At 48.1% G+C, this 130,843-nt stretch overlaps 2 protein-coding genes across 2 annotated transcripts; one reads left to right on the forward strand and one right to left on the reverse strand.

Annotated features, from left to right (window-relative positions):
* Nucleotides 1–19,973: 19,973 nt before the first annotated feature.
* Nucleotides 19,974–68,788, reverse strand: LOC311514003 (zinc finger protein 184-like). Its single transcript, XM_084616259.1, has 6 exons — nucleotides 68,625–68,788; nucleotides 66,114–66,278; nucleotides 35,655–35,706; nucleotides 32,811–32,937; nucleotides 23,472–23,585; nucleotides 19,974–23,103 (listed from the first exon to the last, which is right to left on the reverse strand). The coding sequence occupies exons 3-6, from the start codon at nucleotides 35,676–35,678 to the stop codon at nucleotides 22,316–22,318; spliced, it is 1,053 nt and encodes a 350-aa protein (XP_084472385.1). The 5' UTR covers nucleotides 35,679–35,706; nucleotides 66,114–66,278; nucleotides 68,625–68,788; the 3' UTR covers nucleotides 19,974–22,315.
* A 434-nt stretch (nucleotides 68,789–69,222) lies between these two features.
* On the forward strand, nucleotides 69,223–102,850 carry LOC311514005 (uncharacterized protein). Its single transcript, XM_084616261.1, has 6 exons — nucleotides 69,223–69,337; nucleotides 77,638–77,724; nucleotides 78,408–78,530; nucleotides 97,513–97,639; nucleotides 100,692–100,779; nucleotides 101,472–102,850. The coding sequence occupies exons 2-6, from the start codon at nucleotides 77,701–77,703 to the stop codon at nucleotides 101,479–101,481; spliced, it is 372 nt and encodes a 123-aa protein (XP_084472387.1). The 5' UTR covers nucleotides 69,223–69,337; nucleotides 77,638–77,700; the 3' UTR covers nucleotides 101,482–102,850.
* The last annotated feature ends 27,993 nt before the right edge of the window (nucleotides 102,851–130,843 follow it).

The following is a 130,843-nucleotide window of genomic DNA, read 5'->3' on the forward strand; positions in this document are numbered from 1 at the left end:
AGTAGGCCAACGTCCAAGGGCAGAGGAGGCCAAGTCAAAAGGCTCCAAAAGGTGACTAGCCTAGATCCTGCAGCTTTCCCCAGTTGATGCTAGGCGCTTATCTCAGCTCATTTCACCACCCTCTGTCATGCAGGTTGGGTTTATCCCAGGGACAGAAGAGTGGCAGAAGGAGGAATGCCTTGCTGGACTGCAAAGGGAGCTGGGAAAAGTAAGCCATCATGTTCCTGCATGGTCTCAAACCTGGGGCCTCTTGTGTGTTGGGAAAACATGATAACCACTACACTACAGAAGGTTTGTAGCAGGGCTCCACCTCACCTTTCAAATTCCATCCACTTGGCTGGCCCTTGTCCTGGCACACACCAATGGGCAAACCTGGAGAAAGTGGTGGCAGTCCTTCAGTAGGTCAGCTGGTAGAGCAAAGGACTGGAGCCGGCACTCAGGAAGTCATCCTTACGTCGCCCTTGTCACTCCAGCTTAAAGGAGAGCTTCTTTTTCTTCCCCTTGCTGAGAAAGAGCAAGAGAAGAAAGAAAGCTTTCCTGACACAGGGAAGAAAGGTAAGCAGCAGGATACGGACCCTGGACTTCAGGAAAGCAGACTTCGACTCCCTTTTTTTGCCTCTGTCTTCACGAACAAGGTCAGCTCCCAGATTGCTGCGCTGGGCATCACAACATGGAGAATAGATGGCCAGCCCTCTGTGGAGAAAGAGGTGGTTAGGGACTATTTAGAAAAGCTGGACATGCACAAGTCCATGGGGCCGGATGAGTAAAGGAATTGGCGGCTGTGATTGCAGAGCCATTGGCCATTATCTTTGAAAACTCGTGGCGAATGGGGGAAGTCCCGGATAACTGGAAAAAGGCTAATGTAGTGCCAATCTTTAAAAAAGGGAAGAAGGAGGATCCTGGGAACTACAGGCCAGTCAGCCTCACCTCAGTCCCCGGAAAAATCATGGAGCAGGTCCTCAAAGAATCAATCCTGAAGCACTTGCATGAGAGGAAAGTGATCAGGAACAGTCAGCATGGATTCACCAAGGGAAGGTCATGCCTGACTAATCTAATCGCCTTCTATGATGAGATTACTGGTTCTGTGGATGAAGGGAAAGCAGTGGATGTATTGTTTCTTGACTTCAGCAAAGCTTTTGACACGGTCTCCCACAGTATTCTTGTCAGCAAGTGAAAGGAGTATGGGCTGGATGAATGCATTATAAGGTGGGTAGAAAGTTGGCTAGATTGTCGGGCTCAACGGGTAGTGATCAATGGCTCCATGTCCAGTTGGCAGCCGGTGTCAAGTGGAGTGCCCCAGGGGTCGGTCCTGGGGCCGGTTTTGTTCAATATCTTCATAAATGATCTGGAGGATAGTGTGGATTGCACTCTCAGCAAATTTGCGGATGATACTAAACTGGGAGGAGTGGTAGATACGCTGGAGGGCAGGGATAGGATACAGAGGGACCTAGACAAATTGGAGGATTGGGCCAAAAGAAATCTGATGAGGTTCAATAAGGATAAGTGCAGGGTCCTGCACTTAGGACGGAAGAACCCAATGCACAGCTACAGACTAGGGACCGAATGGCTAGGCAGCAGTTCTGCGGAAAAGGACCTAGGGGTGACAGTGGACGAGAAGCTGGATATGAGTCAACAGTGTGCCCTTGTTGCCAAGAAGGCCAATGGCATTTTGGGATGTATAAGTAGGGGCATAGCGAGCAGATCGAGGGACGTGATCGTCCCCCTCTACTCGACATTGGTGAGGCCTCATCTGGAGTACTGTGTCCAGTTTTGGGCCCCACACTACAAGAAGGATGTGGATAAATTGGAGAGAGTCCAGCGAAGGGCAACAAAAATGATTAGGGGTCTGGAACACATGAGTTATGAGGAGAGGCTGAGGGAACTGGGATTGTTTAGTCTGCAGAAGAGAAGAATGAGGGGGGATTTGATAGCTGCTTTCAACTACCTGAGAGGTGGTTCCAGAGAGGATGGTTCTAGACTATTCTCAGTGGTAGAAGAGGACAGGACAAGGAGTAATGGTCTCAAGTTGCAGTGGGGGAGGTTTAGGTTGGATATTAGGAAAAAGTTTTTCACTAGGAGGGTGGTGAAACACTGGAATGCGTTTCCTAGGGAGGTGGTAGAATCTCCTTCATTAGAAGTTTTTAAGGTGAGGCTTGACAAAGCCCTGGCTGGGATGATTTAATTGGGGATTGGTCCTGCTCTGGGCAGGGGGTTGTACTAGATGACCTCCTGAGGTCCCTTCCAACCCTGATATTCTATGATTCTATGAAAGCTCAGGTTGGCCAACTTGGTGCACAAGTCTCCCCTGTCTTTTCCCGCTGGGGAGCCTGAAATGAGGGACTTGTGGCAGGTAAAGGCACCGCTGCACTTCCAGAAAACAGCCCACCCCTGCACACAAAGGGACCAAAGAGCATGCCAAAGCCTGGGATTGAACCAGGGACCTCTAGATCTTCAGTCTAATGCTCTCCTGGCTGAACGACTTTGGTACCTACAGGGCACCTTTTTGGCCTGCTGTTTCTCTGTCAGGATGTTTTTGTCAGCCATGGCACACAGAAAGAACATCATTGGGAGTGGCCCACGAAGGCAAGTTGAATTTTTGCCTGCCTTGCTCAGCTTGACTTGCTTCCTCACCCCATTCCTGCCTTAGTTCCTTGGCTGAAGGCGACTGGGGCCCAGTGGCACAGGGAGGAAGTTGGGCAGCTAGACTCCGGCAACAAGAGTCCTGCCGACACTTGCCACCCCACCCTGTTCTCCCAGCTTCACCTACTGGTTGCCAGGGAATTGGGGCCCACTAGCGTAGAGGACGGAGATAGACAGACCCACCTGCGCCTTGATGCTCAGGCTCATTAAAACATATCTTTCATCTACAATGGCGAAGGAGAGACCGACATCGCTTGCTATTTTATCACTTGCAAATGCCATTGGCCAGTATTTCGATCTCTCTAATACTGAGCTTAAGTTCATGAGGGCAAAGGTGAGAAAAATGACCTTTGAACTAAAGCACTAGGATTAACAGTCAAACGCTGTCTCTTACTGTAACTCTAGTTAAGACTGGTCCACCCTGTGTTGGTGGCCGTTCAGTTTCTAGATGTTTGCACATTTCAGTTACTGTTTAAATTTAAAAGTTTCTATATGCTTAGTTGAAATGATTTTTTTATTTGCTCACATGGAATGAAAAATACAGATTTACAGATCCTAGCATGCAAATGTATCATTTTATATGACAGAGAAAATCATGCATACAAATTGTGCATGAAAATCATAAAATGAGCTACACGTGCAGTAAAAAATAACGTATTCAAAATTTTAACATATGGGTGTGGGGGGCAGCGAAGAAGCTTCTTGCTTGGGGTGCCATTTAGTCTAGGGGAGGCCCTGTCAGGGAGAGCAGGAGTTAGTTTCACATGTCTATTTTCAGGCTGTAATCTGTGGGCACCCTGCTCTGTGGGAGGGATCGGAGGAGCCCACACTCAGGGCTGGAACAGGCCCCTGATTTAGGGGGTGGCTGCATGGTTTACAGCGCTCTGATGTCTCAGACAATCTGTCTCTCCCAAAGCCTCAGATCTGCGTCCCCAGAAGGCTCCTGCACCGCCTCCTCTCCCTTCACATTCTATAGAAAGGAGCAGCATGAAGGGTTAGGGATGAGCCATAGGGCACTAGCTGGGTGGCAGAGGCTTCAGGAGCCCAGGGTGTTTGCTTGTCTGGAGCATTTTGGCTGAGAGCTCAGGGACACATTGTGAGGCAGAATCCCAGGAATATATATGAAAGGAGCATAAGGATGTTAGAATGGCCATACTGGTTCAGACTGAAGGTCCTGGGATGGGGTGAGTCACAGAAAACCCCTTGGGCTGCAACCTGATGTGATGGGACTACCTCTGAGCCTGTTTTCCCTGCCAGCTTGGGACTTCACTACCCTGCCTTGTTGAGCCAGACACGCCAGCCTGCTGCAACCCAGACCCAGGTCTGGTCCATGTCCCCCAAAGCTGAAAGCTTAACTGAAAACAGCTTAAGAAGTGCTCCTGTCTCCAACACCCAGATATCCAGTTCCCAATGGGGTTCAAACTGCAAATAAATCCCTTTTACTCTGTATAAAGCTTAGCCAGAGTAAACTCATAAATTGTTCCCCCTTCTATAACACTGATAGAGAGGTATGAACAGCTGTTTGCTCCCCCAGGTATTAATTGCTTGCTCTGGGTTAATTAATAAGTAAAAAGTAATTTTATTCAATATATAAAAAGTAAGATTTAAATGGTTCAAGTAGTAACAGACAGAACAAAGTAAATTACCAAGCAAAATAAAACAAAAACACACCCTTTAAGTACCAAGATCTGGGGTTGGGCACAGTGGGCTTTGAAGCCTTTTATGGCTCTACTATTGTGGAGAGGAGTTAGAGGAGAGGAAAGTGATCAGGAACAGTCAGCATGGATTCATCAAGGGCAAGTCATGCCTGACTAATCTAATTGCCTTCTATGACGAGATAACTGGTTCTGGGGATGAGGGGAAAGCAGTGGACGTGTTGTTTCTTGACTTTAGCAAAGCTTTTGACACTGTCTCCCACAGTATTCTTGCCAGCAAGTTAAAGAAGTATGGGCTGGATGAATGGACTATAAGGTGGATAGAAAGTTGGCTAGATTGTCGGGCTCAACGGGTAGTGATCAATGGCTCCATGTCCAGTTGGCAGCCAGTATCAAGTGGAGTGCCCCAAGGGTCATTCCTAGGGCCAGTTTTGTTCAATATCTTCATAAATGATCTGGAGGATGGTGTGGATTGTACCCTCAGCAAGTTTGCAGATGACACTAAACTGGGAGGAGAGGTAGATACGCTGGAGGGTAGGGATAGGATACAGAGGGACCTAGACAAATTGGAGAATTGGGCCAAAAGAAATCTGAGGAGGTTCAACAAGGACAAGTGTAGAGTCCTGCACTTAGGACGGAAGAATCCCATGCACCGCTAGAGACTAGGGACAGAATGGCTCGGCAGCAGTTCTGCAGAGAACGACCTAGGGGTTACAGTGGATGAGAAGCTGGATATGAGTCTACAGTGTGCCCTTGTTGCCAAGAAGGCCAATGGCATTTTGGGATGTATAAGTAGGGGCATAGCCAGCAGATCGAGGAACGTGCTCGTTCCCCTCTATTCGACATTGGTGAGGCCTCATCTGGAGTACTGTGTCCAGTTTTGGGCCCTGTCATAAATATAAAGGGAAGGGTAAACCCCTTTGAAATCCCTCCTGGCCAGGGGAAAGCTCCTTTCACCTGTAAAGGGTTAAGAAGCTAAAGGTAACCTCGCTGGCACCTGACCAAAATGACCAATGAGGAGACAAGATACTTTCAAAAGCTGGGAGGAGGGAGAGAAACAAAGGGTCTGTGTCTGTCTGTATGCTGCTCTTGCCAGGGACAGAACAGGAATGGAGTCTTAGAAGTTTTAGTAAGTAATCTAGCTAGGTATGTGTTAGATTATGATTTCTTTAAATGGCTGAGAAAAGAATTGTGCTGAATAGAATAACTATTTCTGTCTGTGTATCTTTTTTGTAACTTAAGATTTTGCCTAGAGGGGTTCTCTATGCTTTTGAATCTAATTACCCTGTAAGATATCTACCACCCTGATTTTTCAGGGGGGATTTCTTTATTTCTATTTACTTCTATTTTTTATTAAAAGTCTTCTTGTAAAAAACTGAATGCTTTTTCATTGTTCTCAGATCCAAGGGTTTGGGTCTGTGGTCACCTATGCAAATTGGTGAGGCTTTTTATCCAACATTTCCCAGGAAAGGGGGGGTGCAAGTGTTGGGAGGATTGTTCATTGTTCTTAAGATCCAAGGGTCTGGGTCTGTAGTCACCTAGGCAAATTGGTGAGGCTTTTTACCAAACCTTGTCCAGGAAGTGGGGTGCAAGGTTTTGGGAAGTATTTTGGGGGGAAGGACACGTCCAAACAGCTCTTCCCCAGTAACCAGTATTAGTTTGGTGGTGGTAGCGGCCAGTCCAAGGACAATGGGTGTAATATTTTGTACCTTGGGGAAGTTTTGACCTAAGCTGGTAAAGATAAGCTTAGGAGGTTTTTCATGCAGGTCCCCACATCTGTACCCTAGAGTTCGGAGTGGGGGAGGAACCTTGACAGGCCCCACACTACAAGAAGGATTTAAAAAATTGAAAAGAATTGGGGGGAGGGATAGCTCAGTGGTTTCAGCGTTGGCCTGCTAAACCTAAGGTTGTGAATTCAATCCTTGAGGGGGCCATTTAGGGATCTGGGGCAAAAATTGGGGATTGGTCCTGCTTTGAGCAGGGGGTTGGACTTGATGACCTCCTGAGGTCCCTTCCAACTCTGATATTCTCTGATTCTGTGAAGGCATCCAACAGAGGGCAACAAAAATTATTAGGGGACTGGAACACATGACTTATGTGGAGAGGCTGAGGGAACTGGGATTGTTTAGTCTGTGGAAGAGAAGAATGAGGGGGGATTTGATAGCTGCTTTCAACTACCTGAAAGGTGGATCTGAAGAGGATGGCTCTAGACTGTTCTCAGTGGTAGCAGATGACAGAACAAGGAGTAATGGTCTCAAGTTGCAGTGGGGGAGGTTTAGGTTGGATATTAGGAAAAACTTTTTCCCTAGGAGAGTGGTGAAGAACTGGAATGCGTTACCTAGGGAGGTGGTGGAATCTCCTTCCTTTGAGGTTTTTAAGGTCAGGCTTGACAAAGCCCTGGCTGGGATGATTTAGTTGGGGATTGGTGTTAGGATATAGATATTCAGGCCTGTCTGTAAAGGCCTAGACTCTAAGAATTTAGGTGTAGTCTTATCAATTAGCTAGCTTTAGAGGTATAAAAGAGAGAATCAAAATCACTGTCTGCCGGTGTAAGGTCCTTCTCTTACTGTGACAGTCTGAAGCCCTGTGCTTAGGCTAAGATCTTTGGCTAAGTAACAGAGGCAGCCATAAGCTGGGAAGTGACTGGTCACCTCCTCACATTCCAAACTAGTCACGTTGAAGTAAGGTACTATTGGGCTGTTAGGAATACAATCCTGTCCTGATAATGCCTATCGCCTCCAGAGAAAGGGAAGTGCCTAGAAGATGTAAAAGGAAACTTAGTTTGATAGCATCCTGTCTGGCAAGAACTCATTTATCAATAGCTGGAATGTGAAATCCTCATTTCTGTCTTTGTTCTATCACTGTAATCCCCATTTCCCTATTGTTTGTCTGTATCATCTCTGTCTAGTTCTGTGATTGTTCCTGTCTACTGTATAATTAATTTTGCTGGGTGTAAACTAATGAAGGTGGTGGGATATAATTGGTTACATAATCATGTTACAATATGTTAGGATGGGTTAGTTAAATTTCAGGAAAATGATTGGTTAAGGTATAGCTAAGCAGAACTCAAGTTTTACTATACAGTCAGCAGTCAATCAGGAAGTGAGTGGGTGGGTGTGTGGGGTGGAAATGGGAACAGGGAATGGGGTGGGGAAATTGGAATCATGTTTGGCTAAGGGCAGGAATGGGAACAGGGACACAGCTGTAAGGCTCTGTGGTGTCAGAGCTGGGAAGGGGGACACTAAGGAAGGAAACTGGAATCATGCTTGCTGGAAGTTCACCCCAATAAACATTGAATTGTTTGCACCTTTGGACTTGGGGTATTGTTGCTCTCTGTTCATGTGAGAAGGACCAGGGAAGGAAGTGGGTGAAGGAATAAGCCCCCTAACAATTGGTCCTGCTTTGAGCAGGAGGTTGGACTAGATGACCTCCTGAGGTCCCTTCCAACCCTGATATTCTATGATTCTATAACATTAGCAGGTCCTCTCAGCGCAGGATTGGCCCAGATATCATAATATGATGGGGATTGCATTTTCCTTTTTTCTTTTTGTTTTTCCAATGGCATTTCTGTCTGTGATTTCGTTTTGCTTTGTATAACCGTGTTTTCTCCTGGATCCGATATTTAACTGAAAGAAGAAGAAGGTCTCAGGGCACTGGATGGAAGAGGAGGCTGGGGCTAGGGCTGCTAAGAGAGTGAGAGTAGCAAGTTTTCTGTATTGTTTCCTGCCTTCTTTTTCTAGACTAGTTTCTCTTCTGCGCCAAACTTGCCCTTTTCCTATGTGAGCCTGGTTAGCTCAGTTAGTAGTGCACCAAACTTTTAATCTGAGGGACCAGAGTTCAAGTCCCTGATCAGGGAGAAAAGGGATCCTTTTCCCCTGTAGTATACCTCAGGAGGTGTCTCTTCAGTACCCTCCTTGGTGTTACTTTTTTTTTCTTTTCAGGACTTGGCCTTTCCTAGGAAGGTCCATTTCGTGCCAGGGACTGAAGGGGCAACTTTCTCACATGCCCACTGGCCTCACAGTCTGGAGGAAGAAAGGCCTATGGGTCTACAGCAAACCACTGCATGCTGACTTGTTGAGCAAATACAGGGCTGGACAGAGGCCATTGAGGCCTTGAGCAAAGAAGGGAAAAACTGTCCACCCAGCCCCTTCCACACCAGAAGTCAGCAGAACACAAGCTGTTCCCCATTTATCCCATGGAGTAAGGGCTGGCCCCCGGCTTTTGAATCCTACAATCCGAGTTCAAGTCTCAGTTGGACTTTGGGATAGTTATTTCAGCACTTAATGCTACTGGGTGTCCCAAGGCTTTGTCTTGCTCTCTCAAATCACATGGGAGCCTGTCCTTTGCCCACTAGCTGTTGTGACTTGAGCACAAGAGAGGTCATTTGATCCAGAAGGCTGGCCGTGCCTGGAGCCCTGAAGGTAGGGATACGAGCTCCATTTCCTCTGAGTCCTGAAGCTGGGTTGCAGCCTGGCCTAGGAGGCAGCCCTGTTGGTTGACCTACTGTCAACCTAAGTCACTTGGGTGGCATTGGTGTTCCCCAGGAATGCTGAAGGGCTGGCCTAAGGGAGGGAGGCTTAATACTCCTCCCTGTCAGTCAGGGCGGAAGAGGAGGACTGCAAGAGTGGGCAGGTTGATGAGCTGGGCCTTCTAGCATTCGGTCGGTGACGAGGTGGGGAATGTGAACTGGGAGAGGCAGCTGCTGGCCTGTGAGGAATGGCTTGGCCAGTGGAGTAAGTGGACCTTGTCATTAGCCCAGAACATTGCCATGCTAAAGAACTATCTTTTGGCCACAGGAAATTTCCTCAGCCATGTATTTCCCCCAGCTCCACCAATATATTTGTTATATACCATCCCCAACATGGATAGATACAGTTGTCATCCATGTTTTAGTGTTTGAGTCCCTAATCAGTCTCTATGTCTGCATAAAGTCTCATACCAATAAAAAATTTGTCCTCTCCACTGTTCTGAGTCCTTGAACTGGCCTCCCTTTCTTGTAATCCATTCTCAAAATAGTTTTGCACCTTCTAATTGTTTACTTTTTAAAAAGTTCTTTTTATCAAGTAACCAAAAGTTATTTGAGACTTCAGAACGATCTTGACAAACTGGAGAAAAAGGTTTGAAGTAAATAGGATGAAATTCAATAATGACAAATGCAAAGTACTCCACTTAGGAAGGAGTAATCAACTGCACAAATACGCAATGGGAAATGACTGTTGAACAAGGAATACTGCAGAAAGGGATCTGGGGTCATAGAGAATCACAAACTAAATGTGGGTCAACAATGTAACACTGTTGCCAAAAAAGCAAACCTCATTCTGGGATGGGTCAGCAGGGGAGTTGTAAGCAAAACAGAAGAAGTAATTCTTCCTCTCTACTCAGCACGGATAAGGCCTCAACTGGTGCAACCCCAGCCCCGTCTCTTACATTATGACAGCAATATTTATGAGTTCATGACTGCGATATCCACAAAGGTGTGAAGTCACATTCCGATAGGCTGCAAGACAGATGTTTTCAGGTGACTTACAGGCCCGCAATGTTGTGTCTCTACACGTATGCAGAGGGCAGGGTTATTGGTGCAGAAACACACAGAAGCAGGCATAGGCACAGACTCCGTGGGGCAGACTCCGTGGGGCTCTGGGTCTGGAGCACCCATGGGAAAAATATGGTGGGTGCTCTGCACCCACCAGCAGCTCCCCGACCCTCCCGCATCATCTCACCTCTGCCTCCACTCTGCCTCTGCGTCCTCCCCTGAGTGTGCCGTGTGTTAGGGGGCTTATTCCTTCACCCACTTCCTTCCCTGGTCCTTCTCACATGAACAGAGAGCAACAATACCCCAAATCCAAAGGTGCAAACAATTCGATGTTTATTGGGGTGAACTTCCAGCAAGCATGATTCCAGTTTCCTTCCTTAGTGTCCCCCATCCCAGCTCGGACACCACAGAGCCTTACACCTGTGTCCCTGTTCCCATTCCTGCCCTTAGCCAAACATGATTCCAGTTTCCCCACCCCCATTCCCTGTTCCCATTTCCAACCCACACACTCACCCACTTCCTGATTGACTGCAGACTATATAGTAAACTTGAGTTCTGCTTAGCTATACCTTAACCAATCATTTTCCTGAAATTTAACTAACCCATCCTAACATATTGTAACATGATTATGTAACCAATTATATCCTACCATCTTAATTAGTTTACACCCAGCAAAATTAATTATACAGCAGACAGGAACAATCACAGAACCAGACAGAGATGATACAGAACAACAATAGCAAAGTGACAGGTTTCAGAGTAACAGCCGTGTTAGTCTATATTCGGAAAAAGAAAAGGAGGACTTGTGGCACCTTAGAGACTAAGCAATTTATTTGAGCATGAGCTTTCGTGAGGTACAGCTCACTTCATCGGATGCATACTGTGGAAAGTGTAGATCTTTTTATACACACAAAGCATGAAAAAATACCTCCCCCCACCCCACTCTTCTGCTGGTAATAGCTTATCTAAAGTGACCACTCTCCTTACAATGTGTATGATAATCAAGGTGGGCCATTTCCAGCACAAATCCAGGGTTTAACAAGAACGTCTGGGGGGTGGGGGGGTTGGAAAAACAAGGGGAAATTGGTTAGTCTCTAAGGTGCCACAAGTCCTCCTTTTCTTTTTGCGAATACAGACTAACACGGCTGTTACTCTGAAACCTATAAGGAGAGTGATCACTTAAGATGAGCTATTACCAGCAGGAGGGGGGGGGGGGCGGAGAAAACCATTTGTAGTGATAATCAAGGTGGGCCATTTCCAGCAGTTAACAAGAACATCTGAGGAATAGCGGGGGGGGGGGAAATAAACAAGGGGAAATACTTTTACTTTGTGTAATGACTCAACCACTCCCAGTCTCTATTCAAGCCTAAGTTAATTGTATCCAATTTGCAAATTAATTCCAATTCAGCAGTCTCTCACTGGTGTCTGTTTTCGAAGTTTTTTTGTTGAACCCCTCAGACAGTGACAAACGCCTACAGGATCTCTATCAAGCATTCTTACAACTACAATACCCACCTGCTGAAGTGAAGAAACAGATTGACAGAGCCAGAAGGGTACCCAGAAGTCACCTACTACAGGACAGGCCCAACAAAGAAAATAACAGAACGCCACTAGCCATCACCTTCAGCCCCCAACTAAAACCTCTCCAGCGCATCATCAAGGATCTACAACCTATCCTGAAGGACGACCCATCACTCTCACAGAGACAGACTCTTGGGAGACAGGCCAGTCCTTGCCTACAGACAGCCCCCCAACCTGAAGCAAATACTCACCAGCAACCACACACCACACAACAGAACCACTAACCCGGGAACCTATCCTTGCAATAAAGCCCGTTGCCAACTGTGCCCGCATATCTATTCAGGGGACACCATCATAGGGCCTAATTGCATCAGCCACACTATCAGGGGCTCGTTCACCTGCACATCTTCCAATGTGATATATGCCATCATGTGCCAGCAATGCCCCTCTGCCGTGTACATTGGGCAAACAGGACAGTCTCTACGTAAAAGAATAAATGGACACAAATCAGACGTCAAGAATTATAACATTCATAAACCAGTCGGAGAACACTTCAATCTCTCTGGTCACTCGATTTCTGACCTAAAAGTGGCAATTCTTCAACAAAAAGACTTCAAAAACAGACTCCAATGAGAGACTGCTGAATTGGAATTAATTTGCAAATTGGATACAATTAACTTAGGCTTGAATAGAGACTGGGAGTGGTTGAGTCATTACACAGAGTAAAAGTATTTCCCCTTGTTTATTCCCCCTCCCCCGCACTGTTCCTCAGACATTCTTGTTAACTGCTGGAAATGGCCCACCTTGATTATCACTACAAAGGGTTTTACTCCCCCCCCCCACTCTCCTGCTGGTAATAGCTCATCTTAAGTGATCACTCTCCTTACAGTGTGCATGATAAATACCCATTTTTCTTGTTCTGTGTGTATATAAATCTCCTCACTGTATTTTCCACTGAATGCATCTGATGAAGTGAGCTGTAGCTCACAAAAGCTTATGCTCAAATGAATTGGTTAGTCTTTAAGGTGCCACAAGTCCTCCTTTTCTAATAGCAAAGTGGGAACTATAATGACAAAACAATACAGAAGTGAGGATTTCACATCCCAGCTATTGATAAGTGAGTTCTTGCCAGACAGGATGCTATTAAACTAAGTTTCCTTTTACATTTTCTAGACACTTCCCTTTCTCTGGAGGCAATAGGCATTATCAGGACAGGATTGTATTCCTAACAGCCCAATAGCACCTTACTTCAATGTGACTAGTTTGGAATGTGAGGATGTGACCGGTCGCTTCCCAGCTTATGGCTGCCTCTGTTGCTTAGCCCTAAGAACAGGGCCTCAGACTGTCATAGTAAGAGAAGGCCCTTACACTGGCAGATCGTGATTTTGATTCTTTCTTTTATACCTCTAACTAGCCAAGTGATAAAAATATACCTAAATTCTTAAGAGTATAGGCCTTTACAGACAGGCCTGAATATTTATATCCTAACACCGTGTGCCCTCTTTTTCCCCCTGGCTCCCAGCGCTTGCCGCCGCAAAACAGCTGTTTCACGTGGCAAGCACTGAGAGGGAGCGAGGAGGTGGGGGAATGTGGCATGCTCGGGGGGGTGGCAGGGCCAGGGCAGGGATTTGGGGGGGTCCAATAGGGCTGGTTGGGGGTGGAGTTGGGAGGGGACTTTGGGGAAGGGGTTGGAAGTGGGGCAGGGAAGAGGTGGGGCGGGGTGGGGCCAGGCGTGGGAGGGCACGAGCACTCACTGGCGCTGGGGAAAGTTGGTGCCTATGGAAGCAGGGGGCAGCAGTTACTAGACATGCTCTGTGTGTGATTCTGATGCTGTTTAGGCATTAACCATTGGGGGTAATTTACCCAGCAGGCCACTTCCTGTTTACTCACTTGATGTCTAAGCCAATCAGGTGGGGGAAGGACTGTTAATATGAGTGGTCACCAACTCTTGCTGGCACTGACAATTTCCCCCAAAATACTTAATTAACTTTAGGAAAAATAAATATGCAGATAGTCATGTCCAAATCATTGTAATTTATTTATGTGGGATTTTTTCTTTTTTGGCATAATAAAAATGATGTACAGTTGTTGCGATTCTTTACTGGACGTAAATAGAATAGAAACAAAACTAAGGGTGCTTTGCATGTTCTTGTCTTTTCTCTTGTTTCTTTTGCTTTTGTTGTTGTTGTTTTTTAAAGACTTGATAGCTATTAAATCTGCCATGAAAAGTGATATTAAGAAACAGACAAATATCACTTTTAACAGCAGCAGATTTATTCAGCCCTGGCAAGCCCGGGGACAAATTAAGTCCTGGATGGGGGAGGTGGATATGGAGGCAGCAGAGGCCAGGGGCGATGGGGCCCTGGGGGAGGCAGCAGAGGCCCTGGGAGTTGTAGGGTGAGCTCTGGGCCAGAGCCCACCACTGCACAGCCTTGGAAAGGAGCCTGAAGCCCCATGGCTGGAGCTGGCCACTGGCCATCCCAGAGCTGAAGCCCGATTTCACCGCCCCCAGGAAGGTGGGGAACTCACTGGCTGCCTTCTCTTCCAACTTGTGTGTCTCCAGAGGGAGGCAGGGCCCAACCACTGTTGGTGGCCCTGGGGGAGGTGCTGCTGTCCCCCTCATCACTGCCTAGGAGGATGTGGCTGCAGGAAAAGCCCCTGGTGGGATACGGGTGAGTGATTCCCGCAGAGACCCCTAGAAGGCAGGTGTGAATGCGGACTGGCTGCCTGGGTACAGAGCATGGCCGATACTCTGTGGGTGTGAGGACATTTGGGGGCATATCGAGGGTATGGGAGGAGGGGTATGGGGGCACAGAGAGTCAGGGAAAATAGAGCTGTGAGGGGGATTATGGAAGCCAAGGGGGATTTGGGGCAAAGAGGGTTATTAGGTGGATTACTGGAGAAATGGGTGGTAAATGGGGTGTCCATGGAGCAGTTCACACAGCAGCTGGGCACCATCCCTCTCCACCAGGCTCCTCACCCCAGCATTAGGGCTGCGTGAGATACAAGCTGCTCCCTCCCTATTCCCCATCAAGGAGCTCCCTGATCCCAGTAATGGGGTTAGGGGGGATTACAGGCTGCTCTTCATCCCCCAGTGAGGATGCCCCTGATCCCAGCCGGCAGAAGGTCGAGGGCACAGAGACATTTATCTGCTGGGGTGAGGATTAGGGTTTGGATGTAGTTTCACCGACTCAATCCGTTCAAAAATCATAAATCGGTCCTCTCCTCCTCTGCCCCCAAATGAGATTTTAATCCCATGGAGTTTGGAGTCCGTTTGTTTCCTGCACAGTGACAGCAGCACCAGCTCGCTGCCCCTCCGGAGCCAGGTCATACTCAGCTCCCCAGGGAAATGCTCTGCTATGCTTAGATCGGGGGTGACCCCCTGCCTTCTGTCACTGACCTGGATTGGGAGATTTCTGACACCTCTGGGTGCAGAGGGAGACCTGAGGCATGAAACACCTAGAGATAATTCCTGGCTCAGTAAGGGGGATGTAGGCCCCTTGTGGGAGCTGCTATGGCCTCACTTCAGGCAGGAGAGAGAGCTAACCCCCTTCGTGGGGCCATTGCCCCAGTCACGCCACGTGTGACTCTGTTAAACCCCAATGGATCAGCATCGGCACCTGGAGAGCGGGAGGAAGAATATTAGCTCCCAAAGCTTGATCGTTCTGCAGTGATCCTGTGGAGAGGGGAGGACAGGACAAGCAATTCCTCCTTATCCCCTGTCTGATCCTCTGATCCTAGGGGAGACCCTCTCATTTATGTCACCGGCAGGACTGGATTAACCTTTTGTGGGCTCCGGTGCCCGGACCATGACCCTCTCACCCCTTAGGGTGTCCAGGTGCCTGGTTTTCAGCCAGAAAATCTGGTCAAAAATGGGATCTGGCAGTGTTCAGTCAGATCAACACCCAAAGTCTGGTTACTGTGGGCGGAAGAAGCAGGGAGGTGCTGGGTCATCACCTGCACCAGCCCCTACTCGGCCAGGGCCGCCTCCTACCTGCTTCAGGCGGATGCAGCTGCCAGCCCGAGCTCCACAGACAAGACCCTCCTGGCTCGAGCATGAGAGGTGGGAGGGGAAAATCAGCAAGTGATGGGGAGAAGGGGCGGGAGAGGAGTGAATGGGGGGCAGAGCCTTGGGGGGAAGAGGTGGGGCAGGGGAGGTTCTGGCACTCCTGCTGGAACGGCCGGTTTTTAAATATGACGAAGTTGGCAACCCTACCCCAGCTCCGTCTGCTCTGCCCCAAGGCCCTGCTCTCATGTTCCACCCCGAAGCCCTGCCCTCTCTCGGTGTCTTTACGCACCCCCAACTGCTTGCATGTGGAGGGGGGGGGGCGGAGAGGAATGAGCAGTGGACAGGTGCGGGGGAGAGGGCAGAGAGGAGTGAGCAGCGGGTGTCAGGAGGGGGCTGAGAGAATCAAAGAGTGGGAAGAGGGGCGAGGCAGAGAGGGGGCAGAGAGGTGAGGAGGGGGAAGAGAGGAGCGAGCTGGGACAGGGCCTCAGGGTGGAGCACAGGAGGAGTAGGGGCGGGGGGCGAGGGCCCCAGTCCGGTGCCATGATACCTTCTGAATGTGGGCCTGGCACCATGGCACCATTGTAAATGCAGCATTGGTCACTGGCTCTGATCTGTCTGGATGGGAAGCAGGTACCATGGGCTGGGGGAGGCTGTGCCTCCCCAAACAGGCAGGCCTGGCCCTGCCCACCCCCAGGCTCCCCCCTTCCCGCCCGCACGGCATGCGGCACTGCGGCTCAGGCTGGGGCAGTGCCCCTGTCTTCCTCCCCGACCCTCTGGGGCAGAGGAGGCTGGGGCCATGCTGCCTGCCCTCCCAATGCTCCGGGGCTGGGGGGTCTAGCCTGGAGCAGGGGCTGGTAATTGCACTGGGGGGTGCTCTGTGCTGTGGTAAACAACCTGTATATCTCCTGAGAAATACCTTGGAACTGTCCCCACACAGTGCCGGTCTGTGTAATTGAAACCGTCCCACCCCCGACTCCCCGCCAGCCCTGACCTACGCCCGACAAGTTTAGCTTGTGTTTGGATTCGATCAAGCCGAGCAGTGAGATCCAGCAAGCACTTTTGACTTCTTGCAAGGGTTTTCTTGAAAAGTGTGTGTGTGTGTGAGAGAGAGAGAGAGAGGGGATGTTTGTTTGGCCACTAAAAACAAAAGAGACAGAAAGTTTCCTAGTCAGCAGCGTTTCCACCTGTGTGGGGACACCCCCAGTGAATTTCTGATCCATCGCATTAAGCACTCAGCCAAAATTACCTCACATCCAGCTTCTTCACGACCCTTCAGTTGAGTTCTCTATAGGAGGGAGCTTCTAGGAATTGGTATTCCTGGCTGCAGGTTGGGTCTGGCTTCCCCCAGCCTTTGGATCCATGTAATACATGATCCCAAGGGGAGGCATCTCCTAGAGCTTCCCCATGTCCCGTGGAACTCAGGACAGTGAGAAACTTGTAAGTCATCTGTAAGGTGACAATGTATGTAAAACATGACAACATTTCTCCTTTATTTGCTGTAGAGGGAAGCCTCATAGCTCCTATAAGGCCAAATATTGATGCTTCTATGGATGTCTGCTTATACACGGAAATTGACAGCTGATATTGATATCAGCAATTTCTGGGTGTCATTTATATGAAGGTTTCAGAGTAGCAGCCGTGTTAGTCTGTATTCGCAAAAAGAAAAGGAGGACTTGTGGCACCTTAGAGACTAACCAATTTATTTGAGCATAAGCTTTCATGAGCTACAGCTCACTTCATTGGATGCATACTGTGGAAAGTGTAGAAGATCTTTTTATTTACACACAAAGCATGAAAAAATACCTCCTCCCACCCCACTCTCCTGCTGGTAATAGCTTATCTAAGCTATAAACATATAAGTAATAAACAACAGGGGCAGCAGGTTTGTAGAAATTTTGGTGGTGCCTAGAACGCCCAGAGCTTGCCCCCCGCAAACTCCACCCCCCACTGTCTAAGGCTCTGGGAGGAACTTTGGGTGGGGGGAGGTGGTCTGGGGTGCAGGCCCTGGGCTGGGGCAGGGGATTGGGGTGCAGGCACTGGGAGGGAGTTTGGGTGCAGAAGGGGTGAGAGGGTGGGCTCTGGGAGGGAGTTTGAGTGGGGGAGGGGGTCTGGGGTGCAGGCTCTGGGATGGAGTTTGGGTGCTGGGTGCAGGCTCTGGGCTGGGACAGGGGGTGGGGATACAGGACGGGGCAAGGGGTGCAGACTCTAAGAGGGAGTGTGGGTGCAGTCTGTGCTGGGGGTGCAGTCTCTGGGAGGGTGTTTGGGGGCTGGAGGAAGTGTGGGGGAAGGGGGTGAGGGTGCAAGCTCTGGGATAGAGTTTGGGTGCTGGGTGCAGGCTCCAGACTGGGGCAGGGGGTGGGGGTGCAGGAGAGGGTGAGGGGTATTGGTTTTGGGACAGAGTTTGGGTGAAGGCTCTGGGCTGGGGCAAGTGGTGTGGGTGTAGGAAGGGGTGCTGGGTGCAGGCTCTGGGATGTAATTTGGGTGCTGGGTGCAGGCTCTGGGCTGGGACAGGGGCTGGGGGGGGGGGGTCAGGAGGGATGAGGAGCATGCATTCAGTCATTTCATAGGGCAGAGTTTTCAGGCTATTAAGATTTGGGGAACTATTCTTCCTAACATCTTCCCTTTGTAGATTTCAGAGGTGTTCACACACTCACCTCCACTGAGCCGCACGGTTACACCCCAATCTAATAGAAGGCTGAGAGGTCTCCAAGTTCATAAAAAGAAACAGACAAAAAATAGAAAAAGGAACAAAACCTTTCTAAGGTTATAAGGGGTTGGATCTCTGCACCTCTCGGCCTTTGGATTCCCCTGGAGCAGGAACTGTACCTGCAGTTGAGGAACCAGGTGCTGGCGTAGATGGTCCAGCACGTTGGGCTAGCAGGGTTTACAGGTGCAGGAGACGAGTGAAGGCTGCATAGCCTGTCGCCATTGTGCTTCATTCCCCAGAGGGGATCAGTCCTGGGATCCTGGCAGCCTGTCTCTCTGAGGCTCTGTCTACACTGGCAGAGTTACAGCACCAGGAGTCACAGTGCTGCTCAGAGAGTGCTGAAGGGAAACTGCTGTTGTGTGTTCACACTGTCAGCTGCCTGCACAATAGTGTGTTCACACTTGCGGCACTTGCTGCGGTATTCGGAGCGGTGCACTCTGGGCAGCTGTCCCACTGAGCATCTCTTCCTCTTCTGCCGCTAAGAGTTGTGGGAAGGTGGAGGGGGTCACGGGGCATCCCAGGACCTGTCCCAATGCCCTGTGATGCCTTGCTTCACATCCCAGCAATCCCTGTGCTTCTGTCCGCATTTGGCGCCATCTTTCAATGGTTGGTGTACTGCGCGCTCTGCCTCTTCGGGCAGCAGGAATGGATCCCACGCTGTTGACCAATATGCTGCTCCCTCCTACTGACACATCACGAGTGGCAGTGGAGTTACTCCTTCAACTACAAAGGCAAGAGGAGTTCGACATTGATCTCACCCCACGTACTAGCTGTGACACGAGACTGCTTGTGGCATTCACAGAGGTGCTGACCACAGTGGAACGCCGCTTTTGGGCTCAGGAAACAAGCACTGACTGGTGGGATCACATCATCATGCAAATCTGGGATGACGAGCAGTGGCTGCTTTTGGATGGGGAAAGCCACATTCATGGGACTCTGTGAGGAGCTCACCCCAACCCTGCAGCACAAGGACACGCGAATGAGAGCTGCCCTGTTATTGGAGAAGTGCGTGGCAATTGCTCTCCGACTGCTACCAATCGGTTGCTGATCAGTTTGAGGTGGGAAAGTCGACCGTTGGACATGTGTTGACAAAAGTGTGCAGGGCTATTAATTGCATCCTGCTCCAAAAGACTGTGACTCTGGGCAACGTGCGCGACATTGTGGATGGCTTCACACAAATGGGCTTCCCTAACTGCGGAGGGGGATAGATGACACACCTATTCCAATTCTGGCACCGGACCACCTAGTCATGGAGTACATTTACCAGAAGGGGTACTTCTCTATGGTTCTCCAGGCATTTGTGGATCACCGTGGGCATTTCACAGCCATTAATGCAGGCTGACCCGGTAAGGTGCATGACGCATTCATCTTTCGGAACACTGGCCTGTTCAGGAAGCTGGAAGCAGAGACTTTCTTCCTGGAGCAGAAGATCACCGTAGGGAAGTCAAAATGTCCACTGTGATTCTAAGAGACCCTGTCTACCCCTTAATGCCGTGGCTTATGAAGCCATACGTGGGGCACCTTGACAGCAGCAAGGAGCGGTTCTACAACAGGTTGAGCAAGTGCAGAATGATTGTTGAGTGTGCTTTTGGCCATTTATTTGTGAAGGGAAGGGTGAAAGCTTCACTCAGGGCTGGACCACTGAGGCTCAGCACCTGGAGGGTGAATTTGAAGAGCCAGAGACCAGGGCTATTAGAGGAGCGGAGCGCAGGGCCATAAGGATCAGGGATACCTTGAAGCAGCAATTTGAAGCTGAAAGCCACGAATATTTTTTGCTATGCACAGGAGTGCAGTGCTTGTAATGGTGGGGGGGATTGTGATTTATGGAGACGATGCACTGTGACGGTTTAAGAAAATCGCCTATTGCTTTGCAGGGTTCTGTTTGCTTTCAGTTAATGGAACGAAGATAGCTTTCAAACCAAAACCATTCTTTTATTAAAAAATCAACCACCGGAGGAGAGACAAACAAACAAACAAAAACACATCAGCACTGCAGGGGATGGGTAAAAGGTTACACATCTTGTTTCAAGTAATTTTCCTCTTAACAGCAGATTTATTTTAAAATTTATCAAAATGAATTCCATTTGAAATAGAAATAATTACAGTCCAGACTGGGTCTCTATCCTCATACATGCTATTTCTCTCACATATTCCCCCACTCTGATTCCTTTGGAGTGAGGTTTTAATTTCAGGATTAGCCACCATTTCCAATACAGTAGGAGTGGGCAGGGAGAGAATGAGAAGAAAATGTGAATCATATTGTAACACTGAAAAGTTTACACTAATTACACTAACTTCATGTTTAATTTCATTGTCGTAGGTAACAACTTATTCAAAGATTACAAAATATAAACCTTTTGGGCGGTTTTCTCTTAATTCCCATTTCCACCCAGTGAGCTTTGTGTGAAGTCACATTCTACAATAACCTAGGAGCCTTCCATTTCTGTGAGTTCATGTCTCCCAGGGTTGTCTCCCAGAAGTGTGGGTGGAAGGGGTCTCTCACTACGTGGGAAGGTTGCATCATGAGAAAAATCACCTGTGCTCTATTTTCACACTTTCTAATATTCCACAGTAGCAGGAGGTGGAGAAGTGATACAAATGTGTTAGACTCAAGAGCAAAACTAGGAGACCAAACCAGAGAGTCAGGACTCAGCGTTCATGTATCCTGCAGTCTGAACTTGGAATCTGATATTCTCCCTCATTGGCTACCATCATTTTCTCAGCATGGAAGTGCTTCTTGTCCAAAAAGGAAGCCAAATTGGGACCCATAGGCATGGAACGGCTCTGAAGGAATCAGGTGAAAAAGACAGTTGTTCCCAGTTTAATCACGGCATCCTTTAGGAGTGTGATCAATGCCACTTAACTAGGGAGCAGCGTTCTAAAAACAGTTTACCTGGGCCACAGGTCACCATAGCGTCCATCACTGGGGTGAAAATCAACCACTCGTACCTGCAATTTCTATCTGAGTTCTTGTCTACTCCAAGTAAGGTCAAAGATTTATTTTACACTTCTCTGATGTAGAATCCTTCACCAACAGTATAACATACCAGTAGCGATAGTGAGGTATAACTCCCCCCAAAATGCACATTTATTTCTTTAATCTGGTGGCACAGGTTTAAATTAGGGACTAAATTCAGGTGTGTCTTAGAATCCCTGTAAGACACCAAAAGTCAGGTAGCTATTAACAATAGGTATCTTTCTGCAGCTCTATCACATTCAACATGGATTTCACTTTCTACACATTTTCAGCATCTCCCAGGGGTGAGCTGAACAGAAATGTCCATTTTTCTCATTCCTACCTAGCTAGGGATTGCATTTCCCAAATAACAGGCAACATGTACCTGATTAGGAAGGAGCTATCTTCAGGAGCCATCTCCTGCAGGGCCTGGGTCACAACTGCTTTGGGAGCCAGATGCATGGGTATTTTGCTTAGTTCCAAGTCATTTACCAGGGAATCCTCTTCCCAGCCCTTTAGAAAAAATATTGACCTAACCAACTGAACAACAGGGGGATTGGGATGGTGATGGGGAATAAGGGAATCCCTCTGACTTATCCTATCTTCTTCTGCTGTTACAGAGGGTGAGATGACATTTTTCTCTATCCTTGCCCTGTTCCTACTCTTTGTTATAGTTCAATATATTTTAAGTGAGGAAAATGGTGGTAAAAATATCTGCTCTCCAGCACAACCTGAAGCAACATCAGAGCAACTGCGAATGAAACAATTTGTTCCCAAAGGGGGAACCTGATGACTAACAATTGCGTTGAAGTGGGGGAACAGTATAACTGGGATGCTCAGGGTTTGTTTAGACGAGGAAAAGTGATGGAGTTCAGGTCAGGCCAAGGGGAAAGCTAATGCCAACCACTGCACCTGGGCTGTATCTGCTCTACAACAATAATTGTCTTTTTACACCAAGATCACTAACTTGAGCTGCCAACGCTATGTACAGTCCTAGTGGATGGAGGGCACGGGTAGTTTTTGCCTCAGTGTAGCTTGTTGGGATCAAACCTCTCTCCCCCACTTGGAGCTGATGAAGATTCCTGGCTGGAGGGACACACACTCCTTCAACTCAAAAAGAAAGGAGTTGATAGAAAAGATCACAGGACTGACCCCAAAGAAGGGTGAGCTGCAAAGGCAGAAGCAGGCAACTCCTCTGGGGGAGCTGAGAGACCACGGTGAAGATGGTGCAAAGATCACTCTGTGGGAATTAGCAAATATGATTTTTTTTTTAAAGAAAAATCTTTGGCCAGCCCTAGTCAAGGCATTTATTATAGTTCTCTCTCATGTGGATTTTATGATGTCTAAGAAGGATTGAACTCTGATTGAAGCTTTTCCTGCACACAGAGCACATGTAGGGCCTCTCGCCTGTGTGGATCCTACGATGCGTGATCAAGTCAGAGCTCTGATTGAAGCTTCTCCCACACTCAGAGCAGGCATAGGGCATCTCTCCTGTGTGGATTTTCTGATGTGAGATGAGGGCTGAAGTATGAATGAAGCATTTCCCACATTCAGAGCATTCATAAGGTTTCTCACCTGTGTGAATTTTCTGATGTCTGATAAGGTTTGAGCTCTGATTGAAGCTTTTCCCACACTCAGGGCACGTGTAGGGTTTCTCTCCAGTGTGGGTTCTCCAATGTCTGATTAGGGTATAGCTCTGACTGAAGCTTTTCCCGCAGTCAGAACACATGTAGGGTCTCTCTCTTCTGTGGATTATCTGATGTGTGAAAAGGTCTGAGCTCCCACTGAAGCTTTTCCCACACTCATGGCATGTGTAGGATGTCTCTTCCAAATTGATTCTGTCGCATGTAATAAGGTCTGAGTGGCTACTGAAGTTTTCCTCTGGCATCTGCTGAGTCTCAAAGGCTTTTGCTTTTTCTGCGAGTGCACAACTCCCGGAAACATTCCCTTTGGATCTTCCTGATAACATTCCATGGGATTCTAGTGGCTCAGCATCTTCCTGCTGGGGTTTCTCCTCCTCATTCTCACTCACTATCCCATCACCTGATGGGAGATGGGAAGAATCCAGGCATAGGTCACTCTCTGTGCCGGAGAGAAAGGAAATCTCAGAGACAGGAATAGAGAAAGGCATGAACAAACCAAAATATGTGCAGGAGAGATCAAACCTATAAGGAGCTGATTTTCCCCAAACCTCTCCCCAGAGGAGAGAGGAAGGGATCAGTTTTGGTCAGCATCTCACCAGAACACTCAGGGGAAAGCGAGATCGGGGAGGGACCTGCTGCCAGTTTTCAGTCAGGATAGGTGGGAAGCCATGAGTGACATCTGCCTAATGATTCCACATCTTCAGGGAACACTCCTGAACTTGGAGAGCTCACAAGGTGTTTGTAGGGCATCCCAAATGTTTCCTGTATTCACAGACAGTTTTTGAGTTGGTTTAACCAATTCCCTACCTGTGCAGGCAGCTCTTGGGAGCACTTCTTTCTCAGAGCAGTGGGGGCCTGGGACCCACGGCTCTTCCCCTCGTTCCAGCTGCGAGATCACATCAGGTTTGGAAACTGGAAACCCTACTCCAGGCAAAGAAAACAAGGGAGGTCAGTGGAATTTGTGGGATACTTGTCACAAGGAATATTCCATGGTTTTAACCCCAGCTTATTTTTAAGCAGTAACATCCCAAGACCAGCTGCCTTGACTCAAAGTGGCAGATTTATTATTATAGGTTTCAGAGTAGCAGCCGTGTTAGTCTGTATCCGCAAAAAGAAAAGGAGGAGTTGTGGCACCTTAGAGACTCAAATTTATTTGAGCATAAGCTTTTGTGAGCTACAGCTCACTTCATCAGATGCATTATTATTATAAATTATATTTGTGACAAAGTGGGACCGTTCTTAATGTTTCCTCTGAATACTGTAGGGGTGCCTCCGTTTCCCCTATGCATTTTGTAAGTCTCTAGGTGGTGGGATAAGGCAGTGTAATTGTTGCAGAGCAAGGGGCCAGTGTACATAAATGGCCGACACTCTGTCTCCTATCAATCGATGGTCTGGGCCCTTCCCCCTCTGCAAGGTGATAGCTAAAGGGTTGGAGAATAAAGGAATCAGGTGACCCCCTGTCCCGGGAAAGGGACAAATCCCAGAGGAGGAGGGGCTGGAGGGTGAGTCAGTTTGGGCTGGCTGGGGATGAGGAATGAAGTGCAGACATGGTTGTTTGGCTCACTGCCCCCCAAAATGGACCCGGCTGAGGGGTCCTGTTCTCTGTACCTACAAGCTCTGTTTTAGACCGTGTTCCTGACATCTAATAAACCTCTGTTTTACAGGTGGCTAAGAGTCATGTCTGACTGCAAAGTTGGGGTGCAGGACCCTCTGGCTTCCCCAGGACCCCGCCTGGGCGGACTCGCTGTGGGAAGCACACGGAGGGGCAGAGGATGCTGAATGCTCCGAGGTCAGACACAGGAAGGTGGAAGCTGTGTGAGCTTCTTGCCCTGAAGACAGTCTGCTCACAGAGAGGAGACTTCACCAGAGTCCTGATTGGCTTCATAGGGAGCAGTTCCAGAGCATCACCCAGGGACTCCGTGACAATATTCATTACCTTAGTGCCTAAGGACCAACTAAAAGTGAGTCCCCATTGTGCTAGGCAAAGTACGAACACAGAATAGTAGATGGTCCATGCCCTGAAAAATTTACAATCTAAATAGACAAGACAGACACAGAATGAGGGAAGGAGTAGAACCCACTATTATTCAGTCCTGCCTGTAAGTATACTTGTAAGTATAAGCCTATACTTTAAGAACTGAGGTGTATTTTTATCACTTAGCTAGTTACAGGGGGTATAAAAACAAAGAATCAAAATTACAGTCTGCCTGTGTATGGGCCTTCTCTCATTAAGATAGTCTGAGGGCTTGTTCTTAGGCTAAGGACTTTGGCTAAGCAGCAGGGGCAGCCATAAGCTGGGAAGCGTACAGTCACATCACGTTCCAAGTGAGCCTTGAGTGGGCCTGACTGTTATAAAAAGCCAGTCAGCTGCGAACCAGCGGAGCGGCGAACAACAGAGAGACTAACAGAGGGAGTTTGCCTGGGAGTTCGCCCGGGGAGAGCCCACTGAGGCTTACATCTTGCCGGCTTCTCTAAGTAGTTACTGCAAGTCCTGAGGAAGCTCGTAGAAGGAAGGTAATATGGATGGGGAGCGTTCAGCTGTTGTGACCTGCACTGGATGTGGCATGTTTGTCTTTCTTCCAGAGGACAGAAGTGACTTTGTCTGTACTAAGTGCAAGCTGGTCTCCATATTGGAAGAGAAGGTTCAAGGTCTGAAGAAACAAGTATCAACCCTGTGTTGCATAAGAGAAACTGAAGATTTCCTGGACAGACGTCAGGATATTCTTCTATGGACACAACGTTCTGAAGATTCAGAGCAGGCTGCATTGTGGGGACAGGAGGACGGTGAAGAAATTTGGCAGCATGTGACCTCCAGAAGAAGAAAGGGGAGCATCCATGTACCAGCAACGCAGATACAGGTAAGCAACCGTTTCCATGTTCTCTCCACAGGTACTACTGCGAAGAGTGGACTAGATGATACATCTGAGGGAAGGGAACAGAAGGAGACTCCGCTGATTGGAAGGCATGAGATGCACTGTCCTAGGGATGGGGGTTCCACGACCACCACTCCCAAGAGAAGGAGGTGGGTGGTGGTGGTCGGGGACTCTCTCCTCAGGGAGACTGAGTCATCTATCTGCCGCCCCGACCAGAAGCCTGGGAAACAAGCAGGGAGAACTGGAAGTCCTGGCACAGTCAAGGAATTGAGGCGCAAGTGGTGTTCTCGCCATCCTCCCCGTGGAAGGAAAAGGCCTGGATAGAGACCGTCGAATCGTGGAAGTCAACGAATGGCTACGCAGGTGGTGTCGGAGAGAAGGCTTTGGATTCTTTGACCACGGGATGATTTTCCAAGGAGGAGGAGTGCTAGGCAGAGACGGGCTCCACCTAACGAAGAGAGGGAAGAGCATCTTCGCAAGCAGGCTGGCTAACCTAGTGAGGAGGGCTTTAAACTAGGTTCACCGGGGGAAGGAGACCAAAGCCCTGAGGTAAGTGGGGAAGCAGGATACCGGGAGGAAGCAAGAGCAGGAGCGCGCAAGAGGGGAGGGCTCCTACCTCATACTGAGAACGAGGGGCGATCAGCGGGTTATCTCAAGTGCCTATATACAAATGCACGAAGCCTGGGAAACAAGCAGGGAGAACTGGAAGGCCTGGCACAGTCAAGGAATTTTGATGTGATTGGAATAACAGAGACTTGGTGGGATAACTCACATGACTGGAGTACTGTCATGGATGGATATAAGCTGTTCAGGAAGGACAGGTAGGGCAGAAAAGGTGGGGGAGTTGCACTGTATGTAAGAGATCAGTATGACTGCTCAGAGCTCAAGTATGAAACTGCAGAAAAACCTGATTGTCTGGATTAAGTTTAGAAGCGTGTGTGAGCAACAAGGGTGATGTCATGGTGGGAGTCTGCTATAACCACAGGGATGAGGTGGACGAGGCTTTCTTCCAGCAACTAACGGAAGTTACTAGATCACAGGCCCTGGTTCTTATGGGAGACTTCAATCACCCTGATATCTGCTGGGAAAGCAATACAGCAGTGCACAGACAATCCAGGAAGTTTTTGGAAAGCGTAGGGGACAATTTCCTAGTACAAGTGCTGGAGGAATCAACTAGGGGCAGAGCTCTTCTTGACCTACTGCTCACAAACCGGGAAGAATTAGTAGGGGAAGCAAAAGTGGATGGGAACCTGGGAGGAAGTGACCATGAGATGGTCGAGCTCAGGATCCTGACACAGGGAAGAAAGGAGAGCAGCAGAATACGGACCCTGGACTTCAGAAAAGCAGACTTTGACAACCTCAGGGAACTGATGGGCAGGATCCCCTGGGAGAATAATATGAGGGGGAAAGGAGTCCAGGAGAGCTGGCCGTATTTTAAAGAATCCTTATTGAGGTTACGGGGACAAACCATCCCAACGTGCAGAAATAATAGTAAATATGGCAGGCGAACAGCTTGGCTTAACAGTGAAATCCTTGCTGATCTTAAACATAAAAAAGAGGCTTACAAGAAGTGGAAGATTGGACAAATGACCAGCGAGCAGTATAAAAATATTGCTCGGGCATGCAGGAGTGAAATCAGGAAGGTCAAATCACACCGGGAGTTGCAGCTAGCAAGAGATGTTAAGAGTAACAAGAAGGGTTTCTTCAGGTATGTTAGCAACAAGAAGAAAGTCAAGGAAAGCGTGGGCCCCTTACTGAATGAGGGAGGCAACCTAGTGATGTGGAAAAAGCAAATGCACTCAAGGCTTTTTTTGCCTCTGTCTTCACAAACAAGGTCAGCTCCCAGACTGCTGCACTGGGCAGCACAGCATGGGGAGGACGTGACCAGCCCTCTGTGAAGAAAGAAGTGGTTCGGGACTATTTAGAAAAGCTGGACATGCACAAGTCCATGGGGCCGGATGTGCTGCATCCGAGAGTCCTAAAGGAGTTGGCGGATGTGATTGCAGAGCCATTGGCCATTATCTTTGAAAACTCATGGTGATAGGGGGAAGTCCCGGATGACTGGAAAAAGGCTAATGTAGTGCCCATCTTTAAAAAAGGGAAGGAGGAGGATACTGGAAACTACAGGCCAGTCAGCCTCACCTCAGTCCCTGGAAAAATCATGGAGCAGGTCCTCAAGGAATCAATTCTGAAGCACTTAGAGAGGAAAGTGATCAGAAACAGTCAGCATGGATTCACCAAGGGCAAGTCATGCCTGACTAATCTAATTGCCTTCTATGACGAGATAACGGTTTCTGTGGATGAGGGGAAAGCAGTGGACGTGTTGTTCCTTGACTTTAGCAAAGCTTTTGACACGGCCTCCCACAGTATTCTTGTCAGCAAGTTCAAGAAGTATGGGCTGGATGAATGGACTATAAGAAAGCTGGCTAGATTGTCGGGCTCAACGGGTAGTGATCAATGGCTCCATGTCTAGTTGGCAGCCGGTATCAAGTGGAGTGCCCCCAGGGTCATTCCTGGGGCCAGTTCTGTTCAGTATCTTCATAAATGATCTGGAGGGTGGTGTGGATTGCACCCTCAGCAAGTTTGTAGATGACACTAAACTGGGAGGAGACGTAGATACGCTGGAGGGTAGGGATAGGATACAGAGGGACCTAGACAAATTAGAGGATTGGGCCAAAAGAAATCTGATGAGGTTCAACAAGGACAAGTGCAGAGTCCTGCACTTAGGACGGAAGAATCCCATGCACCGCTAAAGACTAGGGACCGAATGGCTAGACAGCCGTTCTGCAGAAAAGGACCTAGAGGTTACAGTGGACGAGAAGCTGGATATGAGTCAACAGTGTGCCCTTGTTGCCAAGAAGGCCAATGGCATTTTGGGATGTATAAGTGGGGGCATTGCCAGCTGATCGAGGGATGTGATCTTTCCCCTGTATTCGACATTGGTGAGGCCACATCTGGAGTACTGTGTCCAGTTTTGGGCCCCACACTACAAGAAGGATGTGGAAAAATTGGAGAGAGTCCAGCAGAGGGCAACAAAAATGATTAGGGGTCTAGAACACATGACTTATGAGGAGAGGCTGAGGGAACTGGGATTGTTTAGTCTGTGGAAGAGAAGAGTGAGGGGGGATTTGATAGTTGCTTTCAACTACCTGAAAAGGGGTTCCAAAGAGGATGGCTCTAGACTGTTCTCAGTGGCAGCAGAGGACAGAATGAGGAGTAATGGTGTCAAGTTGCTGTGGGGGAGGTTTAGGTTGGATATTAGGAAAAAGTTTTTCACTAGGAGGGTGGTGAAACACTGGAATGCGTTACCTAGGGAGGTGGTGGAATCTCCTTCCTTAGCTATTTTTAAGGTCAGGCTTGACAAAGCCCTGGCTGGGATGATTTAGTTGGGGATTGGTTCTTCTTTGAGCAGGGGGTTGGACTAGATGACCTCCTGAGGTCCCTTCCAACGCCGATATTCTATGATTCTAAACCAGTCACACTGAAATAAGGTGGTATTGGGTTGTTAAGAAGACAATTCTGTCCAGATAGTGCCCATCAGCACCAGATAAAGAAACAGATCATAAGATGGTTCATGAAAACTTAGTTTGATAGCACCCTGTCTGACAAGAAATCACTTATCAATGGTTGTGATTTTGAAACCCTCATTTCTCTGTTTTATCTTTTTGGCCACCACTTTTCTATTGTTAACCTGTCTGGTTCTCTAATTGTTTCTGTCTGCTGTATAATTAATTTTGCTAGGTGTAAGTTAATTAGGGTAGTGGGATAGAATTGGTTAGAGAATTATGTTACAATATGTTAGGATTGGTTAGTTAAAATTCAGTAAAATAACTGGTTAAGGTATACCTGAGAATTTTAAATCGGAGAGGGAAGGGAAATTGGACTCATAGAATATCAGGGTTGGAAGGGACCTCAGGAGGTCATCTAGTCCAACTCCCCTGCTCAAAGCAGGACCAATCCCCAATTTTTGCCCCAGATCCCTAAATGGCCCCCTCAAGGATTGAACTCACAACCCTGGGTTTAGCAGACCAATGCTTGAACCACTGAGCTATCCCTCTCCCCATGTTTGTTATGGGGGGGAAACAGGAACGGGGAACAGGGACACAGGCAAGGCTCTGCGGAGTCAGACCTGGGAAGGGAACACTGGGGAACAGACTCCATCGGAGTAGAGAGATAAACCCAACTGGTGTGAAGGTCTTCAGAATATGCTTGCTTGGAAACTAACCCCAATAAACGTCAAATTATCTGCACTTCGGACTTCTGGTCTTTTGCTGCTTGCTGTCTGTGTGACAAGAACCAGGAAAGTGGGAGGCCCTCTAACAAAACTGACATGACCTGATAACGAAGAGGTAAGCCTTGAAGGAAGGTTTTAATACACTTTGGAACTGATCAGGGATTCCCACAAGGACTGATGAGGGGCGATGGTAAATACGCACTTAGATCCTTTGCTTGTTTTATATCTTTTCCCCACTAGGCACACTGTCATGGATCCATAGTTTCCTTTCACTGTGCCTGTCCATTTGTCTTCACTCCAGCAGAGCTCCCTGCATCTGCGAGCCCAGTTCTTCCTGCTCCCAAAAACATAATGAGTCCATGTATGCTTCACTCAGCCAAGCAGACATTCTCCCCATGGACAATTATTCCCTTGTCTCTGTCGGGTATTCCATTGATCTAGATTGGTCCCAGCCAGTCCTTAATGACCCATTCATATCACCCCATGACAGCTCCATGAGAAAATACCTCATGTCTCCTGCTCTGTCTAATCATAGCAATCCCAATCACAGAGGGAAACTGAAGTGTGTATTGGCATCACAGAATTATCACCAAAATTCCCACCTCTATTTTACACACACACACAAACACTGCTCACTGCCCTTGGAGAGAAAGCAAAGCACAAGAACTGGACATTAGTCCAGTGAACACAGTGGAGGACAAGCTGCAATCCTCAAACCCTGGTCAAAAAGGAGAGGCATGTGGGTCCCTAGCCATAGAGAGGGGCTGGCTAGAGGCCTGATACCTGAGAGGGCATTCCTTGAGCAGAGCATGGAGGCAAGACAAAGGCTTAGCTACCCCAGAACTGTGACATTGCAAAAGCACATTTTGGGGAATGAGGAAATCTAGCGACTCAGGTGAAATGGGAGGGAGAATTAAACTCCCACACTGTGTGGAGAAGGTTGGGGAAATAAACACTAAAATTCAGGAGCAACAGCCTCTAATTCGTCTGGAAAAGGAGAATGTAAGAAACAAGAACTGGGCCACGCAACCTCAGGAGGGACAGGCTCAAAGATCCAAGGAGTCTTGTGGAAAGACAGCTAGTGGCTGATACAGATGGGGAGAAGGGAGACAAGACTCTCTCCAAACTCTCACTCCTGTTGACCCTGACCTGATTTTATGATCTATGTCTTGTGGGCAATTTTATACTCGCTAGAGGTAAAACGTCATTATCAGAGTATTGCTTATTAGCTTGGAACATACATGGGGGGCAAGGAGGTGAACAGAAATAAATGGGTTATTAAGCTTTCTACGGTTAAGGGCCTTATATTAGGTTGAGGCTTTGTGGGAGGAGTTATGCTGAAGTCTGGGATTTACTCCCGGAATAGGTCTAAGGAGAGAGTCCCAAGTTAGATATTTTGCACGCTCATTTTGAGAGACTAATGAGGAACCACAAACAGGTGCAATACACCACAGGATTCTGAAAGAAGGAAGTTTGGGGCGGGCTTTAGCAATTAGATTGCTATGCAGTATCTCAGCAGTTGGACCGCATTCATATATTGGAATTATTAATAAATAAGTGATGTAAATCATGAGTATTAATGCTTGATGCTTAATTATGGACTTCCTAAAGGCCATGTATGGGTTGGGGCAGCTATTGACATTCTTGTAATCTTGTAAAGGAGCAGATATGGTATACAGCCATCCTACTGCCATAAGGAAGCGGATAAAATACCTCTCCTAGTTACCATTTTTTCATTTTGTCGGGTCCCCGAGACAATGTAAACTGAACCTGGGCCTTCATTCTGATGGGCTTCCTTGCCCCTCGATCTTTGTTTCCAGTGGTGTCCATAACTTGTAAGTATGCACAGTGCAAGACCCTCTTTACTATACTTATCTTGTCCAGTTGTTATGTGTATTGATCCTGGCCTATGATTTCAATTATAACTGTCTGTATTAAATCAAGTTTCCGTGTGTTTCACCAAATTTCATCTTCTCAATTAACAGAGTAGCCGTGTACCAGGGCAAGATGTACCCCAATCTTATAGGTGTAAAAATGTAATCTTATAGGTGTAAAAATTGTACAGGTTACACTACCAGCCTGTGACATCATCAAAAAAGTGCCCATTTGTGCCTGGGCAGCGGCCCGGCTATGGGAGGGAGGAATGCAGCAAGGACTCAGGAACGGTGGCCGGGGTCGCTGTGCATAGAGATGGGGAGGTTATATGGGGGAACGGGGTAATGAGTGGGAGAGAGAGGGCAAGAGTTAAAATAGTAATATTTGAGAAAAAAATTTATAATGAATTGAAACTGAACAGAAATAAAACTGGAGTGCAGGCTGTAAAGCAATAAGGCTTGGGTAGGGATTCGGGGTTTAAGATCTAGATCCCCAAACCTCTCCTCCTTCCCACTGACCTACCCAGCCCACTTGCTGGGTGCCCTTCCTCCACACTCCCCTCCCCTTCTTCCCATTACTCTCAGCTGGCACCACCTCCCGGCACCTTGGGAGCTTCTTCTGTTCCCTCCTCATCTCACTACCTCTTCCCTCCCTGCTGCTTTTTAGCTCTACTCCTGCATGCACTCTCCCCATGTCATCGCACCCCAGGATTATCTGCTCCCCCCTTCTCCTACCCTCCCATGGCTCTGTTCTCCCTTCACCTGTGGGGTCCTGAATGGCAACATTATATGCTCTCCTATCAAAAGAGGAGCTCATCTGACTGTCACACAAGCCATGCATGAGTCATACATCTATTTACTTAATTTAGAATTCTAAAGGTGGCATATTTTCCTCTTAAAATGAGAAAAACCATGAAAGCTACAGTTATTAACATAGTTATTAATGTATCCAATAAGGATACATTAAATGCAATTTTAAAACGACTGACAGCATTAAAAAGGTACATGTCCAAAAATTATTCTAGTGGCTGGGAGATAAAGCAAAAAAAGGGGGGCAAGGAAACTTATCAAAACTTTTATGACGAATAAAGGTATAAAGTTATTACTACTCAGGTTCTTTAGAGACTGCACAGCTTCTAATAACAGAGGAGAGAGGACTCCTTACCCAGCAAGACCACCGTCTCATAGTTCTCCTGCATTACATCCCTGTAGAGGGCTCTCTGAAAGGGAGCCAGCAGAGCCCGCTCTTCCCTGGTGAAATGCACAGCCACCTCCTTGAAAGTCACCAGCCCCTGAAAAAGCAAGAGTCCAACACTCAGTACCTGCTGCCCCAGTCACAACCCCACTATTCACGGAACAGCAGTACCAGGTAAATGGAAGCTCCAGGATGCACATGTTAACAGAGTCCCACCCCACCTTACTTAGAGCAGCCAGGAGGCATCAGAGGGTAGAAAGAGAGAAACTTTGTGTCTCCCAGCTGACAGACGGAGGCAGGGTCTTCACATTTATCACATACCTACTAGCCAGAACTTGATAGAGGAGATGGGGCTGTTTCTGGACCCTGCTGGTGGCTCCCTGGTAGGAATCCCAACACTCGCCCAATAAAATATATGGAAGAAAGGGGAAGTCAACAGTAAAGAATATAAGTTAGAAGGTCGGAACTGTAGAAAACTGGTAAGGGAAGCTATCAGAAATCAATGACCAATGAACGAAAATAAGAAGGACGTTTTAAAAAGTATATTAATCCTAACAATGGTAGTAGTAAATTACAAGACAGAAATGGCAGAATTACCAAAAATAATGCAGAAGAGGTAAAAGTCTTCAATAAATATTTCTCTCCTGGATTTGGAGAATTAAAATTAGACATGTTTAAATAAGCGGGTCCAGATAACTTGTATCTAAGAGTTTTAAAAGACCTGGTGGAGGAGTGTGGTGGACTATTAATGTTGATTTTAATTAGGACTTGGAACACTGGCAAATTTCCAGAAGACTGGAATAAAGCTAATTCTGTACCAACATTAAAAAGTGTAAAAGAGATGACCAAGCTAATTACAAGAGAGTCAGTCTGACATCGATACTGGGAAAGATAATGGAGCAACCGATACTGGATTTCGTTAATAAAGAATTAAAGGAGAGTAATATAATTAGTACCCATGAACAAAGGTTTAGGGAAAATAGATTCTATCAAACTATCTGGATATTCTTATTGGATGAGATCAAAAGTTTGGTTGCAGCTAATAATATTGATGTAATATACCTAGACTTCTGTAAGGCATACGACATCGTTCAGCACATTATTTGACTAAAAAACTAGAATGATACAAAATAAACATGGCATACATTAAATAGATTAAAAACTGGGATTGTAAATGTGGAACCATGGTTGAGTGGATTTATTTCTAGTGGGTTCCTGCAAGGATTGGTTCTTGGCCCTGTACTATTTAACATTCTTATCAATGATCTAGAAGAGAATATAAAATTATCACTGATAAAGTTTGCTGTTGCCACAAAGATTGGGGGTGGTGGTGTCTAATGAAATGTCAGTAGATTCAGACAGCAGCACTGGGAGTCTGGGAAGTTTTCCCAGCTCTGGCTGGAGGGTTATTTCCTGTTCCACAAAGAGGGGAAGTTCCATTCCCAACTCCTGTGCCTTGAAATTAGGCCCTATCTGACACTACACCCCATATTCAGCATACTGGTATGTTTATAATAGGACTAGGACATTATGATGCATTTTGTGCAAGATGCATCATGTGCAGTGTCATTGGAAAAGTTATGATTTGCCGAATATGATTATCCTATTTGTGTGTATGGATCATGTTTGTATCTGAAGTTATGGATATTGACTATGTATCTGTATTTCAAATGAGCTTATTCTGGGTAACACCACAACTAGCCTTTCAGGTACAACAATGAAGAAGCCAGACAGTGCTGATGGATCATCAACAAGGACAATACACAATGGACCATGCAAGAGCTTAGCACTCAGCAGGGCATGCTAGGGCATGCCACCAGACCACATGACATTGAACTCCATTTTGGTACCTGTAGTTTTTCACAAACTGGACTGGGAACTGACTTTGGAACAAAGGGTTCTTGCCATATAGAAAAGGTACATAACGTGGGGTGTGAAATCATCTCTTGGCCTCATTCCCCAAACAAGAGAACTCCTGGAAACACCTGAGGAACAAAGCCTGAACTGGGAAAAGTGTTGGTGCCAGGGTAAAGGAATTTTTAGCTTGTGTATGGAAACCAGGTGGATTGCTTGTATGATCAGTCAAGGTGAGAAATTGCTAATTCAAATTCTGTCCATCATTATGTTAATCTTAGTTTGAGTTTTTGGTTATTTGCTAAGTAATCTGCTTTGATCTGTTTGCTATCACTTATAATCACTTAAAACCTATCTTTCTGTAGTTCATAAACTTGTTTGATGCTTTATCTTAACCAGTGTATTTTGAGTGAAGTGTCTGGGGAAAATCTCAGCTTGGTTAGCACAAGCTTGTTGTGCATATCTTTCCCATATCAAGGGGAAGGAGAACTATATTAATGAGCTTACATTATACAGATCCCTGTGCACTATAAGATGGTATAATTGTGGATTTCTACGACAGCAGGTGTGCAAGGTTGAGGACCTGGGAAATTGGCTGTTGTCTTCTAGCTGTCCTTGAGTGGCTTAGGTAAAGCACTCAGGTAGCTTAGTTGGGTGTATGGCGCCACCTGCTGTTTTGCTGGGTGATAACAGGGCCTGGAGATGCTGGCTGAATCTCCAGCAAAGCAGCGTGAGAAGAGCCAGCGCAGCTTGAGGGTTAGAGGGCACAGCGGTTCCCAGAAGCCCACCAGACTGCACCCTGGGGGTGACAACCCATCACACCCTAGATTACACACGTCTCAGCAGGTTTGTCATATCCGGTCCCCTTCCTTTCTCCTCCCTAGATATTTCCTGCCTTCCACCACCTCCAGCAGCTCCCACCAAACAGAACCCACTACCAGCTCCCTGATAATCCCTTACCTGAGCCAGCTCCACAGCAGCCATTTCCTTCCTCCTGGGAGGATGGGATGATCTGGAGCAAAACATGGACATTATTCTGTAGCCTGCCAGGGCAAGAAGGGCAACGTGAGAGAATTCAGATGGGGCTTTTGTCCATTCCACATGCCGATTCCCCCCAGGATTTTTCCCTCCTAATGGACATTCTAGGTTCTGCCACGCTGTGAAGCACAGAGTGACCTTATTCCAGTACAGGCCTAGCCCCCTCCCACCAGGGTGGAACCCTCTGAGACATGGTGAAACCCTCCCAGTAACAGAGTCTCTCTGTTACACTTATCAAGTTTGTAGACTATACCAAGCTGGGAGAGTTGCAAGTGCTTTGGAGGGTAGGATTCAAATTCAAAATAACCTGGACAAACTGGAGAAATGGTCTGAAGTAAAAAGGATGAAATTCAAAAAGGACAAATGCAAAGTACTCCACTTAGGAAGGAACAATCAGTTGCACACATACAAAATGGGAAATGACTGCCTAGGAAGGAGTACTGCGGAAAGGGATCTGGGGATCATAGTGGATCACAAGCTAAATAGGAGTCAACACTGTAACACTGTTGCAAAAAAAGCAAACATCATTCTGGGATGTATTAGCAGGAGTATTGTAAGCAAGACCCAAGGAGTAGTTCTTCTGCTCTACTCTGCGCTGATTAGGCCACAACTGGAGTATTGTGTCCAGTTCTGGGTGCCACATTTCAGGAAAGATGTGGACAACTTGGAGAAAGTCCAAAGAAGGGCAACAAAAATGACTGAAGGTCTAGAAAATGTGATTTATGAGGGAAGATTGAAAAAACTGGGTTTGTTTATTCTGGAGAAGAGAAGACTGAGAGGGCACATGATAACAGTTTTCAAGTACATAAAAGGTTGTTACAAGGAGGAGGGAGAAAAATTGTTCTTTTTAACCTCTAAGGATAGGACAAGAAGCAATGGGCTTAAATTGCAGCAAGAGTAGTTTAGGCTGGAGATTAGGAAAAACATCCTGTCAGAGTGGTTAAGGACTGGAATAAATTGCCTAGGGAGGTTGTGGAATCTCCATCATTGGGGATATTTAAGAGCAAGATGGACAAACACCTGTCAGGGATGGTCTAGATAACACTTAATCCTGCCTTGAGTGCAGGGGACTGGACTAGATGCCCTCTTGAGGTCCCTTCCAGTTCTATGGGTCTATGAACCAAAGGCCAGAGAACAGCAGAATAAAAGGAGTCACCTTGGGGGATTCTCCTTGTCATTGTCCCCAAGGGAGCTGTCTCAGGTTTACAAAGTTGTTTGATGCTTCAGCCTTTTATACAGTCTCTCCTGGGAGTGCCCCCTTTCATGGTCTGGGCCTAGTTTCAGCTTTTGGGAAGAGTGACCCGCTCAGGCGCTCAGACGGGGCATTCTTGCCTCAGCACACCTTGTTTCTTTCTGTAGCTTCCCAGTGAGTCCAAATGAGTAGATATTCCTGACAGAGACTGTGAACATAAGAACAGCCCACTGCGACAGACCAATGGTCCATCTAGCTCAATGGCTAATGCCAGGTGCTTCAGAGGGAATGAACAGAACAGGTCATCATCAAGTTATCCATCCCCTGTCACCCATTCCCAGCTTCTGGCAAACAGAGGCTAGAGACACCATCCCTGCCCATCCTGCCTGTGACATTGGCAGATGAGGTGTTAGCTCTTGCAAAAGCTCCCATGTCTTAATTGAACATGGACAAATGCAGAGCTGGAATCAGTCTGGCTCACCTGTGTTAGTATTGTTAGAACAGGTATGAGAATTATAAAAATGTGTTTAGACTTTATTGAATGCCTGTCAGTCACTGCCTGGGTTAATATCTGACTAGTTGCATCGTGAGCCTCGGTGGCTCTGTAAATCAGCAGAAAGGAGAGAGATTTTACCTATGTGAAGTGCTGATTGTCAATGGAATGCATTACACCCTCCCTGGCAGGAAAGGTCCATCAACACCAGACAGACTATTATGGGATGTTAAAGAAGGCAAAAGACTGTTGTTGTGCTCTTGACTTCCCATTAGCTGAGTTTGTAGCTCAGAGCACATGGCAGGAAGGGGATTAAAAAACCCCATACAGAAGGAACGGATTATCTGTATGCTGCTTGGACTCTGGGGGGCAAAGTTTCTAGGCATAAGCAAGAGATCCCCAGCTGCTTAGCCTGTGTTAGTCCTAAAGGATATGTAGAGCTTCCTTATTATAGAAGCTTCTATTACCTTTTGAAATTTAAGACTAACTCCTCTGCATCTATGATTACCTGCTTTAACTCTGTAAACAACTCTTGTTTCCTTCTAAATAAATCATAATACAGGTTATTACAGGACTGGCTACAAGTGTTGTCTTTGTTGTGAGATCTAAGACTCAATTGACCTAAGTAAGTGCCTGGTCCTTTGGGACTGGCAGTAACCTGAAGATTGCTGTGATTCAAGGTGAAAGGCAGTGGTTCTCAACCAGGGGACTGGGGAACCCTGGGGGGCCATGAGAAGGTTTAAGCGGAGCTGGCAAGGAAGGCCAGCATTAGACTTGCCGAGGCCCAGGGCAGAAAGCTGAAGTCCCAGTGCATGGGGCTGAAGTCTGGGGGCACTGAGCCCTACCACCTGGGGCTGAAGCCAAAGCCTAAGCAATGTATGGGTCATGGGGCCCCAGGCAGTTGCCCTGCTTGCTGTCCCCTACTGCCAGCTCTGACTTTTATATGCAGAAAACCACTTACTGTGGCCCACTTGGGCTGTGGAGTTTTTATAGCATGTTGCGGGGGGTGGAGGGGGGGGCTCAGAAAGAAAAAGGGTGAGAACCCCTGGTGTAAGGGACCATATGTCACAAAGGTGAGCTCACCTGCATGGTGAGATCTATGGGATGACCAAAGGGGCCTGTCTGTGATTCCATGCTAATGCTGTTACAGTGTATGAAGCATTTATACTTCATATTTGGTTGGTGAAATCTACATATCGATCTCACAACCAATTTGGGGTTTGTGCCCTGCTTCTTACCAGTCTGCCTGAGACTGGTGCTCATGCTCTCGAGTCACTGAAGACAACGTTACAGAGACTTACGGGCGCAACGCCACCAGCAGCAATTGGCAGCCATGCAGAGCAGGCTTCACAGTGGCACCGTGTGGGCCAAATGGTCCATGGACTCCACCAAGCCCCAGGTCTCCTCCAGTGCACATCAGCATCCCGGCAACCTTCAAAGAGGGTCAAGGCTGCCACTCCCTCAGTGATGATGGATCTCCAGCATAGCATCACCCACACCTCATGACCCACCTTATCTCCTGAGACACAGGTGAGTGACAGAGGGTGCACAACTAATCCTGGGGGGGTAGGGAAATGGATAACAACACACATTTTCTGGGGGTCACCCCTCAGAAAGTGATGGTGACAGGCATTGTGGTGGTAGTAAAGGGGGAGAGGAGGGAGTGGGAGCAGGAGGATCCAGTACCCTCAAAGGCAATGCTGTCAGTGGGTCACCCCACCACCTCAGGCATGGGGCTGATAGGGGGTCATTCCCTGGGCCTGGGTGCTAGTGAAAGGCTATATAAACCCCACGCTGGCACAGAAGCGGTTAAACTGCTGCTTTAGTCTGGACTGGCCCACCCCCTCCACACGTGCAAACCAGGCCAGGACTGGATCAGGAGTTAACAGAAGAGGCCTACTCTACTCAGAGGGGGGCAAACCTGGAAAGGGAACAGTCTGTGAAGCATCTCCAGCCCAAAAGAGAGGGCTGACAGCATTCGGGGCTCTGACCTTCACTGAGGGAGGGTGGGGATCTCCAGAGCTCAAAGGGGGAGCGGGCTAAAACTTGTGCTGGAGACCCAGTAAACTCTGAAGGCGACTGAGACGCTCCCAGGCCCCCCCAGAAGTAAGAAAGGCCCATATGCTGATGGGATCTGTCCACAGTTTCCCCCCCCAACACACACTTTCTTTTCTTTCATTCCTTTATTTACCCTTGTTTGCCGACAGTCGGCTCTTTTGCTGTTTCACCTGGTACCCAAGAAAGGAAGAAAGTGCCCCGAGATCTCAGCCAGAGGGTGGAGCCCTGACGCACTAGAAGGACATGCCCCTGTAGCATCCCGGGGCAGGGGTCATTTGGACTCACAGAGGTCCACCCCAGAAGGCCTGAGGCCCAGCACTTTGGCACCAGTTTGATGGGCTGGATGGCCTCTCACTGCGGGCTGCCAGAAGTTTGGCACATGGAGAAGATACGGGGTGTCCTGGGGAGCAGGAAGCGGGGCAGCATCCCAGACTGCACACCGAGAAGGGAAATGGGAGAGGGGATCAGGGCCACTGCAGTGAACTCAGCCCCTGTCCTGAAGGCCATTGGCAGAAAGTTGTCCCCTCCCTGGCCTACTGGGGTCACACAGTGACACAGAGATCCCTTGGCAAAGGGTCTCTTGGTCTTTGCCAGCAGCTCTCACCTGAGACCTGACAAACCCATCACACCAAACATCTCTTGAGGGTATTTATCCATAGGGGAGAGCATGCGAGGCTGTAACAAAGTGGGTGCTGCATGTGAGTCTTACTGTCCTATACTAATCCTGTGTGTACCTCAGTTTCCCAGTGAACTGCACCAATACTCTGGTGGTGAGAATTGGGTACTTGATTTTTGCTGAGGCCCTCGGGGCAGATGAAGCTTCCCAGCTGCCTGCACTTATGTAACCTGAGACCCAGGAGAGGGGTGGGACTAGGTGACATATTTTGCCCGGGAAGCAAGACAGAGTCGGAGAAGGAGCAACGGGGGGTGTCGGGGGTTGGGTCACTGGAAGTCCGCGTGGGAGGACTGGAAGAGGGGGAGTCTAGGGTGTCTGTCCCAGGACTTCCAAGCTGGACTTGGCTGAAAGTCACTGATTTCTGTGATAGCAAGCTCTGTTCTACGCTGTGTTCCTGTCACCTAATAAACCTTCTGGTTTACCGTCTGGCTGAGAGTCATGTCTGACTCTGGAGTTGCGCTGCAGGACTCTCTCTAGCTTCCCCAGGAGCCCCGTCCAGGCGGACTCACTGCAGGAAGCGCACGGTGTGGAAGGGGATGCTAAACATTCCGAGGTCAGACCCAGGAAGGTCGAAGCTGCGTAAGTGTCTGCCCTGGAGACAGTACAATCAGAGAGAGGTGGCTCCCCAGAGTCCTGACTGGCTTCATACAGAGTAGTTCCAGAGCATTGACCTGGTGACTCCATGACAGAGGCATCTACAAAAAGCTCATAACTGATGAAGACTCATAATGACTGAGAGATCAACGAATGGGGCGTATGTAAGGAACAAAGCATTTATACTGAAAATCTACTTTATGGACTTGGAATGGAAATCAATCACTGAGAGGTAATTGGCCCCAGCATTGGCCCATCCACCCAAGAGGGAGTCATCACCAATGTTCCCTCTAATTTTTTCCATCCATGTGCGGAATGAATTTTGTTATGTGCTCCACCAATATTGAGGTAATGTGTGGATGTGAGCCACCAGTACAAACAAAAATCCTAGATATAAAATATATTTTTAAACAGTTCATAGGTATGGAAGAAGAAGAAAGAATATTAAAACAAGGGATAATTATCAAGGTGCACTGCTTAAGATGTGTATTTAATATGAAATCAAATAAAAAGAAAATTGACACTACCCTTGGAGTACATGTATCCTTTCTAACAACTCAAGATAGTAAACACACCAAAATGTGGCCGACTGAAAACAGCTATAGAAATAAAACACAGTCTTGGGCATTAAGCAAAAGTATTAAAAATATGCACCAGAGGCCCAATTTAATAACCTCCTCCTACCATAGACCACTAAATCTTCAGGGAAAGCTGCTCTCAAAAAATGAAGCATCTGCCAAAACACTAGCATGCTACCCACTTTTGCAGTTCCCCAAACTATCCCTCTTGCATGCATATTATCTGCGCACACAGCCCAGCTTTAAGATGCTAAACAAATCTATGAGCCAACTAGAAATAGTCATGGTCTCATTGCAAATATTAATACAATATTGTCTGATACTGGAAAGGAGAGCAGAAGGTATTCACTCAGGCTTATACCATTTCTATGGGATGTCAATTCTTAATTGGATGAATACTGCACACACATAGAACAGGAAAAAGTAGTAATAAAGCAACACAGACAACAAACAAAACCACAAACAAACAAGTGACAACACTGAAAACATGAAGGGAAGTAAAACATCAACTGGCGGGTTATGGGTATTTTAAATGAGTGCAACAGAGCCCTGTAGAAACAGGCAAAGTTCTCCTGTTTTCACATTGTGTGTGTGTCACCAACTCAAAAACTGAAGAGTAGAAGCCCTGAAGCACACTGAAGCAGGGATCTGTCTGCAAACTCCAAAGCCATGTGTCAAAGAGCTTGCAATAAGGTCTTCATCCTACAAAACACCGAACATCACACCTAGTGCTTGCTACTTCTGAGTCAATGGGAGTACTCTGATGATCCAGAACTATACCAGATAGCAAAGATCTGGCCTTAATGGTTTCCAATACCTCTCCCCAAACAAATTCTAAAACTTAATGGAAATCTCTTGTCTGGAATCCAACTCTAATTGAAAGGCCAAACAAATAAACAGCATCCATGGTCAAGTTCTTCCAGTTTTAACTATTTACCATGTATTGATTAGGAACATAGGATTTTTTTTAAAAAATCATTAAGACCACAGTTTTCAGATACCTACAACACTCCAAAAGAATTATGTTGTTAAAAGAATCCTTGTCTTTCTTACCTTAAGCCATTAATACCCATGTAAACTTTGTTTGAAATGTAACCATACCAATGTCATGAGCTAGGCCTAGCCACATTTGCTCCAGTATTCATTCACTAAAGCCCCAATCCTGCAAACGCCTATGCATGGATGCCCTCCAGAGGCATAACTGTTTGCAGGATAGAGGTGTTTAGATGTTGCTTGTAATTATTAGAATTGGGAGCACTGGCTGTTGGGAGTCTGAAAGTACAGGAAAGAGGAAGGAGGGGGGAGGAGTTGAGAGGCTGGGAGAAAGCTACAGAGGGTGCAGCAGCAGCTTGGTAAAGAGGTTTCCACTTTGAAAATAAAGTCCTGTTGAAGCTTGTTAGTACCCTGCCTGGTTGATACAACATTTTGGCAATGAGGATGGATCTTTTGCCTCTGAACCCACCTGCACCCTTTCTGCAAAGCCCAGGTGAGCCTCCAATTGCTTTTACTACCTGGATCCATATGTTTGAGACTTATCTGCTTGCAATCAGTGCTACAGAGATTTCTGAAGTAAGAACAGGTTTCAGAGTAACAGCCGTGTTAGTCTGTATTCGCAAAAAGAAAAGGAGTACTTGTGGCACCTTAGAGACTAACCAATTTATTTTTGAGCATAAGCTTTCGTGAGCTACAGCTCACTTCATCGGATACATACTGTGGAAAGTGTATAAAATCTTTTTATACACAAAAAGCATGAAAAAATACCTCCCTCCACCCCACTCTCCTGCTGGTAATAGCTTATCTAAAGTGATCACTCTCCTTACAATGTGTATGATAATTAAGTTGGGCCATTTCCAGCACAAATCCAGGTTTTCTCCCCCACCCCCACACACAAACCCACTTTCCTGCTGGTAATAGCAAGAGACTGTTGAATTGCAGTTCATTTGCAAATTGGATACAATTAACTTAGGCTAGAATAGAGACTGGGAGTGGCTAAGTCATTATGCAAGGTAACCTATTTCCACTTGTTTTTTCCTCCCCCTCCCCCTCCGACGTTCTTGTTAAACCCTGGATTTGTGCTGGAAATGGCCCACCTTGATTATCTTTTACACTTTCCACAGTATGCATTCGATGAAGTGAGCTGTAGCTCACGAAAGCTTATGCTAAAATAAATTGGTTAGTCTCTAAGGTGCCACAAGTACTCCTTTTCTGATTGTAATTTGTGACTTTGGGAATATGGCAGATAAGATGATTAGAGACCAGCTCATTGAGAAAACAACCATGCTTCATGTAAGAGAACGCTTACTTCTAGAACCATAACTTACACTAGAAAAAGCGATAACCATTGCTACTCAGATTGAGTCAGCCATAAGCTGAAGCCAAAATAATGAGCATGGATGCAGGAGGCAAAGTCCAGGCTGTGACTCCTTTGCAGAAAAGTTCACTACAACTGCAGACACACAATTGCAAGAGGAAAACTAATGAAAAACCACCAAATTAGCAAATTCAAGATACAGTAAAAGCATGTTTTTGCTGTGGATCACCACAACACCTTGCAAGCTACACAGGATGTCCAGCAAAAGTAGCTCAGTGCAATCATTGCCAAAAGACTGAACATTTTGCTAAAGTATGTCGCAGTAGCCAGTTCAATCAACAGGTGCATGTAGTTACAATACCAGATGTTACTGTGCTGAGCATGGACAAAAGCACTACTGCACATATTCAAGAACAGAAAGTGCACTGTAAACATTTCCGCCATACCCTTAGGCAAACCACACTATATTCAGCTAATGTTGGACACTGGCTCAGCAGTATCTATGCTACCTGATTCCATCTTTCTGCCTTACTTTAAAGATGTGCCTCTTACTGAACCCAAACTTCACTTGGTGTGCTATTTGAAAAACCATATTCCAGTACAGGGCTGCCTGCCAGTAATAGTTACTTTTGGTGATTGCTGTGTAACTGCAGAGTTCTACATTGTCCACAAAAAGGAGTACTTGTGGCACCTTAGAGACTAACCAATTTATTAGAGCATAAGCTTTCGTGAGCTACAGCTCACTTCATCGGATGCATATCGTGGAAACTGCAGCAGACTTTATATATACAGAGAGAATATGAACCAATACCTCCTCCCACCCCACTGTCCTGCTGGTAATAGCTTATCTAAAGTGATCATCAGGTGGGCCATTTCCAGCACAAATCCAGGTCACCAGCAGGAGAGTGAATTTGTGTGGGGGGGGTGGAGGGTGAGAAAACCTGGATTTGTGCTGGAAATGGCCCACCTGATGATCACTTTAGATAAGCTATTACCAGCAGGACAGTGGGGTGGGAGGAGGTATTGGTTCATATTCTCTCTGTATATATAAAGTCTGCTGCAGTTTCCACGATATGCATCCGATGAAGTGAGCTGTAGCTCACGAAAGCTTATGCTCTAATAAATTGGTTAGTCTCTAAGGTGCCACAAGTCCTCCTTTTCTTTTTGCGAATACAGACTAACACGGCTGTTACTCTGAAATTGTCCACAAAGGCACTCCTATTCTTGGCAGAGATTTATTGGCTGCTTTAAATCTCAGGATAGTTAATGGACAAATTAATCTTCTTCAGCAAAGCACTCTTGTGGTACACACACCAGTTTCAGCTAGGACCCAACACCAGGTTGAGGAGAAACTCGGCTGTGCTTATGGGTTTCTGCATAAAGTTAAAATGCGGAATAATGTGATGCCTGTACGGCAGAAGTTATGGCACTTACCATTTTCAGCCAGGGAAGCTGTTTCAGAGGAACTTAGAAAACTTGTTCAAAAGGACATTATTGAAGAGATCAACTCCTTGGAATGGGTTTAACTTATAGTAGTGACGCAGAAGAAGGGTGGAGGCATTCGCCTTTGTGTGGGCTTAAGGGAGCCAAATAAAGCTATTGTGATTGACAGCCATCCTCTTCCTCACATACAAGAAGTATTTGCAGAACTCTGTGGAGCAAAGATGTTTTCTACTCTTGATTAGCAGAGCACATACCACCAGGTTATGTTGCATGAAGATAGCAGAAACCTCACAGCATTTATTACACATGAGGGACTATTTCGTTTTAAGCATGTTCCATACGGTCTCACATCTGCCCCAAGTGCCTTTCAAAAAATGATAGGTTTCGGAGTGGCAGCCATGTTAGTCTGTATTCGCAAAAAAGAAAAGGAGTACTTGTGGCACCTTAGAGACTAACCAATTTATCTGAGCATCCGATGAAGTGAGCTGTAGCTCACGAAAGCTTATGCTCAAATAAATTTGTTAGTCTCTAAGGTGCCACAAGTACTCCTTTTCTTTTTTCAAAAAATGATCTAATTGATTCTGAAGAATCAACATGGAGTTCAGTGCTATCTGGATGATATTATCCGTGTTTGGAAATACTTCTGAGGAGCATGACAATAACCTGCAGTCTGTACTAAACTGCATCAGCACAGTAGGCCTCCAGTTCAATAGGTCCAAATGCAAATTTTGACAAACTGAACTCTCCTTTCTGGGGCATACAATTTCACAGGCTGGACTAAAATCTGATCCAGATCATATCCTGGCAATTTCAAATGCTCCTCCTCCAACAGATTTGCAAACCTTACCTTCTTGGGTCTTACCTCCTGGTATGCAAAATTCATTCCCAATTATGCTTCTGTCATTGAACCATTACGGGCATTACTATGGAAAAGTTCAACCTTAGTGTGGACAACGGATGCACAAGCTAGTTTTGAAACAGTGAAAGACTTGATTGTACACAGTCCAGTACTTGCACTATTCAGTCCTGCATTGCCCACAGTTGTAACTACTGATGCTTCTGATTATGGACTTGGGGCTGTTCTCACACAACTGCATGAGGACAACACAGAGAAGACTGTTGCATTTGCTTTAGGGATACTAAGTAATGCTGAGAGAAAATATTTTACAGTCGAAAAAGAAGCCCTTGCTTGTGTCTGGGCTACTGAAAAATGGAGAACTTACCTGTGGGGCCGCACGTTCAAGTTGCGCACAGACCACAGCCCTTTGACGATGCTGCTCACCACAAAAGGACTGGGAAGAGCAGGATACCGCATTGCTCGATTGTCTGCAAGACTACGCTCTTTCAATTATGAACTGGAATATAAGCCTGGAAACCAAAATGTGGTCGCTGATTGACTTTCTCGCCTGCCTTTGCCTTCACCAGATGGTCCACTGGAGGATGAGAATGTAATGGTTGTGCTTATTACAAGCACTCTCACTACAGTTACAAGAGAACAATTTCAAGCTGCTTGTTCAGCGTGTCCAATTCAACAAAAACTATGGGAATTTCTGACAGAGATGGCCCAGTCAGCCTAAAAACCTTGTCCCAGTTTTGCTGCCTTATTTTAGAGTTCGGGATGAACTTTCTTTGTTTGATGGCTGTGTGCTACGAGGTACACACCGGCTCCTTCTGCCAGAAGGATTACAGTCAAAACTCCTACACCTGGCACACGATATTCATCAAGGAATTGTCCGAACCAAACGACTACGGGATCTGTATTGGTGGCCAGAGATGGACTCTCAAACTGAAGCGCTCATAAAATCCTGTGTCACTTGCCAAATGCATGAAAAGACAGCAGTGACATGTACCCCTCCATTACAGCCTGTTCCTCTTCCTTATTCTGCATGGGAACAAGTGGCGATTGACATTGTGGGACCCTTTGATACTGCTCCAACTGACTGCCATTATGCCATCACTTTAATAGACTATTTCAGTAAATGGCCTGAAGTAGCGTTTACATCGCAAATCTCTTCTGCTACAGTAATTAAGTTCCTCTCTTCAGTTTTTAGAAGGGAAGGTAACCCCAAAGAACTTGTTTCAGATAATGGTAGTCAATTTACTTCCCTGGAGTTTGAAACTTTTCTAGCACAGAGGAACATTTTACACAGAAGGTCATCCCTATATTACCCTCAAGCCAATGGGGAAATCGAAAGGTTTAAATTGAAGTTTGAAAGAGTTTGCAAATGGCTAAACTGGAAGGGTGATTGTGAATACCCTTCACTACTGATTTCTTGCAAGCATACCGGGCTACACGACATGCCACAACACAAAGATCACCAGCAGACTTACTGCATGGGAAACAGATGAATACTAAACTGAACATTGCTGGATTGTTAAAAGCATGACCTGATGCCCCAAACGAGGATGATGTGAGAAAAACAGTTGAACAGAACAAAGCAAAGTCTAAGGCTTTCACAGACAAGCGGCAGGGTGCTAAGGAACCAAAGTTTGAGTGTGGTTCTTTTGTTAGAATACGAAAACCTGGAATTTTACACAAAGGGGACCATAAATTCACAGCTCCTCTTAAAATCATAGAGAAGAAGAGACCTTACACCTATGGACTTTCTGATGGGCGGGTAAGGAATGCTTCTTATCTTGCACCTGCCTATGCATCAAAAGGAGATTATGCCAACACCCAGTCTGCACTGGATGACTTCACCATAGTACCAACATAACAAGACATTGCACTGGAACCGGGGCTTGAGAGATGGCCTGTCAGACCCAGATGAGCACCTGTCTGGACTAGAGACTATGTTATATAGTATCTACAGTGTTTTCAATGTAATATTTCTGCCAACAGTATAGTGTCTTGTTTCATATTTGTTCCTGTGGTTAGAACAATAATATTTATTTTAATTCAGAGAGTTTCTTAAGAGAGGAGGGAATGTGGTGTTTAGATGTTGCTTGTAATTATTAGAGTTGGGAGCACTGGCTGTTGGGAGTCTGAAAGGACAGGAAAGAGGAAGGAGGAGTTGAAAAGCTGAGAGAAAGCTACAGAGGGTGCAGCAGCAGCTTAGTAAAGAGGTTTCCACTTTGAAAATAAAGTCCTGTTGAAGCTTGTTAGTACCTTGTGTGGAGGAAAAATTCAGTGGACCCAAGTAGGCCTAAACTTCCCAACTAAGCCTAAAACTTTAGTCAAGCTAATTCAGTATATGAAGCATAAGAAAAGAGTGAGGAAAATTCCATTGAGGGGCAATTGCAAACAGCACAGCTTAAGAAATGTAACTATAACTGTTAGAAGTTAGAAAAACCATTAACCACAAAGGAAACACCTGTCAATAACAGGAAAAGCTTGTTTTTGCTAAACTCCAAGTAAGACAAAGCTACTGGTAAAGCTTGCACTATATGCCAAATAAGGAAAATGCTGTTGAAGGAAGTGGGTTTGACAAATTGTGGTTTTCAGCAATATAAGCGCCTGTATTTTCTGTTTACGCCAGAGCAGCTCCGGCTGACTCTCCCTGTATGCGCATGCTTCAATAAAGGTACCTCAGGTTTGTTCTGATCCAAACACAATGCATAGTTAATTTTCCACCACACTTACCTGGTTGATACAACAAGGATCAGTATCTAAGAGAAAGTAAATAGCATGAAAGCAGCTTCTTCAAGCCACACCAATCAAAATAAAATCACAGATCTATTTCTTTTAACCTTGGATTGCTGTCATTTACCCATCAGACCACTACGACAGAAAGATCAAAGTGTTTTTTCAGTGTGTTCACTGTATGGACTTGACAGCAGTTTAGAGCCTGATCCTGCGCTTATTAAGACCTCACTGCAACCTAATCTGCAGTCCGCACTCTTTAAAAATACTCATATAACTTCCTCAGAACTCTAGGAAGAGGACAGATTATTAACACTTATCTACAAAAGCAGCCTAAATGCTTTACAATAAAAACCAACAGCAGCAACAAGTCAGATTCTGCATTAAGATCTGCTAAGGCAGGATCCCTCAGCCCTCTTTACCTCTCTGCTCTGGATCTGTCTCCCTCCAGTCAAACTAAATCTTAGCCCAGTCTTTCTAACATCTCTGGTAGATGTCCACCAGCTGTCAACTGAAACACAACATGGCCCAAAGCAAGCTCTTCATCTTTCCCTGCTGATACTAGGTGGAAAATATTTTGGTCTAGAACTGCAGAGGATTCACTGTTTTGTGTTTGCTCTATAATTCTAACAGGGGAAAATAGCGGGGGTGCCACATTATTCCTTCCCCATCAGATTATTCCTGGCATATTTCAGATCTTGTAATTATATCAACAATACGTTGGTAATTAATACCAGCTCCTCACCCCAACTTCATAGTTACCTCAACAACAAGAAAAGGTAAGATGTGCTTGGACTGACCTTGCTCTGATGCATTAATCAGACAATGGAGTATCCCCAGCACCCCACTTTCCATGTAGCCACATCCCCCACATGCCCCAAAATGCCAGCAACCCACCCAAAATCTTGGCACCCCACCCCCTGTGCAACCTGCTCCCACCAGCCCCTCCACCCCCCGACCCGTGCAGCCTGCTCCCCCAGACCAGCCTGGGGCTGGGAGAGTCCTGTCTCTCCAAGACAGCTGCAGCTCAGCTGGGGCTGCTGAGAGAGTCTGACTCTCTCCTCTCCCTGCCACTGCAGCCTGGCTGGAAGTCGGGACGCCCCAAACTCCCCACCCCCACATCACCTCACCCACCCCCTATTCCCCCCATCAACTCACCTTCTTCCACATCCTCTCCAGGGTTCAGGAGGCACCTAATTAGTGGACCCACATCTGCACAGCTCCACTAATTAGGTAAGCAGCCCTTCACACCCACATGTGCGGCCGCCCAGGTGCACACCTTAGAGGAAACTATGGTCGTCACTCTTCACTAGTCAGCTGGCAAGGTAACACAACGCTCAAGTGACCAGCCTTGCTCCCTCCCAAACTATCAATGGAAAACTATTGGGGCACCACCAAACACCTGAAACCGGAGGGGGTAAGGGAAGACGGTGAAGTTGAAGGTAACACAAATTTAAACGTCTGAAATGCAAAATATGAATATTTTAAAGGTACATGTTACACGTGTATGCGGTGGAGGGACAGGCTACAGAGGTGCAGCAGCAGCAGGAAATAAAGTCCTGTTGAAGCTTGTTAGTACCTTGTGTGGAGGAAAAATTCAGTGGACCCAAGTAGGATTAAACAAACTTTGGTCAAGCTAACTCTGTATATGAAGCATAAGAGGAGAGTGAGGAAAATTCCATTGAGGGGCAACTGCAAACAGCACAGCTTAAGAAATGTAACCATAACCGCTAGAAGTTAGAAAAAACCATTAACCGCAAAGGAAACACCTGTCAATAACAGGAAAAGCTTGTTTTTGCTAAACTCCAAGTAAGGCAAAGCTACTGGTAAAGCTTGCATTATATGCCAAATAAGGAAAATGTTGTTGAAGGAAGTGGGTTTGACAAATTGCGGTTTTCAGCAATATAAGCTCCTGTATTTTCTGTTTACGCCAGAGGAAAGGGAGGCCAAGCTGGAACTGGTGGTAGGAGGAGGAGGTGGAGAAGGAGAGACACATTTGAAACCATGGGTTTCAGAGTAGCAGGAGTGTTAGTCTGTATTCACAAAAAAAAAAGGAGTACTTGTGGCACCTTAGAGACTAACCAATTTATTTGAGCATAAGCTTTCGTGAGCTACAGCTCACTTCATGGGATGCATCCGATGAAGTGAGCCGTAGCTCATGAAAGCTCATGCTCAAATAAATTGGTTAGTCTCTAAGGTGCCACAAATACTCCTTTTATTTGAAACCATGACCATTATTCCCATTCTACTGTAACAAAAAGTACAGGAGAGGGGAGCTGCACTTCAGAATCACCCAGCACCTATGTGGAGAGAGCACTGGACGGAGACTATTCCTGGCTCTGCCACAGGCCTGCTGGGTGACCATGGGTAAGTCGTACTTCTCTGGGCATCTGATTGCAACTGCCTATAGGGCTGCTAACTCCTCCAGCCAACACTGCTCTGCGCAAAAAGCTAGGAAATACATTTACAAAAACTTTATGAAAGCAGCAAGGGGAGACTGCAGCCAGCCCCCAATGGTCCTTCCCCATCCTGGGATGTGCGTTATGGAGAAGTTTGTGTGTGGTGGGTGCACGGGCTGGGTCCCCAGACAGCTAGACCCATCTGCAGACTGGAAAGGCAGGACAACTCTAGCACAGCATTGGGGGAGGGGAGGGGCAGGGGTAGCAGTTCTAAAGCTGGGCCTCTGCCCCCTCTAGGTCTCATGGCAGATGGCTCTGGCAGCATCAAGTGGGTCCATCACTGCAGGGGAAGGTTGGGGTAGTGTCCGAGATCAGGGTGATGATTGTGTGGGGCTCCCATGCCCAGGAATGGGGGATGGAATTCACCTCCCCACCACCCTGCAGAGCCAAGCAACTAGGGATTTATCCAGTGAAGTGAATTTCACTCTGGGTGACTTTGAGCCAGCCACTGAAAGATCCATGGGCCTTAGGTTCCACACTGGCCACAGGAGTTTACTAGTACTCCCCTCCCCAGACAGCCGGGGATAATTATTGGGTTTTGGGAATTAGAAGATGAAATTTCATTACGAACAATATTTGTTTATTATTAAATCCCCAGACACCCACCAATGCCCGTCCTTCTTCCAATAAGCTATAAATATCTTAGGGTATCTCTACACTACGAAATTAGGTCAATCTTATAGAAGTTCATTTTTAGAAACTGATTTTATACAGTCGATTGCGTATGTCCACACTAAGTGCAGAGTCGGTGGAGTGTGTCCACAGTACCGTGGCTAGCGTCGACTTTCGGAGCGTTGCACTGTGGGTAGCTATCCCATAGTTCCCGTAGTCTCCACTGCCCATTGGAATTCTGGGTTGAGCTCCCATTGCCTAACGGGCAAAAACATTTTCGCAGGTGGTTTTGGGTATATGTCATCAGTCGCCCCTCCATCCGTGAAAGCAAAGGCAGACAATTGTTTCATGCCTTTTTTCCGTGCAGACACCATACTGCTGTCAGCAGATGGTGCAGTAGGACTGCTAACCGTCGTCATCATCCACCGCTTCCACTGCAACTCTGCTCTGCTCGTCTCAATAGCGAATTTCTCCATGTTGTCTGTCATGTGCTCCTGGGTACTTGTGTTCTTCCTCTGGAAACGTACGCGGTGCTAACCGTCGTCCTCCACCGCTTCTGCTGCAATTCTGCTCTCCTGGTGCCATGAATCCATCTCGCAGGTCCTCCCATCTTTCTGGATAAAAAAAAAAAATCTACTCTCGTGGCATCCGTCATCAACCACCGCTTCCACTGCAACTCTGCTCTCCTGCATATGCCATACCACAGCAAGCATGGAGCCCGCTCAGCTCACTGCTGCTGTGAGCATTGCAAACACCTCATTCAAGTAGCCAGTGCAATCACTGAGCTGCTGCTATCAAGGGTAGTGACTCTGGGAAATATGCAAGTCATAGCGGATGGCTTTGCTGCAATGGGGTTCCCTAACTGTGGTGGGGCAATAGAACGCATATCCCTATCTTGGGACTGGACCACCTTGGCAGCCAGTACGTAAATCGCAAGGGGTACTTTTCAATGGTGCTGCAAGCACTGGTGGATCACAAGAGACGTTTCACCAACATCAACATGGGATGGCTGGGAAAGGTGCATGACGCTCGCATCTTCAGGAACTCTGGTCTGTTTGATCAGCTGCAAGAAGGAACTTACTTCCCAGACCAGAATATTACCGTTGGGGATGTTGAAATGCCTATAGTTATTCTTGGGGACCCAGCCTACCCCTTAATGCCATGGCTCATGAAGCCATACACAGGCAGCCTGGACAGTAGTCAGGATCTGTTCAACTATAGGCTGAGCAAGTGCAGAATAGTGGTAGAATGTGCATTTCGATGTTTAAAAGCACACTGGCGCAGGTTACTGACTGGGTTAGACCTCAGCGAAACCAATATTCCCATTGTTATTGCTGCTTGCTCCACAATATCTGTGAGTAAGGGGGAGATGTTTATGGCAGGGTGGGAGGTTGAGGCAAATCTCCTCGTGGCCGATTACGCACAGCCAAAGACCAGAGTCATTAGAAGAGCACAGCTGGGCTCCCTGCACATCAGAGCAGCTTTGAAAACCAGTTTCATGACTGGCCAGGCTACGGTATGACAGTTCTGTTTGTTTCTCCTTGATGAAAACTTTGATGATTTCTTGGTTCACTCTACTTCCCTGTATGCCAACCGACCTCCCCCCTTCAATCATCGCTTTCAGAGGCAATAAAGTCATTATTGTTTCAAAATCATGCATTCTTTATTAATTCATCACACAAATAGGGGGAAAACTCACAAGGTAGCCTGGGAGGGGTAGGTGAGGAGGGAAGCACCGAGTGGGGTGGTGGATGAGGGGAGGAGGGAAAGACAAGGCCACACTACAGTTCAAAACTTATTGAATGCCAGCCTTCTGTTGCTTGGGCAATCCTCTGGGGTGGAGTGGCTAGGTGCCCATAGCCTCCCCCGCCGCGTTCTCGGGCACCTGAGTGAGGAGGCTATGGAACTTAAGGAGGGCAGATGGTTATACAGGGGCTGCAACGGCGGTCTGTGCTCCTGCTGCCTTTCCTGCAGCAGGTCCACCAGACGCCTGAGCATGTCAGTTTGCTCCCCCATTAGACTCAGCATTGCATCCTCCCTCCTCTCATCACACTCATTTAACTCTTTCCTGGTCTCTGCCACTGTTTGCCTCCACACATTCTGCAGAGCGCTTTCAGTGTGGGAGGACTGCATGAGCTCTGAGAACATTTCATCGTGAATGGTTTTTTTCACCTTCTAATCTGTACTAGCCTCGGGGATGGAGATGATAGGGGGAGCATAGAAACATTTGTAGCTGCGGGAGGAAAAAAAGGGAGAGTAGTATTTAAAAAGATACATTTTAGAGAACAAAGAGAAGACTATTTCACACTGAATCAAGTGATTCACATTACATAGCACATATGCTTTTGGTACAAGGTCGCATTTTGCCTCTTATATTGAGTGCCTGCCGGTTTGGTGTGAGACATTGCACATGTTCGGCTGGGCAACAGAATTCGGCTCGCAGGCAGCCATGGTAAGGCAAAGGGTTTCGGCTTCTTCAACCTTCATAACATGTGGGAATGGTTTCAAACAGCAGCGCCCTCCTTTCCCATAGCAAGAAAAGGTCATTGGGTTGGCCATTTAAAAGGAGGGGTTGCGGTTTTAGGGTGAATGTGTAGCACAACTCCCCCCCACCAATTCTCTGGGATGACTGCTTCACACACACCCCCGCCCCCCACCGCATGGCTAGTATTAGGGAAGATCCCCGTCAGCCAAACGTGAACAGCTCAGCATGAACGGGCCTCCCCCCACCGCGCGGCTAACAGCAGGGATGATTTCTTTCCAGCCCAAGGCAAACAGTCCAGCAGGAACGGGCACCTCTGAATATCCCCTTAAACAAATTTCCTGTATTTGAACCAGGTGACCATGAATGATATCACTCTCCTGAGGCTAACACAAAGAGATAAAGAACGGATGTTGCTTGTATGCCACCAAAGCCCGGGCCCATTCGCTGCAATGCTTTGTTCTGCAATGATTCCAGACTACTTGCTACTGGCTTGGTGTGTCCTACCATGGAGGACGGAATAAGGCTGCCCTCCCCAGAAACCATCTGCAAAGGCTTTTAGAGTACCTCCAGGAGAGCTTCACGGAGAGGTCCCTGGAGGATTTCCGCTCTATCCCCAGAAACGTTAACAGACTTTTCCAGTAGCTATACTGGCTGCGAATGCATTCCAAGTCTTCAGGGCAAATTAATCATTAAACATGCTTGCTTTTAAACCCTGTATTATATTTACAAAGGTACACTCACCAGAGGTGCCTTCTCTGGCTTCATGGTCTGGAAGCCCGCATTGGGAGGGTATTGGCTCCAGGGTGATGAACAGTTCCTGGCTGCCGGGGAGAAGGGATTCTCCATTTTCCTGCTGTGCACTATCCTCAACCTCCTCCTCCTCATCTTCCTCATCCACAAAATCCTCATCCCTATTGCATGAGACTCCCCCTTCCAGGTGTCCACGGGCAGTTGTAGGGGCACTCCCTAGAATTGCATGCAGCTCATCATAGAAGCTGCATGTATGGGGCTCTGACCCAGAGTGACCTTTGCCTCCTTTGTTTTTTTGGTAAGCTTGCCTCAGCTCCTTAACTGTCATGTGACACTGCTATGTGTCCCTGTTGTAGAATCTGTCCATCATACCCTTGGAGATTTTGGCAAATATTTTGGTATTTCGTCTTTTGGAATGGAGTTCTGCCTGCACTGATTCTTCTGCCCATACAGCGATCAGATCCAGTACCTCCTGTTCGGTCCATGCTGCAACTCTTTTGCGATTATGGGACTGCGTGGTCACCTGTGCTGATCAGCTCGTCATGCTGGCCAAACAGGAAAAGAAATTCAAAAGTTCCCGGGGCTTTACCTGTCTACCTGGCAAGTGCATCTGAGTTGAGAGTGCTGTCCGGTACCATCACAGTGGAGCACTCTGGGATAGCTCCTGGAGGCCAATACCGTTGAACTGCATCCACACTACCCCAAATTCAACCAAGTGAGGTCGATTTTAGCGCTACTCCCCTTGCCGGGGAGGGGTACAGAATTCGATTTTAAGAGCCCTTTAAGTCGACAAAACTGGCTTGGTCGTGTGGACGGGTGCAGGGTTAAATTGACCTAACACTGCTAAATTTGACCTAAACTCGTAGTGTAGACAAGGGCTAAGGGATTCAGTTACTGATCCCACAGTGAGTTTCTGCCCCTCCCCACTTTCTATAGCAGCACTTTTACAAACAGGCCATGGAAACATGTAAATACTTTGAACCAAATTCCAGAAGCTGCTGAGCATGCACAAGTTAAAATGAAACCAAGGTTCTGTCTCCAAGGACCTGGCCCCCAGTGCAAAATAATAGACACTCCCCAGAAATCTGAAATGGCCACTTCATAACTGACAGAATGGTATTTATCTATTCACTTCTGGGAATTACCAATAAAAGATATCACCAGTGAAGGTGATATCTCATGTTTTTACAAATCAGTATAATGTAATCTGGAACTTTATACAGTAAAATGCCTTATTCATAGCCATATGGCGATTGCCTGTGTAGTAAGATGAGGCCCTGAAACACAAACCATGAGGCCCTGAAACACAAATCCTTGTAACAGGTGCCCAGTATGAGGCCTAAGGCCTGAACTAAAGTAATGGTCAAGACTTTGCTAACATAAAGCAAAGTTAAGCTGTGAGCCAGAGGCAGGCCTTGCTCACAGAAACTGGCAAGGAAAGGGCTTCTGTTGCAAAAATATACATACCTAAAAGGTACTGGACCCTAGAGATACCAGAACTCTCCAATACTTGCACATTCCACATACATAACAAGGAACAGGCTGACCCATCCTACAAACAGGGGCAAAAGCATAATATGATGGATAGGAGTTGTTCTGTTCGAACCAACATGTACAAGGTGAGAGGTGGCACTTTGCTACATAGAGGGGTTGTACCTTGTTACGTAGAGGGGTTGCACCTCAATACATCAGGAGCGCTGTGTAACTTGTTTGTACCTGTGTATAAGAATGCATTCCTGGGACTGTGTCTTTGCCCAGCCAAGGGGGCAGTGGAGTGTTCCGCCACTGACTGAGCTCTGTCCATTGTCAGGAAGCACATATTCATAGTACATCCTGTAGAGTCTGCTGGAAACTATTACTGTGCTTCATTTGACAATAAACTTGGCCGGGAACCTTCATACCTTATTGGATTCTGTGGTCATTGGGGATTCTCTTGGTGTCTGCTGTGCCAGCAATCTGCAGAGCTGGGGGAGCACACAGAGGGAACACATGCACGCAACCGACTGTTATCAACATTGGATAGAGCAGAGCACTACACTGGTGACGTCTGACAACAGCCTGGTGTCACTACAGGGCAGAATTAAGGTTGGGTGCCTTAGCTGTGAATTTCCATCCCATAGCATATTGTGATTGCTGTTAAGTGGGTTTGGCAAAACTCATTTTGTCTATTTCTTTTATTAATTTCAATAGATGATATCAATATTCATTTTTAAGCCCTTTTTTCAATGTTTACAATTTCTGTGTTCAGAGCTGTGGGAAATTATGGGGATGGTCAGACAACAATTTAATTACAGTAAATGTTGAGATTCAAAAAGCCAAATCTTTATAACTGTTCAAACACAAATTGTCAATGTCACATGCAAAATATACAGTGCAAATAATCTTAAATCAAACTCTACTTTCTCCAGAAGCATTTCTGTATATTACCTATATAAATTTTTAAATATATAAATTTTTCATCTGTGTGTGTACAGTGAAATCAACAATTTACTCAAAAATCAAATGCTTTCAAGCACACTTTTAAGTAATGAAGTACCTGAATTCTTTCACTTCCTAGACTGTAATGCTTGCTTTGAGGATAATTACACCCTCCCTGTGATGTATTTGACTCTCAGTACCATAACCCCACCGTAATGTAGCTCCCGTCAGGGAGCTCTGCTGAGGCCAGTGGCATTATGATCAGAAGGTGACACTCTGACCCACGAGCAGAGACACATGGGGGAGGGTGGAGGATGAGGTAACATGGAGGTTACCAGATTTGAAAATGGCCCTACAGAGTGTAAGGAACAAACTCCCTCTCAGCCTCTCCTCTCTCCCATCTCCCAGAGTCAGTAACTCTGATAAATCGTTCCCTGAAATCTAAATAGCCCCAGTATGAGAGACAGTGATTAATGCAGATGCCTTAGGGGCTGCTCTACCCTTCCTGCTTCTCCACGTGGACACCAATGATACTGCCAAGAATGACCTTGAGCGGATCACTGAGGACTACGTGGCTCTGGGAAGAAGGATAAAGGAGTTTGAGGAGCAAGTGGTCTTCTCATCCATCCTCCCTGTGGAAGGAAAAGGCCTGGGTAGAGACCGTTGAATCGTGGAAGTCAACGAACGGCTATGCAGGTGGTGTCGGAAAAAAGGCTTTGGATTCTTTGACCATGGGATGGTGTTCCAAAAAGGAATGGTGCTAGGCAGAGACGGGCTCCACCTAACGAAGAGAGGGAAGAGCATCTTCGCAAGCAGGCTGGCTAACCTAGTGAGGAGGGCTTTAAACTAAGTTCACCGGGGGAAGGAGACCAAAGCCCTGAGGTAACTGGGGAAGTGGGATACCGGGAGGAAGCAAGAGCAGGAGCGCGTGAGAGGGCAGGGGTCCTGCCTCATACTGAGAAAGAGGGGTGATCAGCGCGTTATCTCAAGTGCCTATACACAAATGCAAGAAGCCTGGGAAACAAGCAGGGAGAACTGGAGGTCCTGGCAAAGCAAGGAATTATGATGTGATTGGAATAAGAGACTTGGTGGGATAACTCACATGACTGGAGTACTCTCATGGATGGATATAAGCTGTTCAGGAAGAACAGGCAGGTCAGAAAAGGTGAGGGAGTTGCATTGTATGTAAGAGAGCAGTATGACTGCTCAGAGCTCAAGTATGAAACTGCAGAAAAACCTGAGAGTCTCTGTATTAAGTTCAGAAGTGTGAGCAACAAGGGTGATGTCATGGCGGGAGTCTGCTATAGACCACCAGTCCAGAGGGATGAGGTGGATGAGGCTTTCTTCCGGCAACTCTCAGAAGTTACTAGATCGCACGCCCTGGTTCTCATGGGAGACTTCAATCACCCTGATATCTGCTGGGAGAGCAATACAGCGGTGCACAAACAATCCAGGAAGTTTTTGGAAAATGTAGGGGACAATTTCCTGGTGCAAGTGCTGGAGGAATCAACTAGGGGCAGAGCTCTTCTTGACCTACTGCTCACAAACCAAGAAGAATTAGTAGGGGAAGCAAAAGTGGATGGGAACCTGGGAGGCAGTGACCATGAGATGGTCGAGTTCAGGATCCTGACACAGGGAAGAAAGGAAAGCAGCAGAATACGGACCCTGGACTTCAGAAAAGCAGACTTTGACTCCCTCAGGGAACTGATGGGCAGGATCCCCTGGGAGAACAACATGAGGGGGAAAAGGAGTCCAGGAGAGCTGGCTGTATTTCAAGGAATCCCTATTGAGGTTACAAGGACAAACCATCCTGATGTGTCAAAAGAATAGTAAATATGACAGGCGACCAGCTTGGCTTAACAGTGAAATCCTTGCTTATCTTAAATACAAAAAAGAAGCTTACAAGAAGTGGAAGATGGGACAAATGACCAGGGAAGAGTATAAAAATATTGCTCGGGCCTGCAGGAGTGAAATCAGGAAGGCCAAATCACACCTGGAGTAGCAGCTAGCAAGAGTACCAAGAAGGGTTTCTTCAGGTATGTTAGCAACAAGAAGAAAGTCAAGGAAAGTGTGGGCCCCCTTACTGAATGAGGGAGACAACCTAGTGACAGAGGATGTGGAAAAAGCTAATGTACTCAATACTTTTTTTGCCTCTGTCTTCACTAAGTGGTCAGCTCCCAGCATTTAAGGTCAGCTCCCAGACTACTGCACTGGGCAGAACAGCATGGGGAGGAGGTGACCAGCCCTCTGTGGAGAAAGAAGTGGTTCGGGACTATTGAGGAAAGCTGGACATGCACAAGTCCATGGGGCCGGATGAGTTGCACCCGAGAGTGTTAAAGGAGTTGGTGGACGTGATTGCAGAGCCATTGGCCATTATCTTTGAAACTTCATGGTGATCAGGGGAAGTCCCGGACAACTGGAAAAAGGCTAATGTAGTGCCAATCTTTAAAAAAGGGAAGAAGGAGGATCCTGGGAACTACAGGCCAGCGAGCCTCACCTCAGTCCCTGGAAAAATCATGGAGCAGGTCCTCAAGGAATCAATTCTGAAGCACTTAAAGGAGAGGAAAGTGATCAGGAACAGTCAGCATGGATTCACCACGGGCAAGTCATGCTTGACTAATCTAATTGCCTTCTATGACGAGATTACTGGCTCTGTGGCTATAGGGAAAGCAGTGGACATGTTGTTCCTTGAGTTTAGCAAAGCTTTTGATACGGTCTCCCACAGTATTCTTGTCAGCAAGTTAAAGAAGTATGGGTTGGATGAATGGACTATAAGGTGGATAGAAAGCTGGCTAGATTGTCGGGCTCAACAGGTAGCGATCAATGGCTCCAAGTCTAGTTGGCAACCGGTATCTAGTGGAGTGCCCCAAGGGTCGATCCTGGGGCCGGTTTTGTTCAATATCTTCATTAATGATCTGGAGGATGGCGTGGATTGCACCCTCAGTAAGTTTGCAGATGACACTAAACTGGGAGGAGACGTAGATACGCTGGAAGGTAGGGATAGGATACAGAGGGACCTAGACAAATTGGAGGATTGGGCCAAAAGAAATCTGAGGAGGTTCAACAAGGACAAGTGCAGAGTCTTGCACTTAGGACGGAAGAATCCAGTGCACCGCTACAGACTAGGGACCGAATGGCTCGGCAGCAGTTCTGCAGAAAAGGACCTAGGGGTGACAGTGGATGAGAAGCTGGATATGAGTCAACAGTGTGCCCTTGTTGCCAAGAAGGCCAATGGCATTTTGGGATGTATAAGTAGGGGCATTGCCAGCAGATCGAGGGACGTGATCGTTCACCTCTATTCGACACTGGTGAGGCCTCATCCGGAGTACTGTGTCCAGTTTTGGGCCCCACACTACAAGAAGGATGTGGAAAAATTGGAAAGAGTCCAGCGAAGGGCAACAAAAATGATTAGGGGACTGGAACACATGACTTATGAGGACAGGCTGAGGGAACTGTGGATGTTTAGTCTGCAGAAGAATGAGGGGGGATTTGATAGCTGCTTTCAACTACCTGAAAGGGGGTTCCAAAGAGGATGGCTCTAGACTGTTCTCAGTGGTAGCAGATGACAGAACAAGGAGTAATGGTCTCAAGTTGTGGTGGGGGAGATTTAGGTTGGATATTTGGAAAAAGTTTTCCACTGCGAGGTTGGTGAAACACTGGAATGCGTTACCTAGGGAGGTGGTGGAATCTCCTTCCTTGGAAGTTTTTAAGGTCAGGCTTGACAAAGCCCTGGCTGGGATGATTTAATTGGGTATCGGTCCTGCTTTGAGCAGGGGGTTGGACTAGATGACCTCCTGAGGTCCCTTCCAATCCTGATATTCTATGCAGCGCCAACCCCCTGCCTGGATGAGGGGGATGAAGAACTGCAGTAGAAACAGGTTGGGCTGGTAGAGGGCACATCTGATGTGGGACTGAGAGCTGAGCTGTCCAAGAGGCCAGAACTCATGCGGGTTCAGACAAGAAGTCAACAGGACTGGGTAGAGGCACTTCTGTGTATTTCCCCTTGTTTACCATCCTGCCATGCATTTAATTTAGAAACTTGTCCTTCACATTTAAACACATTTGAGCTAAGCCATGTTGATGCATTTCCACTTACAGTGTAAAGTTTTAATCAGGTGCTTAATCAGATGCTTATGCAACACAAATCAGTCAATAATTGGTGTGCTTTCATTAATTAACTTGACTGTGTGCTGTGCATCGCTTTTAAAAAAAAGATGGTGTGAGCAAGTGTCAAAATTTCAGGCATTAAGAAATGGAAATTAGGTGTCAGTTCATTTCTCATGCGTTTATCTCATAATTTTAATTTCTGTTTTGAATCAGTATTAATATAAAGTTGCTTCCATAGCATTAGGGTCTATTTGTATAATTGTTTGCAAGATTTCATTGGATATTGTGAACCAGCAGTCTTAACCTTTTATTTTGAGATTACTAAATACAATCCAGTGCCCCACTCCTGAAAGTCTGCAAACCCTGTCCGGTTACATGCTCCCTAGAGAGCAAACACCTGACGAGCCCTTTCACCCTAAAAAGCACTTTTGGCTCTTTGACATTGCTTTATCCATCCCACCAGAAAATGCTATAGGTAACCAGGTACTTACAGCATACCTTCACTAGGTATCGTTCCATCAAGATATGTGCCAAAAATTCAAATGGTTCTGTTTTATCTTTCATTCAGCTTTGCAATTATTAGATCTCATTTAAAAACTGGAACTGAAATAACCAAAGCAAGTTAAGAAGAGAGTGGCATTGGGCATAGGTGGAGGTAAAACAAAGGGAAAGAACTGACTATGCAAAAAGTAACATCCCAAACTATCAGAGCCCCAGACCCCCAATGTGATGTGGCCATGAAATAGGTTAATGCAGTCTTAGGATGAATCAGGTGAGGTATTTTCAGTAGACACAGGGAAGGGTTAGTACTGTTGTACAAGGCACTGATGAGACCTCATCTCAAATACTGTGGGCCATTCTGGTCTCCCATGTTTAAGAGGGATGAATTCAGGGTGGAACAGGTGCAGAGAAGGGCTACTAGGATGATCCGAGGAATGGAAAGTCTGCCTTATGAGAGGAGACTCAAAGAGCGTGGCTTGTTTAGCGTAACCAAAAGAAGGCTGAGGGGAGACAGGATTCCTCTCTATAAATACATCAGAAGGATAAACACCAGGGAAGCAGAGGAGTTATTTAGGTTAAGCACCAAAGTTGGTACTAGAACAAATGGATACTGGCCATCAGTAAGTTTTGGTTTGAGTCTATAAACTGTGCCTTGCGTTGTACAGACACTGATGGAGATCAGGTCCCCATCGTGCTGTGTATGGCAGAGACCCTGAGTGAGATCAGCACCCACATTTTGCTGGACACTGCACAAACAGTAGACAGTGGGTAGGAGGAAAACAGAGAAGGGCTGTGACTTCTCCAAGGTCACCAAGCAGATCAGTGACAGAGGCAGGAAGAGACCCCAGTAACTGCAGAGCCCCGTCACCCGCAGCCTGGAAAGGTGTGCGGACCCCATTGTATTAGGCTGCAGGAAGAGGTGGTTTTTCCATGAATGCACAGGCTGTCTTGGCAGGGTAGCTCGGCTGCAGTCCCTACACCCAGTTGGGGGTGTGTGTCCTGGGTCAGGAGAAGTCAGTGTCCAGTCCTGTGGGGCTGTGCTCCTGGCTCATACCTCCAGCACTCACTGCTGCTCCTCCGTTACCAGCTGCACTGTTCAGCCAGCCCCAAGCTGCAGAGAGGTCACTGTCCCCTCCCACCCCAAATCTTCAAACTGGGACATGATGCACCAGTACCGATCAGAGTGCACTAGTGTAAATTCTGTCTATACTAAGAGTGTCCACCAATGCCTAAAATACCAGTGTAGCAGAGACCTTCAGTACCCAAAACAGCAGTACGGTGGCAGTAGAACTGGGATCCATTTCTAGCTCTGTCACGGACAGCCTGGTCCTGCCTCGGCAGAGAGAGCTGGACTTGATGACATCTTGAGGTCCCATCCAGCCCCAACATTTCTATGATGCTATGCAATAAATATGTACAAAAACACAACATACAGAAAAAAAACCCCACCACAACATAATGTCAAGCAATTCAGAAAAACAACAAAAAACTATACTCCAGAGCATAAAATGACAATACAAAGGAAAAGAAAGCAACACAATGCAAACTAACACTTCCTAAAGTACACAATGGAAAAGAGCTCAACCCAAACCAACACAACACAGGCAACAAACAAGGTGAGGCAAAACAATGCACCATAAAAATATGCAACACAACATGGCGCAACACAGTTCCAAAAGGCATCATGCAAAACAGCTCAGCATTGAACACGACACAGGACATAAGAGAATTATTTCAATGAAGGCATGGAAGGGATCTTGAGAGGTCATCTACTCAAGCCTCCTGTGATGAGGCAGGATGAAGTATCCCTAAACATTCCCAGAGTGGTGTATCTCTAACCTGGTCTCAAAAACCTCCACACGAAGGAAATGCCACAGCTTCCCTTGGAAGCCAATGCAATGCAAACCCTCAGGCCAAAACAACGCTGTACACACACAAATTGGGCTTGGGGTTAAGGGGAGAGGCAAGAATTCAAACAATCTGGGTTCAGTTCCCAGTTTTGACCCAAATTCTCCATGCAAACTTGAGCAAATTACTTCAGCTCTCTGAGCTTCAGTTTCCCCATCTGTAAAATACGGAGAGTAGCCTCCCACCATTTGCCTATTTAGCCTTTCAGTTTTTTGTGGCAAGGACTCTCTGTCACTGTGGGCATGTCAACACTACAGTTAGACACCGGCGGCTGGTTCACATGGCTCAGGCTGTGAGGCTGTTTAATTGTGGTGTAGATGTTCCGGCTTGGGCTGCAGCCCAAGGTCTAGCACCCTCCCACCTCACAGGTTCCTGCAGCCTGGCTCCAGCCTGAGCCCAGACATCTACACTGCAATTAAACAGCCCCTTTGCCTGAGCCCTGTGAGCCTGAGTCAGCTGGCATGGGCCAGCTGTAGGTTTTTAATGGCTTTTAATGGTTTTTAATGGCAGATACCCTTGGTGTCTGTTCAGCACCTGTCATGATGGGGATCCTGATCTTGGTAAGTGTCTGTGCATAGCCCTGCACAACAGGGGGCCTGACCTCAATTGGGGGCTCTGCAACTCCTGGCACCTCAGGATCCCTGGTTTTGTTTGGGGTCCCTGCAACATCTGACAAAATGTGGGGGCAGGGTCTGTACAGTGCCCAGTACAGTGGTGGGGCTTGATCTTGGTTGGGGTCAGTGCAATGCCAGGCCCAATGGGGACACAGATCTCAATCAAGGTTTCTCAAGTGCCCAGCACAATGGAGGAAGCAATCTGGGCCTTAGTCATGCACTGCCTGGCACAAGGGGGGCTGTGATCTCGGTCCAGGTCTCAGTTTTACTTGGCACAATGCGGGGCCTGATGTCAGTTGGGGTCTCTACAGTGCCCAGCACAACAGGGGCACAGATCTCAGCTGGGGTCTCCACAGCACCTGTCACAACAGTGGGGTCTGACCTCTGTTGGGGTCTCTGCAGTGCCTGGCAGAACAGGGACCCACATCTCAGTCAGGGTCACTGTAGCACCCAGCACAACAAGGTCCCTGCTCTCTGTAGGGGTCTCTGCAATTCCTGGCACAACGAGTGCCCCAAATTTGGTCAGGGTCTGTGCAGTGCCCGACTCACTGGGGAACCTAATCTCAGGCAAGGCCTGTGCCACGCTCAGTATGATAAGAGCCCTGATCTTAGACATCTAGAGAAAAAAGCGAGAAGATTTTTGAGAATTTCATATCAGTATTTCTGAACTGAGGAGAAAATGGGGCACAAACGACGTATTTACCAATATGAGAGAAGCACCAACATCTGGGGAGATTTTATGTCACCATTCAATAGTTGAAAAGAAAAGAGGGGAGATTTGAGGGGATTATACAGCGCTATTCAATCAACAACAGAATGGGATGGATTCTTCTTGCCTCACATTCACATCCCCAGCAGGGAGGCCTGGGTGATGTCACTTTCACCAGGGCCGGATTAACCTTTTGTGGGCTGCGCACCAAACATACATATTTGTGGGTCCCCATAGAGGCAACGGAGCATGGTGTGGGGAGGTCAGGCCCCGGAGTGAGGGGCCAACCAGAGGCAATGGGGCATGGTATGGCAGGGGTGGCCCTGCTCCACCCAATGCAAGGGCACTATTTACAAACCGGCAGTTGTCAGATGCACAGTGGCCTGCCCAGCCCTGTGCTGCCAGCATGCCCCTTCCCCTTGGGGCTGGGCCTATGCTACACCACACAGCCCCCCCCCTTGATTCCCTATAGCCAGAGGCCCCCCAGACCCACTATGCCTAGCACCCCCACCAGACCCACCCACAAATTCACAGTCCGCTGCACAACACCACCCCTACCCACAGCCCCACCACAACTGCCCAGCACCTCCAACTCCCTAGTGCCCCAACACACACAGATCCTCCCTGTCCCTTCAGAGCCCAGCAACTCCCCCCCCCCCCCCCCGCCAGCCACACACACACACATATACTTCCCACAGACTCACTTTTCCAAGCCCTGTCTCCTGGCTGCACTCATCAGCCCTGCTTGGAGGCGACTGTGTCTGCCGGGCTGAGCCAGCAGTGCAGCCAGGGCTGGTCACAGGGCTGGGAATTGCTCTGGCCCCTCAGGAGTGCTGAGATCAACCAGGCCAGGACCTGGACCTGGCCGGGGTCCCTCAAGAAGCACTTACCTGCAGGGACCCAGCCAAGCCCTCCACGCTGTCTCCCCGCCACACCTGGCTGAGACTGACCAGGCTTCTGCACCAGTCCCAGGTGGCTCAGCTCCCAGGAGACAGGTGGGGTCCCATAGGTGGTGGGAAGCAGAGACTGCCCGGAGCCGGAGGTGCACTAGGGTCCTGCCAGGGGGCATAGAGGAGCAGGGTGTAGGGCCAAGTGGCATAGAGGAGTCCTCGACCAGCCCGCACGCAGACCGAGAGGAACAAGTGGTGAGTGCGGGGAGCCAGCAGGGTCTCAGGGTGCAGTGGAAGCAGAGCAGGCCAGGGCCCCTTCTGAGCATGAAGCCACTGGAGTCATTGTAAACCCGGCACTGGCTTTCACAGGGGAAAGGAGTGGGGCTGGAATCAGAAGGTCACTGGCTGTGGGGAGGGGCTGGCAGTAGGGTCTGGGAATGTGACCAGCAGGCTGGGGGGGTGAGGGGGCAGTAGCTGGGACTGGGAAACCTAGGGCTGGACCATCTCCATGGGGGGGGGGGACGCTTACTCCTCCCTCCCCTTCTTGGGCCTTTCCAGGCCCTGTGGCCAGCAGAGAGCAGCCCCCCCCCCAGTGGTATCTCTGTCTCAGGGCTCTGCCAGCCTCTGCCCATTAACCCTCTTCCCATTTCAGAAATCACTCAGGGGAACGATTTCCCACCTAAACAAGGACAAGTCACTGCAGGTAAAATGGGGGGGGACACAGCCCAAACTGGGCATTAGCGAAGTGGAGAGGAAATGGGGTACAATAGGGGGAGGAGAACAGAGACCTTCTCAGGGATCAGAGAAGCAGCCGCGTTAGTCTGTATTCGCAAAAAGAAAAGGAGGACTTGCGGCAGCTTAGAGACTAACAAATGTATTTGAGCATAAGCTTTTGTGAGCTGCAGGTCACTTCATTGGATGCATTCAGTGGAAAATACAGTGGGGAGATTTATATACACAGAGAACGTGAAACAATGGGTGTTACCATACACACTGTAAGGAGAGTGATCACTTAAGGTGTCACTTTGGATGGGCTATCACCAGCAGGAGAGTGAATTTGTGTGGGGGGGTGGAGGGTGAGAAAACCTGGATTTGTGCTGGAAATCACTTTAGATAAGCTATTACCAGCAGGACAGTGGGGTGGGAATAGGTATTGTTTCATATTCTCTGTGTATATATAAAGCCTGCTGCAGTTTCCACGATATGCATCTGAGGAAGTGAGCTGTAGCTCATGAAAGCTCATGCTCTAATAAATTGGTTAGTCTCTAAGGTGCCACAAGTCCTCCTTTTCTTTTTGCGAATACAGACTAACATGGCTGTTACTCTGAAACCTGTCACTTAAGGTGAGCTATTACCAGCAGGAGAGCGGAGGAGGGGGTGGGGGCAGCAGACCTTTTGTAGTGATAATCAAGGTGGGCCATTTCCAGCAGTTAACAAGAACATCTGAAGAACAGTGCGGGGTGGGGAAGGAGGGGAATAAACTTGGGGAAAGTTTTACTTTGTGTAATGACCCATCCACTCCCAGTCTCTATTCAAGCCTAAGTTAATTGTATCCAGTTTGCAGATTAATTCCAATTCAGCAGTCTCTGGTTGGAGTCTGTTTTTGAAGTTTCTTTGTTGAAGAATTGCCACTCTTAGGTCTGTAATCGAGCGACCAAAGACACTGAAGTGTTCTCCGACTGGTTTTTATAACATTCAAAAAAATCAATCTCTTTGGTCGCTCAATTACAGACCCAAGAGTGGCAATTCTTCAACAAAAACACTTCAAAAACAGACTCCAAAAAAAGAGACTGCTGAATTGGAATTAATCTGCAAACCGGATACAATTAACTTAGGCCTGAATAGAGACTGGGAGTGGATGGGTCATTACACAAAGTAAAACTGTTTTCCCCCCATGTTTATTTCCCCTCCTAGGGTTCTTGTCAACTGCTGGAAATGGCCCACCTTGATTATCGCTACAAAAGGCTCCCCCGCCCCCTGCTGGTAGTCGCTCACCTTTCCTGATCGCTCTGCTTACAGTGTGCACGGTGTGACACCCATTGTTTCACCCTCTCTGTGTGTATAAATCTCCCCGCTGTATTTTCCACGGCATGCATGCGATGAAGCGAGCCGCAGCTCACGAAAGCTTACCCTCAAATAAATCCGATAGCCTCCAAGGTGCCACAAGTCCCCCTGTTCTTCTCAGGGAGGTGGGGGAAGGGGAGGGGGGGTCACCCGGGCTGCTGCCGGGAGCGAAAGGGGGCAGGGCGGGAGCGGGGGGGGTCCCCAGGGGAGGGGCAGCGGTAAATCCGAGGGGATCTCAGCCCCCCCCTTTCCCTCCCCGCCCCTCGGGGGGCCCCGGCTCTTCTCCCCCCCCCCGGCCATGTCCGGGCTGCGCCGACATTTTCCCTCCGCCCCTTTCCCCAGGTCTCCCCCCGCCGCCCGGCCCCACGCAGGGACCCCGGGGGGGCTGGTCCCCCCCCCGGACACTGGGGCAGCGTCACCGCCCGGCCCCGGGGCTCGCTCCGGTACCTGGAGGCTGCAGCTCCGCAGCGGGGCGGGCGGAGCCCGGGGCGGCCCCAGGGCGGCTCCGGCGGGAGCGGGGCCCGGGGGGTGGATGAAGGTCTCCCCGGCACAGACCCTTCGGCGCAGCCCGGCCCCGCAGCCTCGGGGCGCAGCGGCAAGTGAGCTCTGCCTCTGCGCATGCCCGACTCTCCCCCCCCCCCCACCGCCACCTGCGCATGCCCAGAGCCGGGAGACACAAAACCCTCCTCCTCCGCGAGAGGCTCCAACGGCCCCGCACGAGCCAGGTAGAGCCGCAGCGCCCCGCGCCTTCGCAGCCGGGTTCCTCCGCCCCCCCCCCCGAACATCTCTTCCGTCCCGAGAGAGTCAGGAACTACATCTCCCAGCGTGCCCCGGGGCCGCTTCCGCCCTCCCCGGCACAGGTGAGGGAGGGTTTCGGCAGCTGTTATGGCGCATGCTCAGTGCGAGGCCCAGCGGGGGCCGGGGCTGGAGCAGTTGGGGGGCGGGACTCAGGCACGGCCCGGGGGCGGGGCAGATCCTGGGGGCGGGTGGGGGGGTTGTCGGGAGCTCAGGGTGCGCAGCGGCTGCCCCCGCCGGGGTCCCTGCTGGGGGGGGGGGCGTCATTAACCCCTCCGTGCCCGGCCGGGGGGGGGGGGTTCGCCAGCCGGGACCAGCCCCCTGGGCAGCCCCGGGCTCTGCCCGCCCCCAGCCGGAGCCCCCCGGTGAGCGAGAGACCCCGGGGGGGGGGGGGGGGTGGGAAGCGACTCTCTGCCCCCGGCCCCGCTGGGATGGGGGGGGCAGAGACTGGGGCCCGGCGGGGGGGTCCCCTGGGGGGTGTCGGGCGGGGGGGGGAGAAGCCGCAGTAGCGGGGGGGGTTTGAATTCCCGGGGGGGGGGAAGTGGGGGGCGGGGGAGTTAATTGGATCCTGTCCCTGTTTGTGCCACTCGCCTCTCAGCCCCGATACAAATTCCCTCCGGCTCGTCCCCTTTTCTCTCTCAAAAAGAACAGGAGGACTTGTGGCACCTTAGAGACTAACCAATTTATTAGAGCATAAGCTTTCGTGAGCTACAGCTCACTTCATCGGATGCATATCGTGGAAACTGCAGCAGGCTTTATATATACACAGAGAATATGAAACAATACCTACTCCCACCCCACTGTCCTGCTGGTAATAGCTTATCTAAAGTGATTTCCAGCACAAATCCAGGTTTTCTCACCCTCCACCCCCCCACACAAATTCACTCTCCTGCTGGTGATAGCCCATCCAAAGTGACAACTCTTTACACAATGTGCATGACAATCAAGCTGGGCTATTTCCTGCATAAATCCAGGTTCTCACATCCCCCCACCCCCATACACACACAAACTCACTCTCCTGCTGGTAATAGCTCATCCAAACTGACCACTCTTCAAGTTAAAATCCAAGTTAAACCAGAACATCTGGGGGGGGGTAGGAAAAAACAAGAGGAAATAGGCTACCTTGCATAATGACTTAGCCACTTAGCCAGTGAATTTGTGTGGGGGGGTGGAGGGTGAGAAAACCTGGATTTGTGCTGGAAATCACTTTAGATAAGCTATTACCAGCAGGACAGTGGGGTGGGAATAGGTATTGTTTCATATTCTCTGTGTATATATAAATCCTGCTGCAGTTTCCACGATATGCATCTGAGGAAGTGAGCTGTAGCTCACGAAAGCTTATGCTCTAATAAATTGGTTAGTCTCTAAGGTGCCACAAGTCCTCCTTTTTTTTTTGCGAATGCAGACTAACACGGCTGTTACTCTGAAACTTTTCTCTCTCAGCATCTCACACGTGGCTGTAAAATCCAGGGAGACCCCACCCCCTTTCCCCTCAAATGGTTAGCTCTCTAGTCCCCTGATTTTCCCCTGTTCTCTCCATAATTCTCAAATGTCCATTTAAAATCTCCTCGATGTGCAGGGATTTGTCCTTGTGGGGGGAACCCAACTGGGATTCCCAGCCTGTCAGAGCTCTGTGGGGTATCCGGGGTCCCTGGCCAGGGACTCTGGGGGCTGGGTCCCAGGGAATATCTGTTGGGACCCTGGCTGGGGGTCTGGGTACCGGGGGGTGTCTGGGGGCTGCTACTAACCATGCTCCTTCTCCCTGATCAGCTGGTGCCAGGATCCTGACTCCAAGCACTGCTTGGCCTGCCCTGGCCACCCCCAGTGTCCGTAATAACTTTCTATCCACTGATCAAACACCATGAGGTGAAATCACACATTTTGCTTTTCTCCCCTCTTGAAAACTGCAGGAACTTCCGGTTCCCTTGGGAAAATTCATGCCCCCCAGGCCTTGTCCTAGATCCGGGGAGGTGAGGGAGGTGGGAAGTGGGTTAGCATTGCCACACAATGATCTCTTCCACAGCGTTCTGGACTCATCCTTTCTGAAATCTGGTTTCATTGAGACCATTGTTAATCCAGAGGCACTGCAAGGACAGACAAGGAGTGACTCCAGATGGACAGTGGGGCAAATTAAATTAGCAATTCCTCCCTCTGAGGAGGTGCTCTCATTCGCTGCTCTCCCCAGAGAGCTAAAGGAGGGAAGGCTGCTCAAATGCTCTGTCCCTCTCTGCTCAGGATATTGGGGTTCAGCTTCCTGGGTCAGACACTGCAGCCTCCATTGTGATCTGGGAGACCAGTCTTAGCAGCTGCTGCTCCCCCCCCCAGTGGGGGTTCTGTGCTGGGAAGTGGTGACATTAATTAAAGCTTCTTCTCTGCCTGGCCCAGGTGATGACTTTCTCCAGCTGGTACTAGCCCCAGAGGGCAACCCTGGGCCCTGTTAATACTAAATTCTGACAGGTTTCAGAGTAACAGCCCTGTTAGTCTGTATTCGCAAAAAGAAAAGGAGTACTTGTGGCACCTTAGAGACTAACCAATTTATTTGAGCATGAGCTTTCGTGAGCTACAGCTCACTTCATGGGATGCATACCGTGGAAACTGCAGCAGACTTTATATACACACAGAGAATATGAAACAATACCTCCTCCCACCCCACTGTCCTGCTGGTAATAGCTTATCTAAAGTGATCATCAGGTTGGGCCATTTCCAGCACAAATCCGGGTTTTCTCACCCTCCACCCCCCCACACACAAATTCTCTCTCCTGCTGGTGATAGCCCATCCAAAGTGACAACTCTCTACACAATGTGCATGATAATCAAGTTGGGCCATTTCCTGCACAAATCCAGGTTTTCTCACCCCCCCACCCCCATACACACACAAACTCACTCTCCTGCTGGTAATAGCTCATCCAAACTGACCACTCTCCAAGTTTAAATCCAAGTTAAACCAGAACATCTGCGGGGGGGGGTAGGAAAAAACAAGGGGAAATAGGCTACCTTGCATAATGACTTAGCCACTCCCAGTCTCTACTTAAGCCTAAATTAATAGTATCCAATTTGCAAATGAATTCCAATTCAGCAGTTTCTCGCTGAAGTCTGGATTTGAAGTTTTTTTGTTTTAAGATAGCGACCTTCATGTCTGCGATTGCGTGACCAGAGAGATTGAAGTGTTCTCCGACTAGTTTATGAATGTTATAATTCTTGACGTCTGATTTGTGTCCATTTATTCTTTTATGTAGAGACTGTCCAGTTTGACCAATGTACATGGCAGAGGGGCATTGCTGGCACATGATGGCATATATCACATTGGTGGATGTGCAGGTGAACGAGCCTCTGATAGTGTGGCTGATGTTATTAGGCCCTGTGATGGCGTCCCCTGAATAGATATGTGGGCACAGTTGGCAACGGGCTTTGTTGCAAGGATAAGTTCCTGGGTTAGTGTTTCTGTTATGTGGTATGTGGTTGTTGGTGAGTATTTGCTTCAGGTTGCGGGGCTGTCTGTAGGCAAGGACTGGCCTGTCTCCCAAGATTTGTGAGAGTGTTGGGTCATCCTTCAGGATAGGTTGTAGATCCTTAATAATGCGTTGGAGGGGTTTTAGTTTGGGGCTGAAGGTGACGGCTAGTGGCGTTCTGTTATTTTCTTTGTTAGGCCTGTCCTGTAGTAGGTAACTTCTGGGAACTCTTCTGGTTCTATCAATCTGTTTCTTTACTTCTGCAGGTGGGTATTGTAGTTGTAAGAAAGCTTCATAGAGATCTTGTAGGTGTTTGTCTCTGTCTGAGGGGTTGGAGCAAATGCGGTTGTATCGCAGAGCTTGGCTGTAGATGATGGATCGTGTGGTGTGGTCAGGGTGAAAGCTGGAGGCATGCAGGTAGGAATAGCGGTCAGTAGGTTTCCGGTATAGGGTGGTGTTTATGTGACCATTGTTTATTAGCACTGTAGTGTCCAGGAAGTGGATCTCTTGTGTGGACTGGACCAGGCTGAGGTTGATGGTGGGATGGAAATTGTTGAAATCATGGTGGAATTCCTCAAGGGCTTCTTTTCCATGGGTCCAGATGATGAAGATGTCATCAATATAGCGCAAGTAGAGTAGGGGCGTTAGGGGACGAGAGCTGAGGAAGCGTTGTTCTAAATCAGCCATAAAAATGTTGGCATACTGTGGGGCCATGCGGGTACCCATAGCAGTGCCGCTGATCTGAAGGTATACATTGTCCCCAAATGTAAAATAGTTATGGGTAAGGACAAAGTCACAAAGTTCAGCCACCAGGTTAGCCGTGACATCATCGGGAATAGTGTTCTTGACGGCTTGTAGTCCATCTTTGTGTGGAATGTTGGTGTAGAGGGCTTCTACATCCATAGTGGCCAGGATGGTGTTATCAGGAAGATCACCGATGGATTGAAGTTTCCTCAGGAAGTCAGTGGTGTCTCGAAGGTAGCTGGGAGTGCTGGTAGCGTAGGGCCTGAGGAGGGAGTCTACATAGCCAGACAATCCTGCTGTCAGGGTGCCAATGCCTGAGATGATGGGGCGCCCAGGATTTCCAGGTTTGTGGATCTTGGGTAGTAGATAGAATATCTATCCATCATAGGGCCTAATAACATCAGCCACACTATCAGAGGCTCGTTAACCTGCACATCCACCAATGTGATATATGCCATCATGTGCCAGCAATGCCCCTCTGCCATGTACATTGGTCAAACTGGACAGTCTCTACGTAAAAGAATAAATGGACACAAATCAGATATCAAGAATTATAACATTCATAAACCAGTCGGAGAACACTTCAATCTCTCTGGTCACGCAATCACAGACATGAAGGTCGCTATCTTAAAACAAAAAAACTTCAAATCCAGACTCCAGCGAGAAACTGCTGAATTGGAATTCATTTGCAAATTGGATACTATTAATTTAGGCTTAAATAGAGACTGGGAGTGGCTAAGTCATTATGCAAGGTAGCCTATTTCCCCTTGTTTTTTCCTACCCCCCCCCCCGCAGATGTTCTGGTTTAACTTGGATTTAAACTTGGAGAGTGGTCAGTTTGGATGAGCTATTACCAGCAGGAGAGTGAGTTTGTGCGTGCATGGGGGTGGGGGGGTGAGAAAACCTGGATTTGTGCTGGAAATGGCCCACCTTGATTATCATGCACATTGTAGGGAGAAAGAAAAGGAGTACTTGTGGCACCTTAGAGACTAACCAATTTATTAGAGCATAAGCTTTCGTGAGCTACAGCTCACTTCATCAGATGCATATCGTGGAAACTGCAGCAGACTTTATATATACACAGAGAATATGAACCAATACCTCCTCCCACCCCACTGTCCTGCTGGTAATAGCTTATCTAAAGTGATCATCAGGTGGGCCATTTCCAGCACAAATCCAGGTTTTCTCACCCTCCACCCCCCAACACACGAATTCACTCTCCTGCTGGTGATAGCCCATCCAAAGTGACAACTCTTTACACAATGTGCATGACAATCAAGTTGGGCTATTTCCTGCACAAATCCAGGTTTTCTCACATCCCCCCCACCCCCATACACACACAAACTCACTCTCCTGCTGGTAATAGCTCATCCAAACTGACCACTCTTCAAGTTAAAATCCAAGTTAAACCAGAACATCTGCGGGGGGGAGGAAAAAACAATTGTAGGGAGAGTGGTCACTTTGGATGAGCTATTACCAGCAGGATAGTGAGTTTGTGTGTGTGGTTTTTGGGAGGGGGGTGAGGGGGTGAGAGAACCTGGATTTGTGCAGGAAATGGCCCAACTTGTTTATCATGCACATTGTGTAGACCAGCAGGACAGTGGGGTGGGAATAGGTATTGTTTCATATTCTCTGTGTATATATAAAGCCTGCTGCAGTTTCCACGATATGCATCTGAGGAAGTGAGCTGTAGCTCACGAAAGCTTATGCTCTAATAAATCGGTTAGTCTCTAAGGTGCCACAAGTAATAATACAGACTAACACGGCTGCTACTCTGAAACCTGTCATTGTGTAGAGAGTTGTCACTTTGGATGGGCTATCACCAGCAGGAGAGTGAATTTGTGTGGGGGGGTGGAGGGTGAGAAAACCTGGATTTATGCTGGAAATGGCCCAACTTGATGATCACTTTAGATAAGCTATTACCAGCAGGACAGTGGGGTGGGAGGAGGTATTGTTTCATATTCTCTGTGTGTATATAAAGTCTGCTGCAGTTTCCATGGTATGCATCCCATGAAGTGAGCTGTAGCTCACGAAAGCTCATGCTCAAATAAATTGGTTAGTCTCTAAGGTGCCGCAAGTACTCCTTTTCGTTTTACTAAATTCTGAGTCAGAGACTCCAGGTAACTAAAAGAAACCAAGGGAAAATGCTGGTCCAGTCTGGTATTAAAATCACTCTACACAAACAGACCCCCTGCCCGCCCATTTCTCCTCCCATTAGCAATTGCAGGAGCAAATCCCACCATGGGGAGCAAACAACCCAGGAATGGGACTTTCCTACCAGACAGGCAGGGAGAGAGGACAGGGAAAAGGAGATATAGAGACTAAAAGGGGCTGTGGGAGAGAAGAGTTTAGACAGAGGTTTTCAGATCTCTGATCTGCCCAGACAGATGTATTACTTCACCCTGGGTAGAATCACTTTCCTGTGGACAAGATGAGGATCAGACAGAGGGAAATGCAGTTCCTGACTCCATGTCCCTCCTGCTGGGGTGTGGCTGCCATTGTATCAGTGTCAGATGGAATCAGGGAAAGTGATTCCTTTGGTTCTGCTTTTTTTTTTTCTAGCATTGTGTTCAGAGACTTTGTCATGGGGAGGGAGAAGAGAGTTTAAAAATGTCTCTGTGGGCTTAGCCTGGTAGGAGTGGCCAGGTCTACAAGGTAATAAAGAAAAGGAGTACTTGTGGCACCTTAGAGACTAACCAATTTATTTGAGCATGAGCTTTCATGAGCTACAGCTCACATCATCAGATGCATACTGTGGAAAATACAGAAGACATTTTTATACACACAAACCATGAAAAAATGGGTGATTATCACTACAAAAGGTTTTCTCTCCCCCCACCCCACTCTCCTGCTGGTAATAGTGTATGTAAAGTGATCACTCTCCTTACAATGTGTATGATAATCAAGGTGGGCCATTTCCAGCACAAATCCAGGTTTTCTCCCCCCCACTCTCCTGTTGGTAATAGCTTATCACTCTCTTTATCATACACATTGTAAGGAGAAAGAAAAGGAGTACTTGTGGCACCTTAGAGACTAACCAATTTATTTGAACATAAGCTTTCATGAGCTACAGCTTACTTCATCGGATGCATACTGTGGAAAGTGTAGAAGATCTTTTTATACACACAAAGCATGAAAAAATACCTCCCCCCACCCCACTCTCCTGCTGGTAATAGCTTATCTAAAGTGATCACTCTCCTTACAATGTGTATGATAATCAAGTTGGGCCATTTCGAGCACAAATCCAGGTTTTCTCCCCCCCCACACACACATACAAACCCACTCTCCTGCTGGTAATAGCGAGAGACTGTTGAATTGGAATTCATTTGCAAATTGGATACAATTAACTTAGCCACTCCCAGTCTCTATTCAAGCCTAAGTCATTATGCAAGGTAACCTATTTTCCCTTGTTTTTTCCTACCTCCTCCCCCCCCCCCACGTTCTTGTTAAACCCTGGATTTGTGCTGAAAATGGCCCACCTTGATTATCATACACATTGTAAGGAGAGTGGTCACTTTAGATAAGCTATTACCAGCAGGAGAGTGGGTTTGTGTATGTGCGGGGTGGGGGGGAGAAAACCTGGATTTGTGCTGGAAATGGCCCAACTTGATTATCATACACATTGTAAGGAGAGTGATCACTTTAGATAAGCTATTACCAGTAGGAGAATGGGGTGGGGGGAGGTATTTTTTCATGCTTTGTGTGTATAAAAAGATCTTCTACACTTTCCACGGTATGCATCCGATGAAGTAAGCTGTAGCTCAAGAAAGCTTATGCTCAAATAAATTGGTTAGTCTCTAAGGTGCCACAAGTACTCCTTTTCTTTCTCCTTACAATGTGTATGATAAGGAGAGTGATAAGCTATTACCAGCAGGAGAGTGGGTTTGTGGGGGGGAGGGGGGGTGAAAACCTGCATTTGTGCTGGAAATAGCCCACCTTGATTATCATACACATTGTAAGGAGAGTGATCACTTTAGATAAGCTATTACCAGCAGGAGAGTGCGTTTGTGGGGAGGGAGAACCTGGATTTGTGCTGGAAATGGCCCAACTTGATTATCATACACATTGTAAGGAGAGTGATCACTTTACATAAGCTATTACCAGCAGGAGGGTGGGGTGGGGAGAGAGAAAACCTTTTGTAGTGATGATCACTCATTTTTTCATGGTTTGTGTGTATAAAAACGTCTTCTGTATTTTCCACAGTATGCATCTGATGACGTGAGCTGTAGCTCATGAAAGCTCATGCTCTAATAAATTGGTTAGTCTCTAAGGTGCCACACGTACTCCTTTTCTTTTTGCAAATACAGACTCACACGGCTGTTACTCTGAAAGGTAATAAAGAGATCAAGCATTTTCCTAGCATGGCAGAATCTAGGATGTCTGTCTGCAGGGAAAGAGCCTGGGGGAATCATGATATGAAATTAACTGAAGCCTGTTCTGAAACCTCCACAACTGCCCTTTTCGCCCTCCAGTCTGCAGAATGACATCCATGTTTCGCTCCAGCTCATCCCATCCTCCCATGGGACGGGAGAGAAATGGCTGCAGAGGAGCCAGTTCAGGTAGGGATTATCGGGGGGGTTCCTGCAGGAGGGAGAGGGACAGCAAATATACTGGAAATGGGAAGCTTTGCACCGTCTGGTTTGGAGGTTGGAACGGGGCAGGAAATGCACAGGGTGGAGAAAGGGAGGAGCACTGGGGGTGGCAAAGCTGCTGGGAGTTGTTTAATATGTGGCCTAGATTCTAGGAACAGACCCATGAGGTTCGGAGGTGGAAATGCTCTAATTTATTGAACAGAAAATAACTCACCTACATGGAGCTGGGAAAACTGACCAGACTTATAGTGCTGGCGTCTGACCCGACTAACCAGCAGCTGCTGTGAGATATGAAGGGGGCACCCACCAGTCAGGTTTGGGGAGATTCTTCTCCCTTTATATCCAGTTCCTCACAATGAGCAGGGTGTTCGGCTTCCTACCAAGGAGCTCTCCTTGGACCCTGCTAGGGGCTCCATCTCCTGTAGCAGTCAGTGGCTAGTAGGTGTGTGATGGATCTGCTGGGAGAGAGGAGGAGCTCTCGCTTCATCCCCTCACCCTAGTGTTTCCTGGCTGCTCTGAGCAGGGTAGGGGTGGGACTCTTTTGACTGTGAGCCTCCCAAAGCTTCCATTTGATTGGCTCCTCTCCCCCACAAATAGTGGGGCTGTGAGTGGGGCAGCTGGTACTGATTGTGGGACTCTTGCTCTTTCAGGGGCCAGTGACCTTCGAGGAGGTGGCTGTGTATATCACCAGGGAAGAGTGGGCTCTGCTGGACCCCACTCAGAGAGCTCTCTACAGAGACGTCATACAGGAGAACTATGAGAATGTGACCTCGGTGGGTAAGGAGTCCTGTCTCCTCGGTTCTTGGAAGGGGAACTGAAGAGATGAGGTTCACGCCACCCCCACAATGCCACCTCTACTCTGTCCTTTTTCAGCATCACCCTAATATGCCAGTGACACACACACTGCCAGAGACCCTCCCTTGCTTCAGAACACTTTGGGAACAGAGCACAGGAGCAGTATCACACGGTGTCTAAGATCTCCTGTTTGCTCAAGTAAAACTGGGGGTTAGGTCCGGCATAACTAACAGAAGCTTCCTAGCCCGACCCTCTCTTCAAACCCTGAGCCTGCTCCACCCAAACCAGAATGTGCTTGCAGTGTAACAAGCAGGCTACTGGGGTCAGAGCTGCTGGTCCAGGGTTACTTATCACACAGACACTCAGTGCGTCCTTGGGAATATCAAAACAAGGGAGTTCCAGCAGGAGAACATTGAATCTCACCCAGGATTACAGATGAAACACAGAATCATAAGACTATCAGGGTTGGAAGGGACCTCAGGAGGTCATCTAGTCCAACCCCGTACTCAAAGCAGGACCAATCCCCAACTAAATCATCCCAGCCAGGGCTTTCTAAAGCCTGACCTTAAAAACTTCTAAGGAAGGAGATTCCACCACCTCCCTAGGTAACTCATTCCAGTGCTTCACCACCCTCCTAGTGAAAAAGTTTTTCCTAATATCCAACCTAAACCTCCCCCACTGCAACTTGAGACCATTCAGCTATCAAATCCCCCCGTATCCTTCTTTTCTGCAGACTAAACAATCCCAGTTCCCTCAGCCTCTCCTCATAAGTCATCTGTTCCAGTCCCCTAATCATTTTTGTTGCCCTCCGCTGGACTCTTTCCAATTTTTCCACATTGTTCTTTTAGTGTGGGGCCCAAGACTGGACACACTACTCCAGATGAGGCCTCACCAATGTCGAATAGAGGGGAAGGATCACGTCCCTCGATCTGCTGGCAATGCCCCTACATATACAGCCCAAAACGCCATTGGCCTTCTTGGCAACAATGGCACACTGTTGACTCATATCCAGGTTCTCGACCACTGTAACCCCTAGGTCCTTTTCTGCAGAACTGCTGCCTAGCCATTCGGTCCCTAGTCTGTAGCGGTGCCTGGGATTCTTCTATCCTAAGTGCAGGACTCTGCACTTGTCCTTGTTGAACCTCATCAGATTTCTTTTGGACCAATCCTCTAATTTGTCTAGGTTCCTCTGTATCCTATCCCTACCTTCCAGCGTATCTACCTCTCCTCCCAGTTTAGTGTCATCTGCAAACTTGCTGAGGGTGCAATCCACGCCATCCTCCAGATCATTAATGAATATATTGAACAAAACCGGCCCCAGGACCGACCCTTGGGGCACTCCACTTGATACCGGCTGCCAACTAGACATGGAGCCATCGATTACTACCCATTGAGCCCGACAATCTAGCCAGGTTTCTATCCACGTTATAGTCCGTTCATCCAGCCCATACTTCTTTAACTTGCTGGCAAAAATACTGTGGGAGACCGTATCAAAAGCTTTGCTAAAGTCAAGGAATAACAAGTCCACCGCTTTCCCTTCATCCACAGAACCAGTTATCTTGTCATAGAAGGCAATTAGGTTAGTCGGGCATGACTTGCCCTGGGTGAATCCATGCTGACTGTTCCTGATCACTTTCCTCTCCACTAAGTGCTTCAGAATTGATTCCTTGAGAACCTGCTCCATGATTTTTTCAGGGACTGAGGTGAGGCTGACTGGCCTGTAGTTCCCCGGATCCTCCTCCTTCCCTTTTTTAAAGGTGGGCACTACAGTTGCCTTTTTCCAGTTGTCGGGGACCTCCCCTGATCACCATGAGTTTCCAAAGATAATGGCCAACGGCTCTGCAATCACATCCACCAACTCCTTAAGCACCCTCGGACACAGCGCATCAAGCCCTATGGACTTGTGCTCGTCCAGCTTTTCTGAATAGTCCTGAACCACCTCTTTGTCCAGAGAGGGCTTTTCACCTCCTCCCCATGCTGGGCTGCCCAGTGCAGTAGTCTGGGAGCTGACCTTGTTTGTGAAGACAGAAGAGCATTGAGTACATTAGCTTTTTCCACATCCTCTGTCACTAGATTGCCTCCCCACTATAACCCCAATAAGGATTCTTTAAAATACAGCCAGCTCTCCTGGACTCCTTTCCCCCTCACGTTATTCTCCAAGGGGATTCTGCCCATCAGTTCCCTGAGGGAGTCAAAGTCTGCTTTTCTGAAGTCCCAGGTCAGTATTCTGTTGCTCTCCTTTCTTCCTTGTGTCAGGATCCTGAACTCAACCATCTCATGGTCACTGCCTCCCAGGTGGCCATCCACTTCTGCTTCCCCTACTAATTCTTCCCTGTTTGTGAGCAGGGTTCTCCACACCCAGGGATTTTCCTACTCCCTTCCATTACACTCGGCTCACTAGATTCCCTAGTACATAAGAACGGCCAGACTGGGTCAGACCAAAGGCCCATCTAGCCCAGTATTCTGTCTTCCAACAGTGACTCCAAGATCATAGAATCATAGAATATCAGGGTTAGAAGGGACCTCAGGAGGTCATCTAGTCCCACCCCCTACTCAAAGCAGGACCAATCCCCAACTAAATCATCCCAGCCAGGGCTTTCTAAAGCCTGACCTTAAAAACTTCTAAGGAAGGAGATTCCACCACCTCCCTAGCTAACGCATTCCCATCTTTCACCACCCTCCTAGTGAAAGTTTTTCCTAATATCCAACCTAAACCTCCCCCACTGCAACTTGAGACCAGTACTCCTTGTTCTGTCATCTGCTACCACTGAGAACAGTCTAGATCCATACTCTTTGGAACCCCCTTTCAGGTAGTTGAAAGCAGCTATCAAATCCCACCTCATTCTTCTCTTCCGCAGACTAAACAATCCCAGATCCCTCAGCCTCTCCTCATAAGTCATGTGTCCCTTAATCATTTTTGTTGCCCTCCGCTGGACTTTTTCCAATTTTTCCACATCCTTCTTGTAGTGTGGGGCCCAAAACTGGAGACAGTACTCCAGATGAGGCCTCACCAATGTTGAATAGAGGGGAACGATCACGTACCTCGATCTGCTCGCTATGCCCCTACATATACATCCCAAAATGCCATTGGTCTTCTTGGCAACAAGGGCACACTGTTGACTCATATCCAGCTTCTCGTCCACTGTAACCCCTAGGTCCCTTTCTGCAGAACTGCTGCCAAGCCATTTGGTCTCTGGTCTGTAGCGGTGCCTGGGATTCTTCCATCCTAAGTGCAGGACTCTGCATTTGTCCTTGTTGAACCTCATCTGGAGCCAAAAGTGGGCATTACTCTGCTGCCTGTCAGGGTAAGAAGGGTGACAGGGAAGATTTCAGAAGGGCTCTAGTTCCTTTCACATCGTGATTTGCCCTGGCCCTTTCCCTGCACAAGATGTTTCTGACTCGCATGCTGGGAAAACATTCCATCACTTTATCACAGCCCAGACCCAACCCCTCCCCCCAGCACTAAATCCACGTTTTTTAGTTTTAAAACCCTGAGGGCAACTCCCTAACTGTGGGGACCAGGCAGAGGCAGGGACAGGACAAAGTCTGCCCAGTGCTGGTTCAGTAAATGGAATGAAGTTTGCTGGTGGTATTAAGCTGGAAGGCATTGTCAATAGAGACAAATAGTGGACCATTAAATGGGGCTCACTTCCACTTTATGTATTACATTCCTCAGCCTCATGCTTCACAGCCAGACAGGAGGTCAGACCAGATGATCCAATGGTCCCTTCTGGCCTTAGACTTTATGACTCTAAGACTGGATGCGGGCAGGTTTGGGAGCTTGTGACCTTCCCACCCACAACTTATTTCTCCTTCATTTTCTGTCTTCTCTTTCACCCTCTCCCCTCCCTCTGCCTGGGAGACTTAGTGACCAACGATCCCTAGGTTCCTTTGCTCTCCTGCAATCACTGACAGCACTAAATGCAGGTTTAGATCCAAACTTTCTGCCTCGTCCCCATCTCTGCTAACCACCGAAGGGGTTTCAGTCTCTACAGCTGCAAACTGCCTAATTTCACAACTGAAATAAGTATCACTTATTGGAAGTCAAATTGTTTGTGACCCCCAAACATTTACTAAAAAAGTAAGAATAAAACATGTGTCCATGCTGAGTCTCTATATAACTTGTATATTTCAAGAGGCTGACAGAGAATACTTGACCACAATGAACAAGGGAGTGCAGGAGTGAGATTTTCTTTGCTTTAGATCAAAATGAAACGCTCAACATCTCACAGCCTCCTGCCTACCTTTCCTGAGCCCCCAGAGGTTGCAAACTACCAGCTGAGAAACACCAGCCTAGATCATTATTTTGTAACATCATTGACTACGAATGGGAAGAGTGTTATACTGTATCTGGACAAAACATGAATGAGCCAAGTGCTATGGCATATATGGACCAACCTTGGGAACTGTTAATTCCAATAACACCAATATTTTGAATTCTCTGCCTGACTTCACTGTAAAAAGAATATGAAAGTTCATAAGATCTTACAATACCCTATAGCAACAAGTTGATGAAAAGTAGGTTACATTATTTTCAGCAATGAATGCGATGCACAGGTGCAAGAAGACCAAATACCGAAAATTAAATTAGTCCAAACAAAAGGGGGCTAATGATGTCGTTCAGGGACAGTACTAAGCTCATGCTTGGTGAACAAGAAAATGTGGGAACAAAATTACCTATGTCAAATTTGGCCTTAGGGACATGGATTTAATTAGTAAACAAAATAATAAATTGTGTCATCCACGTTTATTTCTTTTGGGACTTTTTTAAAAATGGGGGAGAGGGAAGAAAGAAAATCATCTCTCAACTTGGCAAGATTGTATCTCATCACAATTCATCCAATGTTCCTCAACCCAAGTCAGAAGAAGCAACCTAAACTGAGAGGCTTTGTTTTGATTATGTTTTAACTTGTATTTCCTCTTTTTCCCCCGATGATCCAGGATACTTAATTTTCACTTTTTAAATTTTGAGCATAGTTATATCCTGTTCCTTTCTCACAAAGGCTGTAAGGGCTTGTCAGTTAAAATATGTTCCAACGAGACCCATTGCTCCAGTGAGTAGTGACTTTCTTAAAGTCTCTAAGTGCTTGTAAGTTAAATTATTTTCTAAAAGGACCCCTCAAAAGAGCAGCATTAGTAATGAAACTTACTCTGTTCCCCACAGTCCACTGCCTCTGTGCCTTTACTCTCTGGTGCATCGCCTTTCAGTAATAATTCTAGCTCTGCTGAAGATGTTCCCCAGAAATTAATTATCCCAGGGATGAACAGGAATGTATTGGGGAAAAATTAAGATTCTATCTTAAATGTATAAAATCATTCCAGGAAATATACATTCTTTTAAGGCATAATTTCAGCATAAGAAATGCTTAGAGCAAACATTTCATAAAAAAACCTATTCGTACTTGAAGTACAAGTTATGCAAAAAAGTGACTGAACTGCTGTTTTAACAAAATTATCCACTAATCGTGGTTTTATTAAAGTGTAAAAATCAACTACAACCTGTCCCAAGAGTGAAAAGTGCACTAAAATAGTAAGTTAAAAATGTAAATACATTACCCATTTTAAAAAGTCACAACAAATACAAAAAGTCTTTTTTTAAAGCACAAAAAAGCTAAAAACCTCTAACTATACGAACAACTTTCAAATACATATGCTCAGCCTCTGTGTTTTTTAAAAAAAGTACCAAGCAGACATTGGAAACAGGAAAAATTGTCAAAATCTCAGTGGTCTTAAAATAAAAAAGAGCTTTAAAATCAGATGGTGTAAACTTAATTAAAAAAACCATTCTTGCAGTATTACTGCAATTAAAATGTCAAAATAAAATTACTAAAATTAATTTAGGCTGTAAAAAATTCAATAATTAAAAAAAGCAAAAGCAAAAAAAGAGTAGTAAAAAAACCTGTAAAAAACTTTAAATGCTTATGTGACGTTCATGAGCTAAAATATTTAAGAGACAAGTCAGTTGAAAATACAGTGGTGCAGGAACAAAGTAACATCGCTTCACATTGTTCCACAGCTTCCAAGAGCCGGAGGCTGCAATCCCCTGTCGCTAACATGGTTATTGCTCTGAAATCTCCCCCGGCCCATCAACGAGAGACACGTACCTGTGTCGCTCCCCAGCATCTCTAGGGGAAGGAGAGGATGGGAGAGGTGAGAATTCAGGCTCTCGCATTCCTGGGGAGGTTCCCATTGGTTATTAATGGAACCGCTGTTAACTAGAGGATGGTGACACAGACTGAGGCCGATAACGCAGCCGCTGCAGACAGAGCCAGCCCCACAGGGCTACTCCCATGGGGAAGGGCGACCCGCTGAGCTGGTGCTGCAAGATGGAGCCCAGGATCAGTGACATCACTAGAGTCTCCGACTCCTCCCCAGGGCCAGGGTCGCTCTAACCAGAGGAGACGCCACCCCCAGACTCCAACTCACCTTTGAATCCCAGCAGCACCTCCTGCAGGTGGGCGCTTTTCAGAGAGAAATCGCTGAGTCTCTTCTCCAGCTCCACAAACCCCGGCTCCGGCTTCCAAAAAGTCCCATCCTCCCTGCTAGGGAAAGGAGGGGTGAGAAATAGGCCTGATCCCCAGACCCTGAGCCCAGCAACCCCCAAACTCCAGGAAACCTGGATCTGAGCTTTGTAGCCCGAGATGGTCATTGTCACGGTGAGTCACCTGCCCTCAACCCTGTGCTCTCCAGAGAGATGGGAAGTGGGGAGACACTAGAGCAAGGAATGGAGACATTGTTCAGGAGCTTTCTCCGGGACGCTCTGGTTCTGTGGGGTGCTGAGCCACCTCCCATGCTGGTTTACTGCAGTAAGAAGGGGCACCAGCACTGGGATTATGTGGAACAGGAGGAGACACAGACCAAAGTGTGGGCAGGTCCTACATTCTGGCAGTGGCCACAGACAGAGCCCAGGTCTTCAGCGGGGAATGAAACTGGGTCCTTTAATGCCAAAACCCCTGAGCCCTTCAGCTGAAGCAGTAACCCTGTGGTGTCCAGCTCATTTGGCAGAGAGGGCCATATTGCACTGTCCATTATGGTCAGTGGCCCAGGGCATCAGTTTAGGCCTCCATGACTTGCTCCATTCACAGCAGAACACCCACTGCTCTCCATGACACACCCACATACAAAAAATAAGGGGGAAATCTGCCCTTCGTGTAGGAAATATAATTTTAGTTCTTAGTATTTTCCTAAGTCTTTGTCTGTCACACTCAGTATCACTCAGGAGGAAAACAGCCCCCTTCCCAGACACCCCTGTAGGGCCCCTGCTAGTTCTTCCCTTTCTTTCCCACCCTCCTTTCTCCATTTCTTTCTTGCTTCCTTGTCCTTGTGTCTCTCTTCTGTCCTTCCCTCCCTTCCTTCCCTCCGCTATTCCAGTGATTCTCAAACTTTTGTACTGGTGACCCCTTTCACATAGCAAGCCTTTGAGTGCGACCCGTTATAAAGTAAAAACACTTTTAAATATATTTAACACCATTATAAATGCTGGAGGCAAAGTGGAGTTTGGGGCGGAGGCTGAGAGCTCACGACCACCCATGTAATAACCTGAGAGGTCCCGACCCCCAGTTTGAGAACTATTGTCCTATTCCCACCAAGCAGAGGCTTCACTCCCGCCCCATCCCACCTGCTCAGGTGATCAGCCAGGGAACGTTGAATGTTGACATCAAAGTGTCGTCACTTCAGTTGACACTCCGATGACATTAACAGGGGACAGGAGAGTTCACACTCTCTGAGCTACGGCTTCGGGCAGCCCCAGGAAGGCAACACTGTCTCCGTTTCCACTGGGGAGATGCTGAGGGCCAGGAACTCACTTTAAAAAATGTGAAAGCTGAATTTCTGCACCCTCTGAATACGTGATGGCCACATCGGTTCAGGAGAGAGGCCAGGTCGGTCCCATCGGCCCTGTGTCTAGCAGCCCTGCTGTGACCTCTTTAGCGATCAGACTGTGAACGGCTCTTCTCCTACCTGAGTCAGCCACTAGGGGAGACAGAATCACATGCTCCAAGAGCAGGGGGAAGCTTCCTATTCAGTGCAGTTATCAAACCTAATGGCCCATAAGGAAGAGCAAAATGGAGCCAAGGATATACGTGCTCCCAGCTCCCTAAAGAGGGAGAGAAAGAGAAGGCAGTTGGGGGGGTGTCCCTGGGTGGGGAGGCCTCCTGCTCTGCAGGGGTCAACACTGACGCCTTGGGTAGTAGGGGAATTTCAGGTTGACATTCCCAGGGCAGCTGCCACGCCCTACCAGGGACTTTCCCCTTTGCAGTCCCAGCAATCCCTGCTGGCAGGTCGCCACTGTGGAAACCTTCTCCCCAGGCACTTCACAGGCAGAAGATATTTCTCTGCACTGAGAGTCAAATTACTACCAGTGCTGAGAGACTCAGAAGGCTCCTGGCCCCATTAAACCCATTAATCTGGTAGCAGGGGAGCCTTAGGCCTGGCTCGGGATCTCAGCATGGTGCGGGCGGGGATTTCACCCTACAAGTGCAAATGCAGACAGAGAGAAGGTCTTGGGGCTGCAGCATCCAGGACTCCCAGGATCCATCCCTGGTGCCGCTGCCAGACTCACTATGTGACCTTGACCAGGGCTCTGCCCCTCCCTCTCTCTCACTTTCCCCATTTGTCCCATAGGGATAATGCCCCGACCCCACTTTGTAAAGTGCTTTGGGGTCTAAGGCTGAGGAGCTCCTATAGGAACGCTGCGTATGATCATTGCGATGACAGTCTGACCTGCAGGGGTTGGCTCAGTGGCTGCTGCCCCTTCTCTCCTCCCCTCTCACTTAGCAGGGAAATCTCCCAGGACAGTGTGCAGATGCCCTCATCCCTTCTCTGGACAATGGCTCTCTCTAGTTCTTCCAGCTGGGACAGCAGCCGCTGCTCCTGCTCCTCCAGAAACCCTCGCAACTCCTGCCACTCCCAGACCATCTTCTGCCTCTCGGCTGTCATCTGTTTCTGCAACAGGGAGAGGGTGGCTCGGTAACAGGGGAACATAGAACATAAGAACAGACATACTGGGTCAGACCAATGGTCCATCTAGCCGAGTATCCTCTCTTCTGAAGTGGCCAATGCCAGGTGACTCAGAGGCAATAAACAGAACAGGTCATCATCAAGTGATCCATCCCGTCGCCCATTCCGAGCTTCTGGCAAACAGAGGCTAAGGACACCATCCCTGCCCATCCTGGCTAATAGCCACCGATGGATCTATCGTCCATGAACTTATCTAGTTCTTTTTTGAACCCTGTTAGTGTCTTGGCCGTCAACATCCTCTGGCAAGGAGTTCCAGAGGTTGATTGTGTGTTGTGTGAAAAAATACTTCCTTTTCTTTGTTTTAAACTTGCTGCCTATTCATTTCACTGGGTGACCCCTAGTACGTGTGTTATAGGAAGGAGAAAAGAACACTTCCTTATTTACTTTCGCCACACAATTCATGATTTTATAGACCTCCTCCATACCCCCCCTTCGTCGTCTCTTTTCCAAGCTGAACAGTCTCAGGCTTTGTCTACACTGGCACTTCTCTCCTGCCAACAAACAGCAGTTACACTGCGCGCCTTTTAGCAGCACGGCTGGAGCGGCATAGCCGTGTCACTAAAACTGCATAGTGTAGCCATAGCCTCAGTCTTATTAATCTCTCCTCATACGGAAGCTGTTCCGTACCCTTCATCATTTTGTTGCTCTTTTCTGAACCTTTTCCAATTCCAATATATTTTTGATGAGATGGGGCGACCACATCTGCACACAGTATTCAAGGTGTGGACGTACCATGGACTTATACAGAGGCAATATGATATTTTCGGTCTTATTATCGCTCCCTTTCTCAATGATTCCCAACATTCCGTTCACATTTTTGACCGACGCTGCACGCTGAGTGGATGTTTCCAGGGAACTATCCACAATGACTCCAAGATCTCTTTCTTGAGTGGTAACTGCTAATTTAGACCCCATCATTTTCGGTGTATTTGATATGACCTTTTCCAATGTGCGTTACTTTGCATTTATCAACATTGAAATTCATCTGCTTGGTAACTGGGGAAAATCATAAATGCGCCTCAGGGCGGGTGACAAAGTTATTTACCAGAACACAAGATCTCTTGCGGTGAGTGATGGGAAGTTCATTTATCCCAGGAAGAGAGGAGGGATAAGGGCCGGGGAGAGCTGTACATCACCAACAGGAGGGAGACTTCCCCCCAGAACTTCATCAACTTGCACTGAGCCAAATCCTACATCCCTGCAGCCCACATTTCATCTCCTTCCTCCCCAACCCTCCTAGGAGCTAGAAAGGCTCCCCAGTCACTGTGACACGCAGACAGCCCGTGGGCAGGGGCTCTGGGCTCACACAGACTGACTCTCTCCGGCCCAGCAGCCTCCCGCACCCTAAGGGCATCATGTCACCCCCGTGTCGGACCCTGCCCTCTCCCTGGGCTCCAGTGGGGACGGTTCCCTGGCTGAGGCTGGCAGGCCGGGCCCTGCATTCACCGTCACTCAGGGCCCCGGGATCCCAGGCAAACCTGGGCCCTGGGCACCTACCAGCAGCTCCTCGCTTTGCTGCTGCTCCTCGGCTTTGGCTGCTTCTCTCTCTTTTCCCAGAGGGGCCCGATGCTCTCGTGGGGGCTCCTGGAAGATGGGGAGAGAGGGTTAGAAACCGCTGCAAACGGCCTCCCAGTTGTCCGATTTCAGGGCCCGTCCTGCCCTGCAGAGTCAGGGGGACTCAGACTGAGAGGAGACGGTGAAACAGGGAGCGGCTTTTCCAGAGAAAAGGCCACGGCAGGGCCCCAGGCTGCCGTAACCGGGGTGCAGCCCAACCCCCAGCTCCCCACGTCCCCAGGGCCTCACTCACATCCGAAGCAGCCAACTTCAGACAGTCCCCCACTTTCCCCAGCTCCAAGCCCCAATGCTCCCGCAGGGCCAGATCTGAACATGGAGCCCCCCAAGCATCCCTCAATCGCCAGCTCTGAGCCCCCCTGTAAATCGACTGGCCCCAAACTCCCAGCTCAAAGCCACCCCACCATCCCCAGCACCAGACACTCCTCCCACCCCACAGCTCTGGCTCTGACCCCCCACTCCTGTTCTCCTCCCTTCTCCCCCAGTAGCCCCCATCCCCTCCTGGGCTCCCAGCCCCTCCTGCAGCTCCCGGCCCAGCTGCTGCCGGGCTCCGCCCCACCAGCCCTGCAGCAGGGGCTGCTCTGCCCCAGCCGGCCCGGGACACTTGCCCCCCGCAACCCCGGCCAGCCCCTCTCCGGCCGCGGGGAGCTCGGGACCCAGGCAGGGGGCGAACCAGGCAGCCAGGCTCGGCCCCTGCCCGCAGGAGCGTGTCGGCCCCACGCGTGTCTCCGCCCCCCGCGGCCCACCCGGGCCCTGCCCCGCTCCGCGCTGCCCCCGGCCCCACCGCGCTGCCTCCCGGCCCCGGCCATGGCCCCGCTGCAAACACACAAAGGTTCCCCGGGCTGGGGGGGCAGGAAGGGGCGGCTCCTCCCCGGGCCTGGCCCGGCCCCACCGGGCCCCTCGCAGGGTGTTTGTGACACTGGGGGAATCGGGGAACCCCTCCTCAGCCTGGGGCAGGAGACTGGCTGGATCTTACCCCCAGAAAAGCAAGGGGAAGGGGCTGTTTTTGCTGAATCGTTAGACGAAGGAGAGCCCGGCTGGGAGTGCAGCGCTCGCATTTCAGTTCAGCTTTGGCGACTTGGCGCAAGACGTGTAGAATCCCCTTCCTAGAAAGCGCCTAAATCCCATGGGCGCAGCTCTCCAGTGCACCGCTTGTGAGCTGCACTGTGAAGACTTCCTGTAGGAAACATCCCACATGAAGCAGAGTGGCGCAGCGGGAGCGTGCTGGGCCCATAACCCAGAGGTCGATGGATCGAAACCATCCTCTGCTAGCTTGGTTTTATTACATTCAGCCTGCCTGTCTTTCTTCCTCCTGGGAAACAGGAACCAATTCTCTCCCCCTTTACCCTTCCACAGCGGTTAAAGGAAGGAATAAAGCCCCAGCAGCTCCCCATCGCACAGAGTCCCCTCCCGTAAGGAGAGAGATGTGCAATGACTGGCTCTGGCTCAGGGTTGTCAGGTTTATAGAACTTTTGGTGGTGCCCAGAACAAGTCCTGCCCGCCCCCCACCCGCCTAAGGCTCTGGGAGGGAGTTTGGGTGCAGGAGGGGGTGCAAGCTCTGGGAGGGAGTTTGGGTGCTGGGTGTGGGCTCTGGGCTGGGGCAGGGATGCAGGACGGGGTGCGGGCTCTGGGAGGGAGTGTGGGTGCATGAGGTGCAAGCTCTGGGCTGGGGCAGTGGGTTGGGGGGCAGAGGGCAGACCCTGGGATGGAGTTTGTGTGCAGGCTCTGGGCTGGGCCTGGGACAGGGTGTTGGGGTGTGGGGGGGTGGGTGTTGGCAGGCTCTGGGAGGGAATTTGGGTGCATGAGGTGTGGGCTCTGGGCTGGGGCAGGGGGTTGGGGGGCGGACCCTGGGAGGGAGTTTGGGTGCAGGCTCTGGGCTGGGGCAAGGGGTTGGGGGGCAGGGGGAGGCGGTGGCGGGCTCTGGGAGGGAGTTTGGGTGTGGGTGGGGTGGGGGATCTGGCCTGGGGCAGAGGATTGGGGTGTGGCACTTATCTTGGGCAGCTCCTGAAAGTGACCTGCACCCCCATCTGGCATCAGCTCCTGGGTGGGGCGGGCAGGGGGGTCTCCGGGCACCACTACCCACAGACACCACCCCTGCCGCAGTTCCAATGGCAGCGTTGGTGCCCAGGGTGTGGGCAGCGTGTGAGAGACACCCCCCCGCAGGGGCTGCAGGGACATGCCAGACACTCCTGTGGCTGGTGCGGAGCGAGGATGGGCAGGAAGCCGCTTTCGCTCCGCTGCGCTGCTGGTAGTGACGGCGGGGGGCCCCCGGGCCCTTTTAAATCACCCAGGGCCAGCTCCTCAGGTGGCCCTGGGGACAGCCACACCAGCCGCTGCTGGAACGGCCCCGGGCAGCTGGCTCCGGGGACTGCCTAAGCGGCGGACAATGTGGCTGTCCCCAGGGACCAACTGAGCAGCGGTCCTGGGGGTGGAAGGTGCAGCCACAACTCAGTGGCTCCTGGCAGCTGTCCCAGGGCAGCCAGAGCTGCAGCGGGCCCCCAGGGATTCCCCCCAGCAATGGCCAGAGTGACAGTGGGCGCCTGGGGCTTCCCCCTCCCCAGCGGCACAGTGGGCCCCCCGGGGCTTTCCCCCCACAGCAGCTGTTGCTGGGGGCCCTCCACCTTCCCCCCCACCAAGATTCAAACAGGGGTAATTATGGTATAGGTTGGAGGTCATGATTTTTTGTTTCTTGCCCATGACCTATCCATGACTTTTACTAAAAATACCCAGGATTAAATCGTAGCCTTAACTATGATTCCAGTCACATAATTTCTTTTGCAGCAGGGTCTTTTTTCCTGGAAGAGCAGGGTGGCATTTCCTGGACAGAGGCAGCTTGATTCATATTCTGCAAGCCATCTGCAAGATTCAAACTTTATTCTTGGGGGAATTCAGTGCCAATGCACACGCGCAGAATTCATGTCCCCCACAAATTTCTTTGCTTCCCTGCAGAAAAATGACTTTCTGATGGCGAAGCAAAGGGAGGACACAAGAGTGGTCATGCACCGCTCCTGAACAGTTCTGGGGAGTCGTTTTGGGCAGAGAGGTGCAGCCTCACCACCGAGTCTGTGTCCCAGAAGGGGAGAGGGGGCTACAGGGTGCTATACCACCCTTGTGCATCCAGTAGCCTGTGCTCCTCACTGCCATGCTGGAGCCTCCACATTTATTTATTGACAAATTAAATGTTCTGAATTTTAAAATATTGTGTGCAGGGACATAAGCGCTGACTCCATGGGTGCTCAGGGGCTGGAGCACCCATGGGGAAAAATTAGTGGGTGCTCTGCACCCACCAGCAGCCAAGCTCCCCGCCTTGCCCCACCTTACCTCCGCCTCTGCCTCCTCCCCTGAGGGCACTGCATCCCCGCTCCTCTGCCTACCTCCCAGTGATTGCCACTGCCGAATAGCTGTAACAAGCTCTGGGAGGGAGCGGGGAGGAGCGGGAATGTGGTGCGCTCAGGAGAGGAGGCAGGGAAGAGGCGGGGCTGGGGCAGGGATTTGGGGAAGGAGTCGGAATAGGGGCGGGCAGGGGGTGGAGTTGGGGAAGGGGTTGGAATGAGAGTGGGAGGGGGCGGGGCAGGGGTGGAGTCAGGGCAGGGCTGCGAGCAGCGGGGGGTCGAGCATCCACCAGTGCCAGTAGAAGTCAGCGCCTATGCTCAGGGAACCTCTTTGGGTTGTCACTGCTTGGTTAACCACTCAGCCATCACACCGATGCATAGAGAGAGAGTGTCAAGCCCTACTGCGATGTGGGGATGGGGGACGGGGTCGGGTCATACACATTCAGATTGCATGCTCCCCCAGTTACAAACCGCTGCTGAGTTCCCATTTAGGACATTAGCCTTTGCTGACAAGTTTCAGAGTAACAGCCGTGTTAGTCTGTATTCGCAAAAAGAAAAGGAATACTTGTGGCACCTTAGAGACTAACCAATTTATTTGAGCATGAGCTTTCGTGAGCTACAGCTCACTTCATCGGATGCATACCGTGGAAACTGCAGCAGACATTATATACACACAGAGATCATGAAACAATACCTCCTCCCACCCCACTGTCCTGCTGGTAATAGCTTATCTAAAGTGATCATCAAGTTGGGCCATTTCCAGAACAAATCCAGGTTTTCTCACCCTCCATCCCCCCACACACAAACTCACTCTCCTGCTGGTAATAGCCCATCCAAAGTGACAACTCTCTTCACAATGTGTATGATAATCAAGGTGGGCCATGTCCAGCACAAATCCAGGTTTTCTCACCCCCCCCACCCCCATACACACACAAACTCACTCTCCTGCTGGTAATAGCTCATCCAAAGTGACCACTCTCCCTACAATGTGCATGGTAATCAAGGTGGGCCATTTCCAGCACAAATCCAGGCTTTCTCACTCCCCCCCCCCGCAACCTGAAGCAAATACTCACCAACAACCACATACCACACAATAGAACCACTAACCCAGGAACCTATCCTTGCAACAAAGCCCGTTGCCAACTGTGCCCACATATCTATTCAGGGGACACCATCACAGGGCCTAATAACATTAGCCACACTATCAGAGGCCCGTTCACCTGCACATCCACCAATGTGATATGTGCCAGCAATGCCCCTCTGCCATGTACATTGGTCAAACTGGACAGTCTCTACGTAAAAGAATAAATGGACACAAATCAGATGTCAAGAATTATAACATTCATAAACCAGTCGGAGAACACTTCAATCTCTCTGGTCACGCAATCACAGACATGAAGGTCGCTATCTTAAAACAAAAAAACTTCAAATCCAGACTCCAGCGAGAAACTGCTGAATTGGAATTCATTTGCAAATTGGATACTATTAATTTAGGCTTAAATAGAGACTGGGAGTGGCTAAGTCATTATGCAAGGTAGCCTATTTCCCCTTGTTTTTTCCTACCCCCCCCCAGACGTTCTGGTTAAACTTGGATTTAAACTTGGAGAGTGGTCAGTTTGGATGAGCTATTGCCAGCAGGAGAGTGAGTTTGTGTGTGTTTGTGTGTCCCCGGGAAAAAAAAGGGAGGGTGTGAGAAAGCCTGGATTTGTGCTGGAAATGACACACCTTGATTATCATGCATGTTGTAGGGAGAGTGTTTCAGAGTAACAGCCATGTTAGTCTGCATTTGCAAAAGGAAAAGGAGTACTTGTGGCACCTTAGAGACTAACCAATTTATTTGAGCATGAGCTTTCGTGAGCTACAGCTCACTTCATCGGATGAAGGGAGAGTGGTCACTTTGGATGAGCTATTACCAGCAGGAGTGTGAGTTTGTGTGTGTATGGGGGTGGGGGGGTGAGAAAACCTGGATTTGTGCTGGAAATGGCCCACCTTGATTATCATGCACATTGTAGGGAGAGTGGTCACTTTGGATAAGCTATTACCAGCAGGAGAGTGAGTTTGTGTGTGTGGTTTTTGGAGCGGGGTGAGGGGGTGAGAGAACCTGGATTTGTGCAGGAAATGGCCCACCTTGATTATCATACACATTGTGAAGAGAGTTGTCACTTTGGATGGGCTATTACCAGCAGGAGAGTGAGTTTGTGTGTGGGGGGATGGAGGGTGAGAAAACCTGGATTTGTGCTGGAAATGGCCCAACTTGATGATCACTTTAGATAAGCTATTACCAACAGGACAGTGGGGTGGGAGGAGGTATTGTTTCATGATCTCTGTGTATATATAATGTCTGCTGCAGTTTCCACGGTATGCATCCGATGAAGTGAGCTGTAGCTCACGAAAGCTCATGCTCAAATAAATTGATTAGTCTCTAAGGTGCCACAAGTACTCCTTTTGTTTTTGCTGACAAGGTTTCTCTGTGTTCTTTTTTTTATCTCACGCTGCTAGTTAGAAGGATCTGTATTGATTTTTTTTTCAAAAATATACACCCCCTAAACCTGCTTTTAGAAATCAGCATCATTTAGTCTCACCTTATTTTTGCCTGTTCCAGTACAAAAGAAGAGGCTTTTATGGTTTTCCTGACTCGGAGAATGAAAATGAACATGCGTCAGTCCGCACTGCTGTAGATCGTTATCGAGAGGAACCCGTCATTGGCATTGGCAGTGTAGACATCGCCTCAGACTCGGTGCTTGCCAGTGGGGAGTGTCGCCTCTAGAGATACCCAGGGCTGGTGTGGAATCGTCCCAGGCTCCTGGGTCGGGGCTCGAGCAGGTTCTGTGTGGTGTTGTTGAAAAGGAACCCCTAGATATTGAACCCGGGCCGTGTCGGTGCCGACTCCAACTGGCAGAAGGGTTGCAAAAAGAAGCAGGGGGGAGGGGAGGCGCACCAATGCATTTATGCAATTATTCAGTGAGGCAGGGGCCTGGCAGGAAGATAATACCTGTGCAAGTGTCTTTGGCAGAGAGGGGGATTTGTGAGGTCCTCGGCACTGGAGGTACAGGCCAGGGATGGGGCAGCAAATGGAGCGGGGCAGATTTGGGAGTTGGGAACCCCTCTCCCCAGTTATTTCAGGCTTTTTTCAGTGTCCCTCTCTCCCCTTTCCCTGTGTAACCCAAAAAGTTTCTCAAACTTTTTGAATTGGTGACTCCGTTCACAAAGCAAGGCACCCAGTGAGACCCCCCCGCCCCACTTATAAATTCAAAACACATTTTTTATATTTAACGTTATTTTAAATGCTTAATGTATACCCTAAAAAGAAAAGGAGGACTTGTGGCACCTTAGAGACTAACCAATTTATTTGAGCATGAGCTTTCGTGAGCTACAGCTCCCTTCATCGGATGCATGCTGTGGAAAATACAGAAGATGTTTTTATACACACAAACCATGAAAAAATGGGTGATTATCACTACAAAAGGTTTTCTCACCCCCCAGCCCACTCTCCTGCTGGTAATAGCTTATGTAAAGTGATCACTCTCCTTACAATGTGTATGATGATCAAGGTGGGCCATTTCCAGCACAAATCCAGGTTTTCTGGAGAGTGGTCACTTTAGATAAGCTATTACCAACAGGAGAGTGGGTTTGTTGGGGGCCCAGCTCAGCAGAGCCCGGGGCTGTCCGGGGGGTGGGCGGGGGGCGAGTCCCCAGCCCCGGCGGGCGCGGCACGGGCACAGGAAGGGGCTGGGGCCGCCGGGAGCGGTGGGTGCCGGGAGGAAGGAGGCAGGAGTTGGGGAGAACAAAGAGCCGAGGGCGCCGGGGCCCGCGGGGGCAGCTCCTGGGAGCCCGGGCGCTGCTGCTCCCCTGGGAGCCGGGGGCTGAGCGGCCGCTGCCGCTTCCCCAGCGGGCTCGGGGCGGGGGGCCCGGCCTTAGCCCCCGCGGGCCCGGCCGGGGGCGCCTCCTCCGGCGAGAGACCCCTGGGCGCTGCTGGCGGCGGCTGCTGAGCGGAGACTCCAGGTGAGAGAGACCCTGGGGCCGGGCGGGTCCCGGGCTCTGCGCAGCGCCCGGCCCCCACCCCGCGCCCTGGGTGTCCGGGGGCCCGGAGCTGCTGCCCTCGTCAAGGCCGGAAGGGAGCCTTCTCCCAGCCAGCCTGGCCGCTGCCCCAGCCCTCTGCTGTGCCCTGATCCCCCTGCTGCAGGAGAGTGCTGCCCTGGGGACAGTGTCAGGGGGAATCCCCGCCCAAGGGGCTCCTTTGGTCCTGGTCTTTTCCAGTGTTTAATTCACCCTCTGTTGCTGGGAGGGTTTGAAAATGTCTTGGTGGGTTTAGTCCTGGTTGGGGGTGGGGAGCTGGGAGTGGGGGACGGAGGACAGGAGCAAGGTCCGTGCTGCATTATGGGGGCTTTTTGATCATGCTTCCAGCCAGTAGCGTAGCGAAGGGGGGAGCAGGACAGCAGCCGCTCCCCCACCGAGCACAAGTGGCACCTTTAAAATTTCTTGGCACCTTTGGAATTTTTACCCACCTGGCAGCGCTCCGGGTCTTCGGTGGCGAGTCAGGCGGCGCTAGGGGTCTTCAGGGGCTCTTCGGCGTCGGGGTCCTTCCCTCGCTCTGGTCTTCGGCGGCATTTCAGTGGCGAGGGGGGCGTCCTTCTGTGCCTACTGTCACACCTACTAGCCAGAGGCTGGTGTGACATGGAAAGGGGGCACCCACCAGGGAGGTGTAGGGAAGATGCCCCAGCCACTCACATCCAGCTGCTGGAAGTGAGGAAGGTTTTGGGATTCCTACCATGGGGCTGTGCCTGGAGCCTACTGGGGCCTCCATTTCCTGTATCAGTCTGTGGCTAGTAGGTGCATATTGGAACTGCTGGCAGAGACAAGGGGCTCTCTCTTCGTCCCCTCACCCTGATGCCTCCTGGCTGCTCTCAGCAGTGTGGAGATAGGACTATGCTGACTGCCTCTCTCTCAGAGCTTCCATTTGATTGGCTCCTCTCCCCCAAGAATGGTGGGGCTGTGAGTGGGGCAACAGGTACTGAGTGTGGGACTCTTGCTCTTTCAGGGGCCGGTGACCTTCGAGGAGGTGGCTGTGTATTTCACCAGGGAAGAGTGGGCTCTGCTGGACCCCGCTCAGAGAGCCCTCTGCAGAGACATCATGCAGGAGAACTATGAGAATGTGACCTCGCTGGGTAAGAATTCCCGTCCCCTCCGTTCTTTGAGGGGGAAATGCAGAGTTAAGGTTCACGCCACCCCCACGATGCCACCTCTACTCTGCCCTATTTCAGCATCACCCCGACATGCCAATGACACACCCACTAGCCCTCTCCCCTCCCCTGTTACAGAACGCTCTGGGAACAGAGCAGTACAGCAGAAAGTCTAACAACTTCTCTTTGCTAAGATAATCATAGAATCATAGAATATCAGGGTTGGAAGGGAACACAGGAGGTCACCTAATCCAACCCCCTGCTCAAAGCAGGACCAATCCCCAACTAAATCATCCCAGCCAGGGCTTTGTCAAGCCTGACCTTAAAAACTTCTAAGGAAGGAGATTCCACCACCTCCCTAGGCAACGCATTCCAGTGCTTCACCACCCTCCTAGTGAAAAAGTTTTTCCTAATGTCCAACCTAAACCTCCCCCACTGCAACTTGAGACCATTACTCCTCGTTCTGTCATCTGCTACCACTGAGAACAGTCTAGATCCATCCTCTTTGGAACCCCCTTTCAGGTAGTTGAAAGCAGCTATCAAATCCTCCCTCATTCTTCTCTTCTGCAGACTAAACAATCCGAGTTCCCTCAGCCTCTCCTCATAAGTCATGTGTTCCAGTCCTCTAATCATTTTTGTTGCCCTCTGCTGGATGCTTTCCAATTTTTTCACATCCTTCTTGTAGCTTGGGGCCCAGAACTGGACACAGTACTGCAGATGAGGTCTCAACAATGTCAAATACAGGGGAACGATCACGCCTCTCGATCTGCTGGCAATGCCCCTACTTATACAAGCCAAAATGCTGTTAGCCTTCTTGGTAACAAGGGCACACTGTTGACTCATATCCACTCATATCCAGCTTCTCATCCACTGTAACTCCTAGGTCCTTTTCTGCAGAACTGCTGCCTAGCCATTCTTTCCCCAGCCTGTAGCAGTGCATGGGATTCTTCTGTCCTAAGTGCAGGACGCTGCACTTGTCCTTGTTGAACCTCCTCAGATTTCTTTTGGACCAATCCTCTAATTTGTCTAGGTCCCTCTGTATCCTATCCCTACCCTCCAGTGGTATCTACCTCTCCTCCCAGTTTAGTGTCATCTGCAAACTTGCTGAGGGTGCAGCCACTGCACCTTCCAGATCATTAATGCAGATATTGAACAAAACCGGCTCCAGGACCGACCCTTGGGGCACTCCACTTGATACCGGCTGCCAACTAGACATGGAGCCATTGATCACTACCCGTTGAGCCCGACAATCTAGCCAACTTTCTCTCCACCTTATAGTCCATTCATCCAGCCCATACTTTTTTAACTTGCTGGCAAGAATATTGTGGGAGACCGTGTCAAAAGCTTTGCTAAACTCAAGGAATAACACATCCACTGCTTTCCCCTCATCCACAGAGCCAGTTATCTTGTCATAGAAGGCAATTAGATTAGTCAGGCATGACTTGCCCTTGGTGAATCCATGCTGGCTGTTCCTGATCGCTTTCCTCTCCTCTAAGTGCTTCAGAATTGATTCCTTGAGGACCTGCTCCATGATTTTTCCAGGGACTGAGGTGAGGCTGACTGGCCTGTAGTTCCCCGGATCCTCCTCCTTCCCTTTTTTTAAGATGGGCACTACACTAGCCTTTTTCCAGTTTCAGCAGCTGTTACTGTACACGCTCAGTGTGAGCCACAGCGGGGTTTCCCGGGCTGAGGCCGGGGCTGCAGCAGCTGGAGGGGCAGAGCCGGGAGAACAAAGCCCAGAGCTTGGGGGCGGGGCAGCTCCTGGGGGCGGGGCCTGGCACAGACGGGGGGTGGGGCAGCTCCTGGCAGTGGGGCTCTGGCACAGACCAGACGCTGCTGCTGCCTCTGTGTGATCCGGGAGCCTGGGCTGGGCAGCTGCTGCTCCCCGGCGTCTGTGCTGGGGGGGCAGGGGGGGGCGCTGTCATTAACCCCTTCGTGCCCAGCCAGCGGGGGCTTTCTCCAGCTGTGACCAGCCCCCTGGGCAGCCCCAGGCTCTACCTGCACCAGGCCCTGGGCTGGAGCCCCCCGGTGAGTAGGAGACCCCAGATGGGGAAGTGTTGGGGATGGACAGGAAAGTGACTCTCTGCCCCAGGGAATCTGGGAGAAGCCTCGGAGCTGCCTCAGCCCCAGTGGAGCTACAGCCAGGATCTGCCCCCAGCACCACTGGGATTCACGGGGGACCAGAGACTGGGGCCTGGCAAGGTCCCCTGTGGTGTGGAGGGTGGTGGGTGTGTCCGGTAGGGAGGGGAGAAGCTGGAGTTCTGGGGGGGAAGGTCACTGGGATGCCAGGGAGGAAGAGGTTTGAACTGTCTCTGTGCAGCCAGGAAATTCCCGTGGTAGAAGTGGTGGGCGGGGGAAGGGGGGAGGTGACTTAATTGGATCCTGTCCCTGTTTGTGCCACAACTTCCCTGGACACTCAGTTACAGAAGTCGCAATTCTTCAACAAAAAAACTTCAAAAACAGGCTCCAGCGAGAAACTGCAGAACTGGAATTAATTTGCAAGCTGGAATTAGGCTTGAATAAAGACTGGGAGTGGATGAGTCATTACACAAACTAAAAACTATTTTCCCATGCTAATTTTCTCCCTACTGTTATTCACACCTTTTTGTCAACTGTCTGAAATGGGCCATCCTGATTATCACTACAAAAGTTTTTTTTCTCCTGCTGATAATACCTTAATTGATTACTCTCATTAGAGTTGGAACGGCAACCCTCTCCTGCTGGAGTGTGGCTGCCATTGTTTCAGTGTCAGATGGAATCGTCGAAAGTGATTCCTTTGGTTCTGCTTTTTTTTCTAGTATTGTGTTCAGACTTTGTCATGGGGCAGGGGGAGGGAAAAGGGAGTTTAAAAATGTCTCTGTGGGCTTAGCCTGGTAGGAGTGACCAGGTCTACAAGGTAATAAAGAGATCAAGCATTTTCCCAGCATGGCAGAATCTAGGGTGTCTGTCTGCAGGGAAAGGGCCTGGGGCAATCGTGATGTGAAATGAACTAAAGCCTGTTCTGAAACCCCCACAACTGCCCTTCTCACCCACACAGGCTGCAGAATGATGTCCATGTTTCCCCCAGCTCATCCCAGCCTCCCGTGGGACAGGGGAGAGAAATGGCTGCAAAGGAGCCAGTTCAGGTAGGGATTATCAGGGGGTTGCTGGTGGGTTCCTGCAGGAGGGAGAGGGACAGGAAATACACCGGAGGTGGGAAGGTTTGTACAGTCTGGTTTAGAGGTTGGAGTGGGGCAGGAAATGCACAGGGTGGAGAAAGGGAGGAGGACAGAGGGTGGCAAACCTGCCAGGGCTAGTTTAATAAGTGGCCTAGATTCTAGGAACAGACCCATGAGATTTGGAGGTGGAAATGCCCTCATTTGTGAAATAGAAAATAACCCACGTACATGGAGCTAGGAAAACTGATCAGACTCCCAGTGCTGGAGCCTGACCCGACTAACCAGTGGCTGCTGTGAGATATGAAGGGGGCACCCACCAGTCAGGTTTGGGGAGTTTCCTCTCCCTTTATATCCAGTTCCTCACAATGAGCAGGGTGTTCGGCTTCCTACCAAGGAGTTCTCCCTGGACCCTGCTAGGGACTCCATCTCCTTATCAGTCTGTGACTAGTAGGTGTGTGATGGATCTGCTAGGAGAGAGGAGGGACTCTCTCTTCGTCCCCTCACCCTGGTGTTTCCTGGATGCTCTGAGCAGGGTGGGGATGGGACTCTGTTGACTGGAATGCACCCAGAGCTCCCATTTGATTGGCTCCTCTCCCCCACGAATAGTGAGACTGTGAGTGGGGCAGCAGGTCCTGAGTGTTGGATTCTTGCTCTTTCAGGGGCTGGTGACCTTCGAGGAGGTGGCTGTGTATTTCACCAGGGAAGAGTGGGCTCTGCTGGACCCCACTCAGAGAGCCCTCTGCAGAGACGTCATGCAGGAGAACTATGAGAATGTGACCTCGCTGGGTAAGGGTTCCTGTCCCCTCGGTTCTTGGAAGGGGAACTGAAGAGATGAGGTTCACACCACCCCCACAATGCCACCTCTGCTCTGTCCTGTTTCAGCATCACCCCAACATGCCAGTGACACACATACGACCAGCGACCCTCCCCTGCTGCAGAACACTTTGGGAGCAGAGTACAGGAGCAGTTTCGCACAGTGTCAAATATCTCCTGTTTACACAAGTAGAACCAGGGGTTAGGTCCCGCATAACCAGCAGAAGATTCCTGCCCCTGGCCTTATCTCAAACCCTGAGCCTACTCCACCCAGACCAGAATGTGCTTGGGGTGTAAGAAGCAGGCTGCTGGAGTCAGAGCTGCTGGTCCAGGGTTACTTATCACACAGACACTCGGGGCGTCCTTGAATGCTGGCTGGGGGTATCCAGACAAGGGAGCTCCAGCTGCAGAACATTGAATCTCACCCAGGATTACAGATGACACAACTCCTCACTGATCTGGATTGCCCTGCAGCAAGCGAAAATTGCCTATGTTGGTAGTGACATTTCTTGAGACATGGAAAGTCTTGCTCCCCCATCTCCATGTGTAATAGCCATAATCTCTCTTCTCTGCAGGCTCCTTGGATTTTTGAGTCCCTCATTCCTGAAGTCACATGACCCTGATTCTTATTTTTCACATTCTGCTTTTCCAGACTATTTAGAGTCTGTTTCTCCTCAATTATAGCTTCTAATTTCCCAGTGTTCTCCATACCCAGGGATTTTTAGACCCTGCCTGGCGGGTCTGTGTTCTGGGAACTGGTTGGTGTCTGGAGTCCCCTGGCTGGAGGCTCTGGGAGCTGATCCTCACCACACTCCTTCTCACTTGTTAGCTGGTGATGGAATCCTGGCTCCAGGTACTGCCCGGCATTCCCCAGCCATGCCCATTCTCCGTGATAACTTTCTATTCACTTATCAATCACTGTGAGATGAAATCACAGATTTTACTTTTCTCCTCTCATGAATACTGCATTAACTTCCAGTTCTTCCAGTTCCAGGATGTGGAAAAAGCTAATGTACTCAATGCTTTTTTTGCCTCTGTTTTCACTAACAAGGTCAGCTCCCAGACTGCTGCGCTGGGCATCACAAAATGCGGAAGAGATGGCCAGCCCTCTGTGGAGATAGAGGCGGTTAGGGACTATTTAGAAAAGCTGGACGTGCACAAGTCCATGGGGCCGGACGAGTTGCATCTGAGAGTGCTGAAGGAATTGGCGGCTGTGATTGCAGAGCCACTGGCCATTATCTTTGAAAACTCGTGGCGAACCGGGGAAGTCCCGGATGACTGGAAAAAGGCTAATGTAGTGCCAATCTTTAAAAAAGGGAAGAAGGAGGATCCTGGGAACTACAGGCCAGTCAGCCTCACCTCAGTCCCTGGAAAAATCATGGAGCAGGTCCTCAAAGAATCAATCCTGAAGCACTTGCATGAGAGGAAAGTGATCAGGAACAGCCAGCATGGATTCACCAAGGGAAGGCCATGCCTGACTAATCTAATCGCCTTTTATGATGAGATTACTGGTTCTGTGGATGAAGGGAAAGCAGTGGATGTATTGTTTCTTGACTTTAGCAAAGCTTTTGACACGGTCTCCCATAGTATTCTTGTCAGCAAGTTAAGGAAGTATGGGCTGGATGAATGCACTATAAGGTGGGTAGAAAGCTGGCTAGATTGTCGGGCTCAACGGGTAGTGATCAATGGCTCCATGTCTAGTTGGCAGCCGGTATCAAGTGGAGTGCCCCAAGGGTCGGTCCTGGGGCCGGTTTTATTCAATATCTTCATAAATGATCTGGAGGACGGTGTGGATTGCACTCTCAGCAAATTTGCGGATGATACTAAACTGGGAGGAGTGGTAGATACGTTGGAGGGGAGGGATAGGATACAGAAGGACCTAGACCAATTGGAAGATTGGGCCAAAAGGAATCTGATGAGGTTCAATAAGGATAAGTGCAGGGTCCTGCACTTAGGACGGAAGAACCCAATGCACAGCTACAGACTAGGGACCGAATGGCTAGGCAGCAGTTCTGCGGAAAAGGACCTAGGGGTGACAGTGGACGAGAAGCTGGATATGAGTCAGCAGTGTGCCCTTGTTGCCAAGAAGGCCAATGGCATTTTGGGATGTATAAGTAGGGGCATAGCGAGCAGATCGAGGGACGTGATTGTTCCCCTCTATTTGACATTGGTGAGGCCTCATCTGGAGTACTGTGTCCAGTTTTGGGCCCCACACTTCAAGAAGGATGTGGATAAATTGGAGAGAGTCCAGCGAAGGGCAACAAAAATGATTAGGGGACTGGAACACATGAGTTATGAGGAGAGGCTGAGGGAGCTGGGATTGTTTAGCCTGCAGAAGAGAAGAATGAGGGGGGATTTGATAGCTGCTTTCAACTACCTGAAAGGGGGTTCCAAAGAGGATGGCTCTAGACTGTTCTCAATGGTAGCAGATGACAGAACGAGGAGTAATGGTCTCAAGTTGCAGTGGGGGAGGTTTAGGTTGGATATTAGGAAAAACTTTTTCACTAGGAGGGTGGTGAAACACTGGAATGTGTTGCCTAGGGAGGTGGTGGAATCTCCTTCCTTAGAAGTTTTTAAGGTCAGGCTTGACAAAGCCCTGGCTGGGATGATTTAATTGGGGATTGGTCCAGCTTTTGAGCAGGGGGTTGGACTAGATGACCTCCTGAGGTCCCTTCCAACCCTGATATTCTATGATTCCTCTTGGCTCCAGTTTTTAAAAGAGTGATGACTCGAGAAAGGTTTCACTTCCAGAAATGCTTTCTCTGCCTCAAGACATAATGCAATTACAAACAAAAAGGATTCTCTTTTCTCAATCACAGGTGGGTTTTTATTCAAAGAAAATCTGCAGAGAGAATCCTCAACATTAATGAAAAGTTGACATTAAGCATGTTGTAGCCAAAATGGCCAAAATATTACAATCTATAGTATATCTGGTTTTGCTGCAAAATGTTAAAACTCACCAATTTCAACAGGTTTCTATTGTTGTCGCCCAAGCACAACCAAATATAAAAACTTAATACGCTCAGTGTGTGTGTGCATAGACCTGCCTTTCAACTTCATTTTGGTTTCATTTTATACTATTTTTGTGTGTTATGTTATGTTAAAAAGACATGGTGGTTGTTAAAGCTTGTGCTTTCAAACAGTTAACAAAAGTTGAATTGCTATCACAGGGAAATTAAGAAACTAGTGTAAATATCTGGTTATGAACTCATTTGCTAAAACAGAGAACTCAGCAGGGGAGAGAAAATTCCCCTTCTGACAGAAGATTGTTGTGAGTACCTATTTTAGCAGTTAAGCCCTATATTCAGTATAAATACTTAGTAACGTTTAACCCATATGCCTAAGAGGCAGATATCTCTTTAAGAGACCCATTGGTGGGAGGTAGCAGTGAGCTGTGTCTGGGTCATCGTTGAACATAAGAACATAAGAATGGCCATACTGGGTCAGACCAAAGGTCCATCCAGCCCAGTATCCTGTCTACCAACAGTGGCCAAGGCCAGGTGCCCCAAAGGGAGTGAACCTAACAGGTAATGATCAAGTGATCTCTCTCCTGCCATCCGTCTCCACCCTCTGACAAACAGAGGCTGGCGACACCATTCTTTACCCATCCTGGCTAACAGCTATTAATGGACTTAACCTCCATGAATTTATCTAGTTTTCTTTTGAGCCCTGTTATAGTCCTAGCCTTCACAACCTCCTCAGGCAAAGAGTTCCACAGGTTGACTGTGCGCTGTGTGAAGAAGAACTTCCTTTTATTTGTTTTAAACCTGCTGCCCATTAATTTCATTCGGTGGCCCTGAGTTCCTATATTATGGGAACAAGTAAATAACTTTTCCATATTCACTTTCTCCACACCACTCATGATTTTATAGACCTCTATCATATCCCCCCTTAGTCTCCTCTTTTCCAAGCTGAAAACTCCTAGCCTCTTTAATCTCTCCTCATATGGGACCCATTCCAAACCTCTAATCATTTTAGTTGCTCTGCTCTGAACCTTTTCTAATGCCAGTATATCTTTTTTGAGGTGAGGAGACCACATCTGTATGCAGTATTCAAGATATGGCCATATCATGGATTTATATAAGGGCAATAAGATATTCTCTGTTTTATTCTCTATCCCTTTTTAAATGATTCCTATAATCCTGTTTGCTTTTTTTGACTGCTGGTGCACACTCCATGGATGTCTTCAGAGAACTATCCACGATGAATCCAAGATCTCTTTCCTGATTAGTTGTAGCTAAATTAGCCCCCATCATATTGTGTGTATAGTTGGGGTTATTTTTTCCAATGTGCATTACTTTACATTTATCCACATTAAATTTCATTTGCCATTTTGTTGCCCAATCACTTGTGAGATCTTTTGGAAGTTCTTCACAATCTGCTTTGGTCTTAACTATCTTGAGCAGTTTAGTGTTGTCTGCAAACTTTGCCACTTTACCACTTTCTCCAGATCATTTATGAATAAGTTGAATGGGATTGGTCCATTCTGAAAATTTACCATTTATTCCTACCCTTTGTTCCCTGTCTTTTAACCAGTTCTCAGTCCATGAAAGGATCTTCCCTCTCATCCCATGACAACTTAATTTACATAAGAGCCTTTGGTGAGGGACCTTGTCAAAGGCTTTCTGGAAATCTAAATACACTATGTCCACTGGATCCCCCTTGTCCACATGTTTGTTGCCCCCTCAAAGAACTCTAAGAGATCAGTAAGACATGATTTCCCTTTACAGAAACCATGTTGACTTTTGCCCAACAATTTATATTCTTCTATGTGTCTGACAATTTTATTCTTTACGATTGTTTCAATGAATTTGCCCGGTACTGACGTTAGACTTACCGGTCTGTAATTGCCGGGATCACCTCTAGAGCCCTTTTTAAATATTGGCATTACATTAGCTATCTTCCATCACTGGGTACAGAAGCTGATTTAAAGGACAGGTTACAAACCATAGTTAATCGTTCCACAATTTCACATTTGAGTTCTTTCAGAACTCTTGGGTGAATGCCATCTGGTCCCAGTGACTTGTTACTGTTAAGTTTCTCAATTAATTCCAAAACCTCCTCTAACGACACTTCAATCTGTGACAATTCCTCAGATTTGTCACCTACAAAGGACGGCTCAGGTTTGGGAATCTCCCTGACATCCTCAGCCATGAAGACTGAAGCAAAGAATTCATTTAGTTTCTCCGCCATGACTGTATCGTCTTTAAGTGCTCCTTTTGTATCTCGATCGTCCAGGGGCCCCACAGGTTGTTTAGCAGGCTTCCTGCTTCTGATGTACTTTAAAAACATTTTGTTATTACCTTCTGAGGTTTTGACTAGCTGTTTTTCAAACTCCTTTTTGGCTTTTCTTATTACACTTTTACACTTCATTTGGCAGTATTTGTGCTCCTTTCTATTTACCTCACTAGGATCTGACTTCCACTTTTTAAAAGATGCATTTTTATCTCTCACTAATTCTTCAACAAAAAGACTTCAAAAACAGACTCCAACGAGAGACTGCTGAATTGGAATTAATTTGCAAATTGGATACAATTAACTTAGGCTTGAATAGAGACTGGGAGTGGTTGAGTCATTACACAAAGTAAAACTATTTCCCCTTATTTATTCCCCCTCCCCCCACTGTTCCTCAGACATTCTTGTTAACTGCTGGAAATGGCCCACCTTGATTATCACTACAAAAGGTTTTCTCCCGCCGCCCCCACTCCCCTGCTGGTAATAGCTCATCTTAAGTGATCACTCTCCTTACAGTGTGCATGATAAACACCCATTTTTTCATGTTCTGTGTGTATATAAATCTCCCCACTGTATTTTCCACTGAATGCATCTGATGAAGTGAGCTGTAGCTCACGAAAGCTTACGTTCAAATAAATTGGTTAGTCTCTAAGGTGCCACAAGTATAGAATCATAGAATCATAGAATATCAGGGTTGGAAGGGACCCCAGAAGGTCATCTAGTCCAACCCCCTGCTCGAAGCAGGACCAATTCCCAGTTAAATCTTCCCAGCCAGGGCTTTGTCAAGCCTGACCTTAAAAACCTCTAAGGAAGGAGATTCTACCACCTCCCTAGGTAACGCATTCCAGTGTTTCACCACCCTCTTAGTGAAAAAGTTTTTCCTAATATCCAATCTAAACCTCCCCCACTGCAACTTGAGACCATTACTCCTCGTTCTGTCATCTGCTACCATTGAGAACAGTCTAGAGCCATCCTCTTTGGAACCCCCTTTCAGGTAGTTGAAAGCAGCTATCAAATCCCCCCTCATTCTTCTCTTCTGCAGGCTAAACAATCCCAGCTCCCTCAGCCTCTCCTCATAAGTCATGTGTTCCAGACCCCTAATCATTTTTGTTGCCCTTCGCTGGACTCTCTCCAATTTATCCACATCCTTCTTGTAGTGTGGGGCCCAAAACTGGACACAGTACTCCAGATGAGGCCTCACCAATGTCGAATAGAGAGGAACGATCACGTCCCTCGATCTGCTCGCTATGCCCCTACTTATACATCCCAGAAAAGTACTCCTTTTCTTTTTGCGAATACAGACTAACACGGCTGCTCCTCTGAAACCTGCTTCTTTTACATGGTTGTTAAGCCACGGTGGCTCTTTTTTAGTTCTTTTACTGGTTTTTTTTTAATTTGGGGTATACATTTAAGTTGAGCCTCTATTATGGTGTCTTTGAAAAGTGTCCATGCAGCTTGCAGGGATTTCACTCTCATCACTGTGCCTTTTACTTCCTGTTTAACTAACCTCCTCATTTTTGCATAGTTCCCCTTTCTGAAATTAAATGCCACAGCATTGGGCTGCTGAGGTGTTCTTCCCACCACAGGAATGTTAAATGTTATTATATTGTGGTCACTATTTCCAAGCGGTCCTGTTATAGTTCCCTCTTGGACCAGATCCTGCGCCCCACTCGGGACTAAATTGAAAATTGTCTCTCCCCTTGTGGGTTCTTGTACCAGCCGCTCCAAGAAGCCGTCATTTAAAGTATCGAGAAATTTTGTCTCTGCGTTTTGTCCTGTGCCCAGTCAACATGGGGATAATTGAAATCCCCCACTATTATTGAGTTCTTCATTTTGGTAGCCGCTCTAATCGCCCTTAGCATTTCATCGTCACTATCACTGACCTGGTCAGGGGGTCGGTAATAGATCCCTACTGTTATATTCTTATTAGAGCCTGGAACTAGTATCCATAGAGATTCCATGGAACGTGTGGAGTCATTTAAGATTTTTACTTCATTTGATTCTACATTTTCTTTTACATATAGTGCCACTCCCATGGATTGTCCTCACTCCACCAGGTTTCTGTGATGTCTGTTATATCAATATCCTCCTTTAACACGAGGCACTCTAGTTCACCCATCTTATTATTTAGACTTCTAACATTTGTGTACAAGCACTTTAAAAACTTGTCACTGTTTATTTGTCTGCCCTTTTCTGATGTGTCAGATTCTTTTTTATGTGAATGTTTCTCGTCTGATCCGGCCCATACTTTATCCTCTTCCATCCTCTCCTCCTGACTAAAATCTAGAGATTCTCTATCACTAGACTCTCCTCTAAGAGAAGTCTCTGTCCGATCCACATGCTCCTCTGCAGCCATCGGCTTCCCCCATCTCTCAGTTTAAAAACTGCTTTGCAACCTGTTTAATGTGAAGTGCCAGCAGCCTGGATCCACTCTGGTTTAGGTGGAGCCCATCCTTACTGTATAGGCTCCCTGTAACCGGACGCAGACTCACCAGCGCCCCCTCCTGCTGGTCATCATGGGGAATTAGCGTTCCAGCCTCTGGAGCGCCCTCTTCAGGCTGGTGTCTCGCCACCCTGGTCCCTGTGTCCTTCCTGGACTCCGGTGCCCTTGTCTTGGGTGCTGCCCCCTGGCAGTACCCCCACAGTTCTGGGTCTCCCCCTCCCAGGGGAACCCCCCACCCACTATCCCTACCTCGCCTCAGTCCGAGGCTCCTGCCTGTCACCAGCCAGCCCCCGCACCCTGGGGCAGACTGCAGTATGAGCCATTCATCACACGCAAGGTTGGGTTTGGACCTGCTGCCTCTGCCTACCCGTGGCTGCCCCTGAAACCCCCGTACCTAACAGACCTTACCAGGCCCGCAGCCTGGGGCTTTCCTGGGCTGGAGCTCCCAGGCTCCCTTGGCCTTCCCCAAGCCCTGCTCCAAACTAGGTCCTGGGTTAAGCCCCTGCAGCCAGACCCTTCTCTCTCTCAGGGGGGAGAGGAGAAAGGGAGAGAGAGAGAGAGAGACTCTCCCTAGGCATCTGGCTCACAGCCTTTATAGAGCCAGCTGGGCCCTGATTGGAGCATGGCCCCGAGCTGAGGCTGCTTCCCCAATCAGCCCCGCTGCCTTCCTTCTACAACAGCCCTCTCTCAGGGCTGTTCTAAACCCCCCTGGGCCCGAGTGGGTGGTCACCCCGCTACACTCCACCTATCCCAAAAGTTTTCCCAGTTCCTAATAAATCTAAACCCCGCCTCTCTACACCGTCGTCTCTGAGACTCTGAAGCTCTGTCTGCCAACTTAGCCCTGGAACTGGAAGCGTTTCTGAGAACACCTCCATAGAGGTCCTGGATTTCAGTCTCTTTCCTAGCAGCCTAAATTTGGCCTCCAGGACGTCTCTCCTCCCCTTCCCTATGTCACTGGTACCTACATGTACCACGACCACCGGCTCCTCCCCAGCACTACACATAAGTCTATCTAGATGCCTCACGAGATCCGCAACCTTTGCACCAGGCAGGCAAGTCACCATGAGGTTCTCCTGGTTATCACAAACCCAGCTCTCTGTGTTTCCAGTGGTCGAATCGCCCATCACTAACACCTGCCTTTCCCTAATGACTGGAGCCCCCTCCTCCAGAGAGGTAACCTCAGTGCCAGAGGATACCCCTGCATCAGTGGGGAGATGGAGCCGGTTCGCACCAGTTCGCGCAAACCGGAGGTTACATTTTGAAGCAGTTTTAAATTCAGTTGTTAACCCACTTCCCTGCAGGGGGTGCTGAGGCTTTGATGGGCTCCGGCCGGGAAGTGATGTAATTCCTCCACCAGCCACCGGGGGCGCTGCGCTGCGGGAGCCATGAGGGCTGCCCCCGGCCCTGGGCACCCCTGGCCCTGGGGCTCCCGCTCCTGCCTGGTGGGTCCCCGGCTGCTCTGCTGGGCCGGGGCCTCTCCGAGCCACTCTCTCCGTGAGCACCCACCACCCTTGCCGCAGCCAGCCCCCGTCTCCAGCCACCCCCGCACCCCCTGCCTGCAGCCAGCCCCTGCACCCCGTGCCCTGCCTCCAGCCACCCCCGCACCCCCTGCCTGCAGCCAGGCCCTGCACCCCCTGCCCCGTCTCCAGCCACCCCCGCACCCCCTGCCTCCAGCCAGCCACTCCCGCACCCCCTGCCCTTCCTCCAGCCACCCCCGCACCCACTGCCCCCAGCCAGCCCCTGCATCCCCTGCCCTGCCTCCAGCCACCCCCGCACTCCCTGCCTGCAGCCAGCCCCTTCCTCCAGCCACCCCCACACCCCCTGCCTACATCCAGCCCCTTCCTCCAGCCACCCCCACACCCCCTGCCTGCAGCCAGCCCCTGCACCCCCTGCCCTGCCTCCAGCCACCTCCGCACCCCCTGCCCTGCTTGCAACCAGCCCCTGCACCCCCTGCCCTGCCTCCAGCCACCCCCGCACCCCCTGCCTGCAGCCACCCCCACACCCCCTGCCCTTCCTCCAGCCACCCCTGCACCCCCTGCCCTGCCTCCAGCCAGCCCTGCACCCCCTGCCTGCAGCCAGCCCCCGTCTCCACCAACCCCGCACCCCCTGCCTGCAGCCAACCCTGCACCCCCTGCCCTGCCTCCAGCCACCCCTGCACCCCCTGCCTGCAGTGAGCCCCCGTCTCCACCAACCCCGCACCCCCTGCCTACATCCAGCCCCTTCCTCCAGCCACCCCCACACCCCCTGCCTCCAGCCACCTCCGCACCCCCTGCCCTGCTTGCAGCCAGCCCCTGCACCCCCTGCCCTGCCTCCAGCCACCCCCGCACCCCCTGCCTGCAGCCACCCCCACACCCCCTGCCCTGCCTCCAGCCACCCCTGCACCCCCTGCCTGCAGCCAGCCCCTGCACCCCATGCCCTGCCTCCAGCCACCCCTGCACCCCCTGCCTGCAGTGAGCCCCCATCTCCACCAACCCCGCACCCCCTGCCTACATCCAGCCCCTTCCTCCAGCCACCCCCACACCCCCTGCCTCCAGCCACCTCCGCACCCCCTGCCTGCAGCCACCCCCACACCCCCTGCCTGCAGCCAGCCCCTGCACCCCCTGCCCTGCCTCCAGCCACCCCTGCACCCCCTGCCTGCAGTGAGCCCCCGTCTCCACCAACCCCGCACCCCCTGCCTACATCCAGCCCCTTCCTCCAGCCACCCCCACACCCCCTGCCTCCAGCCACCTCCGCACCCCCTGCCCTGCTTGCAGCCAGCCCCTGCACCCCCTGCCCTGCCTCCAGCCACCCCCGCACCCCCTGCCTGCAGCCACCCCCACACCCCCTGCCCTGCCTCCAGCCACCCCCGCACCCCCTGCCTGCAGCCAGCCCCTGCACCCCCTGCCCTGCCTCCAGCCACCCCTGCACCCCCTGCCTGCAGTGAGCCCCCATCTCCACCAACCCCGCACCCCCTGCCTACATCCAGCCCCTTCCTCCAGCCACCCCCACACCCCCTGCCTCCAGCCACCTCCGCACCCCCTGCCCTGCCTGCAGCCACCCCCACACCCCCTGCCCTTCCTCCAGCCACCCCCGCACCCCCTGCCTGCACCCAGCCTCTGCTGCACCGCTGCCCTGCCTCCAGCCACCCCTACCTCCGGCCACCCCCGTACCCCCTACCCTGCCCGCAGCCACCCCCTGCTGCACCCCCTGCCCTGCCTCCAGCCACCCCTGCACCCACTGCCCTTCTTCCAGCCACCCTCGCACCCCCTGCCCCCAGCCAGCCCCTGCACCCGCTGCCCTGCCTCCAGCCACCCCCACACCCCCTGCCTACATCCAGCCCCTTCCTCCAGCCACCCCCACACCCCCTGCCTGCAGCCAGCCCCTGCACCCCCTGCCCTGCCTCCAGCCACCCCCGCACCTCCTGCCCTTCCTCCAGCCACCCCCGCACCTCCTGCCCTTCCTCCAGCCACCCCTGCACCCCCTGCCCTGCCTCCAGCCACCCCTGCACCCCCTGCCTGCAGCCAGCCCCTGTCTCCATCAACCCCGCACCCCCTGCCTGCAGCCAACCCTGCACCCCCTGCTCTGCCTCCAGCCACCCCCGCACCCCCTGCCCGCAGCCACGCCCGCACCCCCTGCCCTGCCTCCAGCCACCCCCGCACCCCCTGCCTGCACCCAGCCACTCCCGCACCCCCTGCCCGCAGCCACGCCCGCACCCCCTGCCCTGCCTCCAGCCACCCCCGCACCCCCTGCCTGCAGCCAGCCACTCCCGCACCCCCTGCCTGCAGCCAGCCCCTGCACCCCCTGCCCTGCCTCCAGCCACCCCTGCATCCACAGGGCAGGTAATCATGGATGCTCCACTGAGCGCAATAAACAGGACAGCTCTGTGACAGTGCCCCCCATAAGGCATTATGGAAATATGTTTATGAATGTGTATATATGACATAACTGGAATATGTTTTATGCTACATATGCCATGTAACATATCTCTGTAGAGGTTATGATCTACTGAATGTATTAATCCTATTTGTATGCATGTATCATTTTTGTATTCAAAGTTATGAGTATTGGCTGCATACTTGTTTGATTCTGAGTAGGTTTTAGTGAAGCAGTTGATCAGCTTCCTGAGAAAAAAACTATTCTCAGTAAGTGCCCAATCAAGAAGCCCTTAAGCCAACAATGAACTTGGAGATGCCAATCCACATCTGGGCTTTCCCAGGAATGTGGCTTGGCTGGTAAGGAACTCAGTCATGCATGGACATGTGACTTGCCCAGGTGACTCCAAAACTCCATTTTGTAGTGGGACTTTGTTTAGGAGAGAAGAGGGGGGTCTCCACACCCAAGAGAAAGTCTATTTAAGCCCGTGGGAGACCCCTTCATTTTGTCTTCAGCTGGCTAAGGAAATAGCCTCTCCACCCCCAAGGATACCTGAAAAAAAAAAGAAAAGGGGTACTTGTGGCACCTTAGAGACTAACCAATTTATTAGAGCATAAGCTTTTGTGAGCTACAGCTCACTTCATCAGATGCATATCGTGGAAACTGCAGCAGACTTTATATATACAGAGAGAATATGAACCAATACCTCCTCCCACCCCACTGTCCTGCTGGTAATAGCTTATCTAAAGTGATCATCAGGTGGGCCATTTCCAGCACAAACCCAGGTTTTCTCACCCTCCACCCCCCCACACAAATTCACTCTCCTGCTGGTGATAGCCCATCCAAAGTGACAACTCCTTACACAATGTGCATGACAATCAAGTTGGGCTATTTCCTGCACAAATCCAGGTTTTCTCACATCCCCCCCACCCCCATACACACACAAACTCACTCTCCTGCTGGTAATAGCTCATCCAAACTGACCACTCTTCAAGTTAAAATCCAAGTTAAACCAGAACATCTGGGGGGGGGGGTGTAGGAAAAAACAAGAGGAAACAGGCTACCCTGCATAATGACTTAGCCACTCCAAGTCTCTATTTAAGCCTAAATTAATAGTATCCAATTTGCAAATGAATTCCAATTCAGCAGTTTCTCGCTGGAGTCTGGATTTGAAGTTTTTTTGTTTTAAGATAGCGACCTTCATGTCTGTGATTGCGTGACCAGAGAGATTGAAGTGTTCTCCGACTGGTTTATGAATGTTATAATTCTTGACATCTGATTTGTGTCCATTTATTCTTTTACGTAGAGACTGTCCAGTTTGACCAATGTAAATGGCAGAGGGGCATTGCTGGCACATGATGGCATATATCACATTGGTGGATGTGCAGGTGAACGAGCCTCTGATAGTGTGGCTGATGTTATTAGGCCCTGTGATGGTGTCCCCTGAATAGATATGTGGGCACAGTTGGCAACGGGCTTTGTTGCAAGGATAGGTTCCTGGGTTAGTGGTTCTGTTGTGTGGTGTGTGGTTGTTGGTGAGTATTTGCTTCAGGTTGCAGGGCTGTCTGTAGGCAAGGACTGGCCTGTCTCCCAAGATTTGTGAGAGTGTTGGGTCATCCTTTAGGATAGGTTGTAGATCCTTAATAATGCGTTGGAGGGGTTTTAGTTGGGGGCTGAAGGTGACGGCTAGTGGCATTCTGTTATTTTCTTTGTTAGGCCTGTCCTGTAGTAGGTAACTTCTGGGAACTCTTCTGGCTCTATCAATCTGTTTCTTTACTTCCGCAGGTGGGTATTGTAGTTGTAAGAAAGCTTGACAGAGATCTTGTAGGTGTTTGTCTCTGTCTGAGGGGTTGGAGCAGATGCGGTTGTATCGCAGAGCTTGGCTGTAGACGATGGATCGTGTGGTGTGGTCAGGGTGAAAGCTGGAGGCATGCAGGTAGGAATAGCGGTCCTTATGCAAGGTAGCCTATTTCCCCTTGTTTTTTCCTAACCCCCCCCCCCCAGATGTTCTGGTTTAACTTGGATTTAAACTTGGAGAGTGGTGAGTTTGGATGAGCTATTACCAGCAGGAGAGTGAGTTTGTGTGTGTATGGGGGTGGGGGGGTGAGAAAACCTGGATTTGTGCTGGAAATGGCCCACCTTGATTATCATGCACATTGTAGGGAGAGTGGTCACTTTGGATGAGCTATTACCAGCAGGATAGTGAGTTTGTGTGTGTGGTTTTTGGGAGCGGGGTGAGGGGGTGAGAGAACCTGGATTTGTGCAGGAAATGGCCCAACTTGATTATCATGCACATTGTGTAGAGAGTTGTCACTTTGGATGGGCTATCACCAGCAGGAGAATGAATTTGTGTGGGGGGGTGGAGGGTGAGAAAACCTGGATTTGTGCTGGAAATGGCCCAACTTGATGATCACTTTAGATAAGCTATTACCAGCAGGACAGTGGGGTGGGAGGAGGTATTGTTTCATATTCTCTGTGTGTATATAAAGTCTGCTGCAGTTTCCACGGTATGCATCCCATGAAGTGAGCTGTAGCTCACGAAAGCTCATGCTCAAATAAATTGGTTAGTCGCTAAGGTGCCACAAGTACTCCTTTTCTTTTTGCGAATACAGACTAACACGGCTGTTACTCTGAATTCTGTTTTAATTGTATGCTGTTTTGATTTTAGCCAAACAGTTCTAGTTAAATTGTCTCAACTAGTCTGAGTCACCAACATTTCGTTAAATGTAGTAATGGGGAAAGAGTCCTTTACATTTTGCTATTCTCGGTTTTGTATTTTCTTGTAACAGGGTTTTCTTGAAATCTATACACTTAACTGAGTAGTTGGTTAATCAGTCTGTTGACTGGGTAGCAGAGGAAGAGTCTGCATGGATTCCAGCTGAAGATTCCTATAAGCAAGTGGAGGGAAGATGTTGTTTTAGACTCAACAGACTGTACAGATTTGGTGATCAAAGATTCTGAGACTTAGGTGCACAAACCTAAGCTTTTGGGAACTCTCAGTTTCCTCTCACTGTACTTCTGTGGGGCCTGAACTGTTCAGATTTTAATTTGTTTTCTTTATGTTTATGTATAACTGTGAAGGTAGTGTCTGTGGATTATAAAATAGCCATGTCATGCTGTAAAAATTAGATTATTTGTTTCTTTATCATAAGAGTTTATAAAGTTTTTTAATTAAATTCATTTCTTTCGTTCCTTTTGGGGCTTGAATGTGGGGATGTTGACCCTGTGCAATCCTTGATGAAAATCCTTAGAGACTAAACTCTGGGTCTCCAGCTACTCTTCTATGGGAGTTGGGGTTGGTTTTTTTGGCACTGGAGAAGGGTAATGAAGTGAACTGTAGCCCACCGAAAGGTTACAAACACTCACGTTAAGTGAAAATGAATGTCTATACAACAACTGCAGAAGCATGTAAAGCAGGTACATTCATGCTAAAAAATTGGGAAAATCAGAACAAAAGCATAGTTTGTGCTATAATAGACTTGGTACCTATTACACAAAGGAAAGTTAACCTGTGTATTAAATTTTGGCTCTTGAAAACAAAAGAAATGTAAAACAAACAAGCAAAAGCTTTGTTATGTTAACCAACTTAAGCTGTTTAATGGTGTACCCAAAGACATCAGAGGACATCAGTGCACAGTGACATGCCTGAGTGTTGGAAGAAGAAAAGATAAAGAGCCTCATAAATAAGACTTGTCAACTACACCTCAGTCTACCACATCGGACAATTGAGTATGCAATTGTCTATGGCGACATTATAGAAATCGCTACCTGGGCCAGATCTAACAGTTATTTAAACTGTAAATTATTCATCAAAGTGAGTTCTGGTGCCTGTGATTTTAAATGTTTATCTCTGGCAAAAGGCTAAAATTTCATTACTGTGTAAAGGCAACTGTACCTTTCTTATCAGGAACATGCATGGAACCTAATGACTGGGCAAAAGACTATTCCAGAGTCTGGTATCTCTCAAACTAGGAGACTCCAAAATTGAAATGGAATTATGGGTTTCATTTCAAGATTATCTGAATCTGGAGCATCTATTTGGAACAGAGTAACTGATATAGATATAGATTAGATTCAGATTATAACAAAACATTAACTATTTTGACCTCTGTGCAGCAGAAACTGTCTCTGAAACTATAATTCATGGAATTAAGGGGTTGCCTACTGAAGAAACAGTACACCTTTTAAAATGTGCATGGCATTGCTAAACTTTTTAATCAAACACAGATAAAAATGAATAAACTAATTTCAAGAAACAATATGAAGGCAACATTTCTTACAGAATTTTTTTGTACTTCTTAGAAGAGTTATATAGCAACTACCCTAACAACTCATTTAAAAAACAAAGAGAGAAAGTTGACAAACCTTATTAGTAATAAACAGCTAATTGGGATTCCCCTTAGAGTATAACAAAACAGTAGTGAATTCACAATGTGTCAAATTGTTAAAATTAAATTCCCTGTTGGGACCAGTCACAATCTGGGGTCAGTGACACTGCATCCTAACTGAGGTACATCTTATTCAAAACAGTCTTCTTTGCTGACTAGTTACCCATATTGAATGCAGACACAGCAATATTTGGTAAATTGGTAGCCGCCCATTCAGTAGGTGATTTCCTACTTATTCATAAATAATGAAGATGCTCTAAGGGGATGGGAGAGAGCTGTCCTATCCATGTAGCTAATCCACCTCCCTGAGAGGTGGTAGCTATGTCAGTGGGTGTGCAAGCTGTGGGGTCTACATGTTGGATCATATTAAAGAAGTTCTGTATTAAAATCACAAATGAGTTTGATTCCCCAGAGTTTAAATTCCAGGGTATTACTAATTAAGAGGTCTCTTGGTTTTTGGTGCTGTTTCTCTCCCTCTGTGTGTGAAACTTGCAAGCTGCTAATTGTGTTAGTACGTTCTAAGACAGAGTCTGTTCTCAAAGCAGTTCACAGAGAGAGAGACTCAAAGCAATACTCTGTAACAACAGAAACAGCACCCAGAGACTCCCCGCCCTTTTGTTGTATTAACAATTGTGATTAAAATAGAGATAGAGGATGTATGTGGATGGATGCTTGGTGTGGATAATAACTGAATGATCAGGGAGGTGCCAGCCTAAGAATCCAGTGTCCATCGGCTGAAGAAGGCGTCAAGTGGAAATAACCAGAGGACCCCCCCCCCACCGGAGGGCAGACTGGAATCCACCCAACAGCCTCAAGGATGGGAGAACCAAAGAACAAGATAACATCTTGGAGCCGTCAGGAATGTGCTATCTGCTGATTGATTCAGCAACAGCATGATGAAGCAATTCCCATAGACTGGCATAGGAAGAAATTCCTATAAAAATAGACTCTAAAAAGTGAGAACTTTGGGGTCTGATTCTGCAAACCAACTTCCAGGAGCATCAGATGAGCATCTGACAAGGCCCTGCTCCCTCCTCATGTCCAGGCCACCTGGCCAGTGGCTTGGCATGAGCAACTCTAAGGCTGGTAACTATGATAACAACCTTGCAGAACCTGTGTGTGTGTGTGTGTGTGTGTGTGTGTGTGTGTGTGTATGAATGAATGAATGTGAGAATAAATTTGAGATTGAATGGAATGTTATAACTATAACTAACTGCTTACTATGATTCTTTCTGTATTCACAATAAATGTGGTATTTTGCCTTTTTCCCTTTAATAAGATCCTGCTGGTTTTTATTTTATTGGTACAACATTTTGGTGGAGAATTGCGAAAGGGGGAATATTGGTAAAAAACCTCAGTTATTGTAAATATTGGTGTGCACACCGCCAGCTCTAGTGAGCTAGGCATTTCTATTAGATTAAACCAGACCTGCTGGCCTCCGAGAAGGTAGCAGGGAAAACAGATTAAACTAGACCTGCTGGCCTCCGAGAAGATAGCAGGGGACCTGCTGGCCTCCGAGAAGGTAGCAGGAAAAACAGATTAAACCAGACCTGCTGGCCTCCGAGAAGGTAGCAGGAGACCTGCTGGCCTCCAAGAAGGTAGTAGGGAAAACAGATTAAACCAGACCTGCTGGCCTCCGAGAAGGTAGCAGGAAAAACAGATTAAACCAGACCTGCTGGCCTCTGAGAAGGTAGTAGGGAAAACAGATTAAACCAGACCTGCTGGCCTCCGAGAAGGTAGCAGGGGACCTGCTGGCCTCCGAGAAGGTAGCAGGAAAAACAGATTAAACCAGACCTGCTGGCCTCCGAGAACGTAGCAGGGAAGAACAGGTTAACCGGACCTGCTGGCCTCCGAGAAGGTAGCAGGGGACCTGCTGGCCTCCGGGAAGGTAGCAGGGGAAAAACGCATAGATTAAGCTATGATTTCAGAATCTAGGCTGTGTCACTTGCTAAGTAATACCAGCAGTGACAAAGAGATTGAAATATCCATGTTAAGATGTTTAAAAGAAAACAGGGTAAGCCAGTACTAGAGGGAGGAATGGAGTCAGAAGGAACTCCAACCTCACCTTTTGTTAAAGAAATTACACCTTTTAAACAAATCCTTCAAAAATTTGGGCACAGTCCTTGGACTAAACAAGGCCTAGCTGATGTCTGCACTATTTCGGACCTAGAGGATAGATTGGCTCAGTATATCCTCATATACAAACCTTCTAGTGCTGCCAAAAGAGATGCAGCAGCAATTTGGTTGTTGTGGGAGGCATGTAAGGATTCTTCCCTCCGCTTGTCTTCATGTAAAGAGGAAAAGGCACAAATGGAAAAGGGAGCAGACAATTGGAAGGTGCTGGCTACAAATATCCAAAGCCAGCTGAAAATAGTGAAAGAGGCACTCCAGGAATACAAAAAGAGTGAAAAAGTTAACTCTGCAGAGGCTGGAGGGAGGCAGGTAAAGGGGGAGAAGGTCCTATGTACGGCACCCCCAGGCATAATTACAAAGAGAAAAGAGAGTAAAAAAAAAAAAAAAAGTTAACTCTGCAGAGGCTGGAGGGAATTAAGCAGTTAAACTTTGTATTTCACCCAAACAACTTTTAACCGAAAATGTTAAAAAGGAAAAGTGTTAGAGCATTCTTGGTTTCTTTGCAGCCATTCTGAAAGAAAAATGGGCCCTTTTCCAAAGGAATGTCTGTAAATTAGCCAGGCAAAAATAAACTATCTGATTAAAATCATTTGACTGGACAATTTAGTCAAATTTGCTAAAAGAACATAAGAGGGTTCTATTGGAACTTAACTGCCTCAAATGTATAAAGGGAATGTAAGATGTAAAAAACAGAGCAGTGTGGAAGGGATGTTAAGGAAAAGAAAATGTGTATGTATCTGTCTCTGTGTGTGTAAATATGTAAAGTTCTAAGGACCAGTTAGTTTTGTTTTTGTTTTAAATAATGCCACTAAAAATCCATTTGACTCTTTAATTCAAAGCTGCAAAACTGACAGACCTTTTTGCTAGACACAGGTAATTAGTGTTGTTTGGCTTTGGGATTTGGCATTTAACCCTTAAAAGGTAACTCAATGCTTTACAAAATTTAAAATGTTTTTAAGTTGTGGCTGCAGCAGGGCAGTCAAAATCAGGAGAATATAAAAAAAAAAAATTTTGGATTCTTTTTGTTTGTTTTTTGTTTGTTTGTTTTTGTAACAAAATAGCAGATGAGAGTTGTAGTAAAAAAAAAAATTAAAAAAGACAGTGCCTCTCTGAAGCAACAGCAGGGGTGAGGTGCACAAAACAAAAAGGAGCAATGTTAGAAACACTGAGTCTTAAAATGGCTCTGAGTAATCAGACTGTCACTTTGATAAAGGTACATGAAAACTCTGTAAGCAAAAAAAGGAATAGTGACACCTTATGTAAAAATGGATCTGGATAATGTTATAGAAGTTAAACTATGGAAGGAATGTGCATTTGCCCCAGAACATGTGCAGGGTATATTGTAGAAGGGGCAAAAGAAATGCAAACATACCATGCTACTTAATTAAAATGCTATTAGGGCTCCAAAGGGAGCCACAATAGGTTGGGTTTTCTTTTTCAGATTGCTGTGTGTTTTGGAAGCAGAAGTTAAAAGTAATCAAAACTCTGGTAAAAAGAAAAGGAGGACTTGTGGCACCTTAGAGACTAACCAATTTATTAGAGCATAAGCTTTCGTGAGCTACAGCTCACTTCCTCAGATGCATATCGTGGAAACTGCAGCAGGCTTTATATATACACAGAGAATATGAAACAATACCTATTCCCACCCCACTGTCCTGCTGGTAATAGCTTATCTAAAGTGATTTCCAGCACAAATCCAGGTTTTCTCACCCTCCACCCCCCCACACAAATTCACTCTCCTGCTGGTGATAGCCCATCCAAAGTGACAACTCTTTACACAATGTGCATGACAATCAAGCTGGGCTATTTCCTGCATAAATCCAGGTTCTCACATCCCCCCCACCCCCATACACACACAAACTCACTCTCCTGCTGGTAATAGCTCATCCAAACTGACCACTCTTCAAGTTAAAATCCAAGTTAAACCAGAACATCTGGGGGGGGGGGGTAGGAAAAAACGAGAGGAAACAGGCTACCTTGCATAATGACTTAGCCACTCCAAGTCTCTATTTAAGCCTAAATTAATAGTATCCAATTTGCAAATGAATTCCAATTCAGCAGTTTCTCGCTGGAGTCTGGATTTGAAGTTTTTTTGTTTTAAGATAGCGACCTTCATGTCTGTGATCGCGTGACCAGAGAGATTGAAGTGTTCTCCGACTGGTTTATGAATGTTATAATTCTTGACATCTGATTTGTGTCCATTTATTCTTTTACGTAGAGACTGTCCAGTTTGACCAATGTACATGGCAGAGGGGCATTGCTGGCACATGATGGCATATATCACATTGGTGGATGTGCAGGTGAACGAGCCTCTGATAGTGTGGCTGATGTTATTAGGCCCTGTGATGGTGTCCCCTGAATAGATATGTGGGCACAGTTGGCAACGGGCTTTGTTGCAAGGATAAGTTCCTGGGTTAGTGGTTCTGTTGTGTGGTATGTGGTTGTTGGTGAGTATTTGCTTCAGGTTGCGGGGCTGTCTGTAGGCAAGGACTGTTGTAGATCCTTAATAATGCGTTGGAGGGGTTTTAGTTGGGGGCTGAAGGTGACGGCTAGTGGCGTTCTGTTATTTTCTTTGTTAGGCCTGTCCATCTTTGTGTGGAACTACAAGCCGTCAAGAACACTATCCCCGATAATGTCACGGCTAACCTGGTGGCTGAACTTTGTGACTTTGTCCTTACCCATAACTACTTCACATTTGGGGACAATGTATACCTTCAGATCAGCGGCACTGCTATGGGTACCCGCATGGCCCCACAGTATGCCAACATTTTTATGGCTGATTTAGAACAACGCTTCCTCAGCTCTCGTCCCCTAAAGCCCCTACTCTACTTGCGCTATATTGATGACATCTTCATCATCTGGACCCATGGAAAAGAAGCCCTTGAGGAATTCCACCATGATTTCAACAATTTCCATCCCACCACCAACCTCAGCCTGGTCCAGTCCACACAAGAGATCCACTTCCTGGACACTACAGTGCTAATAAACAATGGTCACATAAACACCACCCTATACCGGAAACCTACTGACCGCTATTCCTACCTGCATGCCTCCAGCTTTCACCCTGACCACACCACACGATTCATCATCTACAGCCAAGCTCTGCGATACAACCGCATTTGCTCCAACCCCTCAGACAGAGACAAACACCTACAAGATCTCTGTCAAGCTTTCTTACAACTACAATACCCACCTGCAGAAGTAAAGAAACAGATTGATAGAGCCAGAAGAGTTCCCAGAAGTTACCTACTACAGGACAGGCCTAACAAAGAAAATAACAGAACGCCACTAGCCGTCACCTTCAGCCCCCAACTAAAACCCCTCCAACGCATTATTAAGGATCTACAACCTATCCTAAAGGATGACCCAACACTCTCACAAATCTTGGGAGACAGGCCAGTCCTTGCCTACAGACAGCCCCGCAACCTGAAGCAAATACTCACCAACAACCACATACCACACAACAGAACCACTAACCCAGGAACTTATCCTTGCAACAAAGCCCGTTGCCAACTGTGCCCACATATCTATTCAGGGGACACCATCACAGGGCCTAATAACATCAGCTACACTATCAGAGGCTCGTTCACCTGCACATCCACCAATGTGATATATGCCATCATGTGCCAGCAATGCCCCTCTGCCATGTACATTGGTCAAACTGGACAGTCTCTACGTAAAAGAATAAATGGACACAAATCAGATGTCAAGAATTATAACATTCATAAACCAGTCGGAGAACACTTCAATCTCTCTGGTCACGCGATCACAGACATGAAGGTCGCTATCTTAAAACAAAAAAACTTCAAATCCAGACTCCAGCGAGAAACTGCTGAATTGGAATTCATTTGCAAATTGGATACTATTAATTTAGGCTTAAATAGAGACTTGGAGTGGCTAAGTCATTATGCAAGGTAGCCTGTTTCCTCTTGTTTTTTCCTACCCCCCCCCCCCCAGATGTTCTGGTTTAACTTGGATTTTAACTTGAAGAGTGGTCAGTTTGGATGAGCTATTACCAGCAGGAGAGTGAGTTTGTGTGTGTATGGGGGTGGGGGGGATGTGAGAACCTGGATTTATGCAGGAAATAGCCCAGCTTGATTGTCATGCACATTGTGTAAAGAGTTGTCACTTTGGATGGGCTATCACCAGCAGGAGAGTGAATTTGTGTGGGGGGGTGGAGGGTGAGAAAACCTGGATTTGTGCTGGAAATCACTTTAGATAAGCTATTACCAGCAGGACAGTGGGGTGGGAATAGGTATTGTTTCATATTCTCTGTGTATATATAAAGCCTGCTGCAGTTTCCACGATATGCATCTGAGGAAGTGAGCTGTAGCTCACGAAAGCTTATGCTCTAATAAATTGGTTAGTCTCTAAGGTGCCACAAGTCCTCCTTTTCTTTTTGCGAATACAGACTAACAGGGCTGTTACTCCAAAACTCTGGTGAAAGTTGATTGTGTCCCTTTTAAGATAGAGTCTCTGAGCTGCTGATGGCTTTAAATCCAAAAGCAGGAAGTTTCTGTGAAAATGCAAATTACCTAAATGATAAAGGAAGGAAAGAACTAGCTGCACAAAGGAGCTGCAGATAAAGGACATACCTGGTCAGCAAACAAATTGTCTAAATAAAAGGCATGGGATAACAAGATAATTTTAATAAATTTAATGATAATAAGTATCCCTGTAACAACGTATAGTGTGTATGATTTTTGGAAAAATCCTTTAAGGTCGTATGGTAATGATGCTTCTCAGTTATTACCTGTAAATAAAACTTAAAGCTTAACACAGCAAGAAAAACATTATAAACTTGGTCTGCTGTATAAGAAGGAAAACTCAGGGATTTAATGACTAAACAGTGGGATAATTTCCCCATAACCCTTAAAAGATAAAAGCCATTGAAACCTGGCCTGCCTATAGAACAAAAACAGGAAAATATGGGGGCAATTTCTCTGTTTTGCCTGCAATCAGCAAGGGTATTTGTAAAAGAAATATTTTAAGCAATAATCTGCCACCCCAAAAGGGGTAGAAACATGTTCTTTTTGTCTTTCAGAAAATCAGGAAAAGCTGCCAGCTGAAAAGCAACCCAATACCATGAATCTACTGTCACAATAGAAATTGTGTTCTGTGTTCTATGTTTTGTCTTGTGTTTTGTGTTGTTGCTAGCACTGTTGTGTGTTTAAAAAAAAAAAATACTGAAGACCTGCAGGAACTTAAAAATAAATTAAGCTTTCTGTCCCAGCTACAGGACAGCCTGATACAAAAACAAGTACATGCCAATGTAGACTTGGTCCAAATTGGTCTGGGTAACCTAAAAGGCCAATGGAATCTTTAGTAATGGCTTAATACTACCACATGGCTTATCCATAAGAAAAAAAAAATATTAGAAATAGGAAACTACACAGCCATAGCTATGGGATGCACTGAAATGCAGATACTTGCACTAGCTACTTTGGAACACAAAATGTTCTGGGTCATATTGGGAAATATTAAGGGTTTGATGCATTTGTTAAAAAAGAAAGAGATCATTGTTTGACACTTATCAATATGAATGGATGCAATATGTTTCCACTATTGTAAACCAGACTTGTTAATGGGAGAAATTGTTGTCAAAATTGCACACCAACAGTCCCTGGAGGCAAAGGTATTGAAGGTTAACCCACTCCCCATATTACACATGGGATCCTTTTGGCTACCCTGGACCTTGAGCCAGTGGGCTGGGGAGGGAGGGAAGCTATTGGACACTAGAGGTTGTACCGAATGGACTCCTCAAAAGTGGGTGTGCCTCACCTTGCCTGTTGCCCCAGAACCTTGTAGTAAAGATACATCACTAGGATCATGTATGTGGCATGAATTGGAATCACAAACTCAAATTGCCTCACAGTACTTTCTCTTGAATAGGCTACATAGAAAGTGACACTGACGATTATAAATCTTAGTGTCAAAAGGGGGATTATGTTGGATCATATTAAAGAAGTTCTGTATTAAAATCACAAATGAGTTTGATTCCCCAGAGTTTAAATTCCAGGGTATTACTAATTAAGAGGTCTGTTGGTTTTTGGTGCTGTTTCTCTCCCTCTGTGTGTGAAACTTGCAAGCTGCTAATTGTGTTAGTACGTTCTAAGACAGAGTCTGTTCTCAAAGCAATTCACACAGAGAGAGACTCAAAGCAATACTCTGTAACAACAGAAACAGCACCCAGAGACTCCCCGCCCTTTTGTTGTATTAACAATTGTGATTAAAATAGAGATAGAGGATGTATGTGGATGGATGCTTGGTGTGGATAATAACTGAATGATCAGGGAGGTGCCAGCCTAAGAATCCAGTGTCCATCGGCTGAAGAAGGCGTCAAGTGGAAATAACCAGAGGACCCCCCCCCCCCGGAGGGCAGACTGGAATCCACCCAACAGCCTCAAGGATGGGAGAACCAAAGAACAAGATAACATCTTGGAGCCGTCAGGAATGTGCTATCTGCTGATTGATTCAGCAACAGCATGATGAAGCAATTCCCATAGACTGGCATAGGAAGAAATTCCTATAAAAATAGACTCTAAAAAGTGAGAACTTTGGGGTCTGATTCTGCAAACCAACTTCCAGGAGCATCAGATGAGCATCTGACAAGGCCCTGCTCCCTCCTCATGTCCAGGCCACCTGGCCAGTGACTTGGCATGAGCAACTCTAAGGCTGGTAACTATGATAACAACCTTGCAGAACCTGTGTGTGTGTGTGTGTGTGTGTGTGTATGAATGAATGAATGAATGAATGAATGTGAGAATAAATTTGAGATTGAATGGAATGTTATAACTATAACTAACTGCTTACTATGATTCTTTCTGTATTCACAATAAATGTGGTATTTTGCCTTTTTCCCTTTAATAAGGTCCTGCTGGTTTTTATTTTATTGGTAAAGCTGTGGGGTCTACATGTATATATAAAGTTTAATCAAACCCCATTTTTAAAACCACTGTTCTGGAAATGGAAAAGGAGTTTGCTGAGGCAGGGCCTGTCCTTCAAGACCCTTAAGACCACTGACTCACGTAGACAAATGTCATGGGGGTATACGTTTGACTGGAGATCAAGTGGTCCTTGGTTCAAATCCAAGTGTCCCCTTAGAAAGCTGTTCCTTTAACAAAAATAATTGCATATCCATTTCCATTATGTTCAGGAGTTCCACTGAATAGGGATACCTGAACTGAATGGAAACACTCAATGTTTTCCTGTGCAAATGCATAAAAACCTAGCAAACAGGTCCCTCTGCTGAAATCAGTTCCAATCCTCGAAGTGTCTATTTTATGTTTTCATCAATTAAACAAAGGTATAATGTGAAGGCACATTTGCAGGTCCTTGGTCTCCGTGGGCTACAATGTGCAGAAGAACAAGAACCCCATCCCCTTGGGAGGAATGGACTAGTTTGTGTTACATTTGGTAAGTAAGTTGCCATTGGGACTGAAAACTCTACTGGAGGTGGACAGGAACCTCTGACAAAAATAAAATAACCAAGATTTACCAAACTACCTGTTACACATTCAAACCTCTCTTTGTGCACACAATAGAAATTGGGGGTCTAATAAATGGCAACCTTCCTTTAACACAGATCGCTGTTCCTTGTGACTTTCAGATGCATTCATATGGCAGCTGTTTAAAGGGAATGTGTTTTTAGTTCATGATCAGCAGCAGAGTCTCTGTAAGGTTACCAACCATAGAGCTGGTTGTGTCTGCATCTAAGTAACTGCAGAGTTAGTGTAGTACCGGATAGTTAATTGCACAGTCTTACTTCTCTAGTCACACTTTCTGGTCTCATTGATCATTTGGGTAGAAACATCAAAAGTTTGGTGGTTTTTGTTTTTGTTTTTTTCTCCCTTCATTTTCTCCTAAGGAATGCGTGATCTTGAGCGTGTTATTTTAAGTTCTCTGTGGGTCAGGAAAATTCCATCCCCTTGAAATAGGTGTGTGCATGGCCTGTTTGTATAACCTCAAATAAAGGAGCCTTTGTAAAGCAGTTTTGTCTTTAAATATGCTGGGATACAAATAATAAATAGTAAATTCCATGGCCAGACACCGGGCCGAGATCAATTAATTACAGAAGAAACAAACTCTTGGGAAGTATCATAGAATCATAGAATCATAGAATATCAGGGTTGGAAGGGACCCCAGAAGGTCATCTAGTCCAACCCCCTGCTCGAAGCAGGACCAATTCCCAGTTAAATCATCCCAGCCAGGGCTTTGTCAAGCCTGACCTTAAAAACCTCTAAGGAAGGAGATTCTACCACCTCCCTAGGTAACGCATTCCAGTGTTTCACCACCCTCTTAGTGAAAAAGTTTTTCCTAATATCCAATCTAAACCTCCCCCACTGCAACTTGAGACCATTACTCCTCGTTCTGTCATCTGCTACCATTGAGAACAGTCTAGAGCCATCCTCTTTGGAACCCCCTTTCAGGTAGTTGAAAGCAGCTATCAAATCCCCCCTCATCCTTCTCTTCTGCAGGCTAAACAAGCCCAGTTCCCTCAGCCTCTCCTCATAACTCATGTGTTCCAGTCCCCTAATCATTTTTGTTGCCCTTCGCTGGACTCTCTCCAATTTATCCACATCCTTCTTGAAGTGTGGGGCCCAAAACTGGACACAGTACTCCAGATGAGGCCTCACCAATGTCGAATAGAGGGGAACGATCACGTCCCTCGATCTGCTCGCTATGCCCCTACTTATACATCCCAAAATGCCATTGGCCTTCTTGGCAACAAGGGCACACTGCTGACTCATATCCAGCTTCTCGTCCACTGTCACCCCTAGGTCCTTTTCCGCAGAACTGCTGCCTAGCCATTCGGTCCCTAGTCTGTAGCGGTGCATTGGGTTCTTCCGTCCTAAGTGCAGGACCCTGCACTTATCCTTGTTGAACCTCATCAGATTTCTTTTGGCCCAATCCTCCAATTTGTCTAGGTCCTTCTGTATCCTATCCCTCCCCTCCAGCATCTACCACTCCTCCCAGTTTAGTATCATCCGCAAATTTGCTGAGAGTGCAATCCACACCATCCTCCAGATCATTTATGAAGATATTGAACAAAACTGGCCCCAGGACCGACCCTTGGGGCACTCCACTTGATACTGGCTGCCAACTAGATATGGAGCCATTGATCACTACCCGTTGAGCCCGACAATCTAGCCAGCTTTCTACCCACCTTGTAGTGCATTCATCCAGCCCATACTTCCTTAACTTGCTGACAAGAATACTGTGGGAGACCGTGTCAAAAGCTTTGCTAAAGTCAAGAAACAATACATCCACTGCTTTCCCTTCATCCACAGAACCAGTAATCTCATCATAAAAGGCGATTAGATTAGTCAGGCATGACCTTCCCTTGGTGAATCCATGCTGGCTGTTCCTGATCACTTTCCTCTCATGCAAGTGCTTCAGGATTGATTCTTTGAGGACCTGCTCCATGATTTTTCCAGGGACTGAGGTGAGGCTGACTGGCCTGTAGTTCCCAGGATCCTCCTTCTTCCCTTTTTTAAAGATTGGCACTACATTAGCCTTTTTCCAGTCATCCGGGACTTCCCCAGTTCGCCACGAGTTTTCAAAGATAATGGCCAATGGCTCTGCAATCACAGCCGCCAATTCCTTCAGCATTCTCGGATGCAACTCGTCCGGCCCCATGGACTTGTGCACGTCCAGCTTTTCTAAATAGTCCCTATTCATCGGATGCATAGAATGGAACATATAGTAAGAAGCTATACATACAAATAACATGAAAAGGTGGAAGTAGCCATACCTTAATTAATTAAGATGAGCTATTATCAGCAGGAGAAAAAAACTTTTGTAGTGATAATCAAGATGGCCCATTTAGACAGCTGGCAAGAAGGTGTGAGGATACTTAACATGGGGAAATAGATTCAATATGTGTAATGACCCAGCCACTCCCAGTCTCTATTCAAACCCAAGTTAATGGTATCTAGTTTGCACATTAATTCAAGCTCAGCAGTTTCTCATTGGAGTCAGTTTTTGAAGCTTTTCTGTTGCAAAATTGCCACCTTTAAGTCTGTTACTCAGTGACCAAAGAGGTTGAAATGTTCTCCTACCGGTTTTTGAAAGTTATGATTCCTGATGTCAGATTTGTGTCCATTTATTCTTTTGCATAGAGACTGTCCGGTTTGGCCAATGTACATGGCAGAGGGGCATTGCTGGCACATGATGGCATATATCACATTGGTAGATGTGCAGGTGAATGAGCCCCTGATAGGGTGGCTAATGTGATTAGGTCCTATGATGGTGTCACTTGACTAAATATGTGGACAGAATTGGCATCGGGCTTTGTTGCAAGGATAGGTTCCTGGGTTAGTGTTTTTGTTGTGTGGTGTATGGTTGCTGGAGAGTATTTGCTTCAGGTTGGGGGGCTGTCTGTAAGCGAGGACTGGTCTGTCTCCCAAGATCTGTGAGAGTGCAGGATCATTTTTCAGGATAGGTTGCAGATCTTTGATGATGCGCTAGAGAGGTTTTAGTTGGGGGCTGAAGGTGAGGGCTAGTGGCGTTCTGTTATTTTCTTTGTTAGGCCTGTCCTGTAGTAGGTGACTTATGGGTACTCTTCCGGCTCTGTCAATCTGTTTCTTCACTTCAACAGGGGGGTATTGTAGTTGTAAGAATGCTTGATAGAGATCTTGTAGGTGTTTGTCTCTGTCTGAGGGATTGGCGCAAATGTGGTTGTATCGCAGAGCTTGGCTGTAGACGATGGATCGTGTGGTGTGTCCTGGATGGAAGCTGGAGGCATGTAGGTAAGTATAGCAGTTAGAAGGTTTCCGGTATAGGGTGGTGGTTATTTGACCATCGCTTATTAGCACAGTAGCGTCCAGGAAATCCATTGGTGATCTTCCAGAAAACACCATCCTGGCCACTATGGATGTAGAAGCCCTCTACACCAACATTCCACACAAAGATGGACTACAAGCTGTCAGAAACAGTATCCCCGATAATGTCAGGGGAAACCTGGTGTCTGAACTTTGTGACTTTGTCCTCACCCACAACTATTTCACATTTGGGGACAATGTATACCTTCAAATCAGCGGCACTGCTATGGGTACCCGCATGGCCCCACAATATGCCAACATTTTTATGGCTGACTTAGAACAACTCTTCCTTAGCTCTCGTCCCCTAATGCCCCTACTCTACTTGCGCTACATTGATGACATCT

The sequence above is a fragment of the Lepidochelys olivacea genome (genome assembly GCF_965140295.1).
Source record: "Lepidochelys olivacea isolate rLepOli2 genome assembly, chromosome: 28".
Lineage (NCBI taxonomy): Eukaryota > Metazoa > Chordata > Testudines > Cheloniidae > Lepidochelys > Lepidochelys olivacea.

Excerpts from the sequence above, each read along its gene's own strand:
- LOC311514005 (XM_084616261.1), top strand. The coding sequence starts at position 77,701 with ATGGCTGCAGAGGAGCCAGTTCAG. Across the intron at positions 78,531-97,512 it reads ACTATGAGAATGTGACCTCG|GGGCCGGTGACCTTCGAGGA; the intron begins GTGGGTAAGGAG and ends TTGCTCTTTCAG. Across the intron at positions 97,640-100,691 it reads TGAGAATGTGACCTCGCTGG|GCTGCAGAATGATGTCCATG; the intron begins GTAAGAATTCCC and ends TCACCCACACAG.
- LOC311514003 (XM_084616259.1), bottom strand. The coding sequence starts at position 35,678 with ATGGCTGCTGTGGAGCTGGCTCAG. Across the intron at positions 32,938-35,654 it reads CTGCTGTGGAGCTGGCTCAG|GGGCTGGTGACTTTCAAGGA; the intron begins GTAAGGGATTAT and ends TTGCTTTTTCAG. Across the intron at positions 23,104-23,471 it reads CCCAAGAGCTGCCTGCACAG|AGAGTGACCTATGCCTGGAT; the intron begins GTAGGGAATTGG and ends TCTCCGGCACAG.